The sequence below is a fragment of the Scomber japonicus genome, chromosome 9, assembly GCF_027409825.1.
Source record: "Scomber japonicus isolate fScoJap1 chromosome 9, fScoJap1.pri, whole genome shotgun sequence".
In the NCBI taxonomy this organism is placed as follows: Eukaryota; Metazoa; Chordata; class Actinopteri; order Scombriformes; family Scombridae; genus Scomber; species Scomber japonicus.
Window position 1 is genome coordinate 21375187 of NC_070586.1, and position 120212 is coordinate 21495398.

Below are 120212 nucleotides of genomic sequence, written 5' to 3' on the forward strand. Positions count from 1 at the left end.
TTAATAAAAGTAAAAGAAGAAAAAAAAGTACAGATTTGATGCACAGGTTACACTTTTCCAAATTACAAGCTATAAGAACCATTTTCACAGTAGATATTTTGAATTATCAAATCAGGAAAAGTAACGTAATTATTAAGACTAACGATGGCTCCTTTGCATAGATTGTGCCAGTAAGTGATGTCAGTGAGCATGCACAATACCATTGTAATACCATCATTGAAATGCAGCTGTCATGGTATTCCTGCTTTAACAAGTCAAAATGTCTGCTGTGTAAAGCATCTATTAAGAAAAACTTTACATAAAGTTGCATATTTGCTACTTTAGACTACATTTTGACATACTGCATCTGTGTGTGGTTCTCCAACTGCACAGCTGCAGAGAGGATAGCGCTCCAGAGGGTCATCACCACAGCCCAGAAGATTATCGGCTGTCCCCTCCCCTCCCTGAAAGATCTGTATAGTTCCCGCTGTTTCAGAAAAGCTCACCATATCCTCAGGGACCCATCTCACCCAGGACACTCATTCTTTGAGCTGCTGCCGTCAGGCAAACGCTACAGGACATTAAAAGTACGCACAAATAGATTTCACAACAGCTTTTATGCTAAAGCCATAAATGCACCTAACTGCATTAAATAATGGCAATTATTTATTTATTTTTGTTTCTGCACTTTAAAGATGGCATCTCAATTTCGTTGTCCTTTGTACGATGACAATAAAGACTTTCTATTCTATTCTATTTAGATGTTTAAATTCTAATCCGTAATACAATAACATCATTAATCAGTCCCAAATGTATCCTGCAGCATGACAATGACCTCAAACTTACAGCAAGAGTCATAAATAACTACAGTTATCTTCAGCAAGAGGAAGAACAAGGAGTCCGACATGAGATAGTACAGCCCCCAAAGAGCCCTGATGTCAACATCATGAAGTGAGTCTAAATGCCTAAATCCACAGAAGAATGGTGCTGTTAATGCTTAAAACTTTTGCACAGTACTGTCTGTCTATACTTGTGAAAAATAAACCTACAAAAATGTGTTTTTGTTTTTACAAATGTTATAAAAATACAAAATACATTTAAAGGTGCCATGTGAAGGATTTGGCCAGAATTTTAGTTTAAAACATTCAAAAATCAACAAAAACTATCAACAGAAAAACAGTTTTGACAATATGTCAGAGATGTCTGAGTATCGTGTTGCAGATATATAAAGTTAGCATGCTAACCAGCTAGCCCTGGCCTTTCAGGTTTTGTACCATTTTGTGGCAGGCCGAAAGCTGCTGTAAGTTTCACAGTAGGACTGTTAATGTCACTTTGTTAAGTTTTAATTTTTTTTTTTAGGCAGCCACCAGCCAGCTGATTGTCTCAGCTGCATGACCTGATGAACTGATCTGTTCAGCTCTTAGGTAATTTACCACCGGCTATGTCTCTGTAGCATTCCCATACCTTGATGACACCATAGCACAGATTCACTGTTAACACTGCAAGCTGTAAGGCCCAAATGCACTTAAAGAGTCTGAAGCGTGCATTTTGAAGTACACTTACTGCTTTAAATGGCTGAACGTGCACCAAAAGTGTTGAATAAGCGTGAAGCGTGTCAAACTGATGGGGCGGGACCAGCAATGACCAAACCAAAATGTCATTTATTCTCTGATTGTTTCACAGCAGTTATGTTATAAAGCACAAATAAATAACAAAAACTCAACAGATGATTCTCCTTGTTATTGATTCATTACATCCAACCAATACTAAAGTAAATACAAAGAACACAAGGGCAAATCTGTGTGGGCTCTGTGGTGTTGGCATTTCTAATCTGATGACTGCAGTTGGCCATAGGAACATAAAATGAGGTTTGCTATTTATCACTGTCAGTGTGTTTGAACCTTTACACTATATTCAGATAACTGTGTGTGTGTGTGTGTGTGTGTGTGTGTGTGTGTGTGTGTGTGTGTGTGTATGGGCGGGGTGGGGGGGGGGGGGGCTTTCTGGTGGCCACCTATTGCTACATGCCCTTCTATTTAATTGGGAGGCGAGGCCTTGCTGTATACTCACGTTATAGGCTAATTATGTCACGCACGTCACCATACCAACCACTAGAGGGCGGCGGTGCTTTATCATAGATTTCCAGTACATAGAGCGGTCATCCCCATTTCAGATCTACGTGATTTAGCGCGCGTCCTGACTGCCAAATAATGTCACGGAATCCGCGTGGAGTCGGTGCTCGAGTGTAAAACGGACAGAAAACAGCTCCTCCAGCGCACAAACAGGCACCACATTGGTACAGTAGGTGTAATTGGCCCGACATTTCCTTTCTATCCGATTTGGTTCTGTGAGAGTCAGAGACGAGCTCCGCTTTAACCATCGACCGTCAATCCTTGGTAGGCAGCGGCTGCTGGTTTACGGAAGCGCTCTCGTGCTGTCCCGGGTAGTCTCGTTTAATTTGAAGGGCACGGGGACACGGGCGTGTGCGCGCGGCTGCAGCCTGTGTCTTTAAACCGCAGGAAGGAGACATTTGTGTTGTTTCTGAGAGATGTAGCCCGCCTGGACAGATCTGACGCCAGCATCGCTCTGAGCCCACCTGCTCCTTTTCTCTGTCATTTCCACGCTGAGGAGACGAGGCGCTGGGATGCCGATGGTTTCATTTGGGAGGCGGCTGGAAAGGAAAGTTCCTTGGTTTTTATAGCGAGTTGACGTTTCCTTATAGGCTATCTTCCACCGAGACTCCGCGCTGACATAGCCTATACATCCGCTGCAGAAACGGTTCAGTCAAGATCCATTAAAGCCCAGAAGAATCAAAACAGGTAGGTGGCGATTAATCACCTACACGCATGCGTTATGTTCCAGCTTGAAATCTATCAGGTGTATTTATATAATGAAGCTAATGGGTCTGTTTCTAAATCACCAGTCATCTTAAAAACACACCAGACATAAAATATTATAAATTACTTTAGTTTAATTTTGACAGCAGCAGGAAAGACATCCCTGAAAGCTGAGGATGTATCTAGAAAGATGATAGCTCATAGCCAATTGGTCATAGCTTGGGTTTGTCTTGTTTTTGTTTTTATGCGAAGATGATAAATAAGGATAAACTTCTCAACATTCACATCTTTCTCACATTTCAATGCCAGAAATCATGTCAATTAAAATGTGCACACACAGACACTGGCTCTGATATTTTACTCCCTCATCACTCATACACACTTAAATAAAAGCACCCACAGGCAGCTATGTGTCTGAGATAGTATCTGATGGCAAAACACTTCAATTAAAACGACCTCCATGCTTTTTTTCCAGACAGAAAAATTGTCCTTGAAGCAGGAATGTAATTAGGCCAGATACTGTATTTGCTGCTGCTGTCCTCTTTCAGCCGAGACATTTGTCATTTCTTTGACAATATGTAAATATGTAAACCTATTGCAGGCTAAATAGGCCACTAGTATCTGCTGTGTACAATGTAGACCTTGTGATCTTGTTTACATAACTGCATATAGCCTATACGATATCAAGTAACTCAATTAATCTATCAGTTGTTTGACCCAGAAAATGTCAGAAAATGGTGAGAAACTCTGATTACCGTTTCCCAAAGCCAAAGATAATGTCCTCCAATGTCTTCATTTGTCCTAACAGTCCACAATTTAAAAACTGATTTATGTTTCATCAATTATCAAAATATTTGTTCATTAAGGTAATGGTTGGCAACTAATTGATAAATCGAATATATATATATATATGTGTGTGTGTGTGTGTGTGTGTGTGTACTTTTAACAGTACCTGTAAAAAAGCCTTTTCTTAGCTGTTACACAATATTTGCATTTTTGTCAGAAGCCATTATAGGCAATTGCCACATTGTAAATTTGCATAGCAGAAACCGTTTATTCTTCATCCCTACAGAGTCTTGAGTCTGTACGGTTCAGTGCTTACTAGTATGCAACAATGGGATGTAATGTGACGGGGTGACAAGATGCAGAGGAAATGTGTTTGCATGCAGTGGAAATGTGTTTGTATGCAGCTTTACTGTGTGAGAATTTAGCTGTGAGCATAACAATCTGCAACTGGCTTAAATTGAGTGGTTTCCAACATTGTATTTTAGATTTAAACACACTGATTATCACTCGCCTAACAGGTTTTCTCACTAGTTGCAGGCAGCTACTGTGAAGACGTTGTGCTGCAATTACAACTTTTGGCAAATCCCTTTGCATGTATTTCTTTTTTCATTAAAAGTGCAGTACGTGGGCAGGAATAGACATAATTGTGTAAAGTTGAGTTTTAAGTTCATGAACATGAGCCACAAGCATAAGCATTAGACCTGTCTCACAAGTCAGTCCAAGCATAGTTGATTTACTGATTTATTGTTCCTAATTAATGTGAATCAGTCCATAGCCAGTTCCCCTCACAGAGAGATTATGTTTGGCTGAATGAGTAATTACTTGATATTGTGCATTTTATATACAGTGTCAAAATTTTGATGAACCAGAGGCTAAACCAACTCTGTGACTGTTTTTTGGATAAAAGGCCTTTTAAAACACAATAAGACCTAATTAAATGTTTCCATTTGGTTGATTTGTACAGTTGGTAATTAACAGAATCTGAAACTGTATCTTACAATTTGATTTTGCAGCACAGACATTGTACTTTACATTGTCAACTTGTGTTTTTAGTGTTAGACTATAAAAAAAAATTATTTTGACATGATGCAGCTTAGGCTGTGACCTGATCAGTAAGATAAGGCCCCTGATATAGTAGAGGCACTAGGACCTAGAGGAGCCACTTACAGCTGGGGCAGCAGCTGCCGGTATCATTTCTGTCCGGGTCATCATTAGTATCCCTCTCACAGGGGCATATGGCCCCCGAGGCCCTGAACACCAACACTCTTTGGCTGTGGTTTTAACAAAATGTGGACTCACTAAGTCAACAGAGGGCAACTGTGCAGAACCAAGGATTGAAGATAAAAGATGACGATAAAGATGACTTCCTTTTCATTAACTTCTGAAAAAGGACTATGTGAAAATATGGCTTTTGACTCAAACATCCAAAACTATCAGTGTTGTCAAATTATCCCATCAGTGGAGCCAAGAGTGCTGGCTACAGCCCGCTGTTTGGGTAACACTACTTCCTACCTGGCTGTCTCAGCTCTCACACGCTCCTGAGGGTGCATGTAAACACCATGACACATTTGTTATTATCAAAGCATTCCACTATGTAAACGTGAGTGGAATAAGAAAGCGTATTCTGTCAGGACTGCTCCTGTAAAAGCAAATATTTTGCTCTCACGCATTCAGAAAATCAACATTATCATGCATTAACTGCACCGTATTTAGATTTGAGAAGACAGAAAAATATAGGCATTTTACATAATGTATAATAATGTGCTATCATAAAGTCTTAGAGACAAACATAGCAGTTTTGCATTTCCCAATCCTAAATTGTCTGCATCTCTCCCTCACCAAGCTTTGAACACACTCTAATTCATATAGTCACTTTTGCTTCCATCCCTGTTTTCTTTCCATGTTTCTGAGCACTCAGATCCACATTACCGCTGATTATGGTCTATGTCCAATTGTTATGACGGTGGCCACTGGGACTGTTGCTCATTGACGTCATTGATAGTGACTGTGAGGTGGTTGGCTGAAGGAAACAATACAGAGCACGTCGCTGGAGGGGCACAAGTGTCACCTCAGAGCACAGAGACAGAGGAGAGGAGGAATAAGCGGAGAATTTTAGGTCAGGAATAGTACAGGCACTTAGTGTAATGTGAAAGGATGGGCGAAAAAACCTAATTGGTGTGGAATATTTTTGAAAGACTCCATACCCATACAGTGAAGGTAGGTAAGATGGAACAACCTAGTCTGGGGGAGAGAGAAAGGATTAGAGACACGGGACGATAAGGGAGTGAGAAGAGGGATTAAAGCTTGGAAAAAGAGACAGTGCCAGAGGGAAATGGGAGAGGATCAATTTAGAGACATTCTGCAAAGCGACACAGTGTTGTCACCAAATGGACTGTCTTACTCGGCGCTCCCTCTCGCTTCCCTCGGCTCGTTTTGCACCCACCCACTCCCACGTGTGCCCAATCGGCCCATCACCCTCCTTCACACACCCCCACTAAATGCCATACATGGACCACAGAAATACATTATGCCCAGGCAGGCACCAGGTTATTGGTGGACTAAAAGACCAGCATGTTTCTGGGGCACATGTGGAGTACAGACAACATTGCTCTTCTCTCTGCATGAAAGTCATGGCCTCCATCTCTTCAAGGTCATGTGAGTAATTGTGAGAGAGCTTTGTTGTGTCTCCGTACCCAAACAGCACAAACCCCCTATTAACCAAAAGTACATAATGCATTGGACATTATTTCAGCCATTTGGACAATATGATGGGTTAATGTTTGTTCAACGATTTGGCTGTGCACCCAGTGACACAAGTGAAATGTCTTCTCACTCATAAAAATGTTAAACTTTAACCATCACTGACTGATTGATCTAGGTTGAACTGTCACAGCTTTGTGCCCAAATCAGCTTCTTTAGACATGTCAGAAGTATAAATTTATGTCCTGTTCTTTTATATGTGAGAAATCTTTGTTTACTTTATCATGGAATCATGGAATATATCTTTTTTTTCATAGATTTGCAGTAGCTGTTGCTTCAAGTATTTTGAATTTAAATTGGATATAGTAAAACCTGGGTGTCACTCCAATCACTATAGTGTCATCATCAGTCGGCACGAGAGAAAAGGAAAGCCGACTTTCACATGATAATTGAATGGATTGCTACTTGAATCAGTTGGCTTAAAGGCATATTATGCAGGATTTGTGGGTTGGTATTTGTAAACACACAACAGTCAAAGCTGGCCCCTCCTCCCTGGCTCAGCAAAAGAGAGAGAAAGTGAAAGAGCAGCGGTGATTGAGTAAGCTTGAGAGAGAATGAAGAGAGCAAAAGGCAATGGCAAGAACAAAGCCATAAATCAGATAAATAATACATTATTTTGTGATTGTTTCATGGAAGTTACGTTCTAAAGCACACATTAGCTCAGCCCTGGTCATTTCAAGCAACACTGAATGCAACATGGAGACATTATGCTTATATTATGTATGGGTTCCTAGTCTGACCTTTTTTGTGTTATTATCATTATTATTATTATTAAGGCAAGAGAACACAATGTGTCCATCAACATTATAATGAATAGGCTATAGGCTTAAGATTAGTTTCCGTCAAGCGTGCTGCGTGGACTTCATTACATGAGAATTATGAAATGCCAAGTTTATTGCCTGTGACTGTGATCCTCATAAACGTGATATTTTACAAATCTTCATTATGTAAACTAATGAAAATCGTTACAGTAAGTCATTTGGCAATTTCTGTCATTCAGTTAAGTTAAGTCTATTCCACAGCTGCAAGCGCGAAAGATCAGTCAAAGTCAACATAACATCTTTATTAGGGCAGGGTAGGCATATTTCTCTAGTTTTATAACAGATGGACAGGATTTTGAAAGCTATTACGGTATCATACCACCAGAGGTGGGAAGTATTTACTTAATTAGATTTTTCAGGTAGGCCTATCTGTACTTTACTTGAGTATTTATTTTTCTGACACAGTTTTATTTTTCCTCCCTACATTTAAACACAAATACAGGCACACACCATGCAACTGTCTGCCTACGTTTTAGTGAATATATTTCACCAATGTTCTGTGTTTTTTTATTTTAAAATAATAATATTTTTTCCCATTTCCCATCATTATATTTCAAATCAAATTGTTTTGATTGGATTTCCCGGGAATCTCATTTCCCAGGATTAAACCCTACTACACACCCATTGCCCAAAGGTTGATGCCCAGAAACAAAGCAAAATAATAAGAAAACTAGAACTGTTCGTACCGAACAGTTATGAACGGGGGCCAAGCCATCCGGCGCAACTCGTCCCCCACGTGACTCGCCCCCCACGCGACTCGCCCCGCGAAGCCCACGCAATATGGCCTAAAAGGACGACGGGGCTCTGGGCGTGCGTCAGGACACAGGCCAATGTCTGAGCCTCAGTATTCATTGTAAAGGGAAGTGCGAAAGGCTGAATGTGTGGCAATTTGAATTTGTCGTAATAAGTCCCGCCCACTTTCACTGATTGTTACGTAATTTTGCAGCTGGCCTCTGGAGTGATGTCTCATCATGCTCACCAAATTATGTGTGAATGCGATCATCTTTTAGGAAACTTGATATTTGTGGGTTTATAACGCCCCCTGTTGATTGATTTGCACCATATTTGGCACAGAGCCTCTGGATGACTTACTGAACAAGTGACTTAAGTTTGAAGTTAAAAGCATTTACTTTGACCAAAATATGAAACAATGTGTTCTTTTTAGCTAGCAAAAAAGATTGTTTGGCTATAAGTAGAGCATTTTTTGGAGTACCAAAATTCTTTTGATAACTTTTCACCTGACTCATCTGGAGATTATATGTGCCAAGTTTCATGCAGATAGCTCTTAAACTGTAGGAGGAGTTCAAAAAAGTTGGTTTTGCATATGCAGTGATTTAGCAAAGGAAATCTGCAGCAGCAGTGGGCGGGGCCTATGTCAAAAAATCCAGCTCTATTCAGGGAATACATGGATATGAGGTATATGAATGTGTCATTTAAAATGTGGCAATTACAGGCAAAAACGCGTTTATATCCGTTATAGCGCCACCTAGTGGAGTAGATGTGCTATTTTTGTTGTGGAAGATCTGTGTCCTATTCTATATGTACCCTATAAATTTCACAACCCTCATCATAAGAGTTCAGCTAAAATAAATGCTTGTTGTTCATGTACTTATAAGCCACGCCCACATTGACCAGTCATAACCACCTTCAATATACGGCCTCAGGAATGGGTCTGCATCATACTTACCGAATTTGGTAGAAATCCGTAAAGCCGTTCAAGAGATATAAATTTCCTAGATTTGTAGCGCCCCCTAGTGGTCAACATTCACAAAACTCGGCTCATTCCCTCACAGTAACATGCCAACCAAGGATCTGACATTTGCTGTTAATAGCATTTAGTTGGACCGAGATATCCAACAGTTAGCATTTTCATAGCTAGCTACAGAAATTAGTTTGTTAATAATTTGCGCCTACCTTGGCCAAGCAAAATTCTTTTGATAACTTAAGATCAGGTTGAGCTGGGCAGTGTACGTGCCAAGTTTCACGCAGATCGGACAAAACCCCGAGGAGGAGTTCGAAAAAGTAGGTTTTTCAGTTTTTGCGATTTTGCGCAAAAATTTTCTAGGCGGAAGTGGGCGTGGCCAATGGCAAAGTGATTCAGCTCTATTCAGGGAATCTGGGGATATAAGGTTTTTGAATGTGCGACATACGGTGTGAGAGTTATAGGCCAAAACGTGTTTTCCTGACTTATATCGCCCCCTGCAGGCGGACATATGTAGTTTTTTGCGTCTGAGGTACGTGCAGGGGTCTGGACCAACCCTCCAAATTGCACCGCCCTCCCTTGCACGGTGTAGCCTGCAGCACCAGTTTATCAACGGAAAAATAAAAATAAAAATCAACACAAAAACAATATGGTTCCTAGCACCGCTGGTACTAGGAAACGCGTCTGCTTGCATACGCGTTTCCTCGTCCCCTCGGGCTTGGCCCCCTAATAAGAAAAAGCAAGTAGAGGGCAGAGTCTCTGTAGATAAATACACTGCTACACACTTCGAATGGGTCATAAATGATGATTTTTGGATGAGCCTATACATTATTTTTATACCTTTTTTAAATTCCTCTTTTATCTACATCATCTTCTTTTGCTCTCTGCTTCTTTTTGATCTCTCTCTGCAGCTACCTCAGCCAGTGTTGTTGTTTATTCCGTGCCGCTGACTTTTGCTCTTATGGACCATGCAGCGGTTCCTCATGTTAGTGCGTGGCAGGTGCTCTGAGCTGATATGAACTGACTGAGCATCTCCCTGGTTACTGGAGGACTGGCAGGCAGATTAGGCTGAGAGCAGAGAGGATAAACTGTGTCCAGGCTTATTTTCTCCATATCTCCCATTCAAAAGCTCTGGGAAGTTAGGACAGAAGAAACATAAGACCTCCCACTCTTCAGTTTTTGTGTGTATGTATGTTGTTATTTCAAATGTCTTTCATCACTATTTGCAGCTGGAACAATCTGTTTTCAGGGCCATGAAAAGGCAGGTAATTGAACAGTCACGATGGTGGGAGCCTGAATGACTCACTCAGTGCTTGTTCAACAGGATCTCATGACAGTCCCAGTTAGCTGCATAGACTTGTCATTTATGAAAAAGGCTGCATGTTGTGCTGTTCAATGTTTCCTCCCTATTTTCTTAGCTTCTTTTATTTATATCCCTTTTACATTACGTTATATGATGATAGATCCTCACATGGATCCGTAATTTTGATGCCACAGAAAAATGTTTTCTTCAGGTTCAATATCGTAAGCATGTCAGTTATATTGCTAAAATGCTAGCATAGTGTGCGTCTCACAAATAGAAAAATTTCTATAATTTTCTCTGTGACAGTCATCTTGGGAAATGGATCAAGATAATCCGATGCAAGCAGACAATCCAAGTGCAGCAGTAGAAGCTTTGACGACTCCAGCTCCTCCAGCTGATACAGCAGGTCCAGCAACAGATTCCACTGCCAGCCAGCCTGCAGCACCTGCCAGGCCTCGACGGCCCCAGAGAAGTGCCAAAATAGAGGGCTCTGTAGACATCTGCGAACCCGAAGCTGAATCCAAAGCTGAATTCACCCCAGTGGCTAATGAAGATGAGTGCACTCCTGATGGCAATGCAGCAAGTCATCCCAAACCTTCTCGCTCCACAGCTGTCAAACCGCCAGGAGACCGCATTGCACCCAGCATCAAGACTGGTCCTAAAGGTCCGGGACACCATCCAGTTAGGGCTGCCTCAGTCCCTCACCCACCTGTTAGCAGGTCTGTGCCTCCCCACCTGAACCCTCATGCACAGAGAGCCCTCTCTGTTGCAGGTACAGCTGACACTCAGGCCCAGACTATGGAAGACTTCAGGCAAGTTCCCTGATCATTGTGTGTGTGTCCCAGCATTCATGTCTCAGCATGCCTCCACATAGCCTTTCAATCCCAGACAACTGAAGAAGATTATAGCAGTGCCACATGTAGCATTTGTTTATATACTTTTACAATTAACACTGCAAGGTTGTCTGACTACACAGTAGCAAACATGAGGTACATGGTAAGTTTCCTAAATACTGTGATCATTATTATTTAACACAATTATTAGTTTCAGTGACTGGAAACATTTGGTTTCTTCAACTTTTGAAGCGTATTATGTATTTTCACAACCAGAAATTTAAATTGAAATAAATAATTTATTGTAACTCTCATTAATATCATTCTCATTGAATGGATGATTCTGTAATTACCATTATTAAAGGTGTAACACAGCTCCTTACACAGGCTTTGATTTGAATTACTACTGTTTGCTAACCACCCTAATTTATGGTAATAATGTGCATTGTAGTGTATGTTGTTTTTACTTTATAAATGTTTTCATTGAGTAAAAAAAACAACGTAATAAATAAAGTGAAAACAAAAAAATTATATAAAATTAAAATTACTTGTGTCAATTATGCCAGTGTGTCAATTATTATATTATAATGGAATTGACAAACTGACATGATGTCAATCATCTAATTAAGTGTACAGTCAAGAAGTCACATATTGTGCTAATAAGAGATAAGAAACATATAAGATACATTAGGACAGTGTTTCCCACAGGACAGGCATCTATTTGTGGTGGTGTGGTCCTCAGCTCATTTTTGATTCTCCCCAAATGAGAAAATGATCGCTCCCCCCCACAGTTTGTCACCGGCAACGTAAGGAACATCCTCAAAGCCACATAAACATTAGGGAAGACTAACTGTAGGCCAAACTTCAACATGGTTTTCAGCATATTTGAGGGTGACTTGTCTGTTTCAGCCAACATGAAGGATCGGAACTGCAGACACTTAAAACACGCTGTTCCGCCTACGGGACGGACCGGAAGTTGGGAGGTAGTGACAAGTTCTTCTGAATGTTTTAAACACCAACCCTTAAACATATATATTCATGCCGTACATTGTTAGAAAGCTTAGATTCTCCTGATTCATTCAAGACCACGCATGAATTATATGGTTGCTCACAGCTGTAATAGTATTAGCGTTAGCTCGGCGAGCCACTAAAGTAAGCTAACAGCTATAATGCTACATACCTTCAAAGTCTTCTCTTTATCCACGACGATCATCTTATGACTCAGGACTTTCTGTACAGCTCGCCAAGTATCCATTCTTGTGAAATATGAAATCCGTTTCCATAAAACCGAAATATTTTCCTCAATATGTCCATGTATTTAGTCCAACACGTAAGGAAACAGACACGGAACAAACCATATACGGTCCCTTCACGTCACTTCCTGACCTACACGTGCATCTGTGGGACACGTGACTGTTTTGTTTACGTCCGTGAACTCCTCCTGTTTCATACACACCACACACCAGCAGATAGCCTCTAGCAAAGACATATGTCTATCTTCTTCTTCTTCTTCTGGCCGACCAGGTGAATTAAGTGCGTCTTCTTTGGTTTTATTGCCGCCACCTACTGCCCCGGAATTGTTACGACAAGCTACATTCACAGACAGAGTCCCATTATTATGCTTTTATGAGCGAGGTCGAGCGAGCCAAAAGCCGAAAAATCTATTCGTGGCGGACGTAATTCTTTGGTTGCGGGCCGCCACGAAAGAATGAATGTGTGGGAAACACTGTTAGGATGTATTAGGGTCTTGCTCAGTCTGTAGGTTAAGACAGTGTGGTGTGTAGGAGATGAGTGTTTATAACAGATATTACATAACACTCTTTGTCAACAGGGTGCACATTATCACTTGGAATGTTGGTTCGGCCACGCCACCTGATGACATCACTGCTTTGCTGGGCCTGAACGTGGGTGATGGAAACACAGACATGTACATTATTGGGTGAGGGGCAGCAGTTATCCAGTTTCTTCAACATAAAAGCTGAAGTGAAGTGAAGTGACAATTTCACTAACAAGCAGTCTCTCTCCCTATGGCAACCATTCTCTTCCATTTATTAATCCACCATTACATTATCAAAGCCACCTCTCTTCACTTCCTCCTACGTCTGTCTACTGTTGACCCTATGTTCTTTTTCTTCAAGGCTGCAAGAAGTGAACTCTATGATTAACAAAAGGCTGAAAGATGTCCTCTTCACAGACCAGTGGAGCGAGGTCTGCATGGAGAGACTCAGCCCCTTTGGTTATGTGCTGGTCAGTAATGGCTTTTCTATAAACACACATATGCTTGCTCTCATGTTTAAAATGCTAGACAGCATGCATACGCATTATGCGATCGCTGATGAGATCTCTGCTTCCTGCCACTGTTTCAGCTCATTTTGTTCCCTCAGCAACGGATGGAGTGATAATTTATAACAGGCCTGTAATGTCAGCGTATCTGCTATCTTCTGCTGTCTGCCGTGCTCATTGTGCAGAGTCAAATTTTTGCTGTGTTCTGGTTTCCCTCCAAATATACTAGATTATGTACTTAAAGCTTTAATTTAATAGGTGTTTTTTTGTGCAGTGTTTTGCACATATTGAATGTAGGATAATGTAGGAAATACTAATACATTTCTATTTTGTATATCATGAATAACATTGTAAACAAGGACATATTTATATGACCAGTGTGTTGGTATTTTGCATATTTTATGTATTTAAGGGCACATACCGTTACTAACAGTTGGTGTTCATCTGGCTGCATCTGAAGCGATGTTTTGCTCTGTTGGCATGGTGAGCCAGAGCGTGAATCAGCTGTCGAGCTGAACAAGCTAGACAAATGTCTCCCAGGGTGCAGTTTTATTTTTGGATCACGTTTTTGTCAGTGTTGATGGGCCTCTGACAGTGAGACTGATGCTGGCCTCCAGCTATCTCACGGTCTGCTACACTGCTTTAAACCTTGTCAAAATCATCTCGTCGTGACCTTTTTGTGTACTCTGTGCTGATATTAGCTCTGTTAGTTGGAGTTTGTCAAGCTCTTTAAGTAGGAGATACACAGCGGTGTCAGTAGGAATCTGTATAGTCATGACACGTGGTAACAAGATACCCTATCTCTTCTTTCCGCTCACGAAGGCTCATTGTCAGGTTCAGACTGTATCAGCTGCAAGCATAGCAGCAGGAAAGCATTCTCAAATCAGCCCCTAACTACAGAAGCATATGGACAACAGGACTGCTGATTGTCGCCATTATTTCTTTTCAAGTAAGCTACAATTCAGATGCACAAATTTGTAGACTTTTTTTCCCCCTAATCTCAAATTGCAGCATCGTCGCCTCTATTGAATGTGTTGCATTATGGCTTTGTTTGTGATTTATTACATTCATTGCACTAGCTGAAGCATCTTTGCATGCATTGTAATATAACTGAAGCTTCCAACTTTATAAGCCTTCAAAACAAATATGTCAAAAATTGAGGTTACATCATATTCTATAGTTTTGGCAAATTCTAGAATAAGAGGAATAACAGAGACCTGTATTTCTATTAAATGCAAGTTAAAGAATTACCTATATTACATGTCAGCAAAACTGTGGTGTCAAAACTAATCTTAGGAATGCTTTTAGTTTCTTCAAAAATCAAACAAATTACCGGTAGATGACAAACTGAGGAAATGGGTGTGGATGTTTTTGTCGTCATCAGCATTAGAGACCTGCGTCATGAAGCCTTTATTTTGCAATGAACTTCCTCCACTAGGCTGGCCTGTTAACATCACACTTGTTACTCAAAGCTAATTTCTTCATTCGTATGTACTCTACAAGGTCAAACATACACCGCTGCACACATGCACTCTCTTGCTCTCACACACATAAACACACATGCACATGCTTGTCTTTGGGCTTAAATGTCTTTCATGTTCTAAGCCAAAATGGCAGCCTTCAGGAGTTCTTCCAGTGTTCACTGATGTTAATAAGAAATGCTTTTCAACCATGCAGGCAGAGGTACATTCTCTCTGACTTCACGCAAGTGCACACACACAGATACACACACATACTAATTGTCTGCATCCACACATATAGACAACAAATAAAATCGGTCCACTTTGCGGTTCAGTAGAATCAATTACGCAACAAAGTCGTTCAAATAGCCAGTTAGTACTCAGGCGGGAGGGTCTTCAGTCACATGGAGACGTGTGCCTCCATTACTGCCCACAAGGCATTTCAGGCAGGGTGTGATCATTCTTCTTCGGCCTGTGGTTGGGGGGTTGGGATGTGTGGACCACAGGAGAAAGAGAGTGAGGGAAGTACCATAAATATCTGGTGGGGGGCTTGACGTATAATGTAAATACTTAAATATTTCTGCTTAACTAATGCCCCTCTTGTACAGTTGAAATATATGCACTTTTTTTCTATCAGTGGTTAATAAATGTCAATAGCTACATATGTATGCGTGTAGCATAACAAGATGATGGTGTAGGGCTCTGAGAAAGGAAAGGTCTGCACATCAAGTGCCTACAGTGTGTACATCACATTTCCCCCTACAAAGTGGTTTGTTTCCATAGTGAGGGTGGACCGCAAGCTATGGCCTTCCTTAATGTGTAGTGCTTCATGTAAAGTAGTGCGAGAGCTGGGCCACAGACTCCTGCAGGGCAAAATGGAAATGCAAGTGGTTAGAAAGAGGGAGAGTGCAAGAGGAGGGGAGGAGAAAGTGAAGCCGAGCGGCAGAAATGGACACACAGCAAGGCTGGAGAGTATTTGCTTATTGAAATTTCAGTGCAACTAAAGGGAATATTCATACACAGTTACCTTTCTATGCAAAGTGAATTGAATAGCTGTCCTCCTTGCAGAATTATGTAAAATGCACCTTCATATATCTCACTCTGTAGCTATTTATATTGTGGTTATTCATCATGTCTACCTGTTTGTCCCTCAGGTGGCCTCCCAGCGGATGCAGGGGTTGTTGCTACTGATCTTTGCCAAGTACTACCATCTGCCCTTCCTCCGTGGAGTCCAGACTGAGACCACTCGCACTGGCCTGGGAGGTTACTGGGTGAGACGGCCATAGAAACGTAAACCATTTAAAAAGAGCAGTACAGAGGACTACAATTTGGGAGCGGAGCGAGTTTAAGCTTGCATCACTGTCATTGATACCATGATATAGATTGGAAAGACACAAATGATCCATTACAGTTTCTACACCCCGATTCTTCTTGGTTTGTGACTGTGTAATGTGTTTGCTTTATTCAGGAACTGGTGAGGATGTTGGTATAAAATCTTTAGAGCATACTGTAGAGCAAATGACCCAAAATACTATATACACAGTGCTGCTTGAAAGCTTGAGAATGTTCTCTATTTCTGCAGAAATACAATGTGATCAGATTTTTGGGAACCCAATTAAACAAATGAGACAAAACATCAAACGTATTTATTTATTTATTTATTAAGGAAAATTATCCAAAACATTTTATGTCAGAATGTGAACCCTTCCTTTCAGTAACTAGCGTGACCCTCTTTGGCAGCAGTAACTTCTACAAAATGTTCCGGTCACTGTTTATCAGCCCTGCACATCAGCTTGGAGGAATTTTAGCCCATTCCTCCACACTCAGGGATGTTGGTGGGCGTCTTTGCATGAACTGCCTGCTTCAGGTTCTTTCACAGCGTTCATATAGGATTACAGTTACAGTTAGGACTTTGACTTGGCCATCGCAAATCATTAACTTTCTTCTGCTTTAATTATTCTTTGGTAGAACAACTTGTAAGTTTAAATGTATCTGTATCTAGTTTTAGGACTTGCATTGAAATCTGATCGCATTAGGTTAGGGTTAGGGTTAGGGTTAGGGTTAGGGTTATTCCGAAGGGTTATTCTGAAGGGTTCACAAACTTTCAAGCAGCACTGTATAAAGACTGGACCAATGGCACACCAACCATAATATCAGGCCTTTTTATTTGTTAGTCAAATGTTGCTCCATCCAGTTTTATTAAAATAAGGAGATAAATGTTGGTATCTCACAGTAAGTGCACACATAACAAAACAAACAAAAAAAAGACTGCCCATCCAATCCAGTATTTTTGTTTAGAGGCCCTAATTCTTAAAATAAATATTTTCCATGTTTCAGTGTGTCAGAGCAGTTGGGGGAACAGTGGGAAGAAAACTGCAGACTTATCCTACCCCCCTACTGTGCATTTTGCTGTCAGCATTAAATATTCATTCACCAGTCCTTAATGAATAAACTTCCTGTTTCCTCTAGCAAACACACACACACACACACACACACACACACACACTACTCAATATAGTGAAAATACTGGCATACCAACCACTGTCTGTAATCACTTTTACAGTACATATATTCATTTTGATTTAATACATTTTAATGCCCTCTCACTCTTTTAGCAGTGAACATTGTCCTCTGTTAAATAAGATTCAACTTCTCATCTGCCTGTCTGTATTACAGGGGAATAAAGGTGGCGTGAGTGCCCGCATGTCAGTGTTCGGTCACACCATCTGCTTCCTCAACTGCCACCTGCCAGCTCACATGGAAAACTCAGACCAACGCATGGAGGACTTTGAGAGCATCCTGCAACAGCAGCAGTTTGAGGGCCAGGCTGCCACTGGGGTTCTTGACCATGAGTAAGACACCGCACAACCATGCACGCACACATACAGGTTTATATATCTGTCTGATAAGCATGAATGAAGACTTTCTTAGAAAACCGATGCAGATATTCTGATTTCTGGTGTTGGGTGTCTTACATGACTTACAGCCTAACATGACTGTATGAGTGGGACTACACAAACTGATATTCCTTGTGCTCATACCTGAATTAATTACATTACTCTGTTTTAACAGTGTGGTGTTCTGGTTTGGGGATCTCAATTTCCGCATTGATGCACTGGAAATGCAAGTGGTAAAATCAGCCATCGATAACAACAAGTTTCAAATGTTGTGGGAAAAAGATCAGGTAAAAATAAATGTTGTCTGCTATTTATAATGACAGAAGATTGTGAAAATAACTTTAACTGCTCTACATGTACTCTATCTGAAAAGCACAAGATGGAACTTGTATATTATCTGTTTTCATAGTAGCAATAGTAGACTTTAGTTTATATAAGAATGCTTGTGAAGATTTCTCCCTTCACAAGCTTAGATTATTCAAGATTCAATACTTTATTGCCATGTCAACATAGTAGATTGGAATTTGTTTCGGTGGGTCACACAAATACACCAACATTCACTCTCAGCATTCCAAGATAAAAACAAGTGCATAAATAAGATAAATAAAATCCAAGTAAGAGTAAAATAAATAGAACATAGAAAAACAGTACTAAAGCACCTGCTGAGGGAAAGCAGTAGCAGCTGAATAAAGTGCATAATGCATGTTAGAGTGCACAATGCAACAAACAATAATAATTAAAATCATACATAAAACTATTGGCTATTAAAAAGTCGTACAGCTTGGGCGTACGTGCTGTTCTTAAATCTTGTTCTTGCTTTTATGCTTCTCAGTCTTTTATGAGAGGGGAGAAAGTTCAGTAGGCAGTTAGCTACTTCCTCTTATTTTGGAAAGCCAGAAAGTAGATGATTAAATATCAAATTTGGTGGACTGTGATATGTGTAGGTTGAACCACTAGATGGCAACAGAGAATACACTACTCACTCACAGGGGCTTTCATTAACAGCAAAAGAGAAATGCTTGGTGAGTGATGTCTGTTCATTCTCATTGTTACAGCTAAACATGGCCAAGGACAGTGAGACAGTGTTGGAGGGGTTTCAAGAGGGGCCACTTAAGTTCCCTCCTACTTACAAGTTTGATGTTGGGACAGATACATACGACACAAGGTTGGTGATGCTGGCGGTGCTGCTTTGAATTCTAGGCCACTGACCACATATCTCAGTGCCTGGCTCAGTAATATTTAAACAAAGGTTCTCACTAGCCTGGGGACCCTTTAAAGATGCTTTTCTTTTCTTTCTTGCACATATTTCTCCTGATTTTATTGAAAAGTTGTATGAAATTTCTCTCTTTTTTGCTACATATCTCTCTTTCTGTTCCCCTGCCAGTGGGAAGAAGCGTAAACCAGCGTGGACCGACCGGATCCTCTGGCGCCTGAGAGCCACCGCACCTGCTGGCACTGCAGGGAAGCGTGGTTCCATTTCGGGGCTGACCAGCGGGACCAAAGTGACCCAGCACTGCTATCGAAGTCACATGGAATACATTGTTAGTGACCACAAACCAGTCTCATCCATCTTTACCCTGCAGGTGAGACACACCAGGCCACCACTGTGAAGGGTCCACATTGAGAGGGTATCATTGGGGCTGGGTGTCCTACAATACCAAGTTTCAGCACCTAAAATGACCAAAAACAGAACTGTTTGAGTTTCCTTAGTTTGAGAACCTTGATGTTTTTCTCAAAGGCCTTTTTAGATGAAAAATATGTTACCAATAAATTAATACTTTTTGTTTTACTTTTTTTATGTATGTACAAGAACATGAGCCTAAAGGAAATATCCAGTCCAAAAAAAAGTAAACAAGACTAAAAATGTGACATGGCATTTATTGCCAACTTTCATTTTAACGGTTTTTAATAATTGATGTAACTGATGCTAAAACTATGGGGGTTTGATCCCCTGCCATTAGTTTTATATAATGTTATTTTAGAAATCAAATCTTACAATTTTGCATTGAATAACTATTTTTTGTTCTCTGCAGTTCCCATACAGAGTGGATATTCCCCTGGTCACACTCACAGTGGAGGATGAGTGGAATAGCATTGCTGATGCTATAGCAAAATTCAAACTGACACCCAGCTTTGCTCGCAGCTCTTGGGACTGGATCGGACTCTATAAGGTAACAAGTTTTACCCTTGCTGGTCAAATAATGCATGATAAATCCATGTCAGTAAACCATCAGCGGTGGCAAAATAAATATTTCTGTGCTTATCCAATTTTAGTCAAGTAGAGACTGATTGTGATTTTGCGTATGCTGCCCTAGGTGGGTTTCAAACACCACAAGGACTATGTGGGATACGTGTGGGCCAAGCAAGAGGAAGCTGATTTTCTACGACAAGAACATCAGGTAACCTGGATACGTGCTATATTCTCTTCAATTTTCTTTCACATTCAATTAATGTCTTACAAACTGTTTTCCAGGTAGCCTTTACTGAGGAGGAATTGCCCAAAGGGTCAGGGGACTTTATCTTGGGTTACTATAGCAACAACATGAGCACCATTGTGGGTGTAACAGAGCCATTTCAGGTAATCACAATACAGTATTTTTGATGTAAAAAATAATTAAATGCATTATCTTTTGCAAGGTGGCATTAAGTATGATATAAGCAAGGAGTGCTACAGAATTTACATCCATTGCATCGTTACACTTGCATCTTTACAGTTGTTTTCATTCCCTGTACATTTCTCTTTACCATATGCCACCTCCCTCATCTCACTCTTTTCCTCTCGTTAATTTCTTCCCAGATCCAGCTTCCTACTTCAGGCCATAACAGCAGTTCTTCAGACAGCTCTGACTTCAGCTCCGAAGATGATAGCACTGTCCACATGAAGACAAGGTCCCGTAGTCCCAGTCCACACAAGAGCAAGCACCGCAGCCATCGCAGCGGCAGCCACGGCCGCAATCTCAGCCGCTCTGGCAGCCCTGCACAGGCCAAGATGAAGCAGCCCAAAGTCACTGATGGTTCTCCATCCAGCACCACGGAGACAGCTGATAGTGGGTCCACAGTATGCCCAGCAGAGGGCAGTAGCAACCAGCCGTCTGCTCCTGGGGAGAAAAACAAAGACTCAGAGGAGTCAGGGGTGTGATACTGACCAAGTCCTGCTGTTGTCATACATCATATAGCCAAATGTTGTGTCTTTCATTTGATACATCTACTGTACTGTATGTTTTCTGCAATGAAAATGTACAGTTTCTAATGCCATCCTTTTCAGGAACAGCCATCTGGTTTATTCAGAAGGCTTACTTTGCCTTGAGTTGATTTGTTAAGCTGTGCACATTGTATATTTTTCATTTGTAAACTTTTCAGTCTGTCCTGTGTTTCTTCTATCTTTGTCCGTTCTCAGGTGTGGACAGTACAGGGAACTGACACCTTGCATTAGAAAATACTCAAGGATTTATGGTCATGTAGAGTAATGGCTGCTTAATAATTTCTAGAGACCAACTTCCCCATATTCCAACAACAGTTTGAAACTCTGCACTGGCTGGTCATACTTTGATTTTGAGCTAAAGAGCATGACATACATCATACAGACATTGCTCACAAATAGAATCATTCACTGTTTCCTTTACTTGTGGGAACATGTATCTATTATGAGACAAATCCACTCAGACCAAGAGGAACATGCAGACAAAAATACATTTTACTCTAAAACTTCCAAGAAATCATCACTTTTGTCAACAGTCACTTGTATTTAACTTTCTGTAAATCTGCAAATGGAGATAGCCATGCTGTTCAACTTGGCCATGTGGATCTACACTTGTGGGTAATCCTTGTTTTTAAAATTCAGTGTGTTGTACACATCAACATAATATATACTGTAACATGCAGAGAACATCTGAAATGACCAACAAATGGGAGTAAAGTCCCTACAGGGGTCATAAAAACAGAGCAGAACCAAAGTAAATGGAGGTTGGGGTTTAGGGGCCTCTGCCTGTGAGGGTAAAGGCCTTTAAATAGACTGCATTATCAGTGCAGTGAGATGTGATGGCCATGGACCAGCTGTCAGCAAAGAAAGCGTTGTTTTGCCAGAACTAGATGATTACTTGCTAGCCTTATGACCACTAACTAGCAACTGGAATAATATCTGTCACAGGACAAAACATATTTGTGTATTACTTTGACACATATACCTTTATATGAGTTAATGGGCCTTAATCTAAATCTGGCTTTTCACAACAGCAAACTTAACCATTTTTAATCAGTAGTATTCAAAATTTGACTCTCAGAATAATGTTAAAGCAGAATAAAGTGAAGAAAGAAAAAATAACTGTTTATCAATCTGGATAAATGTGAGCAGAAACTCTACTATGTAGAGCTACTACAGGGCTTTGCATTATACTGTAAGTAGTATGATACAAAGCTGACATGTTCCAGTATTGTGAAATATTACATTACTAATGTGATATTTCAAATACATGAGTTGTCATATTGGATGCTTTTTTTTTTGTATGTTTTTGACATTTCTGTTTTCTTTTCATTTTACCATGTTCATCCATTTGTTCTCTCTTGCTCACCTTCCTTCAGCTGACAGTGTGCAGTCATGATAGTTGTGTTGCATTGTTACCATGTGACCTCCGATGCACCGTCTTAGACACTTTGTACTTTTGGGCTCTTAGCATAGGACAGTGTATACTGTTGTAGCTGTAACCTCAGTGTGCGTGTCTATAATAGTTTTTTGTGTGTATGTGTTTTTATGAAAGTGTGTGTGTTTTTGGGATGGCCTGTATGTGTAATTAGCAGTGGCAGTGAATGGGGTGTGACTGTGTTTGCATGGTTTGCTGCTGGACATACTGTACATTCCGGTACTGTGACTTTTGTGCCGTAAAGTGCTGTTTTTGACTCCTTTTTGTCATAATTGTGGCTGTGAAAATTGTTAGAAAAACATGGTAAGAACAATATATAAATTTAACTTCCGTGTAAACGTTAGGTGAAGAAAATGCAGGATAATTATGCCTGCACAAATCTGAAATTATTTGAATCATTTCATAGTGCATTTATGTATTTTCTTTATTTTAAAATAAAACATACATGGCATTTATTTAGAGTAACAGAGTAAAAGAGTGTTAGAGTGTTTAGAGTAAAAGATTGTATGAATTTTGTCCTACTTTAGGTAATAAGTATGATCAGTACTGCAGTTATGAGTATTGACTATTGTGAAATGTTTAAGAAAAAAATGCTCTGTCTACAGAATGTGATCGTTTTGTTTTCATGTGGCTGAAATAGAAGAATATGTATGTAAATGACAAATATGAAGTATAGTATAAAAGACTAAATAGCAGACAATCTATGCCACAAAGTTTATTTTACGTAAATTAGCTATTTATTTTCTTATTTAACTGTTCAATGAGCCTGAATTCTGCTGGCCAGTGAGGGAGCATTATTTCAATGGAAATGTCAAAAGATATAACAGAATATAGATAAAAGTTTTCCTTTTCTATTTGGGAATATAAAGAGAGAGCCTGATTTCTCTAGTTTGCATTTTAGTAAATTCAAATGGGATGTTGCTTCTATATTATGATGTGTAGATTGTTTAGTCTACATGTGTTTGTATAGCTGTGGATGAAATTTACCAGAATACAAAAGAAAAAAAAATACAGCAACATTGTGAGATATTTGACTGGATTTTTGGCATATGAGGATGATTAAAAACATCTGTTTGGTGAGGTAAGAAAGTTTATATGAGGAGATTGCTTGCATTGTTCTCCTACCCAAAAACCAGTGCAACACTGTCCAAAGAAATAATATATTCCACTTCAAATTCTGCTGTCTGTCTGTTTCCTGAGTCTGTTTATTGTCATTGTTTGAAAATTGGGTGGTACAGCATAATCACTTATTTCTATGGAGGTGATGCACCATACTCTATCTAACAAGGACTGCAGGGTAGGGTGTGTGCTGTGGAAATGCTGTGAAAGCATGACATGACTGAAGAGTTGCATATATTCTGCTGAGTGTTTGTGTGTGTGTGTGTGTCATTGGCTGCACCCAGAGACAAATTTCAGACTTAAGACCGGTTAATTGGGGACAAAAACCCTGTCCCCAATTTGGAAAAAGATGATTTCTTGGTCAGTGGTTATGGTTAGGGTAAGTATCCAGGAAATGAATATAAGTCTATGTTATATCTCCAAAAGAGACCATGATCTGATATGTGTGCATGTGTGTGTGGGAAAGAGAATTAAAAAAAGATTGAGGGAGCGCCCTGGTGGTCAAGTGGTTAGAGCACATGCCATATAATCGCAGCATCCCTGGTTCAAATCTGGCCAGGGACCTATGCTGCAGGTCATTCCCCCCTCTCTCTCCTTGTTTCCTTCCAGTTACTATCTAAATAAAGGCAAAAAAGCCCAAAATAAATCTTAAAAAAAGGTGAGATTGAGAAAAGCATTGCACATGAAACAGTGATTATGGGTAAGGGTTTACATAGTAATTAAGAGCGATGGCATTAAAAACATGAATGCAATTCCCTGAGAGAATACAGTCTAAACTTCTAAAACCTTTGAGTAGGTGCAGGTGATATTTCCTTTAGCCAATCTCTATAAAGGTCATGCTGCAACAACACTACCCCACATGCATCATCTTGAATTATGTAAAAAAACTGAACTTCTAATGGTTATCAGTAACAGAGTGGATTTAGTAATCTTTGCACAGCCTATCAGCTTGTGGTGAGTTGGGATTGTTTAGAGAGGTTGTCGGTAGCTATTTTGGTCTTTCTGAACAAGCAGAGCGGTGCATCCTGTAGAAGGCAATAGCAGGTGCGTCTTGCATCATGCTTTTCCCCTCCGAAAAGAAAGTGTCCACCCTGCAAATTCACAGTGACAAATGACTGAACCACTCTGATGCAACACTGGTCAGGGATTGAATCTCTTGTCTTAGTGACACTAAACACCATGTGTCAAGTAATAATAATTAAATTGACTGGCTAAAATGGCACAGACTAACAACACAAATGATGCTGGTGAAGAGTCTTGTTTTTAGGGGAGGTTTGTTGGTTTTTAAAAAAAAAAACAAAATCAAATTTGCAAAACTGAATGTTTTTATTTTGGTGAATTCTCTTTAAGAGATACGAGATAAACAAGCACGGAAGGTAATGTTTGATGTTTGACCTTTTACTCTAGTGATATGAGCTACCGTGTGTCTGTGGAATAACTATCAGTACAGGGGATATTAATGTTAGCTTTATTCTTTATCTCACACGATAACGATAAAAAATACTGAACAGCCACTGCTATCTAACCTTCACAGTGGTTGGCAAATGACTTGGGTTTACAAACATTGCATGGTTAATATATTATATCTCCCCAGTCTAGTTTATGATGTAACACCTGGCTTTGATTGAAACATTACTGCTCCACACCTTCACAAATGCTGTGTCACTGTGACAGGCAATCTTTTATACTTTGCTAATACCTTTGGAAAAAGGATTATCAATATGGACTGAATATCAAATATTCATGATGACATGCAAAAAAGGCGTACATGAGCTGTGTTGATGAATCATTGGTCTGAGTCACAAACTTTGCAACTACAATCTATACCACTTCATGTACATCAGATTCTGGATGAATGTATCTTTGGCTATGATAAATATATGGAAATATTACCATTAAAACCAGTTCTTATAAGAGTGAATTCAGTGTTCATAAACTGAAACCCCCTTCGTTTAATTTGGCCTCCTCAAAAAACAGAAGGAATGGGCAAGAAAATCTCCTGCTTGTGAGCTAAAGCCTTGGTCTTATAGAGACATGAATTAAATCCATCTGCAGCCCACTAAAGAACAACATGTTCACAATCAGAGCTTTTGATTGTATTATACAACAGTGCCTGGAGGATAAGAGGAAGATAGGAGCTTTTTGAATAAAGTATAATGAAGTTATGCTGACAAATAATATCATCAACCTCTGCTCTGCTCTCCGCTGTCCAGCTCTCACTTTATTGTAAATGTATTTTAAGGTTTATCTGGTTGTTTCGCCAGGGAAATACATGTTCTGATGTTTTGTGATAGCTAACATGAATACAATCTACCAGATCAGTTATACCTGTGGGTGTTAATACTTAAGTCTAATAATTGTTTCTAGGATACACTTACTGTACTTGTTGTCTGATAAACAAGGGCTTATAATGAAATGCATCGCCCACAAACACAAGAAGAGTTTTCTATAAGATATCATAAAAATTAACAGTCATGCTTATTAGTTACTTACATTTGTAAAAAAAAAAACTTGGTCTGACATTTATTTTTCTATTAGGCATTAGGCTTGAAGTCTACACACAAAAAAGTTGTATATATATAAAAATATGTATACACACACACAGGAATCACATGATCTTAACATGTCTTAAATGTTCATGTTCTTATTTGCATAGTAAAGAGCCTTGGTCTGCCATGACTTCTTAAAAAAGTTATTTTATGTTATTGATGGTTAGAATAAAAATAAAAATAAAAAGTTTGTGTTTGAGAAATGGATGAGTGAAGGCATGCAACCCCCATGGTGTGTAGGCTGTTTGTGTCGACACTGTGGTAGATAAAGAAGAAAGTTATGATATAAAATCATGTTTTATATTCAGATTTAACCACTATATGACTCAAAACTGGTAGGCCTGTACATTGGATCTAACATAACAATAAAAAAAGATTTATTTATATAGTATCTTTCAAGCAAATCAAATGCAATTCTGCTAATGCTAATGTACACCAACATAATTTAAAAGTAAAAAGTGAATTCAATGAGACAACAATAAAAGATAGGTAGTTAAGATAATGAAAGGATTAGGGTTAGGGTTAGGGTAGAGATAATAATAATAAAACATCACACAAGCAATGAAAATATTATAATAATATACTACACAAAATAAGTAGATTACAATAGAACAGTAAAATGTTAATAAAACAAAACAGAATAACATGAACAAACTGCACTACATACTGGTAGTAGATAAAACAAGTTGATAATAATAAAACCATAAAATGATAAAAACACCCGGTTAAAGAGATATGGTGAAAGTAAAGAATGAGAAAAGGCTTTCCTAACATTTGCACAGCACACACCCTACACTGCAGTCCTTGTTGCAGGATGCGATATTTTGTTTCCTGGGATGGCGAAGTAATGACTTGCCTCTGGTATTCTTACCCTCACACCCCAACCAATCCAATCAATGACGGCAGCAAGTATTAGCCAATCAGAGGATTAGATGGGCGGGCCATGACGTCGCCGTCCTAGGAAAAAAATGTATCAACGCATAGTACGACAATATTCATAGGCTCGATGGTTGGGCCCGCCTCCTGTTACGTCAGCATGTCAGACTTGATAGGATAAATAGTGCAGCTCTGCGCCATGAGGCTGAAACCGGGGATCAATACACCGAGAGACCACAGCCGTAGGGACGACACAGAGAGATAATAACGCACAGTAAACGTGATATTTACTTTACACCATTTTTATTTTTTACATTTTACGCAAGTACTCGCCGTCAACGATGATGAACGGACAGATGAACGGGTTTCATAACTCCCTCATCGACGAGGACTGCTTCTTGTTCACCTCGGAGTCGGTCGGAGAAGGACACCCCGGTAAGACCAGCAGCACACCGGTCGCACATCCGGTTGTTTGAATAAATGAACAACTCTGATACGATTTTTCAACAACGTTTTTTTGTCCCCACGTACTGTAGCATGTAAGGTTTAATAAATGCAGAGGGGACACCGTGCAGAAGTGGTCTTTACGGCCTTCTTCGTGAGGGGGGCGACGATGGGCCGGTGTCAAGAGCACGCGCCACCAGCTAACAGTCGCTAGCTCACGTTAATCTTAATCAGATGGATTTTGTGTCCGGATCACCGACAGCAAACTACACTTGTGTCGGTATTAGACACTCGTCGGAAATCTTGGCCTATCATGGCTCTATGCTTATCACGTTGATTATTATTACGTTACGTTTTCCGTTCCCGACTGTTTTTGAACAGTAACAATGACACGGTAACATCACCCGTGAGCCTGCATAACCGCGTGATTTCTTTCATTGTGGCCTCTGTATGAATAAGTAGCTTCAAGGTTAGTTAGAAGTTTAGCATGTCTGCCTTCCGTTCCTCAGTTATCTGCGCGCGCTCCCCTCGTCTCACCACACGTGCAAATACTGAAATGGCGACTGCCGAGAGTCTCCGAGCCACTCCCACTGAGCAGGATCTCCTTAGCTCGTTTTGACCCGGTGGTTTGGTCTTGCTGCAGTCTGCTATCGGTGCAAGTAATGACGTGACATTGTTGCCGTTCTGTGTTTCAGACAAGATCTGCGATCAGATCAGCGATGCAGTCCTAGACGCACATCTCAAGCAGGATCCAGATGCCAAAGTTGCATGTGGTAAGTACATTTTTTTTGTTAACATTTCTCCATATTGATTTTGGCTCAAATCGCCTGTTTTTGATTTTGTTTGCTTGTCTTATCTTTTGCAGAGACTGTTGCCAAGACCGGCATGATCCTTTTGGCAGGTGAGGTGACATCTCATGCCACAGTGGACTACCAGAAAGTTGTTCGTGACACCATTCGTCAAATTGGATATGACGACTCCTCTAAAGGTGTGGCATGAATTTCTGCTTTTGTGATTTCCCTTTGAGTTGTCTCTGAAGCTTCAACTTTTATTACTGCTTATGAATGGTGTGTTAATCAGTTGATGCGTCCGTATGCACAGGCTTCGACTATAAGACCTGTAATGTGCTTGTGGCCTTGGAGCAGCAGTCTCCTGACATCGCTCAGGGCGTTCATGTCGACCGCAATGAGGAGGACATTGGAGCAGGTGACCAGGTCAGTTTGCCACATGTGTGCTGACGGTACAAAGTGCTGCTCATTGTTATCCTGAAATAACATCTATTTAAATAAACTTACACACTGAGTAACTGTCTCTTACTTACTCTACAGGGCTTGATGTTTGGATATGCCACTGATGAGACAGAGGAGAGTATGCCTCTGACAATTGTTCTTGCCCACAAGCTGAATGCTAAGTTGGCTGAGCTGCGACGCAACGGCACCCTTCCATGGCTCCGGCCAGACTCAAAGACACAGGTAGAGCTGCCAGATTGCCTGCTTTAAAATGTTATAAATGAATTCTTGTTATGGGGATTGCCTCATCTGTTTTCACCTTTTCGTGCAGGTTACTGTCCAGTACCGTCAGGACCGTGGCGCCATGCTTCCAGTGCGCGTGCACACAATTGTTATCTCTGTTCAACACGATGAGGACATTTGCCTGGAGGAGATGAGAGATGCCCTGAAAGAAAAGGTCATTAAGACGGTTGTTCCTTGCATCTACTTGGACGATGACACCATCTACCACCTGCAGCCTAGCGGGCGATTTGTTATTGGGGGCCCACAGGTAAGTGTCAGAGAGAGGGTCTGTCAGAAATGATGTAGCCTGAGTGTTGCATTCCTGTCTGACATATTCCTCTATTACAGGGTGATGCTGGCCTGACAGGGCGTAAAATTATCGTTGACACCTATGGAGGCTGGGGTGCCCATGGAGGTGGGGCCTTCTCTGGAAAAGATTACACAAAGGTGGACCGCTCCGCTGCTTATGCTGCACGCTGGGTGGCCAAGTCTCTGGTGAAAGCTGAGCTCTGCAAGAGGGTGTTAGTCCAGGTGAGTGTTACTACCCCAACCCATGTCTTCATTTTAGAGAACGAGGGTGCAAGAGGTTCCTGTCTGTTTTTGTACGCTTGATATAATACATGTATATGTGCTGTATTAGGTTTCCTATGCCATTGGAGTTGCCCATCCCCTCTCCATTTCAATCTTCCACTATGGGACATCCAACAAGAGTGAGAGAGAGCTGCTTGACATTGTGAAGAAGAACTTTGATCTCCGCCCTGGAGTCATTGTCAGGTAATGTGTGGCCTCTGAAGCCACCTGCTACTCACTGACAGAGCAACTCCTGGCTCCGTCTGTTTCCCATGTCTCTTCTTGTCTTTTCTTTTTTTAGTTGCCCTTTCAAGGATTTAGTTTAGTCTATAAATGTATTGTGATAGAAAGCTTTGAGTTTGCCACATCTTTATTTAATTACATAGCTTAGTAATAAAAGTTGCACATGTGGGCATTAGTCGGGGCAAAGATCTCATTTATTAGGGCAGATGTTTACATTTGGCATAATGAAGCCTCGTAGCTCATAGTTAGCTCAAGTTTCTTTTTTTTTTTTTTTAATTTTTTATAAATTTGAGTGTGGTTTCTGAAGCTGCAGTCAGCCTACTGCTCAAGGATGAGTTTGGTTGGCAGGGTAAGTGTTGAAGTGTCATGTGGTGGTTTTGTTTTTTTTCCTTCACCAGCAGGTCTAACAAACCTGATATTTTTTTGTTGTTGTTGTTGGTGGTGGTGGCTCTTGACACTGTCCACTGGCTAATGTCAGTGTTATACCTGTGTGAGTATGAATGCATGCATCTAAGCTCACTGGCTGTTACTGCTGCTAAATGTGTTGATTATGTATTCCAGGGAGCTGGATCTGAAGAAGCCCTTGTATCAGAGGACCGCGGCCTATGGCCACTTTGGCCGAGACTCCTTCCCATGGGAGGTGCCCAAAAAACTCAAATACTAAACCTGTTAAGCTTTTCCCCCCAGGCTTGTTGGTGTATACTACAGAGAAGCCTCCAAGTTCCGGGGGGTGAAATGCCCTTATCTCTTTAATAATGGTACCATTTTACACATGACTCCATCCCTCCTCCCTCACTCCACCTCCCTCCTCTTGTCTGTCTTTCTGCTGGTTACATTATCATACTGGGTCTCAGAAACGTGGATGTTTTTTTATTTTTTTTTAAGAACTGGATGGGTTCCATGAACTCATGCACCATAGTGCTTCATGTTTTCCCACGTTTTGACGTTCCCTTGCTTCCTGTTGTGATAGTCCCTGGATAGCTGTGGTTCGGTTGTTCTTTTGGCATTCCACACTTGGTAAATTTAGTCAGTTTTCTATTTAGTGTCATAGTGGCAGCATATTAGGTGATATGCGTTAACCCTCTTAATTTACTGGTGCTACTGATGTAAGGAGTCTGCGCAACATCTAAAAATTTGCAAGTCCATTTTAGAAGCAAAAGCTGACATTGGAGGATCCTCTGATCTTGCAAAACAAGTTAAGCTTCTTGGTAAACATTCCCCTTTGTCAGTCTGGTATAATTATTCCTTGACCCAGTGTTCTGTATCCCATTTTTGTTAGCTTTATACCCTCGTCTTTGTGGAGGATGCTAGAATGGCACAATTAAAATTCAAGGGTTGTTGCTGTTTTCACTAAAAAATGCTATGCATTGCAGGCTAAGGGGCAAGTCAAATCCTAATTATTCAAGCTCTCAAATGAGCGTAAAGCCTCAGATGCCCCTGCAGACCTTTGCTGTTTTCTGACGTAATACAGAAAAGTCAGAAGCTGCTATGTCACTGCTCTGGTCTGCAGAGGTATTGGTAATACTTGATGATGGAGAATTGGATTGTTTGTGCATTGAAATTCAATTTTTAAATGAGTCCTTTTTTAAAGAAAAAATGTAGATTCACTTGCTTTTTTATGGTTTGAAGTGACTAAAGGCCCTTGTACTCCATAAGAATATTGATGTCAGGTGTAGCTACAGAGAAACCTGGTTCCCATCTTTATCCTTACAGGAGTTTGTTCTTTGCCACAGTCTTATTGGCTAGATGTCAAACCTCAATACTATTTATTTGTTCTCTGAAACGCAGCGTGGATACAGAGAAGCTGAAGTTTCAGATGGCAGCTTTAAACATACTTGGTTATTGAATCTTGAATTCCTTTTTGACTTGATCATTTTTCAGTGTTTTGGCTTGAGGCTCCAGAGTGTTGTACAGAAAAGCTTTGGTCCGCCTCAATGAGAAAGTGTCACTGGCTAATGTTACAATTTTACAACCTTTTTTTTATTGGACGGTAGATATCATTTTTTAGATGGGTTGGTTGTGAAATCCCATTTTAAAATGTCTGCAATTCTTTGACTCTTACCTGTCCTCATAAATGGGATGGCAACGTTGGTTGGTGTAGTACAGAGAAACCAGCCTTGTTTACATAGCCATCCCATGTGTTGGATTGAGGTTTGGAGTTAAGGTTTTGTTCCCTTTTTACCACTCAGAGGTCATCCCGTTGGTTACAGTAAGTGTAAGAGTGCCTTTTCTATTTCCTCTGCTCCCATTTCCTTTTCTTCCCTCCCTCCAACATGCGTTCAACTTCCACAGGAACAAGTAGCTCATACTGTATAATGCTTCATGTTTAGATTGAGTTGCTTCCTTATGGTCTGTAATAAACAAGTCCCTTCAAATTTGCCGTCTCAATGTCCTTATATGATCACTGCATGCTCACATAGTAGAATATAGTGGTTAATTTAAGAAACTTATCACCGTGAGGAAGTATGATTTGTAAATTCACTCACAACTGCTCACTGTTTAATTTAAGAGACTTTTTATTTATGCAATCCTTCATCCTTATAAGCACCAGCTTACACAGCGGTGAATAAAGTGCAATTTCTAAGTTTTAAAGCTCCCATTGTGTTATCAAGGTTTCTGCTTTATAGAGTCACCTCTTCTTAAAGGTTTCAGTCCCATTGTGTTACCAATAGATATTAACCTTCTATTACCAAGTTTACACAGAGCATTAATTTCTTATTAGTTATTTATTATGCCTGAAGGCGTTGTTGAGGAAATGTTAATAAAAAAAATTGTCCCCACCCACATCCTGCTTGGTTTAATAATGATGTTGATATAACAGGCTGTGCCGTCCTTTTTGTTCAGTTTAGTATTAGGTTTTAATTTTTAGCAGGGTAACTAATAATTATGAGAAAGTTACCAATGGCATTTGCAAAGAGGGACCTATCCCCAGTTTACTTTGTAGCCACATTGTCTGGTACCTCAACTTAACTTATGGTATTCAAGCAAAATCAAAGGCCGTCTAAAAACCAAAATTCAAAACATTAAATTCTTTACTCTGCGCTTGCATTTGTCTTTTTCTAAACCAAACTTGAAGTAGAAGAGGCACCAATACATTATTTTGCTCTGAAAAAATACAATGCTAGCCTCCATGATAATCATTTATTTAAAATCCAAAACACAGGAAATCCCCCGTTCCCAGGTCACCATCTTTCCATGACGGCAGTAATAAAAATATGAACAGTCTGAGATGTCTTCACATATTAGCCTATGAAATGTATGGTTTACAAATTCCAAAACTGAACATTTCATGAGGTTGAGATATTTCATCATGCACTATGTGCCGGTCTGTGATATATTAACTGAGACATAACCCTTATTTGTGCACAGTTTTACATTGATTATTTTAGTCACTAATTAGGCCTTTTGTGTCTTCCCAGAGGGAAACATTTGAAAGCAGGTTACAGGGTTCAAAGTGGTGCATGCATTTTTCTCCTTGATCTGGTGCGGTCCTGACCGCAGAGTTTGACCCTAAGCCAGTCCCCATTCTTACTGGCCTATTTTAGTTACATGTACTGAATGAAAAGGTCAGTAGTCTTTTAGTGTGACAGATATAATAGCTCTTTGATATTAATGACATAACCAGCTGGTTTTGCTTTTGAAGCAGGTAAAACCAGTGTTGGCTTTTCCTGTTTGTAGTTTTATAGTAGTTATTGTGAAAGCTTAGGTTGTTGTCCTTAGTTAAGCTCTTATTGACTTTTCATAGCAAGCAGCTTGGTTTACTGTTTGTAGAGACAAACATAAATATTACTAGACAAACATGAATATTACTAGACAACATGTAATATATGTTATCTGTTGTAAATGATAAAATTACAGGCAAAATCTATGAGAACAAATCACCCATGGAGTTAGGTCTACATGAATGCTTGTTTTCAATGGTGTGTGGGGGTTTTTTCTTAGTTGTAGCCTGAGCAGTGGCACAGCAACTAGACATTTGGACACATTAGTAGGAAAAGCACAGGTGTAAAATATGGCTGTATTACATTGAACTGCTTCAGTTTCAGAGTGCCTGTATACATACTGGATCACTGTCACACTTCTGTGGTTTACTGGGACAGTTGAATACAACAGAGCCATCATCAGTGTATTTAGTGACAGTTGTGCTTTTCTTCTTTTGAGAAGCATAATCTCTGTGTGAAATTAGTTTTATTTTTGCCAAAGTGCATGTGTCATTGTCTGTTTCGTTTTTTTCCCAGTATTAATGCACCACATTAATACTGGAAAATATGATTATAAACAGTATATAACATGTAATTAGGACAGGATGTAGTAGTGTGGTTTCATATTAATGTATATTATGCAAATAAATGGGACTGAAATCTCTGTGTCTACCACGTAGGGCTGCAATTACCCATATAATAAAAAGAGAAAAATTCATTATTACCACTCATATTATAATTATCAACACGTATCTTTACTTCAACATCCACCCTTTTGAAACAGGAAGGACAACAATCAGAATGAGCAACCTGTTCACGGTAAATGATTCAGCTTTTATGCAAACGGCATTGCCTAAAGGGAGGAGCTCATTTCTGCTCTTTGTGCAACACAAAGCTTTTGAAACAAACATTGGTCACAAGTTTGAGCATATTCGATATAACCTTTTGCTTACTTGAATTTATTTCAAGTAACGTACCAAATTAGTGATATTGCAAGAATGCACAGAAATTTCAAACAGTAAAAACATTATTAACATATGGTTTGTGCATCAATTATTTTGTCAAATCCATAGTGTTTTATGCCTGAGTCACTGAGCATGACATAAAAGTGTCCTTTAATCACAGGTTAAAAAATGCTTTAAAGAAAAGCATCACTCCGTTCAAAAGGAACCTATTTCAAGGAAAGACTCAAAAGTAACAGTCAATAAACTTAACAGTATTTGCAAGCGAACCATCAGATGCAACAGCTTGCTAGAACACACTGGATGGCCTCATACTGTAGAGAGGGTAAACTATGCTGGTGAAACTATTTGCTATTATGTCATTTAGTCTCAGCACTGAATCTTTTCACTTAACTCTTCCTTCAGCTTCCACCTTTTCTCAGCTCTGCAGCACAGAGTTTACTATTAGCACAGGCACGACTGGATTCTTCAGTAACCTTTGTCAAACATATAAGGACTTCACATGTATATGACATACATGAATTGATAGCAGTTCTCAGACACAACAAGACCTCTGTGACTCTTTGGGTTTATGCACGTCAGCCTGCACATTTGGCTCTTCGCAATTGTAAACAAAGCAAAAAGGATCTTGGAGTCCTTGGTGTTGGTGAAAGAAAACAAGCATGTAACAAGACACTATGATTGTCACTTAAGATACAGGAAATAGAGCAAGTGTCATGGGGAGATCAAGTGGTTTCTCCAGTTTGTCAGCATGCTACCACCACATAAATGAAGTGTACACCCAATGCTTGACAGACACCAATATTAAACATGAAAAAAAACACAAATTAAAAGATTATATATGTTCTTAAGTATACAGTATATACAGTATTATACTTGAGCTCAATTTGACACATTAAAATTTGCTACAGCAAAGTGTAATTGCATCATAATACATTTAGGCAGTCCATGTTCCAGGTTCTGTGAATACAGTCAGTTAAGGCTCTGTTTTTCCCAACACAGACTAATCCTATTTTTATTGTATGTATGTAAGTTTGCCCTTGATTCAAACTTTTTGAAGGTTTGTATATCAGTAATTGTACAAACAATTGTGATTTTTATATTTCAAATAAATTCTCATAAATGTTTTCCTTATAAAATCCCATTTCATTACTATACTGTTATAATATCAATTAATAAAATGTAATGATAGCTAACAGTTATAGAAACACTAAAGTCATAGATAAAATAGACACGTGGTCATAAGGCTTAGAGTTTTGATAAACATTTTGTATTTTGTTTTTTTGATTGTAAAGTGAGAAAGAGAAAGCAAATATGAAAAGCCACTCTCTCAGTATTATATGTGTGTGTGACCATCATGTATTCAGAATTGTCCTTTGAGAAAGCGTCTTCACAAAGTTGCAAAAAGACAAGGCCACTAATCTGTGAGTGGTAACAGAGGAGGACATAATAGAGTTGCAGTGTGCTTTGACTGCATGGTAATGTGGGGTCACAAGGTCAGCACAGTAGATTAGGAAATTCTGAGAAACTGCAGTTTATTTACAATTTATTTGCTCAGTTGCATACTAAGAAAAAGTTTGAGCTGAGCAGTAACATTTTTGGGTAAATGCCAGCAGCACAATATTGTTATCAGTCTCCCCCTCCTCTTTACTCAGCTGTTCTCGTGAGAAAAAAACACAAAAAACATATTGTAATATAGTCATTTGAAATGCATTGATTAAGTTGACTGCTGTGAGACTCTGGGACTTTTTTTGGCATTGTGGGATTTTTGTCTGCAGGCCAATTTAAAAAACTGATTCCTTTCATTTAAACTGTCCCACAAATTTGACAAGAAAAAGAGACAGAAATGTAAGACTAAATCCACACGTCTATAAGATAGTTTACTCAGCATAATACTCTGCCCTACATAAACAAATCCAGCAGCTCATTCAAAGTACCTCTGTTTGTTCTTATAACAAAGAGTATGTTGAACTTAACCCCAAGACACACTTCTGCCATGTTTGTACAATATTTAAATTGTGGGTAAATACTGATCTTAAACTGCTTTAATTGTTCAAATTGCATTTACTAGTGAAGATGTGTTTTCAGTAGCAACTTTGAATTGCATTCAAGAACATATTATTAAACATCTTATTAAAATGACGTAAAAAAGTCCGCCTCTGCAGTAATAAATTCATCATAGACAGTAAATGCAAACACAGACCAGGATGAACTAATTACAAGAGAACTGAAGGTTTGTACAGTGAAAATAATATAGTACAATAATAACACAACTTTATAGTTATTTAGACCGTGTGTGTTTGAGGAGCCCCAGAGGAACACTTTGAAGTTGATCATATGTTCTTCAGGCTGCCTGTGCTGTAAGTCTGCAAGTGTTAAATTTAAAAAAAAGATAAAATCTATTCCACTGTAGAGAAAGCTTGAAACACGTGAATGTGAATATTCAAGAATTTCAGTGAATTCCCAGTTCTGAAAACCGGATGTCAGTTAGTTATGAAATATCCAATAAGACAAGTTTGGGCAGGTCTCACTAGACAGGGCCGAAGGGTATAACAAAAATAGTTGTGTTAAGTAAGTGACATAAGTAAGTGTTAAGCAATGATAAAATTAAGTAAACATTATATGGTACAGTGACCTGTTCCTGTTCCTGGTATCAAATTTCTCTAAATTGGTCCTAGATTTGAAAACTTGCTTTATATGAGTACAGATTCATGTCTTGTTTCCTGCAATGCTTCCATGCTGTATGTTTATTTCAACTGCTGATTGAAACTCAATCAGAGGTTTTAGCACCAAATCCCTTTTCTAGAGGACCTCCCAGGCCTTTGCTGAAATAATCCACTGAGCCTTTTCACTATAATTACCTTTGTTGCTGTGCCACAGAAATCCTGTCAGCTTTTTATAATGAATGAGCGGATTTTGTGGTCTGCACACGTGACTGTTACAAGCATATAAGCAAGAACAGTTTGTGTTAATAAAAGAGATTAGCAATTAAATATACTTCTGCTTGCCATGGTAACACTAAGCACTTGGATAGGATGTCATGTACCTAATGAGGATTGATTGAGAGAATTATTTGGAAGGAGGCAGCCATTTGTCCTTATATTGTTAGACATACATAGAACGATCTGGTGAACAGTGTGACTTTATATTATTATGTAATCATTGTCATATGCTTCGAGTCTTGTGCATAAACATGAATCATTTTTTTAAGTTGTGTTGAATTTCAAACTGTAAGATCTACTCACTAAGATCTGTCTCTGCCCAGTGCCCTCTGAAAGTATTCTGTGTCCAGATGACCCTTGACTGCAAAGGTCAGCATTATATAATCTTTAAGAAACTTTTCCTGCAGGAAATACATTGCTGACATTTTTATTTCCCTTAATTTATAACTGGAAATGTTTCACATTTTAAGGTCTCTTTTCTTGGAAAGTTGTCCTGGCACTTTTACAAATGACGTCACTACAGTTACAGTATATCAGGGTATCAGTGGTATTCATTCTCAAGTAACATCATCAAATTCAGACTTCAAACTCTGTCTGCGGTTTAGCTACAGCAGCTGTGCACCTTGGCTCAGTCAGACTTCTATATTTAACTGTAAATGGTAGTGGGTAATACAGGGGGTTACAGTGTCCCCACAGCCTTGAATGGGCAAGATTGCACGTGCATTGCATGTGCATCACAGCATTGATGAAGGCTGTTGCAGCTGAAACACTTTATTAATAAAGGTCTAGAACATTGTCCCTCAAGAACCACACTATGCTGAATTTGTGAGTTAATGACAAAGCCTTAAACTTTTACCGAGTGATAAATCAGTGTAATAAACTTGCTTGCTCTTATCTTTCTCTATAAAAGACAGAGGTCATAAGGTGCCACCTGCATCCAGCTCAGACATAAGACAAAACAAAATAGCATGGGCACCAATGCATAATATGACGTTGAAACCAAACACTGACTGAAAGATAAGGTCTTGTGGTGCCCTTAGTTTCCTCACAGTCAGAACACTTAAGGAGCAGAGCAGTGCACAGAGTTGTTACAGTGAGAAGGGCAACCTCAGGTCAGGGGGATTTCTCAAAAGGCTTGGGTAACAGCTGATGCAATATTTGTCAGAGCTTGCTGTTGCTCTACTGTACTTTAGTAGGAAAGTGAAATCAAAACCACCTGTAGCATCTTTACCCATATATTGTACTTGTGATGAACTGCTTCGCTCTCAAAAGTCAACATTGGAAGGAAACACGCGCGTCTTACAGCAAATCTTCCACATTATAATGCAATATACATGGGATTATTGGTTTTATGTATCTTGTCATGCAATAAAACAGCATTAACTGTCTTTGAGTTTAGAGTACTCTGCCAGGACTTGTAATTGTGTTGTTTGTGCATTTGTATCATGTGAATTGGGTGCGGTGAACTGTTTTTGCATTTGATTCCACCGTGGAATCATACCTGAGTCATTTCCAGACTCAGTTATGTAATCATCTTTTCAGTTGTTCTGGAGATTTCCCAGAGATTGCATCTTAACTGTTATTAAAGTGACATTTGTCATTGTGCCCAACCCAAACCAAATTCTACGGTATATTATATAACATGTTTTGCTTCATTTTACCCAGAAATGGTTAATGAATGACGTGAACCACTTGGTCAGAAACCAAAGTGTGAGGGAGACAGGTTGATCCTATTGTGAGCTCTAAAATCTTTTGTCACACAGGATTATTGTGACCATATTAATGCAGGTTATTTCATTATAAGCACATTTAAAAAAAACATGAAAAACAAGCAAATGCAAAGTAAGGCAAATCTAAAGACAACACAGAATGGGGCAAGAGGCCTGGACACTCACAGCCTTTTTAACATGACCAAATAAAACAGTGTGTAAGTAAATATTACAAATAAATACATTAAACAAGATGGGCAAATAGAAAGAGAGTGGTAAAGCAAGCATATTGTGTGTTGAACAAGCAACTTTGTTTGCAATGTAACTGTTTAAAAGGACAACATTGTCTGTGTATTTAGTCCTAAAGGAGAGATTAAGGGAGCTGAATGGCCAGTTGCACTTTAAAAGGTTTTGTAAGGACAATGGAAGATATGCAGTGTGTCTGAGCATCTATTGATTGCAACTACAGATTGATTAAAAAGAGGTTTGGTAATACTCAAATCTTGTGAATTGCATAACTGCCAGCCTGCGAGTCACAACAGGTACTTCCGTTGATTTCATATAGTCATGCTTGCAAAACATTTGACAGGTGTTTCTCTGAGGTAAATGGTTATAGCTGAAGCTTTATATAATATGTTCATGTAAAGCTACAGTGAGGGGGAAGGTATAATGGTGTGAGTTGTGATTGGGTAATTTCTAGCCAATTGAGAAATAGTGAAACTGGAGATAATGTGGTGAGAAGCAGAGTAGGTGACACAGGAATGTGTCTCCCCTCTCATAGCTTCAGTCACATGCTGACAGAGGAATGAGAAGTTAGCTGGAGGACAGTCTAAAGGGGAGTGTCTCTGCTCTGCCAATAGCAATGCAGGGCCTGTTCCTCCTTGACAAAGTTTTGTGTAACACTGTGGAGACTTGGCATGTGGTGTGCGGATGAAGTTTGCATATTTTCATGTATTAATGAAAACAAAGAATTAATCTGCTGTTGCTTAGTGGATCAGCAGCTTGTTTGCACAAATGTTGGTTTAGTTTAGTTTTTTTCCACAGTCAGGTTGTGGTAGTATAACATTTTGTTTTCTTTGCAGCATAAGGCTGGAAAAAACTGTCTGTGGCTTATTTGTTTGTTGAAACAATAGCAACCTCATCCTTGAGTGCTAGTAGAAGAATCTATGCTGTCCCTTGATCTCTCTTTCTGTGTTTCTGAGCAGTTCAGTCAGTGTTTGTGATCAACAGATATTTATTTTCTTTGCTGCAGTCTTTCTGTAGATGACAGTAATCATGTATTTAAATGTTGAGATTTTATCTGGAGAGGTTTAGCCACTGGCAGGGTCTAACTTGTCAGGTCATTCCCATATGGGAAAGCAGGGTAGAAGATCATAAAAAGGTATAAAACAGCTAATCTCAAAGGGAGTCATTATCAACACCCGACAGATGAGATCATTCTGTGATACTGGAACATAAAAGAAGTTGTAAAATTTCACTTTGCTTTGTCACACAAGATCATGTTCCAACACTGCAAACAAATGTCATGTCAATGTTTTTGTTGTGGTGCTTACCTGCATGGTCAGCTTGCCCTGGATTACAACACATGACACAAGCTTCTTCTCTACTGTATTAACATGTGGAGTCCATGAACTCTAGTTGAACAGCACCCAGTTTTACACACTTGTGACACTGCACGTTCATTTAAGTGATCGATTTTGAGTACAAAGTGGTTCAATTTTAAGAAATGTTGCTTTGAAGAAAAATGTGTGAAATTTTAGAATGATTGAAAAACACTGTTAATAAGTTGTATTATGGAAATGTCATTTGTCTTTAAAATGACCATGAACTGTTCTACATGATGCGCTTAAGGGAAAAATCTGATTTGACCTTTGAAGACAAATGTAGCACATGGAAAAGAGGAGCAGATGGGCCTGCAGAGTTGAAACGCTGATTCATACTGCCACCTGCTGAAGACATGATGTAAAACACTTGTAGCAGTATTCACATGTTCTGCAATTTATGTATTCCAAACTATCCATTGTTCAAGATAGAACTGATTATAGAGAGTGAACTTGCTGACTTGTAATTTTCACCCCACAGATTTTTGGCGTTATCCAATCTATCAAGAAACTAATAAAAGGCTGTTCAATTCCATAAGCACACACACCCAGACACATTTTACAGTATAACTGGCTTTTATGAATATGCCATTTTATGTGTAAATAGTTTGTGTCCTCAGAAAATATTACAGTATCAAAAATAAAAAGTAACCAAAAATAAATTACAATACCGAGGTGCTGAAACACAAAACAACTCAACATGACACTGAATTCTCACATTTCTAAACAGGTGTTTACCGACAGATCTGTGTCCTGTTCACAGCACTTTCCCAAAAAGTTTCAATCTTGTTTATAAAAAAACAGATCTTTGTAAACACAAGCAACACAGGACATGTTCGTTAGCAGACAAATATTAACAGTGCTCCCTGTCAAATAGTGCCAACTTAAAACATTTCAACTGTTAGAAAGCAACATCATTTTACAGGTCCAGTCATCTTGAAGGAGTATAACGTGTCCCTAAAGACATGAATCTGGACATGAGGTAACAGTCCAATGTGAGCAAAATGTAGTAAACATGAACACCACGCCTGACCATACTGTCCATTACAAGTGCTGTCTCTGTGCAGACTCCACTTGAGTGTGGGATATTACACTGAGTCTCTGCTGACCTTCACTGTACAGGATCCTGGAGTTCTTTGTTATGCCCCGAACACTGTCCACAGTGCCGATGCTTATCAGGAGCACAGAACTATAAATTAAGTATTGCTCCACAGGTTTTTTCCTGCAGCCATTACGTCATCATCTAATGTATGAAATTAGAACTCAGCGTTTGTCTCGTCTTTTGTCCATTTCCTTTTGTATCCGGGCCTCTAGAACTGTCCTCATGGCTGAATCCAACATGTTCTTCTCTGCGACACGTTCTACTACCTTCCCAGGCTTATCCTCCTTTAGAGACAGAGAGAAATGAAGATGTACAAAAAGCCAGCTGAGTAAAATAAACATTAGTGCAATAACAATGAGACACATCGACAGAAGGGACGTGCATTGACCTTGTGCACAAGGAAGGATGTAATGGTACCAGAGTCCGCCTGATAGTCAAGCCAGAAGAGTTCAGTTCCTTGGGTCTCCGTCTCTGTACTTGACCCGCTCTCATTCCACTCCTCAGCCTCAGCACTGGTCCCTGGCTCCGAACCATCTAGAAAATGAGCATAGTGAGGTTTGAACACACCGAGGACTTACTGTAAGTGACAAAAAGATAACAAAGAGCACCAATCTTACGCCTTCGTCGAGGATGGTACACTTGGATGTCTGGTCGACGGGGACGTCTAGGGGTTGTGGTGTGCCTCCGTCGCTGAAGCTCTTTGGCTTGCTTCACTTCTTTATCATAGTCGTCTCTTGAAGAGACAGTGAACAAACACTTTGTTATAGCATGAAAAATGTATGATATACGGCATACTTTTCAAAATATACAGCTAGCGCACCATCAGTCTGACTACAGTATATATTCAAGTGTACAATTTAACTTTATGTCAGTATATTCTTTTACTTGCACATATTACAATGCAACTGATCGCACATAATTCAGAAAAGGATTGTGTGAGTAATTTAATTATAGAATTTGCCTGTATATACTTGTCATCTATTTCAGAAGCAGACATAAATATTAGCTTTTTGACATTGTCAAATACACACTTTCTCATTCAAGTGAATGTGAAATGTGTCCAAACTGTTGACTGGTACTGTATATTTGTCCCATCATAAAACTGTGTCAATGGTGAGCAACACTGATTAATATTTTTGTAGAGGTTCTACATGAATACTCCTTAAGATTTGACAGAACTACAACTAAAGGTAAAGCAGCACAAAGCGAGCTAATTGTACTGATAAAAGTTTGTACATCACAATATCTAACGGAGGTTCATCTGTCATTTAAAGCTGCATCACCACCACACTGCTTCTCCCGCTACAATAATAAACACTTAAATATGTTGTTACACCCACTGTGTCCAAAACCAAAGACAACTTCGGCCTGTGCGACCTGTCCTTTGAATTTAACTTTGTGCTTAACAGCAGATGTCTTAAATAGTATGTGCCCAACTAATTTACTTCGCTTGACCACCTGACTAACTTCTATGTAACATTTGCGGCTGCAGCTGCAGATATTGTGGCTGGATATCGTGGAGCAGCTGTGCTAACAGCTCAGCTAACAGTTACTAGCATTATCTGGTAAATTACCTAGCGATCTGGTTCCTCCGGATATGGTGCAGGAAGCCGTGGCTCATATCCAAACGGCCCGAACGTTTGTATTTCAGCTCATGCTCTTCATCGTCTCTTAAAATGTCCATTTCTACCGATTCTGTTCCAACACGGTGACAGCATTTATGTGCTAATCATGCTAACGGTCTCACAGGTCTGAGTGACAAAAAGCTACATAGCTAACTAGTTGCTGATAAATTGCTGTCCAACTGAAACTGTCCCGGAGTTAACAAATCAACCCTCACATTTTGACCCTCGCCTTATAATTACTCTCTGTACCTCAAATCATTCATGAATGCCTCATCAATCACAGGTAAACTGGGTGATTAATGGCTGGTTTATGGAGAAAAGACATTATACAATCATACTGAATAATGGTCCAATGTTACATAAAACAGGAGATTTCAGTTAATTATATCAAATGTAGAAGTTTTTGATTTAAAGATAAATAAATTCAACCTTGAACACTTACTGTGTAAGTTATGATAATAATATCTGAAAACAATCTCAAAACCATTTAGCGCTTGCAGAACACTTTAAAACATATCCATAAAAATACAAACAATTAAAACCAGTTATTTGAGAATAAAACATAATTTAAGGCTAATCCCCATGGTGCAGAATGAGCATTATCTCCAAACAATGAATTTCTAATCCACAAAGAATACTGTTTAAAATACAGGGTTGGGAAGGTTACTTTGGAAATCTAATAGGCTACAGATTTCTAGTTAACCTATTTAAAATGTAATAAGTAATGTTACTATTTAAATTATTTGATCAAAGTAATGTAACTTATTACATCTGATTACTTTTTGATTACTTTTCTAATTTTCTAACAAATGCTTTCAACTGTTATGGTAAGTCAAGTGTACCCATTAGACCCACCAAAATCTAAGTTCAGGTGTTTTTCATGGATACTGACATGATGTATGAGGGAAATAATTTCTTACAAAGCAAGATAGCTCTCATTTGAAAATGTATTCATTAGTTCATGTAGGTTTTGGAATATAAAATAAAGATATTTTATGAAAAATGTCAAAAGTCTGGCATGGGCTTAATTAGTACTGTGACACCATTTAAGCTATGTCATGATTTATTTACAAAATATATAATATATTGTTTTCAAATAATTAAAAACAGCAATATATGTATTCAGTAACATGTTAAATGTTTTAAAAAAAATCTGGAAAAACCCTCCTCCTGAACAAAATCTTAAAGGTCTGACTTTATGATGTAACCCCCTTTGTAATCATCAACATTTTTCATCAGTAACTCTAATTTAATTACATATTTTTTTCTGTAACGGATTAGTTACATTTATTTTGTAATTCCATAACACAACACGTTACATGTAACTAATTACTCCCCAACACATGACCTGACCTCAATTTTAACTCCGGGTTAGATTTTCAGCGTCCGTGAGCTGCGAGAGACTGCGAGAGTATCGAGGCGGCTCGTTCATTTATCTCAAATAAAGTTGGACCTTTATCTGTAATTTTGAGACCAAGCGCACAATTTGACTGCTGTGATGGTTTCTCTCAAGCGAGAAAGAGAAGCTGAGGTGGACGATGAGGACAACGAAGACGGAGGTGAGTTTATGTGCTTTATAAAACGTCTGTCTTACGTCTGGTTAGCCAGTAGCTAATGCTGCTAGCAGCCTGCTGAGGGTATAGTTGTTTTTAACACCGGGTGCCCCAGATGCACACGAAACCCCGCTAATGTGTAGTTTATTATAGACTGAAACACAAACTCACCGCCCTGTGTATCAAATCAATCGCCTCCCAGGAACATAAATGCTAAGTTTAGCTAGCATACCTTCAACCGCTGAAACACAAACTGGATTGATTTATTTTCTTTCTTGTTTCTCTTCCATGTTCCAGTAGTGACCAAAATACGACGAGGGCGTGTAGTAGAAGACCGGAGAAGCCGCCACTGCCCTTATCTCGACACCATAAACAGGCACGATTTACCTCAATGTGTACACATGCTAAATGCTAAATGAACCTTGACTTCATTCATCGTCCTGCAGGTTATTCACGGTTTTTGTCTGTTTATCCGCCAGGAGTGTGCTGGACTTTGATTTTGAGAAGCTTTGCTCCATCTCTCTCTCCCACATTAATGTCTACGCCTGCCTTATATGTGGGAAATACTTTCAAGGTATGTGAAATTAATGCGGGGGTAGAAACATCTGGTTGTGCCCTGACTTTACTTCATACAGTGCATATTATAAATCGATTATGATTTTATCATCCTGTTTTCTATGCTGTGTTTCTGTCATTTCTGTTCAGTGCACACAATATATATTGCATGTCTGTCTGTCCTGGGAGAGGGATCCCTCCTCTGTTGCTCTACCTCCTATATTTTCCTGGTTACATTTGTTTTTATGGACTTTTCCGTATTAGATTTGAAGGTCTAAGTAGATGTTCTGTTGCTGTACAGATTGTAATGCTCCCCTGTGGCAAATTTGTGATTTGTGATATTGGGCTAATGCAAATAAAATTGACTTGACTGTTTCACTTACGTGTGGCTCCTCCTGTAGGCAGAGGTCTGAAGTCCCATGCTTACACTCATAGTGTACAGTTCACCCATCATGTGTTCCTCAATCTGCACACACTCAAGTTTTACTGTCTACCAGACAACTACGAGATTATCGACTCCTCACTGGAGGACATCACGGTGAGTGAAATAATATTGTTAGGCTACATTACCTGTCTTTTATTCAGAGGGGTATATAAAACAGGGTTTGTGTTGAATTAATATATATACATCTATTTAGGGTGTTTTACAATATGTTTCTTTTTTGTGCTCAGGTGTCATGCACCCCCACAGCATACATTACACGCTGTTTCAAAGCACTTTTGGTCATATTCATTCAGTATCACATGGTCATAAGTCAAAAATATAATTAATAGTACTTTTCTGTCAGTAATTTGTTGTTTGCTTTTTCTGCAGTATGTGCTGAAGCCAACTTTCACCAAACAGCACATCACCGGCCTTGACAAGCAGGGTAAGCTGTACAGAGCCTACGACGGTACGACCTACCTGCCGGGCATTGTGGGGCTCAACAACATCAAAGCCAATGACTACGCCAATGTGGTGTTACAGGTATGAAGAACTGCATCACTTATGGCGCTTTTCCACTACACAGTTCCAGCACGACTCGGCTCGACTCGCCTCGCCTCGGCTCCAAGAACGACCTTTTCCATTACAAAAAGGTGGAAAAGCGCCATTAGTCATTTGCTTTTCTACTATTAAATGTTTCCCTGCTTGTTTTCAAGGCTTTTTCCAATGTTCCACCATTGCGAAACTACTTCCTGGAGGAGGAAAACTACAGGGGAATCCGCAGACCACCAGGGGACATCATGTTCCTCTTGGTACAGAGGTTTGGTGAGCTGATGCGCAAACTTTGGAATCCGAGAAACTTCAAGGCCCACGTGTCTCCCCATGAGATGCTGCAGGCTGTGGTGCTTTGTAGCAAGAAGAACTTCCAAATTACCAAGCAAGGTAAGATTTGTGTTTCCAGACGAAGAACAGCAGATTCATTCACAGCAAAACATGCTGCTCTATGTAGAAAGCTGTAGGTTGTTGTGCTAATTGATGGTTTTCTGTTCTGCAGGAGATGCTGTGGACTTCATGACGTGGTTCTTAAATGCTCTGCATGGTGCTCTAGGAGGCACAAAGAAAAAGCCATGTGAGTGGGAACAGCACATAAAGATTTTAATTTGTAATTGTTAGATCTTATTATATCTAAAATAAGAGCAACAACATTACAAGAGCCTGTTGCGCTTTTGCAGTGATGTAGGGATGTGTTTAAAAAGCCTGTAGCCTATGTAGTTTTATAACTTGTATGTGGGCATATGTTTGAGAAGCCACTTTAAGACAATGAAGGGCTGTAAATGGGACATAGTGTCTGTCATTCCTGCTATTAGTGTACAGATTTACAGATTATGGGCCAGACTTGGCTGTGTGATGATGGTACATTCATTATATTTAAAGGAGGTCTTGACTAACATTTTGAGGAAATACGAAGGGGGCCTTCATTTTCAGTAACACAGAAGTACTCTGAGTTACTTTTCTCAAAAGGTAATTCTGTAATGTAACTAGTTACTTTTTAATGGAAGTAACATTGTAATGTAATTAGTTACTTGAAGAGTAACGTTCCCCAACACCGATAGTGTAGTTTTCTAAGTTGAAGGAGAAAAATAGGATATTAATTTTATAAAAACATGTGAATGTGTTTTTTCTTTGTGGCAGAAATAACTCAGAGATTGAGCCAAATATTTGTCTTTGTTAGTATCCTATAAATGTGAATCAACCTCTGTTCTATTATGTCTTTCTTTCATTACAGCAATCATTACAAAAGCATTTCAAGGCTCCATGCGGATTTTCTCGAAGAAACTCCCACACCCAGATTTAGTGAGTTTCCTGCTCATGTTTTGAACTTATTTCATGACACATGGAATATGAAACAAGTTGTTAATAATGAAGTCAGATTTATACATAAATCATGTTGTTAAATCTAAGTTCTTTTGAGACAGTGATTGTTGACCTGAAAGAATCAAAGCTGATTTGATGCTTGATACATTTATTGAAATTTAAACTCTTTTATGTTTTTGGGCCATGTAGTTTTTTTTTCATAAAGACACGACAGTTAAAAAGAATTGAACTTAAAAGATTGTAAAATGAAAAGCAACATTAAGTCAACATCATGTATTTTGCAGCTACCAGAGGAGAAAGAGGCATTGCTCCTGACAGATGAGTATCAGGAGCAGCTGTCTGAGTCCACTTTCTTGTTCCTGACCCTTGACCTCCCAACAGCTCCACTGTACAAGGATGAGAAGGAGCAGCTTATTATTCCACAAGTCCCTCTCTTTAACATCCTGGGAAAGTTCAACGGCAGTACAGAGAAGGTAATGATTCCTTCATATCGTCTTGTCTTTGATATAACTTGTGCAAAATAAAAGTGTGAAATGTTTTAATGCTGAAAAAGATTTTCTGGCTTAAAACTGGGTCATTACATTTTCACAAAGTTGTGCCTAAAACAGAATGTGTAATTGTGCAGCAACACTTTGCACGTACTAGTATCAGTTTAAATACCATATCTCGACACTTCTGTCTCATTTACATTCAGGAATACAAAACCTACAAAGAAAATTTTCTGAAAAGGTTCCAGTTGACCAAACTGCCGCCGTACCTCATCTTTTGCATCAAAAGATTCACAAAGAATAACTTCTTTGTGGAAAAGAACCCCACAATCGTCAACTTCCCCATCACGTAAGTGTAGTTCATGTGCTGTAAGACCAAGTACAAAGCCTCAGTATAAATATGTGCTCATTCATGTCTCTTTGTATTTTCTACAATAGGAATGTAGACCTCCGTGAATACTTGACAGAGGAGGCCCAAGTTACAGAGAAGAACACAACTTATGACCTTGTCGCCAACGTGGTGCATGATGGGAAACCCACTGAGGGAGCGTACAGAATACACGTCCTACATCATGTAGGTTGCATACAGATATTTCTAAAATATCTTTTTAGGATTGTATTAATTACACATAACCTCACCTTAAATTGGGGTTAGGGTTTCAAAACCAATGTTGTGGTATTATGGTTAAAATGATGTCACTGCCACTTGGTTATAATGTATCTTTGTGTTTGATCAGGGAACTGGGAAGTGGTATGAGATGCAGGACCTGCAGGTGACAGACATTCTCCCCCAGATGATTACACTGTCAGAGGCTTACATCCAGGCAAGTTCTGCTGTTCATTTTGTGTGTGTGTGTATATGTGTGTGTTTGTTAAGTCATTGGGACCTTTTCCAGTATAAACACTGACCTTGTCAGGACCAGTAGTCCTCATGGGGACCAAAGCTTGGTCCTAATGATTAAGTTTGGCTGTCCACAATTAATGGTAGTCAATGTAATGTCCTAACAGGGATAGCTGTGCAAACCTGTGTCTGTGTGTTGGAAAACATAAATACTGCAGTGCCATGTTTCTACTTCATGATGCAACATGAAATTATATAAAAATGAATCACCTTTCATCTGCTGGCATTTGATGCACACTCGTATGTTTTTCACTTTATAAGACAGCAGCAGCATATGATTATAGCTAATTGTATTTTGGGGAAATTTCACTTCTGATGCAAATATTACTCTTAAATATGGATCTGGCAAGCTAATCCACTCAAGACATGCTGGTTATTTTCCCATTGTAGTTATATAATTTTAAAATATGCAAATAATTTTTATTCTTTACCAAAAAGTTGCATCACAGTTCATAAATGCGAAGATGTTCATATAAATGAGTAATGTACAGTTTCCATACCATCACTTTTCTCTGTGAAGAGCTGTTTATGAGAATTCACTCGTGACTTATTTTATTTGTATTATTTGAGACGCTTTGCTCTATGCCAAAAATACATCCAATTTCACTGCAGAATACAGTTGTGAATCATGAACCTGGTTATTTATTAGTAATTATTTTATTCATATCACATTGTTTACCACTGTTTTCTTTTCTCTTGTAGATCTGGAAGAGACAGGAGAGTGACGATGACACAAATAACCACACGGGGGCGTAAGTGAGGCAGGAATTTTCTGAGTGTGAGAAGTGGTGTCACCGTTTTGGAAATGAACTGGGTATTTAAGTGATTGAAAAAAGCAACAGAATCTAAAATGAAGGTGGAAAGAGAGCACCAGGGCTTTTTGTTAACAGACAAAAAAAGCAAATCCATGTAAAGATTTCCATGTTTTTTCACTGTTTTATGTTTTTACTATGTGGAAGTTTCTAAATAAACAAGCTCCAGGACATGTTTTTGTCTGTGCTGCATCTTCACACCAAAAAAGAAAACGGAGGACGCAGCTCTGTTGAGTGGTCAGTAGTCTTTAATTCATTCTGTACAGAAAGCTCCAGTTTTTTCATTTTAACATTAATCATAGCACACTATTATTTTACAGAGCACCACTGTTCACAAAACTGTAACCACTGCAGAAACGGATATTTCCGAACAAACTGGAATACTACATGATGAACATTCATGCCTGATTGATTGACTGCAAGCATACAAAAAGGAGCAATTTCCTGAAACGTAAAAGAAAATTTAAAAAATAGTTGATCAGTGCATTGAATTAGTAAAACATTAAGAGTTGATCAGATACGTGATACATTCGTGAGATAATAAGTAGTTCCTGGTGTGCACATACAGTACAGAATATTCAGAGCTGCATTCATTCTGGCAGGTTCACTTGTTCTTCTTCCATATGAGGTTCTCACAGAAGACCTGATTCTGAAAGTAGGAAAAAAGTGGATGTTAAATATTGTCATGATGGGCAGGTTGAATGCACAAAAAAACAGTTTAGATAACGCATGATAAATGTGTGGCCTGTGATGTCATTAAATAGACAAAGCCTGTTATGCTCGCTGCAGAGTGAGCATCTCAACTCTCCTTGCACACATTTGTACTGCTAGTTTATATAATTATACTTTTACTTATTGTCACAAACCTAAACATTGAAATCATTATAGCCTAAAATCTTGGAATCTAGGAATTTGTGAAAATGGGACAAAAAGAGTAGCAAATGGCTAAATTGAGGTTAACTAGAAAAATATTTAGTATGTTTCAGGTAATCGGTATGACCTGTGCATTACTTTTCTTTTAGCCAAACAAACACATTTCACTTACACCGCATTCCTTAGCAGTTTTCATGTCTCTGCACCAGTAGCTTGGTCCCCAAGTACAACGATTCTTTCCCAGGGGCTCCAACTTCTTTGTAGCAGCACACAGATCAGCTCTCTGAGGGACAAATGGGAGAAACTAAACTAACATGTATTTCTTTATTTTTTCTTATTTGTACCAAAATTGCAACATCCTTTCTGTAAAAAGTCCTTAAAATTAACTGTTAAATATCAGAACATTTCCAGGATATTTGTAAAATGAAAAAATGACTTTTAAAATAAAGTGTTACCCAAATATTTAAGGCAACTTACTGTTGCAAGTGAAAACTACTACAGACCAGGGTTATTATAGTTAACTAAGACTAAAACTAAAACTAGCAGTGAAAAAATAATTTAGTAAACTGAAATAAAATAGAGTTTTGTAAAAAATGAAAACTAAATTAAAAACTACAATGAACAATGCAAAACTAACTAAAACTAAAGTGAATTGCAGATAAAATCAGCTTAGTTTTAGTTTTCTTTTCATTGTCTCCATGGTGACTGTATTGTGTTCAGTGTGACTTGTTGAGATAACGGGCTAGTACCAAACACAGTGTCAGCATTATTTCATCCTTTACAGCTTCTACTAATCAAAGCTTTCCTCCTAATATCTGAAACACTCAAACTAAGACTACAACTAAATAAAAACTACACTAAAACTAGTCAATTCCTCAAAATAAAAACTCAACTAAAACTACTTCATCACTTAACTAACTAAAACTAAACTGAAACAAAAAAGCAAACTGAAAAACTACATAGAAATAAAAAATTAATGAAAATTTCAAAACTATAATAACCCTGCTACAGACAAGTCCTCTTGTGGTAATACAGAGTAAAGTACATGTGCATGTGACTGTTGATTAAAGGAACATATTCTTACTTCACAAGCATCTGGACGGTCGAGCTGGTTTCCCAAAACATGCTGCAGCCGGGAGCCGTAGATTTTGATGAAGGCCTCACACTGAAAAGAGCATGGCAGTTACTTGGCTGCTTTTCAAGCAAAGTGACATGAGACCTGATTAACAAATTGCTTTACTGAAAATGTCATTCAAAGAGCAATGAGAGGCCACACAATATAGTATATATAAAAGCTTACTCAGCTGAGTAAAACTCCAAATATTTAAAGTTACAGCGGTTTGTGAATGACTTCATTAATTGGGAGCAGTGAGGGATATTTAGTGCCGGTAGGAGCTGAGGGTCAGACCTTAGGAATGGCATTGGGGTGATGAAGACACACAGACTGGAGGAAGGTGGATGTTTGAGGTTGGGTGGAGTTGAGCCCCAGATGAAGTCTGCTCAGCACAGCCAGCGTGCGGCAGGACTCACAGTCCGAGGGAAGGAACACCTCTAGGGAATCGGCAGTTAATTAGGTAACAATGAGGAAGAGTGAGGGTCATCTCTAACCTATACATGTATGCATTATAAACATTTAACTGACCTGGAGCAGGTGTTTCCTTGAACAAACAGATGTGCAGCAGGGTACATATTGTGTGAGGTGCTGCAGATGATAAGAGGAACTCCACTATCTGTACGCCATATTTGTCAACAAAATCATCACATTGGTCCTTGTAGCTATGTGGTACAAGTGAGCAGAACTCTTCCATGATCTTCATCAAAGCATCCTGTATTGCAAGAAAGAAGATAAAATGATGCATGATGAGGGATACGAACTTGAAGCAAAACAAAGTAATATATCTTTAAAAAAAAGAGTCACCTCTGTCATGTTTTTGGGTAACAGGGTCTCCAGTTTCTTGATCAGAAACAAACACAGTGTGCAGGCTGGGTTGAACATCTCCTACAGAGTTAGATGATAAGATTGTTATTTACAGGATTAAAATAAAAGGTTTAGTATCAGTTTCACTTCAGCTTTTATCTTATATTTCACTTCCGCTTTCTAATACTTACATGTGTGCTGGTGGAGGTGCTGAGTGAAGATGCGTCTTCATCAACAGCAGAGTGGGGTAGTTTCAGCAGTTCCTCTTCCTTGTGGGCAGCACAAAGTCCAAAAGCCATACAAGTCTCATCTGCTTTCTACAAAAAACGTGATCAGAGATTGAATGCGTCCACCGAGAGCCAAAGTGTTCACTATGTTTCCATACTGCATCTAAATAGAAGCTTACCAGCTGATCAGGTGTTTGCTGCAGGATTTTTGGCAAATACATCTTCACTTGTGAATCACACTCTGATGCCTGCTCTCCTGGGAGGTGCTGGCACAGAGCATGCAAGGCTTCATACACAGTTTCCTGCAGAAGCACAGACGTTAATGCAATGGCTCAGGAATACTGGGTGTCTGTGTGTACGTTAACTACCACGTACAAAGACAGTGCATGCAACACAATCAGTAAAGTCAGAACAGTTTGATTGAAAAAAGATGTCCTTCCTTGTTTCGAAAAGAGAAAGATAGTACATGGATACAAGCTGCTGGGTGTGACCGCAGTTTCCTGAATAACCAATTTCACAAACTCTTTGAGTGAGGTCAGTAAAATAAAGTGAAGTGAAAGGAAAGTGACACTATGCAGTGATTGAGTCACAAACATCCCCACCTTAGTATCTCTGCTGGAGATCATGTTGGTGGACAGCTGGATGATCTGGCTGCATTCTGAACAGATGCCAGATGTCTAATAAAGAGAGGGCCCAAAACAACCAGTCAATATTTTTGTATTAAAGGCAAGGCAAGGCAGTTTTATTTATATAGTGCATTTCATACACAATGGCAACTCAATGTGCTTTACATAAAACAGAAAAACATGTAATTTGAGAAACTTAAAACAATTAACCCCCCACACTAATAATAAAAACAAAGTACAGAAAAAATAGAAAGAGAGAAATAAAATACTAGAATAGAGCATTAAATATAAGATTGCAGCATAAAATAATGATTTGCTTTAAAATCATTAAAAGGACATAGAGTGCAAATGAAAGATTAAAATGTAAAGTGCTTTAAAAGAGTTCAATCATAAGCACAGGAGAAGAGAAATGTTTTTAAACCTGGATTTAAAAATGTTCACAGTTGGGGTTGATCTCAGTTCTGCTGGTAGTTTGTTCCAGTTGTGTAAAAGCTGCTTCACCATGTTTAGTTTGAACTCTGGGCTCAACTATCTGACCTGAGTCAGTAGATCTCAGAGCTCTACTGGGTTTATATTCTACTAACATGTCATTCATGTATTCTGGACCTAAACCATTCAGTGATTTGTAGACCAGTAGCAGAACTTTAAAATCTATTCTATAGCTGACTGGGAGCCATTAAACATAAAGCAAGGCTTGTCAGGGTTTTCACTCCCTGTGCAGATTAGTAGCAAGAACATCCATACAGGTAAATAAATAAATTCATGTTATTATTCCTACATTTAACACCATACAGATGTGCAGAAATAATATGTGAATAAAACGTGTAGTCCCATCTGTAGGTAAACTGGCCTTTGAAACATATGCTGTTGTTGTTACAGGAAATCAAAATCAGTCTTACCAGAGATTTCACTTTGATGACTGACAGAGGGTCTATGATGAACCTGGAGTCTCCTTAAAACACCCAGACAGAGAGATTATTAAAAAGAAAAGTGGTATAGACGCAAATCTTCTGTTGGAATATAATCACATCCGTGTGCGCACTGATTTTAGCAGAGTAGCCATAAATATCACAATTGCAACCTGATCTGTCAACACAATGAATGATCAGCTGACATTTCCGCAGACATCCAGCAGTAAAGCTTCATCTTACCGGGACACAGAGACACCGCAAAGACCAGCAGGATGAGCCGTGGTGAGGACATGATGTGAAGGGGAACAGGACGAGGTCAGGCGCAGATGATTTGTCTATAATAACATCAGTGCTGTTGCCTGTTGGGCTGCATCGGAAATCCAAGATGACTGCCTCACCCAATCACAGCGGCAGAGGTACGGCGCAGGCGCAGTGCGGCAAATAATAAAAAACTAACTAACCCAATCATTAACTAACAGTTAATGATTATCAGCTAGGGCTAAAATACTTTGATATACTATACATAAATATAAAATAAGATAAACCTGTTTGAAATGAACCTTATCTGGAAGTCACCATAGACATTTATTACCATGTTCCTTCTATTCTATATTACTAAGGTTCTGTTGTTTACTGTCTATTTGTTGTTATGGAGAGGGGATTGCTTTTCATATCCATGAATGTGAAAACAAGCTTAATCAGTCAAATGCAAGATAGTCCAATAAACATAATTTCCTTTAATGTCAACGGGATGCTTAGTCCAGTCAAAAGAGGGAAAATTGTATCCACACTAAGACTAGAATACTAAAAAATTCAGAGACAAAGAGGGGAGATATATTTTGTTAATTGGTAAATTGGAAATTGAAATGGGACACAGAATCAATAAGGTATCTGGGTATCAATCTTCCTAAAGATACGTCAACATTATATGATCTCAACTACGGACCAATAAATGCAAAAATTAAATTAGATTCATCAAGATGGACTGTAACTCCAAATTATTATATCTCTTCCAGACCCTGCCAAGTAACGTTCCACCTTAACAGTTCATAGACTGGGACAGATTGATATCCAGATACTTGTGGCAAGGGAAAAAAACCTAGAATCAAGTATAAAACCCTGCAATTAAAGAAGGATTGTGGTGGAATGGGCCTATTACTATGGGCCTATGCGGCTCAACTAAGGCCCTTACTTTGTTTATGTACTCAGGCATACTCAGCAAGGTGGAAGGAGGGTTAGGGTTAGGGTCTATTGGGAGGGAAGGGATCCCACTAGAAGCAATTTTAGCAGATGAGGAACTACAACAACAACAAAAAAACTGTTAGCAAGGGTAACCAGTGGTTCAACTTATCACTAAAAATATGGCAGGAAACTATAAAACTATGCAGGTTAGAAGTTCCTGCTAAATTGTTAAAATTGTGTGCCTACGATTCAAACTTTTTGCCGAATAGATCTAATGATAGATTCAGAAAATGGACCACAAAAGGCATTACTAACAACAATATATTTGTCCACAAGATGGCGCTCCAAAATTTTGGATCCCTACAGGAAAAACATGACCTGGAAAAGAGCGATTTCTTTAGATGCCTTCAAGTTCGACACTATGTCAGAACTTGAACTATTTTTGTCAGCATCTAAATTCACAAGGTGCAGCAAGATCATCTCCAAATTACAAAGGTATTCTTCAATGTAAATCAGATAACTCTCTCTATATAAAACAGAAATGGGAGAAACAGCGTCATTTTAAAAACTCCAAGGAGAGATGGCAAAGAATGTGTGCAATACAATGGAGTTCAACTAGTTCATTTACATTGCGTGAATTCTGCTGGAAAAATATTGTAAGATTCTTTATTACTCCACAGCAGAAAGCACATTTTGGGGATGGCAGCAGTTGTTTGAGGCTCTGTGGGGAAAACAATGCCAACCACTTCCACATATTCTGAAGCTGCCAGGTTCTTGTCCCATACTGGCAAGTGAAATACATAAACATATCAACAATGTATTTGGTAGTAGTATTCCTCTCAGATGTGACACTATTTACATGGATGATATGATATCCAATTAGATAGATGCAGTAATAATGACAAGAAACATTTGGATAATTGAAGAATGTAAAGTCTCAAAAATATGTTGTGTGACTTTATCAGTAATACAGCTGCAACTGTGTGAGACGATATGTAAGAATGTACTTGCCAAAATTAAAAAAAAAAAAAAATTAACCTTAACTTATAGACTGAACATTTTATTATTTGTGGGTTAACCTGGAGATTTTCGTAGCTATACTGGTTTTCTGTCCTTGCTGCTCATACCTGGACTTTATGCCATAGTCCAGTGTAATCAAAGGCATATAAATGAATATTTATAAATAGGTCCACAACTGATGTTTTACAGTTCAGGAAGGCTGAAGTGACCAGTAGATGGCAGCTAAGCAAATGAAATACAGTGCTTGAGCTCATCCAAAGCATATTAGAAGTATTGATCCTGGCTAAAAGTAACAGAGAAACAACTCTGTGAAATTTTTGACTCAAGGAAATGTGTAGTAAAGCAAAATAATAATAAAATAAATGTGGGATAAAATAAAAATAAAATAAAAAATGTATGTATGTACAAATGTACATATGCCACAATTATAGACAAACTATACAATAATGCAATATTTTTAATACAATACTTTTCATAGTCTCTCAGTGTTGTGTATGTGTCGGTGCTGCATATATTTTTTATCTGAGGGTAGAAGGGGGCTGAGGATCCTTCATAGTCCTACCAGCTCTGGTTCAGCACCTTCTGCAGAGGGGGAAGTATAGTATCTGATGGTAGTCTCAGCTGATAATTATATGATGTATGTCTAACATCGTATATCAGTTAGTCATATCAAGTGCATATCTGTCTATAAAGACTGTAACGTTTACATATATCTACTTGATTCGTCTCATTTGAGCAACTGAAGCTTCATATTAGCTTCAGATAAACCTTTAAATACATTTTTTAACTTGAACTTGAACTTTGATAGATTTTCGTTCTCCATCAATTAAATTGTAAGTGCATTATGAAGGGATCTTCAAATGGTCAGTACAGGAGGTATGAAAGAAAAAATAATTTTCAATGCTAATTTGTGTACCTGACTGTTGTTGTAAGACAGACTTAAAAAACTATGATCTGTGAAGTGAGTGAAATTACTGAATCTGTGTAGCCTTCCTTTCTCCAATTTAGATGCATCGATTCAAAAAATGATTATTATAACATAAGAATAATTGCCCCACCAATTTCATAACCAAATAAACAACATACTGATGCAGTCATCTGTGAAATCTTATGCAATTAAACATGCTATTCCTGTGTGAAAAGGTTACTCCTCTCTCTCTTTTCACTCAGCCCTGTTCCCCAACATTATCATTGTTTTCATCATTATATTCTGTCTAATGTTTCTGTTAATTTGTTGTTTATGATTTTTTAATAATTTAATACATAGGTTGATGTTTGTAGTTTATCTTTATTTACAGATTGCTGGGTGTTGATCAGCTGCTCTATGATGGATAGTGGAAACAGATTTGTATTATTAGCTCTTCTTAGCAGTGAGGGACTAGGCATTGTTAGGATGGAATATTAGGATGTCAGAAGATAGGTAAAACTGTTATGTTGTAAATAACAATCGCTTAAACTTACACTTATGAACTGTTATAAACTCTGACATAACTTTTGCTTCATTGACCTACATATTTTTTTAAAGGTGTTCCTGTCATTAAAATACTAGGTCAATCAAGCTGTCAACTCTTTGTCAGCGCTCAAACATGTACATACGCTTGAGTTGATTACTGGAAGTACTATGACACCGTGCCAGTGGTACGTTTCTATGTCAGCCCTTAATTGTTTACAGGATTTCCAGTCAGTCCCTGCAGCTGTAGATTCTTATGGGAAAGAGAAACCACAGAAATGGAAAACAATGTTAAGCTTAAGTTTCTTTACCCTGCATGCTGATTCAGTGACTGAATGTGACTCATTTAAGATATCTTAGATATATACTTTTTTAATTAATCAAGTCATTGTAAAATATGTATTTTTGTATAGAGAGTTATGCTGCAGATTGCTTGAAAATAATTTTGTCATCCTTTGACAAGTATTCTCAAAGTAATGAAACACTCGCATCTGTCCTGTTGTCGGTCCTATCTTTGCACAACCATCAAAGCAGCTCTGACAAACCGCAAATGTTTAGGATTTTCTAAACATGGCATATTTTATAAGTCAATGGAAGTTAATCAGAATTCGGAAATCTTGAAACCCTTTTATTTGCACATCTCAAAACCCCTTGGTCAAACAGCTACTCATTGCCTGTGAACACATGATATTAGAAAAGGTGCAACTAAGACCACAGCACGTTTCCTCCTCCTCATCACCACCATCATCATCGTCTACATGTCTGTTTGTGGTAGAGATAGCTGACACTCCATTAAGCATATACAAGATATTTCAGTTAAGTTATTAAAATGTATTGTTTTGAAAAGGGTTCACTGAATATGTGGCTTTTTTCATTCAGTTTAATCTCCTCATGCATTCTCTGTCTTTCCACAGCCTTTTCATTGAAGTAGTAAGATTCAGATTCAGATTCAGATCATTTATTGTACCTTTAGGTAAATTTTGTTTACAGTACAGGACAAGAACATGTTAGACAAAGTGATGACACTACTCAGACTAAAAGGACAAAAGAAGAATGGACCCAAGAAAACAAGATACAAGAATAAAAAAATAAAAAATTAAAATAAATAAAAATATAAAGTCGATTCAGACTAATGATGGCATTAGTCTGGTTTTAGCCATATTTGGGTCACTGGATAATTGACAGGGTGAGGATGATTCATCAGAGACAATCCATCACACCAACATGCCTGGCAGTTATCTTACAAACAACTCTATTACAAAAGTATACATACTTAAAAGGATTTCCTTCTCGGAACATGACTGACTTTTAATGGAGAGGCCCTTTACAGTATAATGAAATGAATTAATTCCACAAATGTCAACATCAATTCTATTTTATTATTTATTATTATTTTTACTGCAAGGGCACCAATTATAAATAAAGTATGTGCTGCAAAAGATACATTAAGAAATACATTTAATTCTGCAAATTAAAGACGAATCAACAAATGTCCAAATAATAAAACGTATAATAGGCTATATATATATATAAGTGTTTCACAGAAAAAAGAACAATGAGAAAAACAACAAATAAATGTATATCTACCTCACCTTTGACATGCCAGCAAACATAAAGAATGAGAGCTTAGAGAAAGCAAACAAGTTTGTGAAGATTCTATAGTGTTGAACAGATAAGATAAAATATGAGGAAACACTAAACTTGTAGACTTTCTTGTTGCAGCAGAAAGAAAAACTCAAACAAGACATAAAAGCCAAGACAATGATGTAGGAGGAACAGAAAGTCAGCCTGCTGACAGACAGAAACTGCACACACACACACCCCACACACACACACACACACACACACACACACACACACACACACACACACACACACACACACCACACACACACACACACACACACACACACACACACACACACACACACACACACACACAAAAAGACATGACAGTTTGGTGGGCAGGTAGAAGAAGTAAAATGTCTAAACACTGTAAGATAGTCCTTAGAATGGGAATATTTCTCGTCACATTCACAGGCATCCTCATTTGTGATTTTTTAATGATCTACCCAAAACATCCTGGACACTTACCAAGCACTCCTGGTGAATACCAAGTCAATTTTATCAGTTTCCAGTCCATCATATCTTTCATTTACAAGAAGTACCAGCTGTCTGACTGTTAGACTATTTCCTGCTCCTCATTCCAGTAAATAGATGACCTGAAAGATAATTAGGTGGTGGAGATGCTCTTCCAAAAACTAAGACAGCTTCCTTCTTATTTTTAAATGGGATTGTATGAATGAACAGCATTTGGTTTTAAGTTAATAATTTTTCTTCCAATTAAACTGCAATCATTTGGAGTTTAAAAAGATTTTTTAAAATTTTTAGATACAATGGGACTAATCATCTGAGGGTGAAACAACAAAACTTGCTCGCAATCGCAAGTGTCATTAAATCTGCTCTCCTCCTTGATTGAAGATTATTTTACACTCTCAGAGTGATTGAAATGCTGTTTGTATTGCATTTTATTAGAAGTTCTGTATTAATGGGCTCAGACCCAAATAAACACTGCAAGATTTCAATTAATGCAGATTTCATTTTGTATTGTTCTTTTGAACAGTGCAATTTTTGATTCACTCAGTATTTGTTGACCTTTAGCCATCTTGCAGTCAATTAGTAAGAATGCAACAATCTTCGCACCTTTCAAAACTAGACTTACAAGGTGCTGAACAAGTGCATATAAGGATACATTTTCGGGGAATGATTGGATGCAGAGAATTAAAACAAAACTAATAGAAACAAAATAGTATAGGTGTTTTTATCACTGACTCAGCTGACTGGATGTTGAGGGGGAAGACGGTTCCTATTTAGGTATACCAAATATACCTAAATTGAGCCTGAATTGTGGCACTTTGGTTGCTAGACCAATTGTGTTGGTGCAGAATAAAGTCACAGATATATAAAATTAATAAAAAAGACTACAGTCTAAACCGAAGTTTTCAGAATCATTCTTCACCAGTTGCTGGTGCTGACTAATCACTGGAGTTAAAATACAGTATGAAAGTGAGGATTACTCAACACAAGTTGAAAGGTCACTATTTTGTTAACACTGACCACAGGTGACACCCTGTCAATGTGCTACTGAAATATTCAAGAGCAAAAGTGCTCCTTGTCACACAAAAGCTTTCAGCTTTAATGACTTGTGTCGCTAAAGGAACTATCCAGTGACACAAGAATTTTCAAATTCTGCCATAATACCAGTGTTACAGGGAGGACAGGTGGGAGCAGCTGCTGGTCCTGGTTGTACATTCTTCCACTGTGAATGTTTAATGTTTAATATTTCTCAACACAGAGTCAAATCCAATGATCCAGGTGACACAGTGATATGATTCAGTTCCCTTTCTGAAATGTCATATTCTTTCAGTATGGATTATGAGCCCAAATCCGAGTTTATCCACCAGCTTTAGCCATTTCTGTGGAGGGGATGCTATCTGGAGCCATAAAATAAAAATAAAAATCAACAAAATAAAGCATCTAACATTTCCATCTTCTCTACTATACTTATATGATTTATGTACTCAGAGTAAGATGTTGACTGGCATAATATTTTATATTTTTTTATAATTAACGTATAGTTGAATGGTAGAAATATAGATCATCTTAAAAGTAAAAGCCTACAGTAAATACATTTTTATGCTACATCTTGTGTTTGACATGGGGACATGCTGGGAAATGAATGGTCACATGACTTGTGACGGATGGCTCATGACTCTTCCAGTGACGACTCTCTGACCAGGTACCAGGTACTACCCCTAATGGAAAAGCAAAAAAAACAAAAACAAGTAGGGCTGTGGGACAAAAGCCCCTCTCCTCTGATTGGCTGTGGGATCAGTCGATCTCAGATCAGCACCCACCTTTTGCTCCATAGACTGAATGCACAGATAGTTCTGCACCACATATCTCGGTGGAGGCGGTTTGTGATGTGTAGTTGAAGGAAACAGAATCTGTGACTCGTGGGGAAGATTCGAGCAGTTGTACTTATCGATTTGTGGTTGTGTTTTAAAAGAACACAAATATTTTCGTGAGAAATTATTTTACATTCATTGAATATTTATTGCACAAGTTCACATTCAGATTTGCACATATTCAAATTTTATCCACAACTTCACATTGTTTGATATAGGTACACAAATATGTTTTGCACCAAATATACTACAACAATAGGACCAAAAATGTGAGTGTGTCAGTTTTTTAATCTGTGATTTGTAAAATAGGATTTGTGCACCTGTAATTAAGAATTTGTGAATGTGTAAGTGTTGTGTTGTATTTGTGGAGAGAAAAAAATTCTACAAGTACACAACTCATAGAGTATGTGACCTGAAATGTACTGACACACATACACAATCACTGTACACAACTACAAATTCCACTGTTATAGGTGCTCAAACCTTTTGCACCAATAATACCTTCATAGTATAGTCCCATAATAGGCCTCATTGGACCGACATGGAATACAAGCATATTCCTTCCAGTAAACTGGTAGTCAAACTGCATTTTCCTGCCTGCTTAGATCTCATCAGGTTTATGCCATGACCTAGAACACAACAATTATGTTTAAGTGTAAATAAAGTGTCATGTAAAAATGTGACATGCCCGTGTTTCCCAGACATTCATACCTTTCCAATCAGATCTTTACAGCTACAGCAAACAAACAAACAAACGCATAGGCACATTGCAGATGGTAAAATACAAGGAAGACAGGCAGCTGATTGTATCCTGGTACCTACAGGAACATAAAAGCATGATTTTTGTGACATCACTAAAACAACTAGTTTGGAGCCAATCCTGGTTTAATGTGCAACTAAAGAAAAGGACTCATGAAGAAGCAGAGAAGGGCAGCTTATGGCTCCGGCTGAGGCGTAATGGCAAGATCTAGAGTTCGACACAACAAGAAAGGGCAGTTACAGAGGGGTGGCAGGGAGATGTCCCACAGCCCCCCCACCAGGTGACGTTCCAGGGCTTAAGGATCAAAACATTTGACAAACAGTGGTCTCCATCTGCTGACCCTGCAGCTGACCCCATGGCGCCATGAGAGGCATGACAGGCAGAAATGTCTGGCAGGGAGCATTTTGGTAGCTGATTGGTTGCCTGCAGGGTCCTTGGTTCGACTCCAGCAGGGGACCTTTGTTGCATGTCTTTCACCTTACAGCCTCTGTGCCACCTACTTTCAAATGGAGGCAAAAATGACCCCCCAAAAATATAAGTAAAGAAGGTAACATCCAATCTAATCATACACAAGTGTGATGTGGAAACCTGAAGCCTCCAGCAAAGCCACACTGTGCACTCATTTTGATTCTCCTGTTAACTCCTGTCCTGTACTATTTTAGTTTATTTTAATTTTACATTTAGCTCTTTTAAATTCGTTTTCTTTTATAATGTATTGTACGTCTTTTACATGTTATCTAATTATGTTAAGTACTTTGAATTACCTTGTTGTTAAAGTTGCATTTCCTTGATTGTTTGCACCAGGATATGGTGCACACATAATGAAGACAAAGCCACTTTGTTGCTGACAGCCTGTAATTATTGCATGAGGAAAGACCATGTAGGTAGAGAATACTACTCTTTCCTGTTTTAATCACCATCAGTGCGTACTTGCCAATTCATATATCACTAAAAACTGAGCATTTTAAATTCAGTTTAGATGTTTTGCCAACAAAATTACAAGAATAAACTTGATTTATTAATGTGTATATGTTAGTAGCTGTGGCTTTAGCGATTAATATCCTGGCAACATTATATCCAGGGTGTGATTTGTGAAAAAATCAGAGGTGGGGGTTTGAAACATTTTTATTCATGAAAACAAATCAAAGCCACAATGGGCCTATATAGATTATGGAGTCTATTACCCCTTTCACACCAAAGCAGGTCCAGTGCTGCTTCGGGGCCAGTGCTTAGTTTGGAACCGGTGTCCCTGTTCACACAGGTGAATAGATAAGTAGTGAATTATCCCTTGAACATTTGGACTGATGGTGAAATTCATGTGTTGTGAGTTAGCTGTGCTCTGCCGGCTAACAACAAAGGCTGACAACCATCTCAATCTTGTCGAGCAGCACAAATACGTTGTATCTAGTCTAGTATCTAGTCTGCCATTGTTGTTGCTTCTGAGTTGGCACGAGTCTTTATGGGAAAGCAGCAGACGTAACTGGCGTATACAGTGACATCATTATGTGGACCCGCAAGAACCTTGAGCAGTGAGAAAGCAAACTGGTTCTCAGCTGGTTCGCAGTTGAACCAGCACCAGCCCAGCACCAACCCAGCACCAACACTTTAACCGCTTTGGTGTGAAAGGGGTACATTAAACTATTTCTTCCAGCTGTTACAGTAACATATTATAAGATCATTGTTAACTTCATATTTCTCATTCGTCATCCTTGAAAGTCACTGTGTAGCTCAGCTCTACTGCAGCAAACTTTAATATTCAACACAAAATAATCACAACCTTTTAATGTGTCATCCAAGACTGCGTGGGCGACAGTACATGTGTACTTGTCAGAGTAAAAAAACAAGTTTGGCCTTCTACCACATTCCTGAGCAGATGTCAAGTTAGTTCAGCTGCTATTAATGCTATTTTTGGCTTTGAGGAAATCTGCTTACTATTTATTTTAGAAACATAACATGCTTTGTCTAATATGATCTCTTACCTAGAAAACGTGTATGTACAATGTATGAACTCAACCCAAATGTGTATGGCAGGTACAAACTGGTTTGTTCAGGTCAAACAGCTGACTAATAAAATGAAGAGGAAGTAGGAACATAAAGTTAGACAGTGGGTAACTAATGAATGCATTCTTCTTTGTCTGGTGCAAAGTGTTTAGTTACACAGGATTACATGTAGTGTAGTTTACTTTATTTTGATCACATATATATAGTGTGTTACACAATTTCAATTTATTTTCAAGCATGTTCCACAAATTAACTCCCTCAACTGATGCACTTTTGCTTTGAATGTGTTCTAATCTTTAACATGCTGATCCATCTTAATTCATAATGACACATTCAAATTTGGAAGAGCCTCTGGATACTGCCTGCAACTTATTTTTTCATCTTATAGGTAAACTGTGCAATTTTTAAGTCCACCAGATCTCTAAATTTGAGCGCATGTGAATTTATAAATATCATGTTTGATTATTAATAATTAGCTCTGTTTACAATTCTTTTTGTTGTAGAAAATGGGATTTGTAGTTGTTTTATATGCATTTCCCCAAACCTTCACACAGTAGGTGATATATGGAACTACTAATGAGTGGTACAATATGTGTAGTGAATTTGGATTGAGGAAATCTTTTGTATTATAAAGTATTGCTATGGTCTATGATATTTTTGTCTTTATAATAATTTATCTGAGGTTTTCAGCAGAGTCAGTGGTCTATGACAACTCCCAAAAATGTGTTTTCATAAACTCTTTTTCAGCATTATTTATCTTGAGTTGTACTTGATTATTCATTTTTAGATTTCCAAATATGATACATCTGAAATACGATAAACCACCATAAACACCATAAAAACAAACAAAAGAAGTAAAATAAATGACAAAACAATAATGTATGAAGACTGAATGTTAGTTTAAAAACAAATAAAGCAACAACAAAAAAAGGTACAAAAAAGGTATAATTTAGGTTAAAGATGTCAACAGCTACTTTAAGATCCTCTGGCAGGCTCTTCAGAAACAGCTTGGAGCAAAAGGGCTAAAAGCTGCGTCACTTATGGTTTTAGTCCTGCCTTGTGGAACAACTTAAACACTCATGCCAAATAACTTGAGGGACTTCCTTCATTCTTTTTTGGTCAATTAACTTCTTGCATGAAAACTAAAAAAATGATTGTTGTATTCTTTCCTTCTGGTTCTTCTCTGTGCTCAGGCAGCAGGGTCCTGAATCAACTGTTAACTGATTTATGACTGCTTTGGGTGGGGCAGACAGGGGAGCATTATTTTCCTCAGTCATTCATATGTCATTCAGAAATCATGAGATGCTTTTGTATTTCTACCTTTTGTTTAGGAACTTGTTTTTGTCTCTTTGGCTGACTGTGGGAGTTGTTTGCGCTAATCTGACTGATTTAATCATGCATTGTTACTGAACGTTTGTTCAGCATAATTTATCAAATGTTTCATGTCTATCACATACCAATACCAATTGTGGCATTGTGTACATACTTACTGACAAGTCAGAACATAGAATAAATAATAGCTATATGCTAAAAGCATCCAACCAAGCAAAAATGTGCAGTAACATTATCAATTTCTGACTTGAAAAAAATACTGTGTGTTTTTGTTGTACATTTGTAACTTTAATGTAAGTCACTGTCTTTCTGACAAAAAAAGTCTCTTAGTCACCTTTGAATGTCAGGTAGGAAAAAGCTACAATGACCACATCTAATGGAAAGAATTACCTTTGTCTTGTAATGACAACACTGTGTGTTGAAATGGTGGGCTGCACGGGTCCTTTTAGTTTCCTGCTTAACCACACTTTCTTTACATCTTTTGTAACATGTTGAAAAAAGATGTGCCCCAGGTGTCACCAAGGTGTGTCTCCAGCCTTAGAAAACGCTATATATATAGACGACAAATTCTTGCAAAATGCACCAACTCCTGACGGCAACAGAGGGATCAGACTGGGACTTGCAGGACATCACAGGTACTGTGTTCATGAGCTTAAGCTTAATGTATTATTTAGTTTTTTCAGGTACTTTTCAAAGAAATAAGTATTTAGTATTTAATGAGTTATAATGGAGCTATGTTTGACTTGTTTTTTACAGCGATGAAGTGGTTTCTGTGCTTGATAGCTGCAGGTTTTTACCTGTGTTTTCAAAGCCTTGTGGATGCTGGTGAGTTTTAGTGTTGTTATCTTAGAATCACAGCATATAGCTCTAATTTTATTGTAAATATGATTAATATAATATCCTACTATGATACATTTTATCATTAAGATAAAAATAAAGATAAGATGAGTGTATGAGTTTATATTTTATTCTTTACTTACTGTATAATAAGAATAGTGCTTTGCTTTAATCATTGAATAAACATTGCACACCTGCATACAACACACTTTCATAACTTTAACCAATATAAAGAAACCACTGTGTAACAGAGCTGAATTGAACTTAAGAAAGCAGAAAGTAGATTGAATGAAAATGTCTTTCGCCCTCAGAACCACGTTTAGCCAGAAGTACCATTGAAAAGGCAGTGATGGAAGCCAAGGCTACTGTGGACTCAGCTTATGAGTACTCCAGAAGAGAGTGAGTGTATAAACCTGCTGAACTCAAGTTCTGTAGTTAAACAAAATAAAAGGCACAACTTGAATATATAAAATATATTTTCTGCAAGTAAAGTGTCCTAAATCTGCTCAGCTATCCCAAAAATGAATGAGTGCACCATCAGAAGCAGTGAGCTTATAAATCTGACCTCTCCACACAATACAGGAGCATTGAGCGTGTGAAGCGGAATACAGCGAGTCCTTCAGACATCCTGCGGCTGTTGAAGCAGCCTGTGGGGCCCACTCGTGATGCTGTGCGTGCTGCTGACTACATGGATAATGCTATGAAACTGATCAAGAGGTCTTTGGAAACACGCCACAAACGCTCCATCAATGCCACAGGTGTGTAGACTTCACTGATTCTCTGAATTTTTCATACAACTGGTTTTAAGTCACAGAAAATGAGTTTGTTTTTTGCTTCTGTTAATCAGATCTGATCTCTGAGGAGGATCTGCAAGTCATTGCTGATCTGACAGGCTGTTCTCCCCGACATCGTGTCCCCTCTTGCAAGACAACTCCAGATTTAGACAGGTTTCGCACTGCAAGCAGCGTCTGCAACAACAGGTGAGGCAACAATTAAGCAGCCACTTTAATATTAATGGACCAACCAGGAGATGACAAACATGTCAGAGCCAACATTTAAAAAAAAAAGCTTTTGTCAATAATGTCATATATACATCTTGAATGTTATGTCTGCCAGACAGATAGATTGATAGAGAGAAAGAATCATTCTCTCTTTTCTCTTATAGGGAAAACACCCGCTGGGGATCTGCCAACACACCTTTCACCCGCTGGCTGCCTGCTGAGTACCAGGATAAAATCTCACTGCCCAAAGGCTGGGACCCCGAACGTACAGTCAACAGACACATTCTTCCTTTGGTACTATAGCTACTTCATACTATTCATTTGAATGGCTAGACCAATTCATTAAACAGCTGTTATAACTTCTAAATAATCATGAACTAAAGATGCCATTAGTAGTTGTACTCACCAAGGTACTCATCTCCCTAGGTGAGAGAAGTGTCCAACCGTATTCTTCGTACAGCCAATGCTGATGTGGAAAGCGACCCACTCTACACTCACCTGGTGGTAATCTTCGGCCAATGGACTGACCACGATCTGACCTTCACTCCTCACTCTCCTGTCATCCGCTCTTTCAGTAACGGCATCGACTGTGACAAGAGTTGTGAGCGCACAGAGCCCTGCTTCCCCATCCAGGTCAGTGACACTGTATTACACAAGAAAATACATGAATACATCCACACAAACACAGACTTATGGATACTTAACACTGCTTGTCCTCTGAGCAGATTCCCGAGGGAGACCACCGCTTTGGCCGAAACTCACACGAGTGCATGCCCTTCTTCCGTTCAGCAGCCGGTTGTGGATCTGGCAACACAGGCCACGTTTTTGGGGCGAGCACTATCCGTCAGCAGATGAACTCTCTCACAGCTTTCATTGATGTGGGTCAGGTGTACGGCTCAGACGATGTCAAAGCTCGCTTCCTCCGGGACCTCACCACGGATAAGGGCCTGTTGAGGGTCAACACACAATTCAATGACAGGGGCCGTGAACTTCTGCCCTTCACCAACATGGGAGCCAACATGTGTGCCACCAGGAGCCGCATTACTAATGACGTTAGTGTTGAGGAGGTGCCCTGCTTTCTAGCTGGTGAGTTGCAGTTAATAAGGTGATGTGCAATAAAAAGAGTTTTAAACACACGTGAGTGTAAAATAACTAATCAACTCCAAACAAACCACATTAATAGGAGGTTTGGATGGTGGAGGGCAGTGGTGTGCACAGACCTTTTGAAGGGCAGGGGTGAAAAGAAAAAAAAGGGCACATATAGCGTGTTCTTGCCACTGAATAGAGCACTTTAGCATGCGTTGTTGCCACCCAAGAGGGCAGTTTAGTGTGTTTTGCCAACCAGGAGGGCACTGTAGCACACGTTTTGGCTCCCAAGAGCCAAGAGGGCACTTTAGCAGAATGCTCTCTCTCCCATGTTTCCTGTCGGTCTACTGATAAATAAAGGCGTATATGCCAACAAAATCTTGTTGATTGACTGAAAAATGTAGATTAATTTGGGCATTCATTACTTTTCAGTATTGTCTGTTGTGTCTCCCAGGTGATGAGCGGTCCAATGAGAACATTGCTTTGACTTCTATACACACACTGTTGATGCGTGAGCACAATCGTCTGGCACGAGCTCTGGCCCAACTCAATCCTGGTTGGAATGGAGAGAGACTCTATCAGGAAGCACGCAAGATCATGGGAGGATACTTCCAGGTAAGAGATGAGCTCAACTGCATGAATTGAAGAGATCTTGTGTTATTGGGTGACAGGATGGAGTGGTATGTCCTCACAACTCAGTTGTCATTCTTTATTTTTTGTCTTTCAGGTTATCACTTACAGAGATTACTTACTCCACATTGTTGGTCCAGATGTCGTTGAAAAAAAGCTGTCCACCTACCCTGGTTATAATGAAACCTTGGACCCCAGCATCTCCAATGTTTTTGCCACAGCTGCCTATCGATTTGCTCACCTAATGGTTCAGCCTTTCATGTTCCGTCTTGATGAGCAGTACCGGGAGCACAAAGATTACCCCAGCCCAATGCTGCACAAAGCCTTCTTCACACCATGGAGGATCATCTTTGAAGGTATAGAGAGGATTTCTAGCTCATTAGTATTTCTCTCTCATTGCCAGGAAAGCTGCTCAGGAACATTGCATTGAGTGCCCCTACTGCTTGAATCGTCATTACAACAATTTCAATTTAGTAGAAAAGTCAGTCTGCTGCAATTTAACCCAACAAGCTGCATTGTATAGGGCATTTTTTATGTCTACCATGTAAACAAAAAAAACCCCACTTACATTAAGCCATTGTAAGCCAAGTATCAAACCAGATAGACTATCAATCCAAAAACAATGAACACAATGCTGTAAACTACAATAAGCTGCAGAGTGGGATCATGGTCATAAGCACTAGCAATGTTAAATTACACTGTTAATTTAATATATTGTGACCATCTTTTGTGCCTCAGGTGGTTTGGACCCAATCCTGAGGGGGCTGGTGGGTCGCCAGGCCAAGCTGAACACTCAGGATCACATGATGAATGAAGATCTGAGAGACAGGCTGTTTAAATTCTCCACTGAGTTGGCGCTGGATCTGGCTTCTCTGAACCTGCAGAGAGGCAGGGACCATGGACTGCCTGGTATTCTGATTTAGTCTTTCTATATATTTTCTGTTCTGTATCTCTATAATTATGCCTGCATCTAAGTTTTTACTGGCATTACATATCATATCTTATACATGGTCACATTATCACATTGAGTTTCCTTTTTTAGGTTACAACGAATGGCGCAAGTTCTGTGGGCTGTCGCAACCAAGAAATCGCAAACAGTTGGCTAAAGTTCTGAAAAATAAAACCCTAGCCAAGAACCTGCTGAAGCTTTATAGCCGACCTGACAACATTGATGTGTGGGTGGGAGGAGTTGCAGAGCCTTTTGTCCGTGGAGGAAGAGTGGGACCCCTCTTCGCCTGCCTGATTTCCACTCAGTTCCAGAGGATCCGAGACGGAGACCGGTAATCAGACAGTACATTAGACATTAGACATAGACTATTTTTTACATGCATGTTCTAAAGATGTGGAGTAGCTGTGTTAGCTGCACTTCTAAATGTTAACAAATTTCAATTTCAGACTGTGGTGGGAGAACAGAGGAGTCTTTACTGAAGCCCAGAGAGAGTCCTTGAAGGAGTCGTCACTTGCACGCATCATCTGTGACAACACTGGTATCACAGAAGTTCCAGAGCAGCCCTTTCAATACCGGCCACGAGGGTCCGGTTACACTAAATGTAAGAACCTCCCAGCCTTTGACCTCAGTCCATGGAAGGAGAATAAGTAGTAGATGTCCTGAAATCCTCACTGCAGCAGTATGAGTATCTCACATGACATCCCCAACACACTACTGCTGCAAAACTGCAATGTTTAAAAGCAGCAGCATTATTTGATTGTCATTTTTTTCTTACTTTTTTGTTTCAAATTAAATGATTTACCTAATTCAGTTTACTTAAATGTTTTTAAATGTTATTTAAATGAGAGGGCACATTTTCTGTCACATTTCTGTGATTGATTAAATGTTGGAAAGCTATGTTATTGCTATGATTATTAAGTTATGTGTGAATCTTTCTCAATTTCCTTTAGTTTACGTGTCCCTTTAAAAATGTCTGTAAGAAGTGATTTACTTACATGTATGCATGTCATGATTTTAATAAACATAGAATCAGATTAAGTTAATCCATTGTGAACTTTGCATGGTGTTTGAGTGCTTACAATTTGCATGAGTTTGGAACAATAGATTAAGCGAACATATGATTCTGAGGCATGATTTTACATGCTGCATTTACAGGATTTCACTTGAGGATCTGTGTTTTCTCCCTAAAGGCAGCTGGCACAAAGTAAGACCTTCAGCCTGTGTTATACTTGGTGTCTCATCTCAACGCTAAAACAAACATACTCAACATTAAGAACTGAAATACCTTGAGGGGAAGCAATGAGAGACCTAAAAAACAGACTTTTTAACTCACAAATTCTTTGCAAAATACTGAAAAATATTAAAAGCTCTTCAAAAAAACAACTATGTGATCAGAAATGAGCCTGACTTTAGGAAGAATATAATGTTATACTATTAGGGCTGTCAATCAATTAGAATATTTAATCATGATTAATCACGATTGTCATGAGTTAACTCACGATTAATCGCAAATTAATTGCACATTTTATTCTTTTCTAAATGTACTTTAAAGGGATATTTGTTTGAATTTCTTTGTTTTTAATACTCTTGTTAACATGGCAGTGGATACATATGCTTGCTTTATGCAAATGTATGTTTATTATTATTGAAACAATCCAGAACAATGAAATACTGCATGCTTCAAAAATCTGCTGTCAGTTATGATATCAGTTAGGAACTAGTTACATTCACTCAGCCTGCTAAATGATTCATATTTTCAGTTAGCAATCTGCACCAGACTGCATGCTCTGTTTGTTACAGTCATCCAACACATCAGGTGAATGTAACCAGGTGATATGTCACCTGAATGTCATTGAAGTCAATTTAGCTATATTTTGAGGGTGATGCGTAACACTTAAACCAGTTACTTTTTCTATAGTGGTTGTATAAATGTAGGACCTGAGTGAACTGATCACTAAATCTTTTTTGTGTTATATTTAGAGTGACATACAAGGAGCCACAGTGTGCTTGTCTGCTGTCATGTTATCACGTCTGATCATCTGTAATTTCTACTTCAACAGTGCCAGGTGAAGAAATGTTATAGGTACAGATGATCACTGTTGTAGAAAATGTCTACAACAGTGGCGCCTTCCGTCCCAGACGATTATTCGAAATTTTCTACTGCTGGTGTAGAATGAAATAGAGACTGCTGTACATACAAATCAGTTCTTTTTCAGGTTTCAGGCATTTTGTCAGGTTACATTTGATAGATAGATAGATAGATCGGATAGATAGATACATCTTTATTGCACAATCATACCAAGTACAATAGTACAACGAAATTGGAAACAAGTGCAAACAAGCAAGTTCAAACAATCACATATATAAATTAAAATAAATCCAAAAGTAGCAGTGCATAAAAAGTGCAATAGAGATGAGTCATCAAATGTTTGCATTTAGTATTGTTATTGCCCTGTTAAAAAAACTCTCAGTCTGTTTGTCCGTGATTTTAAAGCCCTGAATCTTCTGCCAGAGGGCAGCAGCTCAAACACATGGTGTCCTGGGTGTGTGCTATCTTTCAAGATGCTGCTTGCCCCCTTAAGACAGCGAGTGTTGTAGAGGTCCTCCAGGGAGGGGAGAGGGTGGCCAATGATTTTTTGGGCAGTTTTGATGACCCTTTGAAGTGCCTTCCTGTGTGTGCTGTGGTGCAGCTGGCGAACCACAAAGAGATACAGTAGGTAAGCACACTCTCAGTGGAACAGCAGTAGAAAACTGTCAGCAGCTACCTCTTTAAGTTGACATTTCTGATGACCCTAAGAAAGTAGAGGCGTTGTTGGGCCTTCTTCACAACCTCCAAGGTGTTGATGCTCCATTTGAGGTCTGCATCTATGTGCACACCGAGGTATTTATAGCTGGGTACCCTCTCCACGACCTCCCCGTTGATGTAGATGGACTGAAGAACGGGCTTCCTCCTTCTGTAATCCACGATCAGTTCTTTGGTTTTTGAGGTGTATAAGTCACACATATTACTGCATTTGATGTATTTGGTATTAAGCAGTGTAAGGTTTGATTGTCAGGATAAAGATTTATTTATAGATTTTATTACAGATTAGGAAATTAAGGTTTATTTATTTATTCTGCACTTTATTTGGTCAATCAATATAATAACGTATTTTCTCACTGGTTCATGATGTGTTGATGAAATTGGAATTGTTATAAAATCATTCCATTTAAGATGAAGACCACTACTCTCTCTAGATAAAGGAATTAATTTGTTGATTAATTCATCAATGCGGTCCTTCAAAAGAGTACCAATGATCTTTTGTCTTTCAAAGAATGCTTCCTAGGCTATACTAACTTTCAGAACTCTTTGTCTGGTGTTCTTCTGGTTTTTGTTTTGTTCTTCTTTTGTTTATTGTTTTGACTTGCTTGCGCCATGGCTACTGATGGCTTGTTACATTTTGGGCATTGTCTTTTTCATTTTCCCTGAAAGATAAAATCTCCAGAAGTGATTTCGCAACTGAAAGAATGTGGTACCATGTACAAAATGCCAAAGTGAGACCGCAATAAAGATTGGTTTACAGCAGGAAGAGGAAACTTATAAATTATTTTGCTTTAATGTGAAAGCTGAAATTCCAAAAAACAAAAACCAGGAAGTCTTCCTTTATAATTGTTTTTAAGTTGTGCTGACAACCATGTCTTCACGTAATATAATCGTATGAACTTTTTCTTTACTACATTTCAGATTTATTGGTTAGTGTTGCCTCAGGATTGATTTCAAGATTATTTTGGTTTTAAATGCCTTATTGGTTTTCATCCCTACCTTGTGAAATCATTTAAAATTATTGTCCAAATCATTGTTGACCCCTATACTCATCTAAATATTTAAGGTTTTCTTTCACCCACTATGATGCCAAATTGTGGAATTTACTTCCAACTGACCTGACAGCTGTCAATACTTTAAAAATATACCTGTTAAAATGACCTGTTACTTTGTTAATTCACACTTGTGAGTCTCTTTTGTACAATAAATGTACGTTCAATGTTGTGCACCAATTTTTCAACAGTGATTTTGAAGTTTTACATAGATAAAGCTTATTATTTTAGTATTGTTGTTGACATATTTGAAGATCATGGTTAAATGACATGTTACTTTTCTATCTTCATGTCCCTTTAAACCATATTTTTGTGGGTGATCTTCTGTAAAGGTCAAAATAAATTGAAGACTTCAGAAAGGCTAGCTGCAGATTTGAGTAAAATTACATTTTTATTATTATGGGAAATAAATACTGTATATAAAGCATTATTACACAACGTCAGGGTTGAACATATAACATACAACATTTCCAATAAACAAGGCGCCTTTTCGTTGGTGCTGGAATCATTTTACTTGTCATATGTCAGAAATGTTTTCTGAGGTCACGCAATGCGGCTTTTTTGTTTTTTCATGCGCTGACAGACGCACTGTCGTCAAACCTGTTTCCTCTCCGGGAAGCTGCAGCCGGGACGCCTGCGTTTCAGACATAGTTGGGCAGCGTTACGGTTTGTTTGGCATCCTTAAAGCATAACGCTCATAAATTAATGCAATATTTCAACCCGCTTCGATGGTTCTCAGCCTCATAAACAGGCTGTGGGTTGGAGATTGAGAAGGGGGGTTATCATCCATTGGTAAAATGGAGATTACTTTCTCACCATTTACCTACATTATTACTGATGTTTGTATAGCCTACACAATATTCGTAACACATGAAAAAGTCCCATTCAATTTTCAGTGGAAAAAAGTACCATATTTAAAATAATACAGAAAATAGTTTATTAAAAATATATAAATAGCGAAATAACACATGGTCACAGAATTTACCATTCACCTTAAATACGCCTACAACTAAATTGCATTCTCAATTACATAATGATGAATGGCCTGTTTACTCCGGATTACATTTGTTTGCAACGTGCATGAAGACATTTCTGCCGTTTATTTTATTGCTTTTTTCAAATGCTGGGTTTTAATGCAATTTCTAAATGTAGGCTATGAATTGCACAAAAATTGGAATAACCAAAGCCAGAATGATCAAATTTTTTTTAGGAGAAATATGGAAATGCAGAATATGACGAAAAAGTCACGAGTCCATAATAAATCACTTAAATAACCTGTGTGATATATAGGCTAGAATAACTGAAAATGAAAAGGCGAAAATCACAACACAAAAATGTTTTTGCTATTATTAAAAATACATATTGTCTTCAGTTAACCAAAATGCTCTTCAGGTATTCCAGTTTATTCTTCTGCATGATCTTTGATATCTCTTTAGATTTAAATAATGAAATAATTCCTCCGCATTCATACTAGACTAGGGAGAAGCATTTTATTAAGGTAAAAACCGGAAACTCAAATGTACCAGCCTCAGTATTGTTTGTAAAGGTCCACAGGTATGGAACAATCTTGATAAAGACTTGCAAACATCTATACTTGTTTTAAAAATAGACTAAGGAGACACCTGTTGTCAAAATACTCTTGATTCTGATATGGTAATCTTTTTCTTTTTTTCTTGGATTGCCGGTGACGTGACCACTTGGACCTTGTTAGGAGTAGGGCTTAAATTAGGTTAGCCTTAGGTTAGGGATTTCTTGTATGTGTGTATATGGTTGAGAGTGCTATTTGTATTTGTATGTGTATGTATTTTCCTTCTTGTGCCTGGGCTTTTTAAGCTTCCTAGGGTGTCCCATGTCACACAAAAATGAATAGGTGTGTACATGGTTTTAATTGAGGTGTGAATAAAGAAAAGAAAGAAAAGAAAGAAAAACAATTTGATTTTTCCCAGGTTCACCTCAGTTTCCGCGTGTCAAGTTTCTGAAAAGACATAAGGAACTAGGAAGAAAAAAAATGAATTCATTGTATAGGAAACAAATTCCTATTAACACACGTCACTTTTAACGACGCCTCACCTCTTTATAAACGCTGCAAGGTGACTGAGAGCGGCATCTTCCTTTGACTGCAGCTGGAAGTTAAACTTGGAGCCACAAGGACGTCAGCTACTTCTGTCACAGGTATGTTTTTTGGATGATATTTTCAAGGATTTGTTTATAATACAATTCAGAATAAACTAGATTTATATGGCTGCTAAATTATTTAAAGAGTGACGTGACTATAAATGTCTTTTTTGCAGAGATGAATCGGTTTCTGTGCCTGCTGGCTGCAGGTCTTTACCTGTGTCTGCAGAGCCAGGCAAACGCTGGTGAGTTACCTTTCTCCTCTTACTTTAAATACTTATGAATAGATTTAAATGCATTACTTAAAAAAATCTAATAATCTCATCCTACAATCTTATTTTTTGTAATGAACTGGTCAGTTCATAGAGAAATGCAGAAATTGATTACAATCAACAGAAATGTAATGGTTTTATTTACGTTGCTGTACTTCTTTTTTCAGAAGTCACGTTCTTCTTCTTCTTCTTCTTCTTATTATTATTATCATTATTATTATTATTGCCCTAAATCTAATAGCACTGATTTTGCCACAGACCACGGGCTTTGTACCTTAATCATGTCTTAATTTGGCTTTTTCTCACGTCACTGCAGTGACCAAAAAACATCAGTATTAAGAGTGAGTCAGACATTAAATCAAAATTATTATTTGTTTTTTTCTTTATTTCAGAATATCAATTGAGCAGGGGTGAAATTGAAAGGGCGGTGATCGCAGCCAAGGCCAATGTGGACTCAGCTTATGAATATTCTAGGCGGGAGTGAGTATACAAATCTGCTGAAATTAAGTTTTACATCGATTAGAAGAAAAATGGCACAACATAGATTTATAAAATGTGTATTATTCTGAATGCATGAGCAGTGGGCTTATAAATCTGACCTCTCCACACAATACAGGAGCATTGAGCGTGTGAAGCGGAATACAGCGAGTCCTTCAGACATCCTGCGGCTTTTGAAGCAGCCTGTGGGCCCTACTCGTGACGCTGTGCGTGCTGCTGACTACATGTATAACACCATGGAACTACTCAAGTTGTCTCACGGAAGACGCCACAAACGCTCCATCAATGCCACAGGTGTGTATTTAGTTCTTTGAAATGTAATAACAGGTATGTGCCAATTGCTCATGACCTTTTAAGTCACAGAAAATTAGTTTGTTTTTTGCTTCTGTTAATCAGACCTGATCTCTGAGGAGGATCTGCAAGTCATTGCTGATCTGACAGGCTGTTCTCCCCGACATCGTGTCCCCTCTTGCAAGAGAACTCCAGATCTAGACAGGTTTCGCACTGCAAGCAGCGTCTGCAACAACAGGTGAGGCAACAATTAAGCAGCCACGAGTAACACTTTCACTGACAGCTTCATTTTCTGGCCCTGGAGTCAAATGTATTCTGTGTCCCGTTCCTCCTCTCAGTTTACAAATAGGCTACTGTAAAAACTGAAAATAGGTGTGGCCATTTGGAACAATACTAAAACTACAATCTCTGTGGTTATGATAAAAGCTTGGTACTATGTGACGTCCGTGATTTGAGACTTTTCATTGCATGTTGTCCCTTTCTTATTTAAAAAAAAATCCTGCATTTGCTTTTAGTCAGTAAAAACAATTGAATAAGTGCAAAATGCTAAGTAATCTTAGAAAATAGAGAAAATAAGAATGTAATGACTTTTTTCTCTTATAGGGAAAACACCCGCTGGGGATCTGCCAACACACCTTTCACCCGCTGGCTGCCTGCTGAGTACCAGGATAAAATCTCACTGCCCAAAGGCTGGGACCCCGAACGTAAAGTCAACAGACACATTCTGCCTTTGGTACTATAGCTACTTCATACTATTCATTTGAATGGCTACACCAATTCATTAAACAACTGTTATAACCGCCTCATCTAAATAACCATGAACTAAAGATGCCATTAGTAGTACTCACCAAGGTACTCATCTCCCTAGGTGAGAGAAGTATCCAACCGTATTCTTCGTACAGCCAATGCTGATGTGGAAAGCGACCCACTCTACACTCACCTGGTGGTCATCTTCGGCCAATGGACTGACCACGATCTGACCTTCACTCCTCACTCTCCTGTCATCCGCTCTTTCAGTAACGGCATCGACTGTGACAAGAGTTGTGAGCGCACAGAGCCCTGCTTCCCCATCCAGGTCAGTGACACTGTATTACACAAGAAAATACATGAATACATCCACACAAACACAGACTTATGGATACTTAACACTGCTTGTCCTCTGAACAGATTCCCAAGGGAGACCCCCGCTTTAGCCGAAACTCACACGAGTGCATGCCCTTCTTCCGTTCAACAGCCGGTTGTGGATCTGGCAACACAGGCCATCTTTTTGGGGCGAGCACTACCCGTCAGCAGATGAACTCTCTCACGTCTTTCATTGATGTGGGTCAGGTGTACGGCTCAGAGGATGTCAAAGCTCGCTTCCTCCGGGACCTCACCACAGATAAGGGTCTGTTGAGGGTCAACACACGATTCAATGACAGCGGCCGTGAACTTCTGCCCTTCACCAACATGGGAGCCAACATGTGTCGAAGCCGTGCACGCATTACCAAGGACGTTGATGCCGAAGAGGTGCCCTGCTTTCTAGCTGGTGAGTTGCAGATTATTTCAAGACTCATTCAAAGCATTGCAAAGAGTTTAGGGTTAGGGTTAGGGTTTTTCCTAATTTAAATTTTGATGTAACTTTTAAGGTGATGAGCGGTCCAATGAAAACATTGGTCTGACCTCTTTACACACGCTGTTGATGCGTGAGCACAATCGTCTGGCACGTGCTCTGGCCGAAATCAATCCCCACTGGAATGGAGAGAGACTCTATCAGGAAGCACGCAAGATCATGGGAGGATACTTCCAGGTAAGAGATGAGCTCAACTGCATGAATTGAAGAGATCTTGTGTTATTGGGTGACAGGATGGAGTGGTATGTCCTCACAACTCAGCTGTCATTCTTTCTTTTTTGTCTCTCAGGTTCTCACTTACAGAGATTACTTACTCCACATTGTTGGTCCAGACTTCATTGCAAGCCAGTTGTCCACCTACCCTGGTTATAATGAAACCTTGGACTCTAGCATCTCCAATGTGTTCGCCACAGCTGCCTATAGATTTGCTCACCTGATGGTTCAGCCTTTAATGTTCCGTCTTGATGAGAAGTACCGGGAGCACAGAGATTACCCCAGCCCAATGCTGCACAAAGCCTTCTTCGCACCATGGAGGATCATCTTTGAAGGTACGGAAGAGGTATTTTACTTGTTTGTTCTGCCCTTTATGGAGAATTAACAAAACTGATCCAAAAAATATTGTGCTTCTTAGGTGGTTTGGACCCAATCCTGAGGGGGCTGGTGGGTCGCCAGGCCAAGCTGAACACTCAGGATCATATGATGAATGAAGATCTGAGAGACAGGCTGTTTAAATTCTCCACTGAGTTGGCACTGGATCTGGCTGCCCTGAATCTGCAGAGAGGCAGGGACCATGGACTGCCTGGTATTAATTTAGTCTTCATACAAATATGCATTCTTTGTGTCTAGAATGAATGCTAACATACCTAAGCATTACATATTATACATTATTTCCAGCATTGCAATATTGTCACACCATGCCCCTTTTCTTAGGCTACAACAAATGGCGTAGGTTCTGCGGACTGTCAGAACCAAGAAATCTGGAAGAGCTGGCTGAGGTGTTGAACAACACTCAACTGGCAAAGAACCTGCTGGATCTCTATGGGCGACCTGACAACATTGATGTGTGGCTGGGAGGAGTTGCAGAGCCTTTTGTCCGTGGAGGAAGAGTGGGACCCCTGTTTGCCTGCCTGATTTCCACTCAGTTCCAGAGGATCCGAGAGGGAGACCGGTAATCAGACAGGAAATTTCATACCTGGCATAGCTAATGATGTGCAGACATTTGTATTAGCTACACTTTTACATTCAGACATTAACAAAATGTCCTTTTCAGACTTTGGTGGGAGAACGATGGAGTCTTCACTGAAACCCAGAGAGAGTCTCTGAGGGATACATCACTTGCCCGCATCATCTGTGACAACACTGGTATCACTGAAGTACCAGAAAGACCCTTCCAATACCGGCCCCGCGGATCTGGTTACACCCAGTGCAAGAACATCCCTGCCTTTGACCTCAGCCCATGGAAAGAAGATGGTGAATTGATGCTCTGAAATCTTTTCTGACATTTCTAAACAAAAGCATTCAATGCCAAGATTTGAGTATTTTGGAATAACTGATTTTGTCTTTTTATTAGCTGTAGGTCAAAAGTCAGGTGGAGCCCAGGGGCCACCAGGTAAATCCAGCACTTCCTCTATTATTACCCATAATTGTGATATCATTATTTCAATCAGGAGAGACCAGAGAATGAAGTAAAATAATGTTTATTATCTATAACGAGCTATTGGTTAGACTTGACCAGGTGATGTGAACAGCTGATGTGTCAATTGATGCTCCAGAAATAACAGCAAGGAAAATATGAGCTTTGACAGAGATCAGTATGAGCTGTGACAAGGATCAGGATGACTATAGAATGAGAAATAAATAATCCTGTCTGAACTTTCGCTAAGCTTCATAAAGTTGTAATTTCAAAATACTGCCATGGGAACATTTTAGTGGTATAATTTAATTAATGTCTTTTTAAACACAGGACCAAGAGGACCTCGAGGGCCCCGAGGTCTGACAGGCCCCGCTGGACCTCCTGGCAGTGTGGACAAAGTGGCCTTCTCTGTACGACTGGGCAACAACTTCCCCAAAGCTGGCACTCCCATCATCTTCCGTGATGTCATCTACAACGGACAGGACAGCTATGACATCAAGACTGGGTTTTTTATCTGTGAGCATCCAGGCGTCTATGAATTTCAGTTCCACTGTACGATCTATCAGAATGCTGCCAGTGTAGATCTGATGCGTAACGGATATCTGGTTCTGCACTCGTTCACCACCCGGCAGAGCGGTTACATCACAGCTAGTGGCAGCACGTACATAAAGCTAGAGAAGGGAGACAAGGTCTGGCTGGTGGCTAACCATGGTGGAAATGGTCTGACCAGAGACAGCTTCTTCTCAGGTCACCTGCTGTTCACTGAGTAGCGGAGCATTATTGAGACCACTGCTGCTGACCCACACAGCATCACCAACACACTGCAAAAAATATCTGTTTTCACAAGTTACTTAGTGTAAAATGCAGCCTTGAAGTTTTCTATGAAACCTTTAATTTTCGCTAAGAGATTGAAATAAAAATCACTTCTTTCCAGTGCATTTTTCCTGCACTGCACTAGTATGGAAGTCTTGGAGAACACATTCTCAGTTATTCTAACTGGACTTCATCTAAGCAGAGCTAGACTCACAGTTAGTTATCTGGCATCAGTCTCTATTGAGAATTATGAATTGTGAAGTTGTTACACTTTAAAGGGTTAAGTGAACTAACATAGAGAGTCGTAGTTGCAATGAAAGACAAACTAATTTAATATCATAATAATATAATAATATATTAGAATGGATATTTTTTGCAGTGAACCTTGTTGACCAAAAAGCACAATGTTTGAAGCCCTGTGGCATTATTTGACTATATGGAAGATTTGCACTGAATGAAGGCCTTATTATTATAATGCACTGAAAACCGCTCGGTACCTTGTATAATACGAAAGAAAGGGCCATGTTTAAATTATTTGCTTAGCTACTGAAAATCAGTGTGATACATCTGAGTACTACATATGACTGTGTGAGATTTTCTCCTCTTATCATAAATTAATCATTGTTTTGTCTTTTTAAATTATCTTCATCTCTCTTCTTTAACAGTTGTACTTTTAAAAAATCCTATGTCTGGTAAATGAATGTAAAATAGCAGGGAACCTTGAAGCAATCTAAAGTTGCATTTGAAAAATGATTTGTTTGGAAAACATTTGTGTTTGACCAACGTATAAGTGTAAGACCTTGTGTCATTTTCAGTAGATATCAATAAATTATTGGTGTGGAAATTAATCCTCTGTGTCATTGTTTCACATTCACGATGATTACTGCAAGCTATGTCACAGTAGCAGTTGTAGATGTATGATGACACACAACATCTGTGTGCAGACTCAACCAGTAGATGGCACTGACACACAATTTTATGAAGACAGCGAAGCAGACAGAAGCACAACTTGTGGTTTGAATGAATCTCAGTTACAGCTCTGCATACTTTATGTATATCTGGTTGTCAAGCTGCTCTGGTGATTTAGAATCTAAATGTGCGATACATTAAGTTTAATGCTTGTACTGAACACATGCACTCGTACAGTTTGAAATAGTTGATTCACTGATAAGTGCTTTGAGCTAAATTTAGAGCAGATTCATGGTGTGACAATATTGCAATTAAATAACCTTGTTTCCCCTCCCCGCTGAAAGTCTTGTCTGTAGTTGTTGAGTTATTTTTACTCTTTAGGAGTGTGAGACACTTTCTGTGAAGCATATTTTGTTAGGATCAAATCATACAAACAAAAAACATCCATGAAATATCACAAGTGTGTTCAAAATTTGTAGTGTTTTAACAAAATATTTTTCTTAAATATATATATATATATTTTTTAAAACATCATAACCTCAGTCAGAGACGCAACCTTCTATAATCTGTGGTCAGGATTTACAGTTTTAGTTGTTTTAGTTGTGGACTACCCTGTTACTATGAGACAGGATACAATATGAGATATTAGACAAGACATCCTCTTATAAAACATTTTCCATAGAGGAACAAATGTTGGTTTGTCAACCTCCCCCCCAGTCATAAATGCAAACTATGGACAGAGTCATTGTATTGAAAGCCAGGATGTGCTTCACTGTGATATCTGGAAAAGTGCTGAACAGATCTTTTTCACAAAAGGTTTTCTTTTTTAAACATGACAGGAAACCCTCAGGTGTAATTAGTAATATTAATTAATGGTGGTTTCATTGCATTTATGTGTTGGACAGTATCAGCTTTCCTGTAATGGTCAAAATATCTGCAGTGAACGTGAAAATTGAATTGTTGAGAGTGATTCGAAGTTTGAAGTAATGTGCTGAGCAATCTTCTTCTCAACATAATAGAAGATTTTTTGAGCCTCTTGGGTATTTGAAGTTCATCTTTCTAAAAATCATATGAGTTTTTTCTTCAAGAAAATAGTTTAGTCCATCTCCAAATCTCAACTGGCTTTGTGCAGAGATGCATCCACATGTTTGTTATAAGTTCAGCAGATGATGGTTTTTGGTATTAAGAAATGAGGCTAAGGGCAGTCGATCCGCTTTAATTGCGGATGCCGACACTCCCCTGGGATCTGCATCTTTGCCTAAATAAGTAAACAACAAAAAACCCGAGCGTAATATATGGCGATCGATAGGAGACGTGGTGGGTCGCATTAGCTCTGTTGTTTTCTCCACGGTGGAGAGGAGGGACGGGAACCAGCTGCTGCGTCTCCAGCACCCCCCTTACTACACACACACTTACACACGCACGCACGCATCCGCGCACGCGCGCGCGCACACACACACACACACACACACACACACACACACACACACACATCTCCTGACCTCCATGGACACAGTGCCACAGAGTGTGGCTCCGGGTGTCCCATGGGAGCAGGGGAATGCTGGAGAGGACGAGCGGCACACGATACCCCATTGTTTGGTTTAGCAGTCACTGATTCCCCCCTTCACTTCCACCACCATCCCACCCCTTTTCCCCCCGCCTCCCTAAAAACACACGGACTGAGCCTCTCAGCGGGTTAAATTGATTAGAAAGACGTTTGTGATTTGACTAATCTCCCATTTTCGCCCCGGCTCCCCGCTTCACCAAATTAGAAAAGCCACACACATCTCAAACGGCGAGTCTTGGGGGTTGTGATAGGCTAATCACGGCCGAGCCTCCAGCACCTGTGGGGCTGAAGTGAAGACACAAAGTTGGTCCGCAGTGAGGGCGACATTAAATCAGCTGCTGCAAAACATGAATATGATTGGAGGATTTTCAGTTTGGCTGCACGCGCTCTTTCATTTTTATTTATCTATTTATTTTACTTTATTTTATTTTTATTTTATTTTTATTTTTAATTTTTTTTTTTTTACATCAAATAGATCTAAGCTGTGTTTGACAATAGAGTAGGCTACACACCATTGCAGATTTAATATTCAAAATCCACAACAATAAACAGATACCAGACTAATATCGATTACAGCAATACAAATGGCTAATTTTAACTAAGATAAACCCATTAAAAGCTTAATGAATGTGATTAAACGTCTCTATTTTGCAACAAAGATATATAGTAAATAAATATTTTATAAAATGTAACACATGAACAGCTTTACTTCTTAATGAAACTAAACATTCTCATGTGATGAGCCAGCTGGACTCGTCGTGTCTGCTGAAAGTGTGTTTGATGACTCAGATGATTTCTGATGTCAGGCTGAGGCAATGCATTGCTCAGATTAAATGCGTGTTGAACATTACATAATGGCTAAGTAAATCAAATCTAAAGTTTTAAATTAATAGTTTTCAATGTGTCACCTTTTGTGTGCAGAGGAAACCGCAGAAGCTTTAGTTTCCTTCATATATATTCAACCACTCTGCATCGATTACCTGAGTTTTAAGGAAAGACCCCGAAAGCAGTCTTCTGTTTGTTCATGTGCTGCTGCATGGCACGGTCAGAGATCCAATAAATCATACAAGCAACATTTAAAGAGAGCATTTCCCTGCATTTCAAAATGTCCACCTGGAGGTTGTATAACGAGTGCAGGAATTTAATGAAAGCGCGCATGTGTGTGTCATCATGTATAGATTTTTCATGGTTTTTGGGCTAAGTGGAGCTGTCAGTCATGTGTGAGGGTGTAAGGGACACAGCGACCGGACGGAGACTCGGCAGCAGGATTCCCTAAGACTGCTCTCATAATTGGGGGAACATCTGACTTTGTCCCGCGCTGGCAGATGGTGGGTTGAGGCGGGATCCAAGGGGGGAGATTTACATTCATTGTCCGGGCGCACAAACTCCACACAGAGACAATAGTCTCGGTAAGGGGCAAGGAACCAGGCTTGAAAAAAACTTTCCTTTTCAACACCAGACGAAAAGGAGCGGAAATTAATTTTTGGTACTGAAAACATGCTTCAAAGCGTGATATTGTTTTGTTTGGATGTGTCTACAGCAAACGGACCGATTTTCACTCGAAATTATAAAAACAAAAATATAATTAGGCTAAGGCTAATATACAAATAAAGAGTAATTTACATGTGGAGAAAAACAAGAGGAGAGCAGAAGACTGTTTCTGGACTTCCTTACATCATCGAGACCAAATGACTTTACAATAAATTGTAAAAAAAAATAAAAACATCTAAATCTGCAGCTAAGCAAACTTTAAAGACTAAATGCACAATTCTGTTTTATTTCAACACATTATGTATGAACTGCTTGTCATATAACCTTTGAGGAAGCATGTTTTTTTTCATCCTCGACGTTATTATGTCATGACAGAGACAGGTTGTTGTACTGATTAAGAACTAATTTTGGGCTCTGTCAGGCTGCGCTCCAAACGCCAATCAGAGCGCAGCGCTGTCCGCTGCTGGCGGAGATTGATGGACCAACCAGACGGCCATTGTTGAGGCTGACAGTGATGCGATGCCTCCTCAGCAGAATCACTGCGTTCAAAGGAGCAGACGGTCGAGCTGCTGAATACGCGCCTGTCGAGAGCGCACTTGTGTTCAGTTTTGACTTGAATTAATAGACCAAACAGGATTTGCTGTACAGACTATTCAGGGCAGTATAGTGGCCCAGTTTATGCAGAAATATTCAAACCCATATGTTGACAGGTGGCTTTCATTAAATACACAAGAGATAAACAATAGGCTTGTAGGCCCTATATAAAAATGTGGGAATAAAAAGTAAGATTTTTGCGATACATAAGCAATTTCCTGCTGTAATAGACCTAAATGTTGTGATATCCCGATGTTATTTTCCTGGTCGAACTTTATGTGTGAAAAGTTTGCTGGGAGCGTCACTGGTTGGATGCTGAATCTGGCAGAAGTCCAAACAACGGATGCACTTTACACCAATGAGAGCATCCATTTCAACAATCGGTCCCCCATATGGCTCTAAGGCCCCTCCTCCACTCTCTATCCCAGCAGAGAGTCTCATTCATGCTTCAAGACAGCGGTTCACTGCAAGCTTCCTGGCTCTCGGATCAACTGTTTTGATCCGATCTGGCCTTTTTGTCAAAGGAAGACTTTCTGCACATACATCCTAAGAAGATTTTTGAGACAGACGCGCTCTGAACTGTCCGAGGAGTTGAACCCACCGAGCAGGTGATCTTTTGCGACGCTGGAGATTTGCACTTGGACGATGCTTGCAATCGGTAGGGGAATATAATTGGCAACATCGTTTCAGCCTTAAAAGAAAGCCCGAGTGGATCTTTTACTGATACACCTTTTAAAACATCACACAGCACCGCTCAAAGCTCATTTCTCTTGTGGCGCTCTGCAGGAGCGCAGCGCCTTGGTGTGGACCTTCTGTTGTTTGCCAAAGTGCTTTAGTGCTTCAGTTTCTTAAGTTCAAAAAAGTGCACTCACCGAACAGGACAGGGCTTAAATGTTCGGGATCCAGGAGCATCTGATACGAGAAGCGAGCGGATTAAAAGAGAGAACTCTTGGAGAGGAGATGGATCCAGTCCGGTCGTGGGTGCGTAATGTCGGGGTTGTGGACGCGAACGTAGCGGCGCAAAGGTACAGTATAAACCCAGCTGATCTATTGACAACACCGTTACACCAGAGCTACTCATGAATGTGTTGATATAATCAGCTGTGTTCAAGCTTATCAGAGGCCTGGCAAGATTTATTTTCATGTTCAGTATAATGAGCGTTTTATCCTGTGTGAACATTTGACCAAAGAACAGACATGTATTCAGAAAAGAGCTGCAAACTACTTGTTGCAAAAGATGACACGAGTCCCCTTTAAAGGTCAATGACCCCAAACTTTTAAAACATAATTTTGAAATTAAGAAAGAAAAACATTTTTTAAGAACAGGAAACTTCTGACTTTGTGCACAGAATGAGAACAAACTAATATCACACGAAAATTGCCTTTGTGTAAAATATTAATTTACTAAATGAATTTATTAAATTCTAGATAAATTATCTATTTGACAAAACTAAATATATTTTGCAGGAAAACGACTTTATTTGATGCTTTCCATGCAGCTAAAAAACTCACCGGCCACACGTTTGACTTAAATTTGTATGAACAGAAATAACAGTTTTCATGATCAGTCAGACTGCATCTTCTCACAGACTGTTTTTCACATTCCTCCCGGAGAACAATCATCCTCTTCTCATTTTTAATTTCTTCGTCAGGACACAAACACCTATGTGTTCACGTGTCAGTCTGATTGCTTCCAAAGTTGAGAAAACATTATTTAGGCTACCTGATCAGGAACAGCGTTTTACATCAAACATCTTTTAAAGAAGGCAACAAGTTAATTAGTATAATGCACAGATTCATAGACATAAAATATAACAAAATGAATGGGCTATTTATGTAAAATAGTAGCGTGATTGTTTTTAGGATATTTGACAAAATAGATATTTTATGGACGTTAAAATAATTAGAAATGTCTGCATTAAAGTGATTTTGTTTCAGGCTTTTTTGACCTTTGGTAAAATGTTTACTGCTGTCGTGAAAAAATTGCAATATACACAATTTAGAGTTTTTTGAGAAGATGCAAAACTCTCTATTTTAGACCGAAGTTGAATTCGCAGAAATGTACTGTACACACTCTCTGTGTAGTTTAAAAAAAAATAATCCTGCACGTTTCTTCTTCTTTGTTTGACTTGAGATAATCTACCCGGAGTCTCTTTAGATGAGACTAAATATTTAGTTTATTGAAAATAAACCGTTTTCAATTTTCTATAAAAGAAGCTCCAGCAGCAGTCTCAGCAAAAACGCTGATTCAATTAAATTCTGTTCACTTTTCAGTATTCAAGCTTAAACATACTCTCAACAAGTTTTGCCTATTTTGCATGATTTAGACCCTTTTGGGAAGGTGAACAAAAGCCTCTAAGATTGGGGGAAATAAACAATTTATGAAATCATGTTTAGATTATTTTATTTCATTTTTAAGGGAAATGTAGCAATGAATTGATATATGAATGAACTGGAGGCCTTAACACTTGATAAAGAAAAGGTTTGTAACCAAGGTGTAATAAATACACTATTTACAACTATAACAAGCTTTGATATTTCAGTAAGTCTAATATATCTTAGGTGCATATTATTTTATTTTTCATGAGTTATCTGCACTGGTTTCTAGTTTTTATTTGTTATTTATATTTCTTTGACAATTTTAAAAAAACAATTATGGATTATACACTTGTTAGATGTTATCAATAAGCCTTATATTGAGCAGTACAAAACTCCATATGGTTTACTGAACACACAAATGTCTCTAACATCATGAATTCAAGGCTGAGAGCTGACTGTCTCTTCCTGTTGTGTCCTCAGTGGAGTTGCCCTTTCAAGAGCTCATTTTGAGAAGCAGCCGCCTTCCAATCTCCGCAAGTCCAACTTCTTCCACTTTGTCCTGGCGCTCTATGACAGACACGGCCAACCTGTGGAGGTGGAGAGGACTGCATTTGTGGACTTTGTTGAGCATGACAAGGTGTGCAAGTGTATTTTGATCTTTTGCTTAATGTATATTTGAGTACATGTGTTGCCAAATCACTGTGTAGTTTTCATCAGCACAGTTACATTTTTAAATGTCTAACAGCAATCACCTAAAGCAATATTTGCTGAAACAACTACATATCCGTAATATACAGTGTTCCAGATGCAACCAGGTGCTCAACTTGATCTCCCACATCCCCAGTAAAGCCAAGCATATTGAACAGCTGACGGCTACATGTTTACACAAGCTTTACCCTCAATGAGCTGATGATGTGGGATTGAAAAAGAATATCTAATGACTAATTAGCAGCTTGCCTCATTAGGAGGACATCACTACTTTTTAAAATGCAAATTATGCTTGCTCCTGTTAAGTTATACAGTGAACTAATCATCAAAGTCTCTTTTCCTTCATGCCCCCCCTCCCCACTGTAAACACTGCTGTTGGGGGGGGGGGGGGGGGGGAATTCCGCAGGTTGGACAAGACCAAAATTAGACAGAGACTTAGAGGGAGCCTTATGCCCAGTGTTGATGGATGCTTTTGCCTTGTGGTGAGGGTAGCATGAGTCTCCTAAACTGGCCACAACTATCCTCTGTGAGAAAGACAAGAGGACTACATCCTGTCAACTGAAGTTCAAACATAGTTTTACTCTGAATGTCAGGGAGGGAGGGAGGGAGGGAGAGGGCGGGCGGCAGTGCTAATGCCAGGGCTGAAAGCTGTCAGTGTGTTCCACTGGGTTCATTTTCTGCATGGTTACCCTGGCATCTGTTTTTGCTTTGTAATTATGCAGAGGTAGAGCGATGGCACGGCAAAAATAAATGTTCCTCTGTGTATATTTACAAAACTTATGAAGCCAGGCATCAATCTATCTCCTGATATTGCATTCTGAGCTGTGTTACCTCCTAACTTATCTTCATGCATCTTAATTTCTTCTTCTTCTTCCCACCTTACAACTGCCTCCTTTTTCCCAGTTTCTCTACTTTCCCCCAACCTCCGCGTTATTTCTCCTCTTTTCTTGCTCTCGTCTCTGTGATGCCAGCCTCCTGGGTTATTGGACCAGAGAGCATTCCTTTGAGACCACTTAGAAAGACCAGTAGAGGTAGAAGAAGAGAAAGAAAAGGGGGAGAGAAGGAAGAAGTGAGAGGGTAGCGGAGAGCCTGGGGGAAGGAGGGATAACGGAAAGGAAGTTTTTCTGTCAAGGTCGACTGCTGCTCAGTCTCACATACAGTACTTTCCACTCGCTGAAACACACGCACACATGCACATATTCTACCTAACTGCAGCGAGGGCCATTGAATTTAATCTCAAGGTTTTAGTAGTTCGTATCAGACATGATAGTTCAACCCCTACACAGAACATCCGACTCAAGGTTAAGCACCAGGCTTATGAGCACAACACGAGGTCCCACATGGGTTCTGAGCCAACAACCCTCTGATCTCTGCCAGGGAAGGGCATGCTGCAGGATTAGGAAAGACTCACTGTGCTTAACATTTTGCCGGGATGCCCAGTTGGACTTATCTGTGCCCCCAACGTGCTTAACTGCATTTGTCTGTTTGTCTGTCCTCTCTTTCTAAGGAGCAGACGGGAGAAAAGACCAACAACGGCACGCACTACAAGCTGCAGCTTCTCTACAGCAATGGTGAGTACACCCTAACACTTAGAGGTGTCTAATTTGATGACTCAGACCACGACGCTGAGCCCCACGTATAAAAGGAGTCGAGAGAGGTTACGAGTGACACCAGTGCTCTAACATGATATGTACCTTTCCACTTAAGTAATCATCTCTGCCTTACCTCGCCTCTCTTCTCCGAGCTTACAAATTACTTTCCACTCGTCACCTAATCACTAGGTTTGTACAACTCAGCGTTCAGCTCTTCGAGAAGTCACTCCTGGGCCCTAATATGAGAAAACGAGGTACATGTTGCTACCCCAACTACCCCCCTCTTCCCCCCTCCATCAACCCCCCCCCAACTCCTACAACCCCCCATGGTGCTTCCACATCAGATCGGGGATGCACAGAGAAATTTGGTTCCCATGAGCCACTGCTGCCCCTACTCTGCCATCGCAGTGGCACCCATGGGAGAGAAGATAAAAGACATTTTCCAGAGCAACCCCCTCATACACACATTCACACACATGAACATGCAAGCACACCAAAAGCACTTCCTCTACATAGCCTCCTCTCATCCCCCTTCCCCCAAGCAATATCAAAGGCATCTCAATCGAGACTTTGATGAGAGGAACACATTTTAAAAGCGATACTCTCCAAAGTCTCTGTAAAAAAAAAAAAAAAAAACCTGGGGTAATGCACTCTTCTCCTAAGTCACAATTCATTACATGTCGTTTCCTGCTCTTGTGTGATTTACAGTAGAGGCTTTAACGCATCCAGAGATCCAGGTGTCTCTGGAAGTTTCACACCTGATTACAATAGAGGCCAGAAACTGTGGAAAGACCATAATTGCTCTTCAATTAAACACATCAAACTTTGTTTCTCATGCCAATCAGTTCCCATTTTACCTGTTGGCATGTTACTGTCTCCAGTCAGTAGATTACACTTTGAGGATAAGTTGAGATTTAACACAGAAATAACCACAAAAAGAAGAACCTGACAATCGTGAGAATCTGGTTGTAAATTCTGTCCCTCAAAACAGAACATGACTAATAATCATCAAACATCAAATAACTCTCAATCCCCTCAGAAACCATCAGAGAGAAAATATGAGTTGCATGCCAATCTTATTCCTCCATGTTGGCTGGACAGAGTTCAATGCTTTTTCTGAGAGATTGTCCAGAGTTTGAGGGGGGAAAAATTATGTCATAAATCTTTCCATTTTATTTTGAGAATCATCAGCGCTATGTACTCTTTATCAACTGGTTACAGTGGATCGAAGTACAGTTTCAGTTGCTATTAACCGATTTATGTATTGGTTATATAGTATTTTGCAAATAGATGGAACCGAATCAGCCTTAATTTACTATTGTCTTGTGCTGCATAAGATATCTGCAAAAAATCAATAGTCTTTTTTCTCTATTCTTAGTTTCCATTTATATAGCGTTCTTTGGAAACAGGCCTTTGGACATTAGCAGACACCATAAATGCTGTTATCCATTGCATTGGATAATTGCTGTGTAATTTTCTATGTAAGCTACATTACATCCATTTCAAATAAGCATGAAAATGCAACATTGTTTTCCTTTAAAAAATGTGCGTTTTATGCTTTTCATTGTGCAGGTGTTCGTACAGAGCAGGATCTTTATGCACGACTTATTGACTCTGTCACCAAACAGGTTGGTAAACTCAAGCCTTCTTGAAGGGATTCAACATTCAATGATGTAAGCACATTTACAACACGAGTCTAATTGATTTTATATGAAACTGAATCTGTTCCATTGGTCCTTATTTCTCCCTCACAGCCCATATCATATGAGGGACAAAACAAAAATCCTGAAATGTGCAGAGTTCTGCTCACACATGAGGTTATGTGCAGGTGAGTCAACCACACACCCACACACACACATACACACACACACATTCAAATCTTCACCCAGAGGGACGAAATCCAAATATCCATTACTCTCCTTCACTATGCTTTGTCTCACTCAGCTTGAAATGTGGTTTTTGGGATGTCGCTTGGGGCTCTACTTTTTGAAAATCAGTCTGTGGTTCAACTGTAAGTCTAGCCTGTCTGTCAGCATCCTTGTTACAGTGGTAGCCCCCCACTGCTTTCTGCTGTAACGCAGCATGTCCCTGGCCAGCTCCTGTTTCTTCTTGGAGCTCCACTTTCTCTGGTCTGGAGTTTTGCAGCCAGACCTCAGCTGACATCACCAGACTTTAGTGGAAAGAACTCACCTTTCGCTCAACTAAGTTTAACTGCAAGCATTTCTGTTTAGCTGAGACATCATGGTTGAACTTTGTCAATGTGTGATGACAGTGAGAGAGTTGTTGAAAAATTTGAGTCTACCTTTATGGTCCAGTATTGATGACCAAAGGGTTTAATGGTAGTGTATTAAGAAAAAGGTAACCACAGAGGTACAGAGGTATGGATGGAGTAGAGAGTGATCTGGAAGTGGGGCAGTGACCCAGGATTTGAGGGCAACAGTGGGAAGAATAGGGGGCTGGGACATGAGGCGAGGGGCTAAGACGGAGTGGGCTTTGCCATTGTGTAGCCAGCAGATGCCCGAATGTGACTCACAGCTGGCTAATAACAGAGCCGAAGAGGCAGAGGGCAAGCGTCACAGCTGGGGAGTGAGGCCGTCTGACAGGGGGGCGGAGGGGGGCAGGGCAGGGCCAAGCTGGGACACGAGAGGGGTGAGGCGAGGTGTAGGGGTGGCAGATGGTTAGGGGTGGGGGCACTTTTGTTATGCAGTGAAGGGGATTTTGGTGGGGAGGGGGGCTGGGTGGCCAGCAGGCTCCTCGGACAGGACTGCTGACGAATGGTAGGATGTTATGGGACGGTGTGTGTGTGTGTGTGTGTGTGTGTGTGTGTGTGTGTGTGTGTGTGTGCGCAATGAGGCTGCGTGGGGGTTGAGTTTGATTTTGAAATCAATGTGACAGATTGCCTGGCTGGCTTTTCACTTTTGAATGGTCTCTCACTGTTTGTAGGGTGTGTTGTTGTACCTTTTTTTCCTCTTTTATTCTTTTGTCTATTCTTCCCCTCCCCTCTCATGCCTCCTTTGTGTGCTCCTGGATCTTGGCCGACTGCGGGGCAGAGTAGTCTGGGCCTGTGGATGTGGATGGGCCAGACAAATGATGGCTCCTCCTGTTTAATTTGTTGTTGCCCCCCCCCCGCCCCCTTCACTGACTTTTTCCTCTTGTTGTATTTTCTGCCCACTCAGCCGCTGTTGTGAGAAGAAAAGTTGCGGCAACCGGAATGAGACGCCCTCTGACCCAGTCATCATTGACAGGTAACAAGATCAAATCACATCTCACACTATGTCCACCACCTCAAACAAGCACCTCTTCATCCTTTTTGTGTTCAGATTGCCCTTTCTTTGTGTGTGCACCTACACACTCACACACATTGACAGAGCTGGTCTGGTGTAAAGACAAAGATCCTGTGCTGAGATCTCACCAATCAGCCAGTAAAAATAGAGTCTGCAGTGAGAGGAGTAGACGCTCCAGCTACAATACATGCATGGATGTATAGGCATATCTGCAGGAGAGAGTGTAATGTCTGATATATGTTTATAGTAGTCATAGTTTTTCTACCATGTCAGTTTACACTGCATCAATGCAAGCAAGCCGTGATATAAAGTGCATAGTATCTTTGTCCACGTCTGTCTCCCATGTGTTTTTGGTCAGTTCCCTATTTATCTGTTGATCTATCTTCAGCCTTATGGGATCTGTTTCAGTTTGGTCACTCATTACCAGCCAGCGTTGCACCTGAAACCACCAAAAGCGTAGATATCTTTTTATCAGAAGCATGTGGATCTTTCAGGCTCACATATGTAGTGAATGTTCACCCTGACAGCCAGTTATCAGGCTCAAAGGTGAATGGCCATAGTGTAATCAGCGTGTGTGAGGGACTTCACGTCCGAGGGATTTCGGAGGTCTCATACTGTCAGCCTGGCATTAACCAGTGTGATGAATGCTTATAAGCAGACTGCATGTGAAATACTTTCTCTGTGATGTCATAGACGCAACTTTCATCACCTCTCACTCTCACTCTCTCCTCTCCTTCCTTCTCCCTTCTATCCTTTTCCCCTCTACAATTGTCTGTCTAGAAAACACTCACTTCATATATGTCAAGGACCCTTTTCTTTCCCCTCCTCAGTTCAAGCTGGCTGACTGTTGACAGTGTGTCTCTAAGGATCTCTGCTGAAGATAGTTTTCATATAACGGAAAAATTGGGCTGTTGTCTTTTGAATTTTCCCAGAATACCTTGGAGCAGCTGCTTTTCTCATTCGCCTTAGCGCATTACTCTTCCAATAACTCCCTCCACACCCCTTTATACTTCCTGCTAACATGACTAAACCTCTTCGAAATTTGTTTGTAAGTAGCTTGGTGGAGTGCTGGTGCTGGTGCTATATCTCTTTGTGACTCATTGTGTATGTGTGTATGTGTGTATGTGTGTGTGTGTGTGTGTGTGTGTGTGTGTGTGTGTGTGCAGGCTGGTGTGCGGCTGTGAGGATTGATTTAAATGGAATCATTGACCTACTGTACTCTCTAATCACACTGGGCATATCCCGTCCTGATGGAGGCTTCTCCCTCTTGACTGGCCCGCGAAATCCTCTCCTCAGGGAGCGGCCTATTAGCAGGCAGTTAATTTCTGATAAGCCAATGGAATTTTGCGTGGCCCTGTGCCCTTTTATTCCACCTCATGTGCACTTTCTCATTTCGCTCTCTCTATGTACACCACACACTGAAAAAAGTGAGAAAGTCAAAAGATTGACAGGGTAAGATGTGAGTGTGTGTTCTGAGCATGTTAACGCTGTTGGTGTGTACACAAATGGATGGTTCTTTTTATGTGTGTGTGGATCCTTGTGTGTTTATTTATGTATGTGTATGAATGTATGTGCGATTGTCTATGTGTCTCTGTGACCCCTAATCTGACCTTTTCCCCAGTCACTGCTTGGGTCTTAAATTATTCATGTGTGTATGTGTGTGTGCCGCCTACGTGTGTGTGTGCAGTTGTGTGTGTATGTGTGTGTGGAGGAGGCAGTCTGTTTCTGTGGCTGCAGTAATCAACCTCCTGCTCCCAGCCTCAACACCTGTTCTCCAATTAACATTCAGCGTGCTGGGGCCCACTCACTCTTATTGCCCAGCCATTGCTTTCTACCCTTTTTCTTCCCCCTTTTCTCTTTTTTCTCTCAATCTCAGCCCCTTGCTCCCTTCGTGCCCGCCTCAGCTTGTATCAGTGCTTCTGCACACCCGTCTCCCTCTTCTTGTCTCTTGGTGCCTCACATGCTCCTACTGTGCACTCACTACCTCACTCCCTATTGCTTAGTTCACCTTCTCCTCTTCTTTTTCCTTTACATTACCATCTCCTCCACACACCACCCCCACCTCCCTTTCCTTTAGCCTGTCTAATTTTGCCATAATTAGGCAGTGTCATTAGGACACCTACCCAAGCACAAGGGAGTTTGCAATTCCCCAAACAGCCCAAACCCCCTCTTTTCTAATCTCCTTTCCATATTGTTTCAGTTTTCTCTCCCCCTTCTCCTGCTGCTGCTGTTGCTGCGCCCTCCTCCCCTTCTCCCTAATCCCGATTTGAGTGAAAGGAAAGAGAGGAGATCACAGCTGATCCATAAGGAGGGGTGAAGGGATTGAGGGGTGGAGGGACCGAGGGATGAAGAGGGCAAGGGCAGTCGTTGACAAAGAGATGACTCTTAAGTTGCCTATGGGAGCGAATTATCTAATGCCCTGCCGCCTGCTGTGTCTAATAGTTTTACAATTGTCTAATATTAACATTGGTGAACTGTTATACTTGCAGGCCTGATGTGACTTCTCTGTTTGGAGAATGTCACTTATCTTTGATTGATGGACTGGCTTGCCCAATGATTGGTTAGATGATTGATCAATAGACAGATAGAATGATTGATTCCTTGGGGCTTATCACCATAAATCTTCACTAACTGTTCAAACTCGTGTGTTCTTGAAAATTAAGGTTTTAGTGACTTTTTTCTTTTGCAGTTTATTATGAGTCATATTTATAGTTGGTCTTTACATACTGTATATTTAATATTTTATGGGAGCTGTTGAACAATTAGTTATGAAACAATTATCAGTTCAATTGGTTGGTCGACTGACCACAACGATTTTGATGATCAATTGATAGAAAAGGGTCACTTATCAAGAAAAAACAAAAACAAAAACAAATGCTTGCTCCAAACTAAGAATTTGTTGCTTTTCTCCATTTTTTATCTTTGGATTTGAATCAATTAACCCCATCAATAATCAACATATCAATAGAATGAAAATTATAATAATCCCTACAGACAATACTGGTGCTTTTCACTCATCTATGATTCGTTTTCTGTGAAAAGCTCCTCTGCTTTGAGAATTTCTCTACCCAGATCAGCTAATGGCGATATTATTGCCATGCTGACCTCTGACCTCTAAGAACTTATATTGGTTCTGGGCCAAAGCTGGCCTCTGTATTTATGAGTGAACCATGGGTTTACAATGGAGACTAGCAGATGTCAGTATTAGTATTAGTAAGAAAGGACTGTGCGGTTTGGATGGGAGGGGTCAGTGCTCAGCGGGTGTGCATGCTTTTATATTTGGCTAAGAAACAGAGATCAATAGCTGGTCATAAGGAGTGTGTGGAGGGATCCATCGTAAGGTAAGAGCCTGGTGGGGTGGGGATGGAGGAGGGGTGGAGATGATCAATGGCAAGCACTATCTCACTAATTGATCGTGTTTCCAAGAGGGGTCTTTTTTAACAAGCCAGCGCTCAGAGAAAAGAAGAATAATCAATAGGAATTTTCCAATGTTGTCAATATGGCTCTTCCCTCCCCCAGACTCAAAATAAGCTCACAAAGACTCATTTAAGTTTTGAAAACCAAAATTCAAAACAAAACCTTCACTTGGCATTTTTCTGCTGTCTCTGGCTTTTAAAGAACTAATTTTGCACTCTGAGTTTATAATATTACCACCAATCATTAGTTGTCGTAGGCGATGGCTTTACTTCAGACGCTCAGCTCCAAGAGGAATCCATTACTCTTAATCTTAGGTTGCGGGTTGTATTGATCCGTTTGTAGTCTTGGTTCTAGTTATGTGTATGTACCACAGGTTTGTTTTCAACTAGTCAGTGTGGTCTTTTCCCCCCACAGTCTCCTAATCAATGTTTTAGTTTCAACTTAATTACAACAATCCCTAGTTAAATTTTTATTGTTACAGTTATTATTTGTTAATCCCACAGTATATTTTTTATGCAAAAATACACCTTAAAGTACTTTAAACAGAGTCTCAGTTTGGCAGTGCAGTAAAACTTTCTCTTCTTTAAGGATTAAAACTGTCTGGACAGTTTGACAATAAACTATTCAAAAATCATTTGTTGCTGTATGTAAATGTCTAGTCTCAGCCACAGCGGTGTCTCAGAGAGGCAGTCTGACCATCTGTTTCAATGTTATTCTGTCCACCTGCTTGTGCCTGCCTGTCTTAAACTAATTTTTTTTAAGAAGGAACTCTTTATGATGAAGCGTGCCACTTCCCTTTCTGCTTCTGAATGGCGTTTTTTGTTACCATCTACCTGTTTTCTCAGCAGGCTGGATAGTTTCTGTGTGTACTTGTAATGGTGGGGAACACCGACCTCCTCATTCTTCAGCTGTAGCCAAAAAGAAAATACAAGCTGCAAGTCTTTGGGAAAGGAACATTAAACTATCAGCCAAAGAATAAATGCAGCAACATTTTTTGGACTGTGTCAGGGGTCGAATTCCTCCCCTTTCCCAGATGCATACTTAAGTACTGCCGCCAAGTCGCCCTGTTAGGTCATCATATATGCACATGAGAGTTTTATGTGTGAGACAACAATGTCATTTTGGGAGAGCGTTTCTCATACTCCCAGTTTAAGATTCTCCTGTAGCTGTAAAGTTAATCTGTCTGTTGATACTGGCATGCTGTACCTGTATTACCTTTTCAATCACACTGTTAAAAGATGGCTTTTCTGAAGGTTGGCAGAAGTGAAATAAGGATCACTGCTATGATTGGGGTGATTCCTAAATTACAGATGTCATTTCCATAATAAAGCATCCTACTTATCACCATGCCAAAAAATAATGACAAGCCAGTAAAATAGATTTGAGTTAATCATTTTCCTCCTGTTTCGATATATTTCACCCTGAAACAGTATGTTAGTGTGAGACCTCAGAAGTAGCTGAGGGACCGACTGCAAAGTGGGCCCTGACAATAACCATTAAGGGAGGAGGTGCACCCCCCCCCCCCCTCCATTCCAGGCTTTGGCCATAGAAAGAGCAGCTGATAATGCGGGCAAAGGTGATGCAAACGGACACTTAGATGAATCAGGAAAATATAGATACAATGTATAATTTTCTCATGTAAGCAATATTAAATCATAAGCTGTCCTAATGAAAATAATGGATGAGGTGGAGGCTGGAAAATCCATTTTGTTTGGTATTATGGTGTATTCTTACACTTATATCATGACCAATTACCAAGTTGTCATTCATACATTTCTCCAATTGTAGTCACGCATTACATTACTTTAGCATGAAATATATTGCCATGGTAACCTGGATTTAAAATACATTGTACACTGTGTTTAATGAATACCTTCTAGTTAATCAGTAAGTATTTTGTCCTGTCATTTTATATAGATGTTACATACAGTACAGCATATTAGCCTTGGTTTAAGCAAACTCAGCTTTACAATAGCTTGAATTCTCTCTGGAAAGCGTTTGGGTCGTAGAGTTGTTAGACTGCACTCACAATCATACACATCACAGTGACTCAGATATCCACGAATAAATTACCTGTCTGTCACACACACACACAAGCATACATGCACATAGACAAAGTCGGAGACACCGGTGCCTTCAGTCCGCTGTCACTGGTCTCTCCCTGGTGGACTAGTACTGGACAGTCCCTCCAGACCCCCTGTCAGCGAGCCCCTCAGGCAGGGGGCCAGGCAGCGTGGCGACAGGGCCCTGAGGCTCCAGTGCACACCGCCTCACACAGCCGAGCGGCACATAGGCTGGACCACTGAGCAGCTGGCACAGGACCATGGGGATGGCTCCTCCCTTGGGGCAATGCAAGGGGGAGAATGACACAAAGACAGACAGGGAGAGACGATGCAATGTCTCGAATATCAAAATCACTGACAGGTACTGCCTGAAACGGTGAGAGCCTCACTCAGAGTTAGAATGGTGAAAATGAGTTCAGGGACCTTTTGGGAGACTCAAGCTTTCTGCAATGTGGTCTCGTGAACTGGGAAGATCCTAGACTCCAGTGTGCACAGGAAGTGTATAATGAGTTGTAGGTTATGAGCTGAGTTTGTGTTTTGTCACCTTTGCTCTGCTTCGGCCAGTGTTGGCTGTCATGGCTTGAACCTTGACACAAGGAGTAGGCTTGGTTTGTTTTTTTTGAGAGCCTACAGAGGGGTCAGTCGGAAACAGAGAGCAGTGGAGAAATGTTTTGACAGGAAATGGGAATAGACTACCAATGGGCTAATGTGGAGGAACAGCAGGGGAACTTAGAGTGGGTGGGATGCAGAGAGGACAGAAGGGGGAAATTAGAAGTTTTGAATTGCAGCTCAATGATACTCTGAAAGGCCTTGTACTCCTAGAGTAGCTGGGACAAACCCTCCCATTTGTCTGGCCACTAATAGGGTTCACCTTTGGTTGAGCAGTGTAGAGATTAAGTAGGGGCACTCAGAGGATCACAAGGGGGAAGATTAGCATGATTTAAAGGGTACTTTAGACCAAAAGTAAGCGAGCGAGAGTGTGGTTATGTGTGTGTGACTTCAGATTTGCCTGTGTGTGAGTTTATTTTTCATGTGAAATTCCTGCAGTTGCCATTTATTTTGTAAGGGGATCTTGTAGTCAGTAGTATAATCAGGATCTCATGTGTTTGTTTGTTTGTGTGTGTGCGTATGTGTGTGTGTGTGTGTGTGTGTGTGTGTTTGGAGGAGGCAGTCTGGCAAAAGTCTTGTTTTAAAGTTAAGGTTAGTTCAGGGTTATGTTAAGGGTAGAGTTAGGGTAAGGATTAGGCATGTGGTGGTTTTAGGATGAGTCTCCAGGAAATGAATGCAAGTCAGTGTAACGTCCTCTGAAGTGAGTGCTGGAAACATGACTGTGTGTGTGCGTGTGTGTGTGTACATGTGTGGAGTCAGAGACAGTGGTATTTAGGAACAAGAGCTGTTTTCTTTAGCTGGATGCTGCTGCTGCTGCTGCTGCTGCTGCTGCTGCGTGCGTGTGTGTGTGTGTGTGTGTGTGTGTGTGTGTGTGTGTGTGTATGATTGGGTCCGGTCATCCTCTCCTGTAAAGGTCTTGAATTTCACTAATGACTTAACAATGCCCCCTGGTGCTCTGGCCGGCCCCAGAGGCCACCTTGTTTGTTTGTTTGTCTGTTTATCTGGAATCAGGACAGAACATACCTCTCAGGAGTTAGATTTCACTGAAATTCCCCCATCTTTCACTTTTTAAAAACCTTTCCTAACACTAATATTTGCCCATCTGCAGTATTTCTTAAATAAAATGTAATTAAGTATCCATATTGGCTAATGCCAGAGGCATCCTGTAGTCCATGGAAAAAAGAGTTGTGCAGATTCAGTTTTCATACAACAGATCTACATTTTAAAACATTTCTACAGACATTTTAATTACACAATGTTGATATAAGCAACATGATATGGTATAGACAGAGCGTGGGATAGACTTTTGAACCGAATTACATTATATAAACTGAAAACAAAGCAGAAATCATGACTGGTTCATCTGCTCTCTTTGAGACTGAATCATTTATGCAACAGATGTTGTGTTTAACTCATAGGAGAAAAAATACAAGTTAAAGGAAAACATAAACAGCTATTTAACTTTTGCTATGCCATTAGAATGTATTGGATGTGTGTATGTGTGAGTGTGTGTGTAATAGCCCTGATGAATCTGTCAGGGCTGAGGGCAGGGGGTGATGTGACTGCTGACAGGCTCCCAGCAGGCATGCTGAGAGCCCCAACAGTCTGCGTGCCCTCCTTCCAGTCCCCCTACCACCCAGCTCCCCTTTTCCTCTCCCAGTCCTCGGCTCCACACATTTGCTGTGTATTAGCCACGGACAGTAAATTACAGCACCCTGGACCTCTGAGCAATTCCATTCTCATCTCTTCACACGCCCCCCCCCCCTCCCTACAGCACCATTATCCAGCTCACCTTCTCTGCGTCTGTCTATCTTCCTCCTTTCTCTCATTTTGATCTGTTTTCCTTCCACTGTCTGTCATATTCGTCCTGGCTCTTAGACTCCCTCAACCCTGTCAGATTTCTCTCCCCTGTCTGTCTTTCTCTCACTTCTGTTATACTTCTCATCCTCCATTCTTCTATTGTGTCACGCTACACAGCGTTCCCTCCCTTACACATCCCCTCCGCTCCCCCTTTACTTTCTTACAAGCAGGTCCCTGTTGTCTAGGCTTCACAGGTTTCTCAGCCGCTTCTATCTCTTGTCCTCCTTCCTATCCCTCTCTCCCACCCTCTCCTTCTCTCTCCCGCTTTGCCCCCCCCCCCTCCCCGTCTTTCTGGAAACAGATGTTGTTTGTCAGATCTTATCATTACTGGCTAATTAAGAAGACATCTCTTCTCCTTCTGTTGTTGCTTCTCTTTCCTCTCCTCTCCCTCTCAGTGGCATCCATCCCAGATTCATTGTTCCTCTCCGAGAAAGGTTCGGGTCGAGCTTTGATATACACATGTTATTGGTAAATCTGATTAGTGGCTGATTGATTGAAAAAGCAAGATTAGTGTTAGTGTATTGCAGATGACCTCCTGGTATGTTTGAAATCTATTCAGCTGCAGAGTGTGCTCTGTGTCTCCATTTGACAGTTATGAGAGTATATTTTGAATCCTTGTCCCTCAGGAGTCACCAAGCATGCTGGGAGAGGTCAGACCACTGATGGGACTTCTATTCCCTGTCCTGGTTGTGAATTCATGTTCTCCTGACTCTGAATATCTATCCATATCCATCTATTTGGCAGGCTGACCGCAGTCCCATGTGGCCAAGCTTTGTATGCAATCTATGCTTTTGGCCAAGCTTGAGAGACTTAAACATTAATTCATTTTAAATAGTTAAAATGCACATTTAGCAGCTAGCGAGAGGCTATACAGTAAAACACTTTAGCACCCAGGAGAAACCTCACTGAAACACTTGAGTAGATCTTCCCATCATTTCACCTTCCTCCTCTCGGCCCTCTTTTCCTCTCAGCTTTACTGTGCCTCAGTCACTTTTGCGGTGGCAAGCCTGAAGGTTTTACAGCACTACCAAGCTCTATAAATCAGCGCTAGTGGTTTAAATGTTTGGCTTTGTCACAGTTCTCAAGTTTAGAGGCGGGGTGGGCCAGGTCTGAGGTTGCAGGGGTGAAGCCAGCCTGGGAGGCAACAGAGGAGAGGCCAGAGGGGCACAGCCAATCCACTGAGCAAATTCATACAGAGCTGAGTTCCCCCATGTGTGTGCTGTCTACCTGCAGTTGCTCTGCTCACTGGAAGGGTTTTGTATAATTTAATGTTTTCAGCATCAACACCAGAATTCTTTTTTTGGTACCTGGCTTACATGTTTTTCTACAAACCCATAGAAGCCAAAATTGACAAAATTAGGATTTAAATTAATACCTATTAAAGGCTACTAAACAAGACTACCAATCCGTCAAGGCTATTGTGGCTAACTTTTTCAATACTGAGTGCTCTGGAGACATTTGCAATAGCACCTAAAAAGTATTTTGAAAGTAGTTTGAAACCAGCCAGTCTGGGCTGGTTTGAGATGTGTGTCAACCTTGATACTAAACTGGTACTGGTGTCACATCAAGAAAGTGAAATATCTCTAATGGTTTAATGCATGACTGGATGTGCATTGTATTACAAAAAAAGGAGGAAAAGACTAACATGGAGACAGTTTGGCTGTATGTCATTTGCTGGTGAAAGACGAGTCAAGCCGATGCCAGAGATATCCCTGTATGTTTTAGGAGGGTGGAGATGGGGGGGGGGGGGACTGGGAGGCTAGTGTGAAAGGTCCTGTGGTGGTATGCGACAGAGGGGGTATCAGTTCGTGGAGGGTTTTCTGTGCCCCATTAGCAGTGTCAAAGGTCATGTGCCCCGGGTGTTAACCCTGGTGACCAGTCTAGCTTCCAGTCTGCCAGGGGACCCGGGTCCAGGGGTATTTATTACTACCCCCCTCCTCACCTCCCCCAAACACAGCTCTCCCAACGGAGGAAAACAAAACACCTCCATCCCTCCCCCTCAGCCGTTCTTCGGCCTGGGTACATGTACTAATTGGATGCATATCCATACACTGAAGCATGACGACCCATCTGTAGATTTGTGACTTGGCGTGAAACATTCTTAGGTCAACACTGGTTTATCCAAATCCTAGCCCAAAGCCGTGAACTGTTGCATGTTCTTGGCCCATTATTATTTGTTTTATTAAAAATCAGCAAGTATGTACTTGCATATGACTTTTTCGACTTTTGTTTTTGAGGCATCACTGTTATCATTTTGAATGATTCATTGTGCACACGTTTGCTTGCAAGTCAGTATTTGTTTTTATGTATTTTTCTGTGAACTGCATGTGAATTCATGTATGTGTGTGGTTGTGTGTGGCCCGTGTGCATGCGTGACATATGCATGCATACGTGCACATATATGGGCCTGCTGTATGAGTTAGTACTCTCAGTGTGTGAGTGTGGCAGAGGAAGGCCCTCAGCATGTCAGTATGTTTTAATGCTTCACATCTGGTTTCCTAATTTTCCTCCCTCCCTCCTGGCCCTCCCCTCAGTTCCCCTCCACCACGATGTCAGGACACTGTTTTGTTTTTTCTGGGTGATGTGGTGGGGGTGGTGGAGGGGATGTATGATGAGTGATGGCCCTGAATACAGGACATCAACAGTCTCCCTCTCTCTTCCTCTGTCTTTGCCTCTCCTCTTCTCCATCCTTCTGGTATTCAATCACTTCATATTTTTTCTTATTTATACTACTAGTATAAATTGTAGTATATATGAAAATTATGAAGACGAGCAACTCTTTTTTCTGTCTCCTCCTCACTGTCCTTGTTCCTCTCTACATCATTGCTTGTGTTGGAGTAGCAGGGCATGCTCATGTCTACTGAACAAAAATTATAGCTATATCTCCTCCTCTTCATTATTCTCAGTAAGTTTTTTCTACCATATTTGTATTTATGTATTACAGTATACATTTGTCATCTTTGGTGAAGTAAGTCATTTGGAAGGCTAGACCCCAAAAAAGGAGAAAATTGGAGTGGAGAAAGTTTTCTATCTGTACTGCTAACTAACTTGAACTCTTTGCTTTTTGCATCACATGCTTCAAGAGCCACTGCTAGTAAACCTTCATTTACAATGAGCGCAGAGGGTGATGTGTTTTATGTCTATGTGAAAAGGCAGTTTATGTCAACAATGATTAGTGCTGATGAATGCCTATGAACATTTTTGTTAGAGGTCCTGTGCTGCTTAGGTGCTCCCTTCATGATTAAGGCCATATGTAAAGTGTAGAGTGTAACACTTATGTGTACCAGATGCCGCAATGGACAGAAACGTGAAACTTAAGGACCACACTGAGGAGAGAAAAATTACAAAAAATGACATCTTTTCTATTGTGTCTTGTGTCACGACATGCCGGTTAATCGTTGCACTAGTTTTAGTTAAGCAAGTTGTCAACATTGGGGTAGTTGCCACATGCTGCGAGGTCTGTGTTTAGTCTTGGGAACTGAAGCAGATGCAGACAAAAGGGATCGGAGGCCTTGACAGAGATGCAGAAGTGAAGACAGAAAAGAAAAAACAGACTCCCTGTGGTTCCAGTGTGGAAAATGATCCCAAGGTTTAAGACTTGGGTCTATGTTTTGTTTGTGTTTCCTGGTTAAGTGTGTCTGTGGAGGTTAGATGTTGTGGAAGATAAAACTTGTTTTCAATTGCTGACCTCAGCAAACTGTGAAATTAAAGAATTTCTTACATTTCTCATCAATCTCAGACATAAAAAATCACGAGGAGCTAATTGTCAAGTTTTTGTGTCATATCAGTTGGTAATGTTATGCCAAAGGAAGCTTTTTCTTTTTTTCTATCAAGTTTTGCCCACAGTGAGGAGGCTCTCTGTAAATATTTTCCAAATTGACTTGCTACCTTTTTTCAATTGACAAAAAAAGATACATTATAGAGAACATAACAGTTTCATAATTGAAAAGGGTTCTGCATTTTGCATTATCTTTATATGTACTATGTTACTCATTTAACAGTGTGGTAGTCAAACAGATTCTCCACTGTACACATGCTTTATGGAATCAAATATTCTGTTAGTGTGCAGTACAAAGCCCATATTAAATATAAACACGCTAAAGCTAGTAGAGCTCTTTGAAAATAGCCTTTCTCTGCAATTTCCCTGTGACATGAAGATCACCTCCAATTCTTTGCATGTTCTCCTCGTCTCCTCCCTGTGGATGGGGAGGTGTGTGGGTGTATTACATTACCAAAACAAAAACAAACAACAGCAATATTAAACTTTTGCAACCACAATAGAGGAGGGGATAAAAAACAGAGGGTCCTCGACTTCTTATTAATTATGCAAGATTAGTCTAATTATAATTCAGCAAATGAATGTGTGGCAGAAGGTGCGAGGCGACGGGGCTGGGAGATTTGCATGTTAAGTGGGCAGGGGGAAGCGGCTAATGCATGCTAATATATGCGTCAATGTCTCGCTTTAATTTCAGCATTTGCAGCTGTGTGCGTCCGAACTGAGGGGGGTGAAAAGTTGACTCAATGGATTTTTGGGAGGGGGGCAAAGGTGGGGGTGTCAGTGTATTAGAGTGTGCATGCATGCATGTGAATGTGTGTTTCTGTGTTTCTGTGTGAGACATCTGGTGTCATACAAACAAGGAATGATGAGAAGAAGTCAACAAACAAGGTCAAGAACCCTCAGAAAGTGCACAAAGCCTGAGATGGATGTAGACAACCTCTCAATTAATGATTTCACTATCTGAGGCATTACTGCAGTTTTATCATGTCAGTCAGTCAAATGAGGAGTGACTGCTGGTTAGACAAAACTGTGGCCCATGTGCCGTTATGAATTGCCTCCTTATATATACCCTTATAGCCTTTAAAGATGAGCGATACTGTAAGAATCATTGCCCTGGATGAAATGTACGTAGAGCATGACCCTTAAAGGAGGCAGTAAAATAAAACAGAACATGATTATAGCCCTTGTCATGGTCAGGAAACTATAATTGTATACTCTATATTTCCTTTTACATTGTATATGTACTGATTTTAAATCATGTTAAACTAACACAACCTTAATGTCTAGTTGGCAAATAGAAGGAAGGATGACAAAGTCAGTAATCGAAGAGGAAAGAAATGGAAGGAGCAGGGAGAAGTGCAGATGTGCCCTTTTACATGTTTCCACTGTGAAATGAAGTCCAGTGCAACTTTAAAGTTGGAGGTCCGAACTATCACCGATTTCTGCCAAAAACAATATTGATTGTCCTCCGACGAAATAGCTCAAATCAAGAAATATTGGACACACTGTTGGAACTGAGACCTAGTTGCAAGCCAGGTCCTGTTCACAAGGGAGGAAGCTGGAGAGAGTGATGGAAGAATTGCAAGTAAAAGCTGACAGAATGAGGGAGAGATTAGTATTCGATGGGAGGGTTCAGGGCTGTGGGGCCAATATGAAGTTCCTCTCCAAACAACATCTCTCCATTAAGATGACTTATATTTTCAGAGAGTGCAGTGTGGGTGGGATTGGAGTTACCCATGTAGCCTAAAAACTGCTGCCTCCCTTTGCAGCATTTTTCTTCTGCACTGTTGTTGTTTGTTTAATTGGAACATTAATTTATGTGTTTTCATAGAAATTACAGAGTTGTCTTCTTTGTTAATTGAAGCGGGCATCTGGTTTGAGGGATCTATATTTGCCAATTGGCATAATTATATCACAATCATTCCCAAGCTCATTTCTCTTCTCTTTTGTTTTAACACACTTCTTCTACCTAATTTCTCTTCTCTGTGAGATTTCAGTGGATCTTCTCAGCCTTGACTGCACCTGCCCCCTTCATATTTTTTCCTGCATCCCACCTTGCCAAGTCTCTCTCCTCCCTTCTTTCTGTATTTCAGTGATGGAATGTGTTCTTGTTGTTGCCTTCTCTTTCCCATCTCTGCCTTTGCCTCTCAGCATGGGGACTTTGGGATTGCGGCAGAGCTGCGTTGCCATGGCAGCGGGCTGTGTTGCCGAACTGTGTACACCTGGGATTTGGAGTCTCTCCGTAGTCTCCTTCTCTCCCATTTATTCCACCTTTCTCTCAGGTTTTCTTTGGTGTAACTGAGGCTATCAGCACCCCTATCTCGCTCTCTTTATCTCTATCTCCACAGTCTATCACTCTCAAAAGTAAACTCACATATGTAATGAGACACATATACTTGAAAACTAAATTCATGTCCATACCAGTCCCTGTGCCTCTATCTGTACCTTCCTTTTTCCACCTCCTCATTTTACTTTCTTTGTAGTAATCTCTACTTCATTTCCTTCTCCATTCCCATGTGGGGGTTCAAATACAGCATTGCGGGATACCACGAGTCCCCTGAGTCCCGTGGCATACATCACTGTCTCTAGTTTACTTTGAAACACAGTAGTGCTTTTCACTGGACTGTGCTTCAAATTCTCATCACTTGATTTAAAGTGTAATAGCACTGACTTTAATACTATACTAAACAGCTGGGATTGATGTTGGCGCTATAATCATATAGATGTGCACGCACACATCATCCAAAAGACCTGTCTCTGAAAAATAATTAACGTCACTGTGTTTCTGAGAAAATAATCATATACATGACTCTTTTATGTGATTTCTCAGTTTCTGATGTACAAACATATGTCCCTTTTGCAGGTTCTTCTTGAAGTTTTTCCTGAAATGCAACCAGAATTGTCTGAAGACAGCAGGAAACCCGAGGGACATGAGGAGATTTCAGGTAAGAATAGGTGGAGAAAAAAAATGCATATCTGTGAGTCTGTGCTTGTGTGTGACCAGAAAGAGAGAATGTGATTACATGTGGTACTAAATATGTGAAACAAACTATAAAAAACATAGATTTCACAGTCATGCAAAACACACCACCTACATGCCTTCCCATTTGAATAAATTGTTCAATGATTATTTTCTTATCCGATCTGTATACATGGCATTTACACCAGTCTCCAATGAATCTTCCAATATCCAGAGACATAGAGGACAGAGAAAAAGGTGAAAGTTTAAAATCAATAAGGAATCAGAGAGACGGAAAGAAAAACGAAAGGAGTTAGATATGTGGGAGACCCGGTGGTGGGGTGCAGGAAATAGGTTGAGGTGTTTCAGGAAGTTGTCAAGAATTGAGTGATTGGCTCCAGATGGGGGAGGTCATGCTCCGTGACCCAGGAAGTGGTCACAGGGGACACTCCCGCCTCACTTCCTCTACCGTCTTTCAGCACCAGCGGCCTCAGTCTGGCATTCTCCTTCTCCCAGCTAACCCTGTCCCTTTCCCTTCTCCGAGCTCCCCCTGTCTTAGACCATGTTTGCTTTAGCTCCTACGATGTGACACATGCTGAGAAGTTATGAGCACACAGGCGCTCCAAGACTCTCATCTCTGGGTTAAAAGGTGATCAGAGCTGGACAGGAGTCTGCTGCTTGATCGATAATTTACAGTTATTTTTCTTTAGGTTCCCCTCCCTCTCCAGCACCTATAGCACATATGTTTTTTCTCCTTTTCTCTCCTGTGTTGCTTCACCTGCAAAATTACTGCCATGTGTTTATTTTAAGTGCGTGTACGGTTTTATCTTTGCTGTCTGATTTTCTATGAATTTCTACATATTTACGGTTTACTATTTAATTTAAGTACCGTTTCCACATTCCCTCTAATAAATGTGTTCATAAACACACACTTATTATCACTGTCAGTAATAGTATCATATCAACACTCATTAATATCCAAAGAGAAAAATACTACAAGTGTCGTCTCATTAATTATATATGTGTCATCCATGCGAGTCAGATGTGGAAAGGAACACACACATGCTGTGGCCAGAAAATCAAATTAGGGCCACTATATATCATCCACTACTTTAACGGCCGGCTAAAATGGGAGATTTGGTCCATATGTTTGGTGTCATTGAAGGATCAGGAGGAGACAACGATGAGCCTGCTGCATGCTGAATGAATCAAAAAGTTAGGCAAGAGGCAGTGGAGAGGCCATATGGAGACCTGATGGAGAGCTGTATGAGCAGTGTCATCACCAGAATACAGACACATTATGAAGACCCCAGTGATATCACATTACCTAATCAGAAATATTACTCTCACCTGTATTGTGAAGCAAATTGTTGTTCAGGGATTTTACTGTTGTAACCGGATATTGTGACTTGCTGTGTGCTGTCCAAGTCGTGCACATACACTCATGTATCTTCCTCTTTGCTCTATCCCTCTCCTTTCAGGTGGTCTTGTCCAGCACTGTGAGTGTGGACGGCCACGTCCTAGCAGTGTCTGACAATATGTTCGTCCACAACAACTCAAAACACGGTCGGAGAGCTCGCAGACTGGAGCCAGGCGAGTCAGCTGAGAATACTATGGAATATGGTGAGACACTGACACTGAAACACAGTGTCACACCTCATTTATCTTTTTTATTTCACTACGTGTCTGCTTCATCATTCACACTCAGAGATGTAGAACATACTGATCCAAGGCACTAGTCAGGCAAATAATATAGCAGCAGGTACTTGAGTTGACTAATGTCCATTCATAATCACCATTATATATCAAACATAAACAGTCATGCTACTGAGGTCATTAACTGAACAAATGAATGCATTAATTAAATTCTTGTCTTTACATACAACATAGATAATATCTTACCTTATATCCACATCTTTAAGCAGGAGAGAAAGTTTCCAGTTATGGTCACATTTATCTCTAAACCAAGAATGACATGTCAAATTTATGTGTGCAGTGGTGGAAAGTACCTAAATAAATTTAGTCAAGTATTCTTGTATCAAGCACAGTTTTAAGGTTCTTTAAAGTAATTTTAATTTCCTGCTATTCCAATACATGTCTGGGAAAATATTATACTTTTTACTCCACTAGATTTATCTCACAGTTGCGATCACCAGTAACCTTTATGAACATTTTGAATAGAAAACATATGATGGGCTCATAAAGTATGAGGCACTATTGTAGAATTAACTAACCAGCAGTATATACATGACTTCAAACAGGCTTTATAATACAATAACAGTACAGCTTACAAATGTATGTTTTACTACTACTAACACATTAATGTAATGTATATAATAACACAACACCCACAGGGGCCTTTTTTGTGTTAGTACTTTTACTTTTGATCCTTTTAACACATGATGCAATACATCTGTGTTAAGATTTAAATGGAAGACTTTTACTTGAAATTGAGTATCTTAAAACTGACTATTCTAACATCCTGTTCTTCATGCAGTTTATGGTGTTATTCATGGACAAAAGCCAAATCATGGATATAATTAATTCTAGCCATGAAATAATGTTACAAGCAGCTCTTGGCCTGAACAGTGCCTTGGAAGTTGTTTTTCACGAACCTTTCACACATTCCTCCAGAGACAGATGCACACTCTTTTTTTAGTACTTGTACATTCTGCATTGAATCCCTTGGAGTAACTCCTGCTTTGCTTTTCTGTCTAGCGACCCCATGTATCAAAGCCATCAGCCCAAGCGAGGGCTGGACCACTGGTGGGGCCATGGTCATTGTTATCGGGGAGAACTTCTTTGACGGGTTGCAGGTGGTGTTTGGCAGCATGCTGGTGTGGAGTGAGGTAGGGATTGTCTTCAAGACATCTCACTAATGATGTTACTGTTTCTTAGCATATTTTGAAATGATATATATAGCATATGACTTGTCTTATTATTTAGATGATTTATGGACAGTCCACACAAATTAATCTTTCCACATATGTTAACCCAAATATTTACAAGGCATAAGAGGAATCTTTTTTTTGCTGTTGTGTGACATGATTTCTGTGCTTTTCCCTCAGCTGATCACGCCGCATGCTATCCGAGTCCAGACACCCCCTCGCCACATTCCTGGGGTTGTGGAGGTCACACTGTCTTATAAATCTAAACAGTTTTGCAAGGGAGCACCCGGACGCTTCATCTACACAGGTGAGCAGAAAACTCATCATGCAGTTTTTTACACTTAACAATTAATCTTTTTAAATATCAGATTCTGATGACCTGTGACTGACATTTGATGTACTATACGTTTTTTTAAATTTTAGCCCTGAATGAGCCAACTATAGACTATGGTTTCCAGCGTCTTCAGAAGGTCATTCCCCGACATCCTGGTGACCCAGAAAAACTAGCCAAGGTGAGGAACTCCTAAATTAAAGGCCACATTTTGCACTTGATGGTTTTTCATATTTTTTCAGGAACTGTGTAAGCAACAGTCTGTTTAGGTCTTTCATTGTGATACATTTTCATTTGTAGGAAATCCTCCTGAAGAGAGCAGCAGATCTTGTGGAGGCCCTGTATGGAAATCCACACAGTAATCAGGTAAGCAGCTACAATTTTAGTACAATATCCCAAATATTTTAAAATTACAAATTGCTATACACAGAACATACTGATGCTGAAAAGACCACAACAGTTTTTTTTGCATGTTTTGGTCTATAAAATATAAAATGTGTATTGCTGATTATTTTTCAGAAAATTAGGTAATACATTCAGCTTTTGAGATTGTGTCAGGCCACAGATATATCACCGAAGTGTCATGTTAACAGCCTACCAATTGCATTATTAGCTGGCCTCTCTATGGATTTGTGACACTTTGTTGTGTCTCCTGTAGGACATGTTGCTGAAACGTGCCGCTGACATTGCTGAGGCACTCTACAGTGTTCCCCGTCCTCACAGTCAGCTGCAGGCGCTGCCCAGCTCACCAGCTCACGGCAGTGTCATGGGTCTCGGTTCCTATCCTTCTCAGTTAGGTGTCAGCATCGGGGAGCCAGTACAGAGCAGCCAAGGTGAGTAGAATAAGTCATAAATTGTGCACTACTTCAGTTTTGGCACTAATGAGGCTCAAATCCGACTGAAAATTTGGATTTCTCCTCCAGGTTACATTCGAAACTCCAGCAGCTTGTCTCCAAGGGGTTACCCCTCAGCCTCCACTCCTCAGCAGTCAAGTTATGGGGGCAGTGGAGGGATGACCGGGGGCTACGGTACAGTTCCCATGACCAGTCTAGGAGTTCCTGGCTCTCCTGGTTTCAGCAGTACCTCCCCCACAGGCTCTCCTTACAGTAAGAACTTATGTTCTTTCTAAATGTGCATATATTTGTGTGCTAACCTAGCAGTCTTTTGTGATACTCAGACTCGAGACTGATTGTTGCTCTCTGTTCTGCAGTAATGCCCTCCAGCCCTACCATACCAGGAAGCTCCAGCTCTTCATCATCTCTCTTGCCTTTCTCCTCCTTCCCGTCTGCTGCTAAACAGAAGAGTGCTTTTGCTCCTGTCCTCAGGCCCCAGGGCTCTCCCTCCCCTGCCTGCCCTGCCTCAGGGGGGAACAGCTTCAGAGGTAGCCATCCAACTCACTATCTGACCCCCCTCTCTGAACTTACGAATGCAGTCTAACCCCTTGTACTAACCACTCGAAAGCTTTGACTGAAGACAGAAAAAAGTTGCTGGATGTACTGTACATTAATGCAAGACCTGATTGATTAGAATCATAGATTTTGCATATTTTTTTCTCTCCAGCGATGACGGGCCTGGTTCCCCCGATGTAGCAAAGCCACCCCAATCTACCCCAGACCACTGCTTCACTTAGCCCCTCTTTTGGCACTAAGAGGGCAGGGAAAATGGAAAATTGATCAATAGTGACCGTGCGTAACTTTCCTCCCTGAGCCCCCCCAACACGCCCCTACCCCCCATCATTTATTAGTCTCCTTTTCATCTAGGTTGATGAACAGGAAGGGCTATGAAAATGTCCCAAAGACCAGCCATCTACTCCAGAGGCAGAGGAGATTACTACCACAGACAGACAATGCTACTTAGCTAACAGCACTAGACTGGACCATATACTGCTGTGTGTGTGTCATGAAGCGTCTGCATTTTTAAAGGAAACGGAGGAAGAGCTGCTCCTAAAATCACATCAAGCTTCGAAAGAATCTGTATTTACCTCTGGCCTACTGTCACATGCAGTATTCGATTCTTCCACCTCCTGCCCAAACCTTGGCCAGACATACAGGATGCGTTGTGAGAGTGCTGAACGTTGTTGGACGATGGACAACTCTGATATTATTTTCAGTTCTTAAAAGCAGGGTGCTATTTGTCTGTTTATGGACACCTTAAATGGCATGTGTGTACACTGTCTGTGTGTTAGAGACAGGTTTTTTTGTAGTAGACTTTTTGAAGACAATTTACATTCCAGAAAAATAGACCCTTTATTTTTTGTTCTGATCTCTACAGTTTTACAAGGGAGATTCCTTTGTCTCAAGGGTTATTACTAAAGGAATTCATATATTGATTTATTTAAGAACAAGCAATTTAACTTATTATAGTTAGTTTAGGGAATAATATAAACGTGTTTTTATAAAGTGGTCCTTTTTCCAACTGTTGATGAAATTAAGTTATCTCAACAATGCCATTATAATTGATAATTGATTATAAGTGATTGATTTTGCTGTGGAGAAGATAAAACTCCAACTGTTTGGAATAAAACATCCCCAGTTTGCTGGTTCTTGCATAACAAAATCATAATGTTATGCTCAGAGTAAAAGAAGGTTATTGTCCTTGTGTAAAGGAAAAATGTTAGTTAGCCTTATCCTTTTCAATTTCACGTGTAATGCATGCTTTGTCACACCAATGCCCTGTTATTATTTCATTCCACGTTGCAAATTTGAAACAATATCAATATAACATGAAGATTTTTAAGTTTCATTTTAAATGGTTAAACAGAGTACAGGTTTCTAGTCACTATGCAGTAAATGAAAGCACAAACTGCTCAATAGAAGAGAACAGGGCGTATTAGGTGTTCATCAACCCATATCATGCTGTTCTTACTCATTGATTTTCGCCACTACCACACAAACTTCATTCTCAGGATGTGAAAACAAAGAACACAAAGAGTAGATGACATTTGAAAATTTGTTTTTAGAGTTTGGTTAACTTTATTTATTTAAAAGATTATTAGCAATTTTAATATTATGTTTTTGAAGCCATCTTTCTTTGAAACGGTACAAAACATGGTGCAAATGTGATTTGTATATCTCAAGGTGTAATTATATTTTGTGCTCCAAATAAAACAAATAAGCAAAAAGTCACTAACCTTGGTTTAATTGTGTCAGTTCTTATATTGTTTAAATTTGTAGCAGTATCTTTTTACATGCCATTAACCTGCAGAAACAGAATTACATTGTGAGCATTTTCAAGCACACTGTTCTTTCAAATTTCTTGGACATTTCCAGGCTCCACATCTCGAGGTTGTGCTGAATCTATTTTTGACTGTGCCCATCACCTGTATGCTCGTGCAGCTTGCTACACTGTTTTGTATACATAGCTGATGAGCCGCAGCATCTTAATTGTGATGCGAGCGTTAAAGACTGAGTAGAGCATGTCAAGATAAACAACAACACTCCCCCCATCTCTCTTCTCTCCAATAAGCCTGCTTTTCTCTGAGGACCAAGCCTCGAGGGGCCTGATTGAGAACCACATGAGTCTCCCTCCAGCGTGGCCTCCTCCTCTCTGTCTCTTTCTCTCTCTTAAAACACATACACACGTTGGCATGTGCCTCACTGTTCCCTTGTTTTTTTTCAGTCTTTGTTTGGTACAGCTTCATCCCTTCTTTCCTTTCTCTCCTCTCTTTAACTCCCCTGAAATGGCCCTTCTCTGCTAATGTAATTAGCACTGGTAAAGAAGGGCAGTTAATTACCCACTCTATTTTGATCTGGTAATTAATGTTATGCCAGGAAACAGCAACTGTTTCATTAACATAGCGCTCAAAGCAGTGAGGGGGCAGGGTAGCACCCAATGGATGTGTGTCTCTGTGTGTGTTTGTATGATATATGTATGGACAATCAGTGTACCAACAACTCTGACAATGAGAGACATACTTCAAATGGCTGCTAACACTATCAGTGATCTGACCTCAGCAGCAAGCCACTGTTTCTCTCTCTGCTGTCTTTGTCACCATCAAGTGGCACTTGTCAAAAAAGCTCAGGCTGCTGCTGCTTCCTCCTCATCTCTCCCTCTCTCCTTCTCTCGCTCTCTCATTTGATATGCTGTTAATTTGACAAGTTAAAGTCAGCTTTGTTGCCAGCACCTCAGCATTCATCTTGTTGAGTGCTCCTTCTGCCCAGTGGTGCAGGAGCCATATGCTCCTCTTCCACATGACTGTTTTGTTGTTGTGCCGCCATTGGTGCCATTTACTGTCTTCTGATCACAGTTTGGATAAAGACAGCATGAGCTGCCACCTGCCACCAAGCCGTTCCACATCACACTGTATGCACAGCTTCAAAAGAGCATCTAGCTCCTGGGCATATGAGAGCAAAAACCATGTCATCTTTCATTACTGATACTACTAAAGCACTGATGAGCTTCCATGTTTAAGTTACAGTATTGTCTTCCTTACAATAGAGGAAGCATATACCACAAAATACACCCATCCCCTCTTCCCTCTCAAGGGATATGTTTTTGTTTATATACCCAATTAGCCCTCTGGCCACAGCATGGCCATGCATTAGCCCCGGGTGTATGTAGCATCTGTGTGTGTAAAATACAGTGCACCCCTTTCTGATTTGAGGCATAATTTCAAGGGTGTGCGTCGGTTAGACGGCGAGCTTGACAGGGGTGGCCCACTGTTTTGTCAAATAGATTGGTAGATGGGCTTCCACACACCCAGCCGGTGTCCTTTGCCTTTGGCCCATCAGTAAAACCTGCATTGTTGCCTATTAGACCACTGGACCCCGATTCCTTTTTACAAAATGAAGCCCCCACCCCTTCTGCCATTCCCTTGGGTGTCAGTAGAGTGGGGTGGCAGATGGGACAGACACAGAGCTGCCCCATGAGACCAACCCCCCAACAAAATACACACACGTGTATGCACACTCACAGGCACATACACATATAGGTGCACACTCGCTCAGACATGCATGCATGCACATATGCATAAGCGCAACACACACACTCACACAGTCTACTAACCACTACTTGCCTAAACCTTAACATAACCCTAAACTTACCTTAACTTTAAACTAAGTCTTCACCCTAAAATTAATTAGATTCACATCCCCACAAAGTGAGGAATACCTGGTATACACACACACACACACACACACACACACACACACACACACACACACACACACACACACACACACACACACACACAGCAACACATAGCTCCCCTGCCCCCAGACACAAACCTCATCTGTCAGCCTGCTGCTTTTGTCTGTGAACAGAGTGACATCTCTGTCCCTGCCTCTCAATCTGTGCCGTGTGTACCTGTGTGTGTGTTTGTGTGTGTGTGTGTGTGTATGTGTGACAGAGAAAGAGAGATGCAGAGAGTGAGCTGTACAGTTATCATTGAGTGACATACGTAGACTGAGCACTCAAAGTCATTAATTATGTCCAGTGAAAACTATGCCAAAGTTCTATAATATGAAATACATTAATTGATTTTAATTAGGTACATTTTAAGGCCCCAATAAGTAAATTCCTACCATATTAAAGTATTTTGAGGTATATTCACATACATAAAAGAGGATATTAGAAATTCTACATTTTTGTGTTTCACATTTGATAACAGTAAGCTAAACATGTTTTACTTGTGTTTACACACATGCACAAAATTGAATTAACAATGGAATGAAAGAGATGAGACATTAACAGTATTTTAAAAAACATAAAACACCTTCAGTCTAGAGTTTGTCTCATTAAAGACCTGTCTTTGAATTTGGGAGTGGTTGCAGTTTTTAAGCTTGTGTTTTGGGTCTTATGGTGGTGGTGACCATCATGTTTGCATTTGGATCACATATTTTCCATTTGTGTGGCATATTGAACAAATATGCAAACAGCAGACTTACCCTGGAGTAAATACATATATTCTTGATATTTCAGTACATTTTTACTTTTAGAATGAACTTTGGGTTTATTTACCTGTGACTTTACCTCCGTGGTATCACTTTCCTTTCATATTTCTTTCTTCTACTTTTTTTAGTTTCTACTTATAAAACACGCAGTATGAAGAATATACAGTAGGATAGGTCTTTTTGTCGTTAGGGAAGATTTTTTTATTTCACGATCTTTCTTTTGCTCGAGGTCTAATATTGACAATTAGCCAGATTAGATGTAATTTGGGCCGAACACACGTATTGGCTGTTTGTGCGCGCTGCGGTGTGAGGTGAGAAGGCCTCGCGCTGGTGATTAATTACAGCCAGGCCGCGTGACAGAGGTGGAAGCTCTCCCAGTGCTGTCTGCAGCCGACATGGAGGGAAATCCAGCCTGGCTAATTGACCTGGCTTCTGTAGGACCATCCATCAACCGTGGCCCGAGTGGCCCCTTAAGAAACACATTATTCAGAGGTAAGTTAGTTAACCAACTAGCGCTCCACCATTCATTAATGGTATTAGCTTCTCTTCTGTGCAGTTCACCAAATGGAATTAGCAGGCAACACATCTAGTACCAAGCTCGTGGAAAGTTTTATGTCTTGATTGATATTTTCATGACTTGTACCCTTTGTGGCATTGAGGTCCAGCCGTAGGTCTTTAGAAAACAGCAACACGCTTGAGATCATGTCTTTTCTCATGTTTTTGGAACATCAAACGAGTTAAATGAATGAAAAATGCCCCCCCCCCCCCCACTCTCATTTTGTGTGACTTCAGCCTGTCTTGATCTCATCTCAGTGCATTAATCTGATTTGTTTTTTATTACAGAACATCTCAAAACAGTTAATTATAAGTATATAATTAAGTATGAAAAAGTCATGTCTTTGGCAGATTTTCAACTGCTCCTAGAGAAAACAAGATTTCAGGACTCTTTTCAGTGCTTCTTTAATTAACTTTTTATGCAATAGTTTGGAAAGCAGGGAAATGCTTTTTTCGTCCTCAAAGTGGTAAAGTCTCTCTTTGGATTTTCTCTGAAGAGGGAAAGCCCGGTATATGCTTAACATGAGAAGAAGCTGATTTGCTATATATGATCTTTTTATTCAAAGCCCCATTAAAAAAACATCATTATAGTAAAAAAGCTGATCTTACCAGTGTGGAAATTAAGCTTTTCTAGAGGAATTTCTATTCCTTCATTGATGTAACCACAAAAACCTTTTCCTCACCCTGTCATTAAAACCATAACTGCACTTCAGCCTGTGTGTTAACTGTCAGCCTTGTCTGTTTTAGATTTCTTTCCTCACTTTTGCAAACCCAGATGGAATAGGAGAGACAGGCAGTGTCTAGATCAGCTGTCAGAACAGAGTCTGGATGGTGTGGTTTAGCCTCAGAGAAAGATAGCCTGGGGTGTCCTCTCTTCACACCTGGTCAGGGCCCATATGTGCTTTCACTAGCTTTCTCTAGGAATCATCCCTCCAGTTATGTGGAGATATATGGAGACATATATTAGAGTCAGTGAGTAGTGGGGATGTTTTGGTGCAAGCCTGAGAAATGATTTCTTATCCCCAGAAGGTGACTTGTCATAGTGGAGTCTCTCCCCAAATATCCGCCCTTCTCCCTCCTTGAGAGTGTTGCAGAGGCAGAGAGTAATTGCAGCTGGGTCACATCTAGTTGTCACAGTTGACCTTTTGCCAGTGATGAAGTTATAGCTGTGTGTGTGTGTATATGAGAAAGAAACTGTGTGTGTGTTTATTGTTGACAGATGTGAGTTGTCCTCAAACAAAAAAAAAACAAACTTCAGACTTACAGTAACAACTTTTCCAAGTGATTTGATAATTTTAGAGGCTGCAGTTGTACTCTTAACATTCATCCTCATTCATGCAAACTGTGTGTCCTGTGTGTGTGAGGCAGCCTCATAGTGCCACCTACCTGTGGAAGAGAACAGGCTTCATTTTTCTTTTCCTTAATCTGAACTGTTCACACTAGAATAATTTGCACTCAATGAAGCAGCAGATGTCGAGTTTTTTTTTAGTGACAGTATTTTTCTCACCATAATTTGTCTAAAGTAGCTTCATTTGTATCCATGTATGAATCTGCATGTTGAATTCTGTCACATCCAGCGGCCTAGTCGTGGCATGCCAGTGGTAGCAACACTGTGACAAACAAGCACAAACAACTGTTTTATATGTCTTTCTGTCCTCTGTATACCAGCAAACATAA

At 39.8% G+C, this 120212-nt stretch overlaps 8 protein-coding genes across 20 annotated transcripts; 6 read left to right on the forward strand and 2 right to left on the reverse strand.

The window, feature by feature from the left end:
• The first annotated feature begins 10506 nt into the window (after window positions 1–10506).
• On the forward strand, window positions 10507–20800 carry inpp5jb (inositol polyphosphate-5-phosphatase Jb). Its single transcript, XM_053325544.1, has 12 exons — window positions 10507–11000; window positions 12853–12960; window positions 13160–13268; window positions 15919–16035; window positions 17441–17616; window positions 17837–17948; window positions 18717–18826; window positions 19046–19244; window positions 19695–19832; window positions 19977–20060; window positions 20135–20239; window positions 20459–20800. Exons 1-12 carry the CDS (start codon window positions 10507–10509, stop codon window positions 20798–20800), a joined length of 2094 nt encoding a protein of 697 aa, XP_053181519.1.
• Window positions 20801–27038: 6238 nt separating this feature from the next.
• mat2ab (methionine adenosyltransferase II, alpha b) lies at window positions 27039–31985 on the forward strand. Of its 2 annotated transcripts, XM_053325903.1 has the most exons (9): window positions 27039–27277; window positions 27982–28059; window positions 28152–28274; window positions 28388–28500; window positions 28615–28758; window positions 28847–29065; window positions 29146–29328; window positions 29438–29571; window positions 30172–31985. In XM_053325903.1, exons 1-9 carry the CDS (start codon window positions 27184–27186, stop codon window positions 30272–30274), a joined length of 1191 nt encoding a protein of 396 aa, XP_053181878.1. In that variant the 5' UTR covers window positions 27039–27183; the 3' UTR covers window positions 30275–31985. The 2 variants fall into 2 exon arrangements, with proteins under 2 accessions (XP_053181878.1, XP_053181879.1); XM_053325904.1 differs by having other exon boundaries at window positions 29438–31985.
• Window positions 31986–41097: 9112 nt separating this feature from the next.
• On the reverse strand, window positions 41098–43368 carry c9h2orf68 (chromosome 9 C2orf68 homolog). The gene is made up of 4 exons (XM_053325443.1): window positions 43202–43368; window positions 42245–42360; window positions 42016–42161; window positions 41098–41911 (listed from the first exon to the last, which is right to left on the reverse strand). The coding sequence occupies exons 1-4, from the start codon at window positions 43309–43311 to the stop codon at window positions 41789–41791; spliced, it is 495 nt and encodes a 164-aa protein (XP_053181418.1). The 5' UTR covers window positions 43312–43368; the 3' UTR covers window positions 41098–41788.
• Window positions 43369–44654: 1286 nt separating this feature from the next.
• On the forward strand, window positions 44655–50031 carry usp39 (ubiquitin specific peptidase 39). 2 transcript variants are annotated; one of them, XM_053325124.1, is made up of 14 exons: window positions 44655–44811; window positions 45103–45181; window positions 45285–45379; window positions 45762–45898; window positions 46175–46327; window positions 46501–46726; window positions 46839–46913; window positions 47571–47638; window positions 47944–48132; window positions 48354–48496; window positions 48586–48721; window positions 48885–48971; window positions 49751–49830; window positions 49901–49917. In XM_053325124.1, exons 1-13 carry the CDS (start codon window positions 44751–44753, stop codon window positions 49802–49804), a joined length of 1503 nt encoding a protein of 500 aa, XP_053181099.1. In that variant the 5' UTR covers window positions 44655–44750; the 3' UTR covers window positions 49805–49830; window positions 49901–49917. The 2 variants fall into 2 exon arrangements, with proteins under 2 accessions (XP_053181099.1, XP_053181098.1); XM_053325123.1 differs by having other exon boundaries at window positions 49751–50031.
• An 80-nt stretch (window positions 50032–50111) lies between these two features.
• Window positions 50112–54809, reverse strand: sftpbb (surfactant protein Bb). The gene is made up of 11 exons (XM_053325635.1): window positions 54656–54809; window positions 54404–54456; window positions 53481–53555; window positions 53058–53180; window positions 52843–52968; window positions 52652–52732; window positions 52376–52559; window positions 52142–52284; window positions 51818–51898; window positions 50906–51016; window positions 50112–50509 (listed from the first exon to the last, which is right to left on the reverse strand). The coding sequence occupies exons 1-11, from the start codon at window positions 54705–54707 to the stop codon at window positions 50465–50467; spliced, it is 1074 nt and encodes a 357-aa protein (XP_053181610.1). The 5' UTR covers window positions 54708–54809; the 3' UTR covers window positions 50112–50464.
• A 12077-nt stretch (window positions 54810–66886) lies between these two features.
• LOC128364489 (eosinophil peroxidase-like) lies at window positions 66887–71282 on the forward strand. The gene is made up of 12 exons (XM_053325019.1): window positions 66887–66953; window positions 67277–67364; window positions 67548–67723; window positions 67813–67945; window positions 68131–68260; window positions 68393–68599; window positions 68692–69052; window positions 69507–69667; window positions 69780–70038; window positions 70421–70591; window positions 70725–70962; window positions 71078–71282. The coding sequence occupies exons 1-12, from the start codon at window positions 66887–66889 to the stop codon at window positions 71280–71282; spliced, it is 2196 nt and encodes a 731-aa protein (XP_053180994.1).
• Window positions 71283–76779: 5497 nt separating this feature from the next.
• On the forward strand, window positions 76780–81677 carry LOC128364487 (eosinophil peroxidase-like). The gene is made up of 14 exons (XM_053325017.1): window positions 76780–76846; window positions 77266–77353; window positions 77490–77665; window positions 77768–77900; window positions 78266–78395; window positions 78531–78737; window positions 78830–79190; window positions 79291–79451; window positions 79564–79822; window positions 79906–80076; window positions 80205–80442; window positions 80545–80744; window positions 80851–80883; window positions 81247–81677. The coding sequence occupies exons 1-14, from the start codon at window positions 76780–76782 to the stop codon at window positions 81675–81677; spliced, it is 2655 nt and encodes an 884-aa protein (XP_053180992.1).
• A 5495-nt stretch (window positions 81678–87172) lies between these two features.
• Window positions 87173–113678, forward strand: ebf2 (EBF transcription factor 2). Of its 11 annotated transcripts, XM_053324842.1 has the most exons (17): window positions 87173–87306; window positions 89081–89237; window positions 90816–90879; window positions 92473–92528; window positions 92655–92728; window positions 94077–94145; window positions 108775–108856; window positions 110352–110493; window positions 110630–110632; window positions 111589–111719; window positions 111939–112065; window positions 112182–112270; window positions 112390–112455; window positions 112748–112922; window positions 113013–113195; window positions 113300–113470; window positions 113650–113678. In XM_053324842.1, the coding sequence occupies exons 1-17, from the start codon at window positions 87173–87175 to the stop codon at window positions 113676–113678; spliced, it is 1752 nt and encodes a 583-aa protein (XP_053180817.1). The 11 variants fall into 11 exon arrangements, with proteins under 11 accessions (XP_053180817.1, XP_053180815.1, XP_053180819.1 ...); XM_053324840.1 differs by lacking the exon at window positions 110630–110632; XM_053324844.1 differs by lacking the exon at window positions 110630–110632 and having other exon boundaries at window positions 113013–113168; window positions 113327–113470.
• Window positions 113679–120212: the final 6534 nt, after the last annotated feature.

Excerpts from the sequence above, each read along its gene's own strand:
- LOC128364487 (XM_053325017.1), top strand. The coding sequence starts at position 76,780 with ATGAATCGGTTTCTGTGCCTGCTGGCTGCAGGTCTTTACCTGTGTCTG. Across the intron at positions 78,396-78,530 it reads ACAGACACATTCTGCCTTTG|GTGAGAGAAGTATCCAACCG; the intron begins GTACTATAGCTA and ends TCATCTCCCTAG. Across the intron at positions 78,738-78,829 it reads AGCCCTGCTTCCCCATCCAG|ATTCCCAAGGGAGACCCCCG; the intron begins GTCAGTGACACT and ends TCCTCTGAACAG.
- inpp5jb (XM_053325544.1), top strand. The coding sequence starts at position 10,507 with ATGGATCAAGATAATCCGATGCAAGCAGACAATCCAAGTGCAGCAGTA. Across the intron at positions 16,036-17,440 it reads CTGGCCTGGGAGGTTACTGG|GGGAATAAAGGTGGCGTGAG; the intron begins GTGAGACGGCCA and ends TCTGTATTACAG. Across the intron at positions 19,833-19,976 it reads ACTGGATCGGACTCTATAAG|GTGGGTTTCAAACACCACAA; the intron begins GTAACAAGTTTT and ends ATGCTGCCCTAG.
- LOC128364489 (XM_053325019.1), top strand. The coding sequence starts at position 66,887 with ATGAAGTGGTTTCTGTGCTTGATAGCTGCAGGTTTTTACCTGTGTTTT. Across the intron at positions 66,954-67,276 it reads TCAAAGCCTTGTGGATGCTG|AACCACGTTTAGCCAGAAGT; the intron begins GTGAGTTTTAGT and ends TTTCGCCCTCAG. Across the intron at positions 68,600-68,691 it reads AGCCCTGCTTCCCCATCCAG|ATTCCCGAGGGAGACCACCG; the intron begins GTCAGTGACACT and ends TCCTCTGAGCAG.
- ebf2 (XM_053324839.1), top strand. The coding sequence starts at position 87,173 with ATGTTCGGGATCCAGGAGCATCTGATACGAGAAGCGAGCGGATTAAAA. Across the intron at positions 90,880-92,472 it reads GCAGCTTCTCTACAGCAATG|GTGTTCGTACAGAGCAGGAT; the intron begins GTGAGTACACCC and ends TTCATTGTGCAG. Across the intron at positions 92,529-92,654 it reads TTGACTCTGTCACCAAACAG|CCCATATCATATGAGGGACA; the intron begins GTTGGTAAACTC and ends TCTCCCTCACAG.
- mat2ab (XM_053325903.1), top strand. The coding sequence starts at position 27,184 with ATGATGAACGGACAGATGAACGGGTTTCATAACTCCCTCATCGACGAG. Across the intron at positions 28,060-28,151 it reads AGATGCCAAAGTTGCATGTG|AGACTGTTGCCAAGACCGGC; the intron begins GTAAGTACATTT and ends TATCTTTTGCAG. Across the intron at positions 28,275-28,387 it reads ATATGACGACTCCTCTAAAG|GCTTCGACTATAAGACCTGT; the intron begins GTGTGGCATGAA and ends CCGTATGCACAG.
- usp39 (XM_053325123.1), top strand. The coding sequence starts at position 44,751 with ATGGTTTCTCTCAAGCGAGAAAGAGAAGCTGAGGTGGACGATGAGGAC. Across the intron at positions 48,133-48,353 it reads TCAACGGCAGTACAGAGAAG|GAATACAAAACCTACAAAGA; the intron begins GTAATGATTCCT and ends ATTTACATTCAG. Across the intron at positions 48,497-48,585 it reads ATCGTCAACTTCCCCATCAC|GAATGTAGACCTCCGTGAAT; the intron begins GTAAGTGTAGTT and ends TTTCTACAATAG.
- c9h2orf68 (XM_053325443.1), bottom strand. The coding sequence starts at position 43,311 with ATGGACATTTTAAGAGACGATGAAGAGCATGAGCTGAAATACAAACGT. Across the intron at positions 42,162-42,244 it reads GTACCATCCTCGACGAAGGC|ATGGTTCGGAGCCAGGGACC; the intron begins GTAAGATTGGTG and ends CTCATTTTCTAG. Across the intron at positions 41,912-42,015 it reads CATCCTTCCTTGTGCACAAG|GAGGATAAGCCTGGGAAGGT; the intron begins GTCAATGCACGT and ends CTGTCTCTAAAG.
- sftpbb (XM_053325635.1), bottom strand. The coding sequence starts at position 54,707 with ATGTCCTCACCACGGCTCATCCTGCTGGTCTTTGCGGTGTCTCTGTGT. Across the intron at positions 53,556-54,403 it reads TCATCAAAGTGAAATCTCTG|ACATCTGGCATCTGTTCAGA; the intron begins GTAAGACTGATT and ends TCTCTTTATTAG. Across the intron at positions 51,017-51,817 it reads ACCGTCCAGATGCTTGTGAA|AGAGCTGATCTGTGTGCTGC; the intron begins GTAAGAATATGT and ends TTTGTCCCTCAG.